The following is a 144,179-nucleotide window of genomic DNA, read 5'->3' on the forward strand; positions in this document are numbered from 1 at the left end:
GTGATGTCGCTGCTGTGCCGGCGATGACAGCTATGAAGACATAACTACACAGCCTGTTTCCTGTCTCTGTGACATTGGAGAGTTGTTCTCTTAGGATGCTAGTAGTTTGTGATATCATAGTGGGGCACTGAAGTGATATCAGTGTTGAGATATGTTCTCTCTTTCCCTCCTCACACACACACACATACACAAGCCCAACGTCCACTCCCTCGTATGTCAGTAGTTCAGCGTCACTTTTGATAAGCCAATGTGATTCGGGCGGTTAAGCTAAGTATAGGTGCAACTTGCTGCCTTCCTGTCACTGTGGTTAGCAATAGTAAGAGTCCAGGGACCCCACAACACACACTACACACACACACACACACACGTTGTAAACAGCACCTGTTCTCATCACACTTCCCTGCCTGTTTGTCAGTATGATGTAGCTTACACATGCAGTAGCTGACAAAGATAGAAATCACTATTCATCCCATAATCTGAAGGGCCAAGAATAACTACAGAGCAGTCTTAATGATGTATTTGTTCCAGCTAGTAGGAAATCCAATATACTGCAGGCTTTACTGTCAGAGAGCAACCCATGAGTCAGTGTGGATGAAAGGTGGTGCATTTCTGAAAAGCTGTTCATTTGATTCTAGGATTGCATCCGAACAGTTGTGCAAAGCCAAACCTTAACCATAACTCAGTTTTTATCTTTCCTGATTGCATTCAGACAAACTTGAAAAGAAGGTGGAACTGGAAGAGCTCGATTGGCTTTTGTTTTCCCCTTTAAAAGCTAGAATGTGTGTACGTCCTGGCTGCTGAATTGTCCCAGTGGGACCCGAGTGAATGGGCACATTTATTCTGGGGTCCAGCTGCACTTCCTTTTTATTGTCCTGCACATTGCCAGATTCCTGCTCAAACCCAGTGTTTTTAGTTGGTGGTGTTGAAGCTTTATAGAACATTTGCCTCAGCAGGCGGCTCTTTGAAAGACTCCATCTGAAAGACCTTTTCAAATGCCACATATATGCAGAGTTGTCTGGCAAACACTTTTTCTCACGTGTTTGTGAGAGAGCAACATAGAGTATTTTTATTTTTTTGACTTAGTCATATCAAGTAAAATTACGGTCAATATGGATACATTCCTCCATCACTGTGTATTGAGTTATATATTGCAATAATGCTATATTTGTGATTTATTAAAAGCGGAAACTATTTTATCAATCAATTAGTTTCAACAATTTTTAGTAACTTTCATAACTGATTCATTGTTTCAGTCAATTTCCAAGCAAAAGATGTACCTGGGTTGAGCTTCTCAATTCTTCTGCAATTTGAAGACATCAGTTTAAGGTCTTGAAGATTGGGATTTTGTTTTACATTTTCAAGCTCACCTTACAAAAACTCTTCTAAATTAGGTGTTCACATTAGTGTTGACACAATTAACTGATTAGACTATTACAATAAAATGAATTGATTGCTATTATGATTTCGGAGTCTTTTAAATCTCTCTAAATCAATCTAGCTTCTCAAATGGGAGGATTTGCTGCCTTTATCTGTTTTACGCTAAATCGCTGTAAATCTGGCCCTGGAAAATTGGGAGGGACATTTCCTTACATATTATAGATCAGTTCGAAGTCCAAATGTGTCCCAGTTAATTTCCCGTTGCAGTGTATGTGCATGATATAAGCTGACATGAAGTAAACAGGGACCCAAGCGGCTGCCAAGCGATGTAATTCCATTTAAACAGTCTAAGGACTAAATTATTTGAGTCATTTTATTGAAAATGGAATAATTGTATTTTTCAGTACTTACTGATTTATTGGCCAATGAATTTGAGCTGCTACTCAGCTTACAGCATGAAAAAGATGATGGCAGATTTATCCTGTGAATGAATATACATGTCTGCAAAGTGAATCAGGCGTTAAACCTGCAGGACAAATTCCAACAGGTTGTGTAGGCCACATACTGTATGCGAAGTCCTTTACTGTAAATGGCATTAGTGAGTGGTGGTAATGTGACAAGCCATACGGACAGGAAGCTATCTGGAGAATGCCTGGTTGGGGCGGACGGTCACAGGAGGGAGTCCGTCGTGACTCCTCTGCCAGCTTCCCAGAAGCCGTGACAGACGTGGCCATAACGGCTATAATGGTGACATCATTGCCTCATCAAGGGTTGTAATAGCTATTTTATGGTGAGACGTCAGTGCTGCTTGTGAGGCAAAAAGGGAGGAGAGGTTCATGTGCACCATAGTTGCTACAACTTTGTCAGAGAAAGGACCCAGCAAGCAGGACTGATCTGCAGAAGTGTGTTTGAAATCTCTTTTGGTAGAGATTGTTACTCATAGATGCTAACCTAACTCTCCTTTTCTTCTAGCCAAGTGACTGTCAAGAGGATCTGATCTTACGTCGCTGAAGCTGAGGATGATCTGAAACTCCAAAAGGACAGACGCTCTTTTCACCCTTTCTTTTGTAAGACTAGACTGTCCACCACCGCTGCTCTCACACGTCTTTTGGACAGAAAGGAGAGGGGAGGAGGGCGGTTTTGTCCAACATGAACGTCACCTCGCTCTTCTCCTTCACCAGCCCGGCGGTCAAACGGCTGCTGGGTTGGAAGCAGGGAGACGAGGAAGAGAAATGGGCGGAGAAGGCCGTGGATGCTCTGGTTAAGAAACTGAAAAAGAAGAAGGGGGCCATGGAGGAGCTGGAGAAGGCTCTCAGCTGCCCGGGTCAGCTCAGTAACTGTGTGACAATCCCCCGCTCCCTGGATGGACGGCTGCAGGTGTCCCATAGGAAAGGTCTGCCGCATGTCATTTATTGCCGGGTGTGGCGCTGGCCCGACCTGCAGTCCCACCACGAGCTGAAGGCCCTGGAGTGCTGCGAGTACCCCTTTGGCTCCAAACAGAAGGATGTGTGCATCAACCCCTACCACTACAAACGAGTGGACAGTCCAGGTGAGTGATACGGTCCTGAAATAATTAGGGATATACCGATCCTATCAGGGCCAACACTGACCTTATTAAGTGCATCAGCCACATCGTCAGTGATATTATTAAACCACAATCACTTATATACATTTAGTCATGGCATTCCTTTTGTTACCTTACATAAGAGTGAGTCATAATCCATAGAAAGAATTTCTGAATTTGTCTTAACATTTGACATCCTGGTGTCCTAGTGGTTCAGACACATACAATTTACTGTGATCGCAACATCCCCATTTTTGAGCCTGAAGTTCTTGAATTTTCTTGAATGTCTTACGCAGGTCATTTATTTAACTCTTCCCACCCCCCCCCCTGAATCTCTTACAGTATCTGTTTTATGAAAGTCTTCATCTTTTCAAAATGACATCACCTTTTGGAAGTCCTGACGGCTCGTTTAAAAGCACAGTTTCTGAATACAGGCTGTGTGCATTTTTGTGTGGATTGATTTGTTTGATAATTTCACCATTTTTATATAGCACCTAGACCTGCTTTATCAATCAAAAAGACTTGGAAATCTCACTTTCTGCAACACGGGACCTTTAAACCCAAGTTACTTCACACAAGTCAGCAAATTAAAATCATCAAATTACAAATATATAAAATGTTCATAATGAAATTGACAAAACCAACTCCAATAATATGATATAAAAGACTCATTTTTAAAAAAACTAACTAAAATCAGAATAGGCTTTCCAACAAAACTATGTTTATCTAACAATGCCAGAAGAGACATAAAAAAGATTCCAGCGCCTTCACTGCAAAGGTAGAGCAGAAAAAAGACAAATCAAACACTACTTGGCCCCTTACTAAATAGAAAATGAGGGTCAGCTGACAAGATACAAACAGCTGTGTGCAGAGTGCTAAGTGTGTAAAGGGCCAACAGTGTGTGTGTGTGTGTGTGTGTTCTTTCATGTGTGCGTGTGGGGCAGGAAATTCCATCTAGGGGAGAATGAGGGCTTTGTTTTGGGCATGGTCTGTGCTGCTGGCCTTTTTATTTTTTACGTTTATGCACACATGTAGACACACAGTCACACACACACACATGTTACAAAAACCAGGATATACACACACACACACACGACTGCACGCAGTTTCTCCGAGGATGGCTGGAACAGGAAGCCGGTCACCCACACACAATGGGAGGAAAGAGTTGTTGCCTGCCTTGCACACTTTTTGTTTTAGCAGCGGGTGGAAGACGGAGGGTTAAGGTGATTAAACCCCACAGCACCTGTCTGTCCACATTACCCCCTCCCCTTCTCCCCTAACACCACCCGCCGACACACACACATCCTGTCAATCTCCCTGTAATATTCAACCAAACACCTGCTCCACATATAAGCTTTGAACATTGATGCATTGGCCTGCTGCAGCACACATGGGCTACCTGGGCTACCTGCAGCAACACTGACAGCAGTGTGGGCCCCCAGTTAAAATTTCAGCACCAGCTTTATTTATCTGCGCAGGTATTTATAGACACAAGTGGGGCGTATCTCTGTAGTTTGTATGCACTGCACCTGAATAGCCCTCACATCAGCCAGGATATTTATTTACCCCAAGTGATAAATTCCTCAAGAATGGCCTGCCTCAAAATGTCCTTTCAGATCAGAAACCTGAGAGTCTGGACCAAATGCCGCTGGCTAAGATCAACAGGCAGGAAGCTGACATTTACAAAATTGCAGAGACATCTGCGTTAAGAACGTAGCAACATGGCGAGTGCAGGAAAGATTTGTTTTTTTTACTATGTTGGAATCAAATAACTTAGTTCTTTTTGAGTTTGTATAGATTTGTTTTGTCTTCTTTGTTAAAGCCAATGGTCAATTACCCCAGCAGCCAGGTCACATAAATCACAGAACAATAACGTGAAGACACTCAAAGATAAAGGTAGGAAACAAAATAGAATAAATGATATGAAAATTGTATATTGCCTTGAAACAGCTCTTTGATTTACAACATTGCCTACGATGGCAAAAAAAACAGTTCGGCCAAATCTGACAGTTGACAAACTATATTGTCTCACAGTTTATGGCATTGTATCACCCAGCCCTCATCAGAAGGGAGAGAAAAAAGCCGATAAGTTTATTAAATCATAGTAATAGTGCTCACTGTTAAAAAAATGTTTGGTTTGACTTATTAGTGGAATGTCGTTCTGATGGATTTAAAGAATCTCTACACACAGAAAAAACATTTTGGTCAAAGAACTTGTGGTGCATCAAAGCATTTCCTGTTTTAACAATTTCGATGTCTTTCTCCCTCTTCAGTGCTGCCCCCTGTGTTGGTACCGAGGAACAGTGAGTTCAACGCCAAGCACACAATGCTGCCTCGCTTCCGCAACCCTCTACAACAGAACGAGCCGCACATGCCGCAGAATGCCACCTTCCCAGAATCCTTCACTCAGGCCAACACAATGCCCCCCGCTTTCCCCACTTCACCGGTAAACAGCTACCCAAACTCGCCGGGAAGTGGCAGCAGCAGCGCCACCTTCCCTCAGTCACCATCCAGCTCTGACCCCAGCAGTCCATTCCAAATGCCAGGTGAGATTCAACACTGAACTTGTCTTCCACTTTTCCTCAGTGCCGGACAACAACTCACTTCACTGCTCTTTGTTTTTGCCTCCTTCCTGATGCAGAGACACCCCCTCCTGCCTACATGCCCCCAGAGGAGCAGATGACTCAGGATTGTCCCCAGCCAATGGACACCAACCTCCTGGTTCCAGCTTTGCCTCTAGAGAGTAACAACCGGCCAGGTAACCATGGCAGTCGCTATCTCACACACGCATACACCCGTCCTTGTGTTCACAGTGATATCATCCACATAAAGCTGTCAGCACCTGCTTCCCTTGATCTGCAAGTGCAAAGAGTTCTGGAAAGTTTTTTCTTTAAGTTTTATTTTTTCTGTCTTGTGGTCAACCTCCAAATGCAAAAAAGTAAGGAAAACCTCGGATGAGTTTGTATGCCATATCCTGTCAGATAAAACCTGAACAGTTGGTGGAAAGGATCTGCTAGCTGACAGCGAGGTTCTGTCTGTGGGTGCGAGCCCATGGGAAGCTCAAAGCCTCAACAAATTAAGACAGGCCTCAGAGCAGTTTTTACGAGGTCTTTAAAAGCTAGGCCTTATGTCATCTCTGCTGGTGGTAATGGCTTGAAACTCGTTACCAATAAGATTCACTAATTACCTGCAACTTTGGGAACCGAAATGTGGTGCAATAATTGCTGCTCTCTCGACTATGTGGTTTTGGCTTTATTGTGCTGGAGACACATGTGAACCGTGCATTCATGAGTACGTAATAGAGCACACTGCACAGAGTCCAGAGCCATCCCATTTAAAGGGTGACTCCTAAGGCTGACCCGAATTTGAAGCTTCGACGTCTAAATCAGTTTTTAAATGCATCGTTTTATTTTTGTTTAAATTAATGTATAGGCATTACCCCAAACATCTCAAATAGCCCGTAAAAGAAGGAATAGTTATCTTGCAATATTCATGATGCATCAACTTAATTACTATGAGTTATTCTCAGACAGATAGCTGTTTGTTGTGTGTAGAGGGTGCATGTGTGTGTGTGTGTGTGTGTGTGTGTGTGTGTGTGTGTGTGTGCACGCGTGTGTGTGTGCTGTCCCGGGTGCTGAAACGCAGCGGAGGAGACAGTCTCAACAAAGCCATGTATTTTATTTTAGGCCTATATGTTGTCATAGACTACAGTATATTTATTCATTCATAGACTATCGCCGTAATTATTTTGATGCGATTATTGCACATTTTGTAGCCGTTTTTGTTTTAATTACAAGGCATACACACAATACATGGATACAAGGATTTTTGTCCTCATCTCACATAAGATAATAAAAGCAAAGCCCGATAGCTGAGCAGGATGCTCTACGTGTAAAGACAAAACAGCTTTTTTTATTCCCACACAACCTGCCACGACAATTGTTTTTTTTGTTTAACTAGCAGCTGAATATCTGATTGAGAGCTGTTTCTCTTGCTGACCGAATGATGCCTGTAAAGAGAAGGAAGTTGTCTTAATAAACCAATCCTTCTCTTTAATGGTTACATTTTTAATTGCTGCACTAACACACTATGCAGGTGAAATACAATTTGACCCGCCACACATTGGAATAACTGCTGAACTATGAACTTTAGTTTCCCACACATGACCAACAACATATTTCTACTGGTTTTATGATCATGCACTGAAGGCCCAGCAATTCTGCCCACACATGGTGACAGCAGTAGTGGGAAGAGCTGTTCAAATGTTTGCTGAAAGTGGGAATTTGGTTTTCCACAAGCTGCATCCTGAACAGGGGAGCAGGGTTCTATTGTGGGCCAATTCTGGGAAGGGGACAGACAAAACACACCTGCTAGCCAGTGCCATGCTACAGGAAGTTTAGGAGAAGTACAGTATGTGCTTAGATAAACATGATTTATTCCTCTCTCTCAGAGTGGGTGAGGCCAGCTGGCACTGGCTCAGAGAGCATGGCCAGGCACCGTCTATTGACTGTTTTTCTGCTCAATAAAGGCTGGCACACAGACCTCAGACAGTGGGCATACTTTAGGATGCATCTGCATTGATTTTGGTCAGCATAAATGTATACAAATGTAGCCAGTGGGTCCTATATATTTATTCTAATCATCGTTAATGGGCTATTGGGGACAATTTGCCAGAAATAATTGTGCGGATGAGTAAGATTTACAGCTGGCATCAGCGGCTCCTGGCAGCTTGTCTGTACAGGAGTCTGCTCTGAGGAGTCTTAAATGTGCATTAAATGCGTCTGCGTCTGTCTCTGCGTGTTCAGTGTACTCAGCTCACCCCTTTGACCTGTTAATGTGTTTCCTGTGCAGATGTGCAGCCCGTGGCCTATGAGGAACCCAAGCACTGGTGCTCTATTGTTTACTACGAGCTCAACAATCGTGTCGGAGAGGCGTTCCAGGCGTCCTCCACCAGCGTGCTCGTCGATGGCTTCACAGATCCCTCCAACAACCGCAACCGATTTTGCCTCGGCCTGCTCTCCAACGTCAACCGCAACTCCACCATTGAGAACACCCGGCGGCACATCGGCAAAGGTGCAGTACGGAGAGCCGGTCAATGACTGCAATGCACGGACTGTCAGCAGACGGGACTAAATCAATTAATGTTGTCAATAGGAACAATTACAACAAATTGAGTAAACATTTTAGTGTATTGGTTTTAAGATACGTTTTTGCTGATGAAAGTGACACGACAGGTCTGCTTCTCCCGGTGACCAACATTAAATTCTCTCCTGCTTCCTCTCAGGTGTCCATCTGTATTATGTTGGTGGGGAGGTGTACGCAGAATGTCTGAGTGATAGCAGTATCTTCGTCCAGAGTCGTAACTGTAACTACCACCACGGCTTCCATCCCACGACTGTGTGTAAGATTCCCAGCGGCTGCAGCCTGAAGATTTTCAACAACCAGGAGTTTGCTGAGCTGCTGGCCCAGTCCGTCAACCACGGCTTCGAGGCTGTTTATGAGCTCACAAAGATGTGCACCATCCGCATGAGTTTCGTTAAGGTGAGCTGATCAGATTCAGCAATATGACATTTTTGGATTGTCTAATGCTAATATTCACCTTCCTACAGTATAGACTGACTTACCTTTTACAATTGAGTCACTGTTAATACTTAGTATCATCATGTTTATTTTTTATTTATTTTTTTAAAGAAATCTGGGAATTTATAAATGTTTAATTAGGTGAACATTGGATTTTAAAAAATCACAAAAATCTGAATTTGAAATTACATTTGCACTGCAAACACTGCAGTTAAAGTATTGTTTTTTGGTGCACAATGGAATAAATTGTTCATTTGTGTTTTCTCCTCACTTTCTATTACTTGATGCACCTTTTTAACTGTTAGTTAGATGAAAAGATAAAAACTGTTTTCATCTTTTCTTGTAGTTTTGTTGTAAGTGAAAATCAATACAAACAAAGATTACATCAGAAAAAACAGATCAGATATTCAAATTGCCTTTTTTTTTTAATTGGGTATAAATATCAACGTTTCCATGCGACATCCTGATGTAAAATATTAACATGTACTCAAGCAGAACACAACACTAGCACTCGACAGTCTAAAATTCGGAGCAAGTAGAACAAGAACTTGTACAGTGGTGTGGCATGAATTCTAAATGATGTGTTTTCATGTGTTCCAGGGTTGGGGAGCAGAGTACCACCGCCAGGATGTGACCAGCACACCCTGCTGGATTGAGATCCACCTGCATGGTCCCTTGCAGTGGTTGGATAAGGTGCTAACCCAGATGGGCTCCCCGCACAACCCTATATCCTCCGTCTCCTAGGCTTCACTGTCCTCAGCCCCGTGGCTGTCCATAGCCCAGCATTTTGGTCTAAGTAGCAAGAATAGGGTCACAGATCGGCTTGTGGTTCAGCCAGCCTGCCTTTTCCGATAACTGATTGACATTTTGACTGAAACACAAGCTGATCTGGGACAAGTAGGGCTGGGCGAGTTGTTAAAATTGGTTTGTTCTCTACTTGAAGGATGTCTGAATTGGGCACATTTACAGTCTGGGAGAGGAGTAAGCAAAGTGAGCGTGATGCAACTGGAAGATACTTGATCTTTGTGACCAACTGTAATAATCAGACCATCATACTCATCATGACGCAAGTATCCTCCCTGATCTTGCTCCAACAATGTCTCTTTTTCATTGTTCTATTATTCTGACTCATTACTAGTTTTCATATAAATATTCCCTCTGAAATCCAGATATACTTGTGTAGTTACAATAATTATGGGACATTCCACCAAAATTGCAGTCGGCTGCTGTCTGCTACCTGACTGCAATGAGGTTGGCATGAAATGTACTTACGACATGTAAAAAGCTAGCAGGGACTTGACCAGTATGACTGAAAAATTGTAATCATCTCCAGATACTTCAACAAGAATGTCGTTTCTTCAAAGTGTTCTTTTTTTTGGCTGAAATATTAAAGCAGTACAAAGTTGTTGTATGAATAAAATCCCATATCAGAGATCATGACAAATAATCAGAGGGCAAGTTTGAGAGTTAAGAGTGGGGTTTAGTGTGGGGCATGGCACTTAAAAGGGCATTTCAGACTATTCCGAAAAAAAACAACTAATGTTTAAATGTTGCTCATCTTGTGTTACACTCGTGTTTCAAATGAATTTTAAGAAAAAAGAATAGTGTTTAGATATATTCACTATTAGAATATGTGCTGTGCAGTCTGGTTTTTTGCAAAGCATAGTTTGGTTAGTGTAGTGTTACACATTTAAGACTGGTAGCTGAACACAGATCATGAAGCAGAGGCAAATACAAGTGCATTTTAGTTTGTCCATTGCTGTATACTCTGCAGCGAAATCAAATGTGTCAAATACGGAGTCACATTGAGGACATAAATATTTCAGTGACTCCCCATTCTCTTTTTACATCAACTGAGCAAAACATGTTAGATGACTGTTATGGGAAAATGTTGAGCGTTCAAATTTTAATTGTTGACTGAGAAAAGGGTATCAGTTACAGATGGCCTAATATGATTTTTCTTTTTTATTAAATGCAGATTTTTGCCATTCAGTTATTTTATGCTTTGAGCAATCCTCTTTGCTGTTGAACTGTATTACTCTTTACATTCTTTTTGTATTTTTCGAACATGTTTTCTGTTGTCTGTCTGCACTTTCACACATTGCCTCTTTGTTTTGTTTTAGTTTTTCTCCTTCTTTGTGTTTTTGCTCAGTAAAACTCCCAGAAAAGCAGTTTTATTCCATGAATATCAAGCCTCTACTGGAAGATTCAATAAATTTGTTTCAATACTTCCAATATGTCTGTCTCTTTTATGAACGCTGTGTCAGGGCATGTGTTTTTTTTGTGCCCTGTCTATTTAATTACAGGCCACCCATGCAAAGAAAATATGCATCATGGTATTGTCGGGGACTTTTGAAAACGTCAACCACTTTGTGTGTGTGTGTGTGTGTGCGTGTGTGTGCGTGTGTTGTGTGCATATGGACGTAGACCTTCAATTAGGGAGGCACAACAATTACAAGTGCATCTGAAAGCCAACTGCTCTAATGTTAAGCATGATTGCATTTTCCAGTAAATTGCAGGAAAATGCATGAAATGATGTGTTCCCCTTTTGTTTTATGGGGCACATTGTGACAATCCTAGAACACTTACAACAATTTTCCAGGAAGCTACCCTGGAAATCACTGACTTAAATGTGTGTGTGTGTGTGTGTGTTTGTGCGTGCAGGAGTTCCATCTGACTGTACATGACGTGGGTGGTATGGTTGCACAGTGGTTAGTGCTGTTGCCTCCCAAGATTTTGCATGTTTCTCCCAAATTCCACAGAGAGGCACGTCAGGTGGACTAGAGACTCTGAATGTCTGACTTAAAGTGTTGGTGAGTGTTCGTATACCCTGCATATTGCATATTTGTCTTGCACTATGGTCCTTTAAAATTGATTTTAATGGATCCATTTCCCATCGTAATTTGTGGTTTCATTTATTTTTTCTAAAATAAATTGTAATATAAAGACAAAGGAAACAATGTGCCACTATGAGATTGCTTAAACTAGCTACGTACTGATTATCCATGCAATATGCACTTATTTAGAAATGCCTGAAACCACCTGAGCTGGAGGTAAGTATGAGCTTCTGACTGAGAAATAAAGTGACCAAATATAAACTAATTTATCATGTAAAGAGAAAGTAATGTTTGCTATTGTGTGAATGAGCGACATTCAGTATTTTACACCTGTTTATACATAGAAAATCACAAATTTATTAAGAGTTTTTGTTTTGTTTTTTCTTCCTAACTTAATTATTTTAACAATTATTTATTTACTCTTTTCGCAGAGACTCAAAGTTCCAGCAGTACATCCAGAGCTTCCTTTACGACAAAACACTTATTGTATGGACAAGTGTGTTGTTCAGCTGCAGTGGAAATGCTGACTAAACAAGTCTACTAAGATCAGGTTGTGTTAGTAAATTGTATCCCAATATAAATGGACATGTAAATCCCATAGTCTTGTGTGTGCTGCACATGTTTAGTGAATATTAATAATTAAAATGTAGACGAAAAGTATCCTCAAGTTTAGGTGAACGTTAAACACAACACATAAAGTGAAGAACTTTGAGTATGATAACGTGTCTGTAAACTTGCTGAGTGTACTTCTTTACTTTGTTTTCTTTCTATTGAGTCCAGTCTGCATAAAGCTGCTAATATTGAGTGTAATGAATTACAAACGAGATAACCCTCTGGTCTAAAGTCTGATTTGCCTTTATGATTCTTATTGGGATGTAAATATTTAAAATGGAGCATTTTTTCCACTCCACATATCATGCATTATTATCATTAATGTTAAGAGAAATTGTCCAAAACACTCTGCAGCCCACAGTGATACACAGTCCTTTAACATTTTAGAGGTGCCTGGTTATAAATACATCTGGGGGTCACAAGATATTGCTACATGTTTAGGGAAAATTAACCTCTGCTACCACCTACTGGCTAAATGTATCCACTGTCATTGGAGTTTAATGTTTACTTAATACTTTACATAAACGACTCATAACGTTTACATATATTTTACAAACATCGTTCAAAATACTCTCTATAGATGTGTTCAATCATAGAGTTTAAAGATATTTTTCATTGCGTCAATGAATCGACGGAACCGTGTGTCGGAAGCGGTGCCCTACGTCACCGGAAACAGGAAGAGGATGAGTGGACCGTTGACATGTAACCTGTAACACACCTCCATGCAGCTGGGACGAGGTCAGCCTGAATTCTCATTTCAAACAATTTTGGTTTTTTCAACAAGTGTTTTAATTAGCTGTATTTGTAACAACTGTGTTTACGCTCGCAGGGCGGGGAAAACGTCGCGTTCACATAATGTTAGCTTGAAGTCCAACGGAAAATACCTTAAAACTGCAACTTGTGTTGCTGTCTGGAAGTTACGTCACCGCAAAGTGTATATGGGATAGAATAGGGTTCCGTCATTTTGTCATTTAAATAATAAAACATTATAGTTAATACGCTGAAAAATAGCTCTTGCAAAATAGCCCTTGCACTTACTGTATTCGTATTAGTTTGTGGCACTTATTGCATTCGTTTGTTTCTGCACTGGCTCTGGTTTATGCTCTTTAGATGCTTGTTTGAAAAAAGGAGACGCACTTATGACTTCTGGTGACCGATGTTGAATACACTTATTGTAAGTCGCTTTGGATGAAAGCGTCTGCTAAATGACTGTAATGTAATGTAATGTAAAAACCACCACTGACTCGTAGTTTTTCATCTTGTCTCTCCTCCTAGATGCCCCACATTTACCATAAAATGCGACGGTTTGGCTTCTCCCTCCTCCCCCACATCTCTTCTCTTCCCTCCTCATTCACTGTCCCCTCGGGCACCAGGACATGCTGCCTCCGCCAAAGGGTCTTCACTGGTTCCCACACTTGTTACCAGAGCACCATCCCTGGTCCCAGCTGCCAGCACAAGAGGGGTGTGAGCACAGCCCTCGGGTCGCACATACAGGACCTGAGCGGGCCTGAGCAGAGACTGTTGGACAAACTGTATGAAGGGCTGATCGGAGGACAGCGGGCGTCTCTGGCCGAGTCCATCACTCTGGTGGAGACCCAGCATCCCAGGAAAAAGGAGCTGGCCCAGGTGCTGCTGCAGAGGGTGCTGGCCTACAGGAAGGAGCAGGAGAGCCGTAATGGAGGGAAGCCAGTGGCTTTCCGAGTGGGTGTGTGATCTGTGTTTAAGTGGTTTGTTTTCAGCTGGGCTTTTTGTGAAGACACCACCAAGGGAACTGAACTACACTATACACACCCTGACCACTAGGTACACCAATACAACAGATCTGCCACATATTCTGCATTTAGTAAGACTATAATGTTTGTGTTTACACTGTCTGATATATGTTTATTATTGAGGTTGTACTTATTAGTAGTTTTTTTTTAACTTGTACTGGACTACATTATATTGAAACAAGTTTCTAATATTCTTCCCGCCTCATGTTTATACATAGGGGGGGTAAAACATTAGAAACACCTTTCAGTTTAATGCAATCCGGTTCAACGCAAACTACTCCCTCAGTAATAAACTCTAATGCTGTAGTTAACTTGATACCTCTCTGTCCCTGTCAATCAAAACTAAACATCTTTTTAAAGGTGGAGTTTATGGCTGAGCTGTTTATTGGATTGCATCAGATTTTACAAGTGTACCAAATGAAGTGGCCACTGAGTGTATGTATAGACCACGTCTCCTCCAAGGTCCTATCAAGTACAGTAACGCACGCTATACATAGCCCTAGGCCTACTTTGTGGTAATTTGATGAATACACTATATTTAGGAATGCACACCTGTGAGCACAATATAAGCTAAATGATTGATGTCTTTAGAAAAGGGTTTGACACAGGGCCACAGCAATATAGGCTGTTGGGAGGAGTTGCTGGTCGTGAATGAATTTGTCCCCAATTTAAATTCCCATTTAAAAGTTTTCCTATCAAAATATAGTGTTCCTCATGTTCCACAACACAAACCGGTTGTCTCTACAAAGTATTAAGTGAGAAAACCCCGTCCTTGGTGCCAGTTGTTGCTGATTGGATTGCTTTCATTTCTCAGGTCTGTCCGGTCCTCCAGGAGCAGGGAAGTCGACCTTCATCGAGGTGGTGGGGAAGATGTTAACAGGACGGGGACATAAGGTGTCAGTGCTGGCCGTTGACCCGTCCTCCTGCACTACAGGAGGTAAACACAGCATCATCGTCATCAGGATTCTGATGAAGCTTTTGGGTGCTTTACAATGCACATTACATTTATTTGTGAACTTGTAAGGTAATGTGTAAAGATTTAAATAGTTCATGTATGTTCATGCAGCACTTTTACTCTACTGAATGTTAAATTCATGACACAACCTGACTCATCCCTCTCGTTGCAGGGTCTCTGATGGGTGATAAGACTCGTATGACTGAACTCTCCAGGGACATGGACGCCTTTATCAGGCCATCTCCGGCCTCAGGAACACTCGGTGGAGTCACCAGAACAACTAATGAGGCCATTGTTCTCTGTGAGGGAGCGGGATACGACATTGTCCTTGTAGAGACCGTAGGTAAGTTGTTTTTTGCTGTTGTAATATACACCTTTTTTAATACAAAAATAGGAATTGTCATTTTCTGACAATCTATTCAGTGTGATGAACATGAAGTTTATGGAAGTTCATAAACTTTCTTTTCATTCTTTGTTTTTTTATACGGTGAATTGCTTTTATTTTTCTCCTGTTCATACATGAAAATGTAGGATGCAACGTTCAACTCAGGGCTCTTTATTATGGATTTAGTTTTCATTGATTTACTTATTGTTCTTGTCTGATTTGCTGTGAGAGTAAGCGTTGTATTTTGTCACATTGCTGATCTGTGGCGAGACTTAAATCTGTCTTTTTGTTTGTAGGTGTGGGCCAGTCGGAGTTCGCAGTGGCTGACATGGTTGACATGTTTGTGCTGCTGATTCCGCCAGCAGGGGGCGATGAACTCCAGGTCAGTGAAAAACATGAGCAGCAGCAAACCCATCAGTGTCCAATGTTGTTTCAACTGAGCCGGAAGAAAGAGAATAGAAGATGTTCCAGATTGAATCATGTTCATGTTATAAAGTTGGTCTGGTAGTGGCATGAAAACAATTTACTGAATATTATTCTTTACTTTTGTCATTCAATAAACTTCAGATAAGTTTGTTTAATATGTGCGCACACACCTTTTGAGTAAAAAGTGAAAATACTTTTTTATTTCAGCCTCATTACTTTTACAACACAGATTCCGGATGGAGGAAATAGATTATCTACTCTACATTGTGAATTACCTTCTTGCATAAATACATTTAGAAACTGACTTTTGCATCCTCATTTGTATGTAAAGATGAATATGTTGACAAAAACTGCATGCTAATCAAGTTATTAATTAGCTAAATGAATGACTTGAATAGTCTAACTCATTAGGATTAATATTATGGTGATTATTGTGGGACATTAAGCATTTTTTATGTATCTTAAATTAAAAGTCATCAAACTAACATCTATACAGTAAACGTATGGTATTCAGATTGTAAGTAGAGTATTCTCAAGAGCACAGTTTGACTTGTTTAAACTATAAATTGCCGAAAGTGCCACTAAACCATGTGACATATAGATTTTACGACGCATTACATGACTCCAGCAGAGCAAAATAACTTATGAAGCCCAGACGACATTGACAGCTGCAGACTTTCTCTACATCTGCTCTAGCCTTGAGTCACCAGCTGAATACAAAGACCTGAACTGAAAGGACATTTCAACCTGTGGTTTCAACAGGTGAAGGGCACTTCTTAGAGTAACGGCTTCAAATAAGCTCAACTGCGCTCCTCGCTTCAAATCACCCGGAAGCTGACAGCAGTGAGGGATCGATAGAGAGCAACAATATCGGAGCAATAAATTAGTAAACTGGCAGCCGACCACAGCTCCATCCATCACTCTGTACAGAGATCCCTCAGCAGATTAGGTGTCTAGACATCAGATTTATTTACAGTGTTTTGAGAAGCTAATGACCCCCTCCCCCCCCCCCCATTTTATGCCAAAATCTCTGTCCAGGGTATCAAGAGAGGCATCATTGAGAGGGCCGACTTGGTGGTGGTGACGAAAGCGGATGGAGACCTGCTGGTGCCAGCCAGGAGGATCCAGGCTGAATACACCAGCGCACTCAAGCTGCTAAGGAGGCAGTCCAAGTCCTGGAACCCTAAGGTGTGTGTAAGGGAATGTGTGTATGTGTGTGTGTGGAGGTAGTGCACTGAGGAAGGGAGCCAACAACAGAATGAAGAGGCATTTTTAGAAATAGAGAAGGATAATTGACAAGTGTTCAACGTTTGACTTACTGGGCGGCAGCAGCAGCAGTGCTGCTCTGTGTAGCCAACAAGCCATCCCACTGAGAGGTCAGTTGACCCAGGATGGGGCGGGAGGATGATGATGGTGATGGTGATGATGTCATGGCTTCATGGTTTCAGTACTGCAGTGTCCCACCCCTCCCTGCATGTCCCAGCTCACCCGCCTGCCTGCATGCCTGCCTGGCCTTGTCCTTTTGTTTTCCCAGCCCAATGCAGCATCTGCCCACTGGGCAAGCTGCCAGGAACCCCCACCCCTCTCCTCACCCCCAGCCCCTACTCCTCCTGCTCCTCCTGCTGGGCTGCTGTCTCATGCATTTCGCTGATTAGAAGCCTGCGCACTCAACATAAAAGCTGAGAGGCTTCTCCTCGTAGTCTGCTCTCTGTATTTAGCCTGACTTTTTGCTGTCTTGCCCTCTTTTGTGTCTGTCTTTTTTGGCCTACAGTAGCATAATCTATGATTTAGTCTCTCGCCGTCTCTCCTCTTCACCAGTCTGCCCTCTGTTGTCCACCGCGCTCAGCATGAAAACGTGACATATGAATGGCAACGACATCAACGCTGCTTTGATTTCTAAGTTCTTGGTAATAAAACTACTTTAACTAACAATTAGGGCTGCAACTAACTATTATTTTTGTTCCATAAAATATCAGAAAGATGTAGAAAAACTATTATTAATTATGAGTTGGACTGTGGGATGTCAAGAAACTGGTGCTTTGGGAGCTGAATGTGTCTCTTGCTAGTCTTTAGAAAAGCTCACAACTAAATAGCTGGAGTCGCCCTTCATGGGGTCTCAAGTATTTTCTCCCTTAAACTGATCAGTAGAAAGTAGTTCATGAGGTCAGGAGATTATGCAGAGGAAAAGGAACATTTGTTTCTTGAAAATAATCAAAATTTTCATAGCTGTTAGCACAACAATCTAAATCCAATTTAATCCATTTTACTGGGACAGATGCAACATCTTCAAACGTAGATAAGAATAAGACATCAGTGGGGCCGTATAAGGTCACATGTGGTTTTCTTTTCTTTTTGAACTAGTCCTTTAAAATGATAATTAGCAAATGAGCATTACATTTCATTTCACTAAGTTTGATTTCCTGTGTTTGCATCAGACTCGAATGAAGTGCTTGTAAAATGATTAACTTAATGATGTAATTAGAGGATTCTTAATTGGCTGTTGATCACGAGCCGCCAATATTTATCAGCTGTCACATTGAACTTTGTCGAACACCAGTTGATATCAATTACCTCCAAGTGACGCATGTAATGTCTTCACACTTCAGCAGCCTGGAGGTGGTGGAGTATCTGTGGATTTGTTTGACATCGACACTGAGGTCGACTCTCGTCTCTCCTCCTCCAAACTCCCTTTTTCTCATTTTTATTCACAGGTGAAGTTAAGTGACATTAAGTGATAAAAAAACAGAAGGTTCACTTTTATAGAAGCACTTTCATGGGTCCTTCACATCCGAATGAATGGCCCGACTTCTTTTGTATTCCTAAATCTGAGGCTCTTTGTCTTCTCGGTTGAATTTGAACATTACGCTGAGTTTCATCATGTGCCGTTGAATCGGCAGCGAGCTCTGAAAAGAGACACGCGGTCACAAGAACGAAGCACACGAGTGACATTTATCACCGGATTGCTTGTGTGAGCGAGGTTTTATACCGAGACGAATACTCACACTTTGTAAAGGGACATGACGGCTTCTTCCAGGTGGAAGGTGCATTGCTAAAATAATCTTCAACAGAACGGAAAAAGCAGCAACGCTCCAAACTCAAGTGCAATTATCTATATTTAAAATGTTCCTTTATCCTAAAAAACAAAGCTTATGCACCCTTAAACTATGTCTTTGTCAAAAGAAACCCGAAGTGTTTTGTGTCGCAGTGTAGAGCAGTATTTCTTTTAATGGTTGTTTTTATTGTCATCCAGGACTTCCCTTATTGTTTGACTGCTTATCCAAATGCACATTAATCGACACTGACATTTAAAAAATCTATATAATGTGTCGGGGTTGCTCTCGTAGCCCCAACATGAATAAGAACTGCCAAATATAATTAAAAAAAACACTATATAACGTGACTTTGCATGAAGAAATAAGGAAATTCAGTTTTAAACAAACCTACAGACAATTTTGAATTAAAAGTTTAATGTTTTTGGGACAGTTGTCAGTACAGAGACAGACGGGAAACAAGGGGAGAAAGAAGAGGGTACGACATGCGACGAGGATCCTCGGCTGTAGTTAAAGGCGGGATATTGTAGTTCTATATTTAACCATTTGGGTGCCAGGACAATTTTAACCTTTGTTTTAAGTTTGCTTATAAAACTGCTGTGCACAGTGGATTGTATAGGTAGAGTATTCCAGAGGATTGCTGCTCTCATAGAAGAGGCTGATTGTCCAATTTTGCAGCATCTGCACAATACAGTCGCCTCTGGCAGCTTTTCCTGGGGCTTCTGTCCATGAGACGTGTACTTCCATACAGAATCTCAAACACAAGGCACAAGTCCACATCACGTTTCCAACTCCCCATACCAAGTAGAGAATGGACGGCAGTTTGCTGTGCCTATGGTGATACCCTCAGGCTGAACAGTGGAATTGTCCAGACTACCACCTGGTCGTTGAAAAAGAGACCCTTCTAAATTCATGCATCCCAAACCCCTACCCTCCCTAACTTCCTCTCCAGGTGGTGCGCGCCTCCTCGCTCACCATTGAGGGCATCCCAGAGGTCTGGGCGAAGATGGAGTCGTACCGGGACGCCATGTTGGCCTGCGGTGAACTGCGGGGCCGGAGGAGGGCCCAGCAGAAGGTGTGGATGTGGAGTCTGATCCAGGAGAACGCCCTCTGCCATTTCCAGAATCACCCCAGTGTCAGAGAGGCTCTACCTCACCTCGAGGAGAGGGTCACCAAAGGAGCCATCTCCCCGGGCCTGGCTGCTGACCTGCTCCTCAAAGCCTTCTCATCATCACCACCACAGTGATCAGTGGGACTGCACTTCTGGAGACGGATGGGGGTGGCTCATGGTCAGTCAGGACCAAGGAAAGCCAGGACAGAGGGAGAATATGTGACCTTTACTCTGGTTTGCACAACAAACAAAAAAGAGCAGTCTTGCTTTTTTTTTTTTTTTTTAACACTTAATTTGAAATTCAAAACACCTGGATGGAAGTCACCCCTCCACAGAAACTTGAAGAGGAAGAGCGTGCTGTGAGGTGTCCCCTTTCAGCTACTGCCTCCATCCATTTGGACAGTGGACAGCAAAACAAAACATGACAGTTGTGTTTAATATTGCTGTGAGATACGAAATGTTGCAGATACTGGGTTTGTCCTCTGGGACCAAGACACTACAGACCCGTGTTTTAATACGATTCGGGCAACATGGTCTTTACAGAGAAGTGTAGAGACCATGTTGTTACATCTGGAGGCTGCACAGTACCCATCACCTTTATGAACGGGGTCATTAAATGCGACTTAATATATTGACATGACAAGGACTGTAGCGGTGTGATTTATGTGTAATGATTCAGTGATCAATAAGAAAAAGAAAGGATCCGGCTCAGAGAAATGGGATTTGTTCTGCTGAGCTTCCGTGGACATTGCTCCAATAACAAACACACTTTCTCCCTTTGAGAAGCAACTGACCTACAAAATGGTTTTATTCACTATTTGTGCTCCTGAGTTGAATATTATATTAAAAAGCATGATGTGAATCTTAAATGGATAAGAGAGTAACATTAAATCTGTCGGTACAGTTGGCCGAGCTTTTCTCTCTCCTTGTGTTTGCTCATGATATGAACAAAGAGGGAGTGATTAATATTACCTCTACGAATATTAGTCCTGAGATTTGTCAAAGACGTAATGAAATTTCTTCTGCACTCTGGAGCCAGGAATGTCAGTGCTAGGTATCGCCTAAATGAGTCAGCTGCTTCTAATTCAGGCCAAACACACTTTTAATCTTTTCAGAATTACTTTCATAATGCACTGCACTGCTGGACGCCGCCAGATAATTATAGACAAAGAGAAGTCACGCACTCATAACTCCAGTGCAGCTAGTTTCTTCATTTAAGCAGACATGCTGCCTCTTTCAGGGTAAAGAAGACGACCCCAGTGTCAGTGACATATGCCTTCATAATCTATATTAAAAGTATTTTCAAATCACAGACATCGGCCATTGTAAAAAATATATGTTTAAAATAGCAGCGCAAACTAGGGTTGCTACGAACTTCTTCATTTAGTCTATGCAATTCCAGTAAAATTGTGCTTAGGTTGCGGAAAATTGCTTTTTTAACCAAACATATATTATGATGGTCTAAAATTGAGAAAAGCAGCAAATTCTCACATATGAGAAGCTGACATTAGCTGCTGTTTTGGTCTTTTTTTTGCATAATAAATGATTTGTATGGTGAATTGCTCATCAAAATTGTTACATTTTCTACAGATGGACTAATTCTGTCTCTAGTGTTTTAGTTCAGAGTTTTTCCAGGAGTTATGAATGTGCAACTTAGCCAGCACCTTACCAATACACAGGGTTACAATACAATGCAAGCCAATACAACAGCCATAAAACACAAAATCAATTTTAAAAGAAACTCTTAAAGTGTTCAATCTTTTGGTTTTGATGTGTTGGACGGCTTAATACTACGTTTACCTGTTTAGCACTTTTCTTAATCTAGTTAAAGTAATTAAATAGTCAAATACATTACAATAAATTGAGAAAAAATAATTCAGGAAATATAAGATAGTCCAGTGAAGCAATCAAGCTTCCATCCTGAACTTTTTGTACATTCAATGCAATGCTACAAATGTAACTTGGAGCTAGAGAGACCAATAGAAACTTTATATTAAAAGAAGCCAATGGGGGCATGAAGAAATTGGGGGTAATTTGTTCTCGTTTCTTAATTATAGTTTAAAGCCTAACAGCTGTATTTTGAACCAACTAAAGACGACTTGGAGCTTTTTTAAATTAAATGCATATTATAAAGAGTTATGAAGATGGGATGAAATAGCGGTGTTAATAACCTTCTTCCGGTCAGCGGCAGACAGTAGGGATGGGATTTGATGATATAAAGTATGTATTTATGTACACGATACTGTATGTCTACGCCCTGTGGGTGTGAGTTTCCACTGTCCTCAGCCACTAGAGGTCTCCCAAATTCCACTCGGCTTCTGGATTCATTATTCTAATGACCAGGGCCCTTAGTGCCAACCACCTTCCACTTTCTCAATGCCCCCGCCTCCTGCCCTCCATCCATTCTTCATTGAGGTTGCCTAGGGTGCCAGGTCACTCAGAGGTGAGGACATCAGCTGCTGCCACTCTCCTGGAGCACAGGCTGTACTGTAGTCTTTCGCTTCCAGTGCCAAACCTTCCTCGGTCCTCGCTGAAAAGCAAAAGAAAAAGGAGCCGTGCTACAGTACAGGACAGGAGGCTTGAGTGTGTGACTGTACGGCTTTCAACCTCGGCCTTCTCTTTGAAAAAGTAGGCTATATTTCAAGGCGAAAAAAAATCGGTACTAATCCATGCTTGTCCTTGCTGGTTTGCTTTGGAAAAAATGAGCATGAGCCCCCCCAACCGCTGGACGCGCTCCCAGGTCGCTGCTCGTTTGCTCCCGCCTGCGTACGAGAGGAAGAATGCCCCTTGAATGCAGATGGATTCATTAGGTCTGAGTAACACCCTTCTCCTCCATCATGCTGACACAAACACATACACACTGTACTGCTCTGGCTTTGCAAAAAGGGAACAGTGAGTTCTGCAGCCCTGGCCACACTCCGCACACACACGCACATACGTACACACACAGTTGCCTCCAGTGTAAACAACGCCATGCGGTTTCACTAAGGAAGATTAACTCAAATGCTGCCGGATCGTGTTCGGCCATTTTAGCCTAAACACAGGACCCATCCACATGTGTTTAGCATTTAGCTGGGTCTCTTGAATGTAAGCAGAGGACAGAGACTGTCTCTTTGAGGTTTTTTTTTTAATGGAAGGGCTTACATTGACAGCCTTTCTTTGTGTCAGCAGTCTGAAGTCAGAATGCTTTCCTGGCTCAGGACAAAACAAATCGTTGCCCTCATACTGTTGTAATTGCAGTCGAAATCCTCAGTTCCCCCCCCCCCCCCCCCCCAAAAACCTCAACGTCTGGAATAAGCGCTGAACAATGGGGCTGCTGCGTTTTTCCCTGTTGTTGGTTGGGTCAGAGTTACAGTTTGGTTTGTTTTCTGGTCAGATCAGAGCGCGAGGGGGAGCCCGACACTGAGGGAAATGTCAGACTGGCCCTCCTACCAGGCTGATTTGGGAGCTGTGCTTGTACTAGTGTGACAACCGGTCATGGGCTGCTGATCCACAAAGCCTCACACCCCCGTCCACCGCTCTGTTTGCTCTGCACCTCCTCTCACACACACACAAGCGCATACCACCACACTCACCCAATCCTCCCCTCTCTTTGAACACCCATCCTGCTCACCTCCTACACATCTTGTACATACATACAAGCCATCCATCCCCTGTCACACACACACACACACACACACACGCATGCACTCACACGTGTGCGCTGCCTGCCTTGTTGCCCAACTGGCCGCTCCGCCTCGGCTGGCTGCGCTGCTGTCTCTCTGTAGTGACAGACGAGTGTGCGAGAAGCATTTCCTCCAGGCTCAGGGCTGACTTTCAAGACGGCTGCACAACGATACACGAAGCCACACGCTAATGGGGTTGGAGTGCTACAGCAAAGCCCTGAGTGAGTGAGTGAGTGAGTGAGTGAGTGTGTGTCTGTGTGTATGCGCTTGTAGATGTAACACCCCACTCATTATGCTCCTCTGATGGGGCACCGTACAGCCTCTTTATAAGAAGACCCTTATGGCAACATGTCTTATTATCTCAACTGCTGAGATGGATGTTAATACCGGGCTGCGCTGTGCATGCTGTGTGCTCTCTAGCCTGTAGAACGATGAGACGTGGTTGATATTCGAAGTCCGTCTCATTGCATGGGCTAATTCTATTTAACCTGGAGAAGTCTGCTAGATGGTACGGTCAGAACGCCCCAGGGAGACCAGTATGTACCTCTGCTTTATTACCCACCTGAGGAGGCTTGCTCTCCCACACATACACACTCCACTGTTTGCTATGTGTAATTTACTGGGCAGCCTGTGGGCCAGGCCTTCATCTGCAGGAAGGCGCGAACAGAGCCTCGGCGCCAGTAATTGGACTTCAGAACTGATTGGGGAACTTGATTGACCCCCGGTAATGGATTTGAGTGAATAATTATTTGTAGTTATGGTTGGAAGATGATATCAGGGAGAGAGAGACCAATCCCACCAGTGTGACTCACCCCTGCCACCAGAGCAGAACGCTGCCAGCACTTAATTAATGAAATCCAGCTGCTCAGACTCCCCACGTGTAGTGGCTGATCAAAAAAACACACAGGGGTCTGGTCAGAAAAAGGGTTATCTTCATCCAACCTTTCCCTTTCGCACAGCCGGCAGCCCGTGGCCCATCACAATAGTGATTATAAATTCTTCTCCACTCCAGGTACAAGACATTAAGGTTGATAATGTCTCCATTATTTTTTAACTGCCGGTGGCAGTGCTCAGCGCAGCCCACGGCAGCCATGTTAATGAGACCTCTCAAGATGGCAGGCAGCGCCTCCTCAGGACACAAAATGCAATCACTCTTAATCCAGCACTTTAATTGCTGGCCAAGCCTGCCTAAGTGAATTCAGCTGTTCCATATCTGCGGGCAGGAGTTGCTGCACATCGAAGAACGCTCATCATACTCGCAAAGATAAACTCAAAAGCTTCAAAAACAAATGGGATGTGACGCGCGGTGGTCCGTCGGGTTGAAGCTGAGGCTTATTTTTCTGCTTCGAGGGTGTCGGACGGAGACTGAGAAAGCACAAGTCAGATTTTCTTTTCTCTTCCCTCACTGCCTTAAACCCATCATTTGCAGAGTGAACAGCAAGCACCTTCCTTCCCCTCTCTTGTATCTTCCTCTCTTTGCTCCTTGATTGACCAGCATCATTATCCTCACAGCTCTCCTCACTACAGCATGTTTCTTTTTCCTCTCCTCTTCTCACTCTCCTTAATCCGTCGCCCAGTCCTCCTGTCATATGTCCTTGTCTCCCTCCTCCTCCTCCTCCTCTCTCCCCCTCCGTGTGACCCCTCATTGCCCTCTTGCCAGTCTCTATTATTTCTGGCTGCCCAGTGGCCTGGTCAGGCCGGTGCTCCGGGGGGTTCCAGGCAGCCCGTGTTATGACAGGTAACACTGGACCGCACACTCTCTCTGGTAACATGCGGAGGTCAGCCTGTCATACCTGTCCACAGCTCCACTATGCGCACACATGCACATGTGCGCACACCCACACCAATGCCATGATTCACTGTGTATGGATAACTGCCAGGCGGCCCTGGCCGTAACCTTAGATCCAGCAAAAGTGAGTGATGAGGCGCGGTGGAGTAGAAACACACCTTTCCCCATTCTGTTCCTTTGTGCTTGCAAAACAATGTCTTTTTTTTCTTTTTCTTTACATGATGTGTGATGCGTTTACACTCTTGGCAACCAGTAGGAATGCTGTAATTGTTCTTGTTTAGCACAGAGGAGGAGGATTTAACCGGGTAGTGGCTGTTAACTACTGCTACCTCTCTCTCTCTCCTGGCATGGACTGATCCCCGTGTTAATGACCACTCACAGTTGCTGCCCTGAGGGGCTCCAGGACAGAGTCAGCCAACATCAGACCCTCACAGCCACCTCCAAGACCATCTGGTCAAACAACAGAAAATATCTTCCGCGTGTTATTTGTCCTTTGCGCCCATTGTTTTTTGGCTTGTAAGAGGAGGCGCCAAGTTACAATTTGTTTCATTCATAACAATTTTAAATCGGATGGGATTGCTTCAGCGGAGGGTCCACGTGTGTTCCCTGAATGGATTTCCTGCTCATGATGTCTCATTTATGTCCAGCTGCCCTCTATCAACTACTGAATAGCCAAGTTTTGTAAGGTTCAGGGCCAGTAATGAGAACCGTCATCCTCTACCCGACCGAACACGCTCTATCCACCCTGGACAAGATGGTCGCTCCCCGGTAGTCGATCAGCGGTTGTTGTTACGGTGGCATGTTCCTGGCTCCCCCGTCTGATCCAGGGCAGCGCCCCACACTACCAGGCCTGTGAGGGCCAAGGGGCCGGCATGGGTTTGTCACGCCACGTTGACATTTCAGGGAACTTTGCCAGGACACCACAGCACATTTTGTCCTCCTGGACACTGGTGTGGGAGCAAACGTGTCAACCCGGGCAGATGGGCAGGCGTCAGTGCCAACCGCACTGGACCGTACCGGACCGCTGGCCTGGCAATTGTCAGCCAGCCAGCCAGACGTAGCGCTTCCTGGCACATAGTGGAGGAGCAAGTGTCTCCCTCTAGCAGCGAGCTCTGGGAACATGGCTGTCTGCGTACAGTTTATGAGCCTGCGTGTGTGAAAAAAAGATCAAACCATACAAGTTATTGCATCTCAAGAGAAGTATGCAGAACAGAATTTAACTGACTTTGATAGTAGAAGTTCAGGGCTGTCAGCACTAAAATGAAATAATTCAAGCAAACCAGGCAAAGGGACTCTCTGAGTTTTATATTTCTAATGCTAATAATCTTTATTTTTAAGCAACTCTAGACTGAAAAATATCACCTGAATTGTGTCAGGTGAGTCTGGGGGCAGCACAACTCATACCGTCTGTCATACATTAATAAAGCACCGCAGCAATATGCATATAAAAAGTGCAGACTGTCCTTTTCCTCTCCGCTTACTGCTGATGTATTTATTCTCAACGTTTTGGTCCTGCTGGCCTTCATCAGCTATATGTGGACAAGCGGCAGTTCCTTATACATACATACATACATGTATATCCTGGGTCAGTTATTACCCAGGATATACATGTATGAGGACCAAAAGTATTGTGCTATTTTACATTTATACAACACCACACTGTCAAAGGGTTAGAAGAGGACTAAAGGTAAATGTGAGCAAAAATATGAATCATGAATCAGATTTTAGAACTTACACAAATAGGAACTCACAACAGGCCCAGATTGTGCTGGATGTGGTTTTTGTTACTTGACTTCAGATTTTTTTTTTTTTTTTTACAAAAGGCGACATTAAGGAAAGTGTCACGACAGAAAGCCATTTCCGTTTTATATTTATTATTTAAATTTGAAAAGACAAGTTTGTAATTTCATTTTTCAAGTTTAGGCTGCACATTGTCTGCAGACAAGAAAGAAGATGTCCAGCTCACGTTTCATTTCATTATAGTTGTGACAGTGAGCGTTGCAGTAAAGATGCATTTGTTGTTTGAAAAAAACAAAAAACAGCTAAAGCTAATGTCTGATCAAGCGTGCTCAAGGAGGATTTGAGAGTATATGTGTACATGTATGTGTGTGTACGTCTGGTAGCATCATGGGTGTTAGCACACACACCTGTGTTTCTGTACGAGGAAGCCTGCGTTTGTGCTGCACGTCTGAGCCAGGCCTGCTTGGAGGGAGGGCCATTAATCTTCACTAAATCAAATAAATCAAGTGCACTTTAGAAAAGAGCTGTCAGTGTAATTGTTGTGATAGCCATTCCCCAGCTTCTCCAGGGTGAGCTCTATTGAAAAGTGTGCCAGGGAATGCACACTCACCCAAAAAAAAAAAAAATGTAAGGACTCTGAGAAAGGATATAGCCGAGGCTGCCCTCTGAATGGAGACATCTGAAGCTACTCAGTAACACGATGAGCACTGCCGAGAGTGATGCGATTGAAGTTTGCAGCCACGTTTTGTTCTGCCGCGGACTCCATCATAGTGGGATGCTCGGACAAGGCCGCCGCGGTGTAGTGTGCCCGTCTTTGTGTTTGATCTTCCCTTTTGTGAAATGTGGCCAAAAAAACCGCCTCCTAATGCTCCTCTCTGCAGTTGCTGCTGCTGTTAAACGGTTTTTGCTCAAGAGGAAGCCACCGCTGTGATAACACATCAAACCTAATCTCCGGCTCCGTCTGCAGAAAGAGCACAATTTACATTGAAAAGAATGCTGAACCCCTTTCAAGGAAACCATACTGGTGGTTGCGGAGATGAGCCGGAGCAGATAATGGGGATGGAAAGAGCAGCATGTGAATAGGCTGCCCGGCACTCAGCGCCCCCTCTCAACCAATGACGGTTAAATGGCTATCAGGGCACCTTGGCAACCATTTCTGCGCTGCTTCTTCTTCTTCTTCTTCTTCTTCTAATTTGGCTGTGAGCTGGCTGAGGAGGCTGCATTCATCAGTCAAACGTGCCTCTGCTCTTCCCTGAGAAGTGTTTGCTTATGTTTCATCTCACAGGAAACAAATTTGTCATTTTATTTTGTTTAAGGCTTTAGATTTTTATAGTGTACTTTAATTCCAAATATCCTCTCAAGATAAACGTTTCTCAAGGTTCCAGCAGATGGTGCCAAACTGTGTGTGTGTGTTTGTGTACAAGAGTGTGTGTGTGTGTGTGTGTGTGTGCGTGTTGGTCTCTTTAAGTGTGTGTCTTTGTAGGAGAGTGTTGTTGAGAGATGAAGAAACCCACCGTCACTCACCTTCACATCAGGTATCACAATAACCAGCAGAGAGGAGCAGGACTAAAGGCTTTTCAGATAAAAGACTATTTATTCAAGGTTTCAGTAGAACACATTATAATCACAAGCACTCGTTTGTGCAGATGGAGGGGTCAGGGTGTTGGAGACCCATATTGATTCTATTTATAATGAAGTTAAAAATATTTAACTGCAACTTCAACCCTTTTGATAGAAAATAATCTCTAATGACGCACAGTACAGCGATTCATCCGGAAAACAAATCCTCGCCACGCTCGAGAGTTACAAAATGTAAGTAACAGAAAAGGTTAAAAAAATGCAAAAAAAAAAAAGATGGATCGACATGGATGGATGCGGTCTCTGTTAATTTGTTTGACCCACTCTCTTCTCAAAATGAGAATGGATGGAGGGATTCCGGGTGTCCTGATTGTAAGATGGATGAGTGTGCAGCTATGGCTTTAATTGATTGAAGACAGGAATTCAGTTAGGGATAATTGAATCATGAAAATCATTAAAAGCTCAAGTGCATGAGGTAATTAGGAGAGCCGGCCAGGTTGTAATCAACCCTCGTTCCAAATCATCTTTAGGATGCAGACTAAAAGGAGCTCGTTATCCTGAAACGTTTACGGTTTCGTGACGTTTGACGTAAAACATCAAACCGTTCTTTTCACACAAAGGTACGTTCAACAGCTTTGAAGCTTCTTTTGTGGATGACTCTGATCATATTTATTAATAAATGACCGCTCTGTCTTAATATTTCCGTTTGCTTTTGGCTAATTGGTCTCCGGGCCAGTTTTCTTTGCTCCAGATTCCCAGGGTCAGCCGGGGGGGGGGGGGGGGTCAGCGTTCTACTTCATTACTCCATCCAGGGAAATGAGCAGCCTGATTAGTTTGGGCTTGACCTCGCTATTCTGTTAAGCTCTCGATAAAGTCTCCTCGTTTCAGATCTCAGCAGACTCCATTCATTGAAGTCGTTGCCTCTCGCAGGTGAAAAGGAAGTGCGTTTGTGGACGTTTCAAAATGAACATCTTGTCCCGTTTCAGTCAGAGAGATTGTAAACTGCCGAGAATCAGTGGGCGATATCTTGAGGTTCAGTGTCACAGACGATGTGAATGAAGTGCAGCGCCAACTGTTACCCATAGAAACCAAGTAACCTATGGCTGGTGACTGTCATAGACTGCCATGGTAACAGCAAAGCTTAACAACAGGGGAGTTGGCTGGCTTTTGTCCTATCTATTTCAAAGACACGATCACACTTAAGTAGAGCTGCTCTCCCTCTGCCCATTACCAGCCTCCTCCTCCTCCCCTTCCTCTCTTCTATAATGTGTTTGTCATCCAGTTGGAATGGCCAAGCAGTAGCTTTATATTTGAGGCAGCACCCAACAGGGGGTATGATCTGTCCTCCCCACTGATTCAGGCTGCCCTAAGTCTGGATATGCTAGGCCCAGGGACTTGTGGGTAATCCCCCTCCCCCAAACACCCCCCGCAGGGCTTCCTGACTCAGATTGCTGCTGACCCCCAGCCGAGTGATGTCTCACCCCAGAGAGTGGGGAAGGGCCGCAGCGGGGGGTTCGGGCAGGCAGTGATGCTATGCCCGTGGGCTGGGCACCAAACACGCATGTAAATACATGTCCCACCACGCGTGTCCCACCCCGACTCAGTGGCGAGTGAGTGACGCACCAACACGAGCCTCCAGATCATCTCTCTCCCTCAGGTGGAGCTCAGGTGCGAATTGTCTTTCATGCACAGCCATCTTTGTTTTTGGCTTGCACTTTGCATGTATTTCTAGCAGCGTGTGCAGACTTGCACAACTTCCACACACACTATTATGGACTGAATAAACATGGAATTTCATGTTCACCAATTCATTTTGATGCCTAATTTTTTCAAAGATTAATAGATTTACGAATCAACAAGCAGCCTCAGCGGAGCCTTGTTGTTGCTCTGGCTTCAACCCCGTGCCAAATCAATTCAATAGGTCATTTTCTCTTCTCTGTGAGCCAGTGGTCTGTGAGCCAGCCTGTACTGGAAGCTGTGTAGGGCAGGACTTTGTATGTTTATTTTCTCTGTTGGAGCAAAAAAAAAAAATCTGAGATCTGTCTCCACTTAGCAAAACCTCTGCTCGTGCACAGGGTAAAAACCACGATGGTGGTGAGGAACGGGGGGAGTCCTGGAAGTATTGATGCCGAGTGAAGCATGCATGGAGTCAACTGTAAAATAAGGAAAGAGCAGAAAAAGATGAGGTAAACAGGAGGGAAGAAAAAGAGTATAGAGTGAGGGTAAAAGGAGAGATTAAAAAGATGTATATGGAGCTATGAAGGCGGGGGAACGTGTGAGGTGTATGTAGTGAGCAAAATGGAGGGAAAAAGGGAGAGAGAGGCCTGGCAGCTGGGAGCTCCCACAGACACGCACTTCTGTCTAAGCAGCTTTCCTCTCAGGGCAGGGTCACGGCGGGTCACGGCGGGATTACACTTTTGGCAAACAAGAGGGAGCTCCTCTCTCACAAAGCCGTGCACGACTCCCCCATGACTCTCAGCAGCTGTAATAAAGCCAAGGCAGCCTGAACCTTCAAACAAAAAGCTAACACGCTATCGATCGACAGCGGCCAACTTTCGCGAGGTGGTGTCGAAAGGTCGACATTGTGCAGACAGCTCGGGCCGGGGTGAAGGGCTATTATTGGGACCAGGGAAAACTCCGGCGTTTAGTCTTATCACAGAAGTTCCTCACTTAGTTGACAATTTCACCGAACCTGTCAGCGCCGGAGTGGAGTTATTGTTCTTCGGCAAATGAAGAAAAACAGCCCCCCGTGTACAGTGTGGTGTTCCAATCACAAAATCCAAATGAGGTTTTCTATCCTTTCAATCAATAGCCATCCCCTGCAGTGCCTGCATGTCTCTTCACTTCCTAATCAACACTTCCACTCGTAGGGGAGGTCAGCTGAGCAGGCGCACGGTGCCCCGAGCGCTGCTTTGAACTTAATTAAGCAGCTTTAAACACAGCCGAAAAAGATTCATTATAACACAGGCGAGATGAGCAGCTAGATGAGAACATGGCTCTTCGACAGAAGAGATTCGGCTTCAGATGGCTGTTGAACCCATGTGGGTCAACATCGAGGGCGCGGCAATGGAGGTCCCGTAAGGACTGCCAAATCCTTTAGAAACTTAGAAACACTCGGTTAAAACTTCACCTCAGCTTGTTTAAACCCTGTGGAAGAGACACACATAGATGTAAACAGTGATATTGTCTTGTTAAAGCAATGCTAAAACGAGAAAAAAAAGAAAGAGATAAAGAGCGGTAAAGATGGCGGTGCTCATGTGCCTGGAAGGCTGCAGAGTGCCACCAGGGTGCTGTGAGGCAAGGCCTGTTAAAAGAGAGCTCCAGACCAAGGTGTTCTATAGCTCGGGGGCTAACGGTGATAAATGAGTCCCTTAATGTCGGCAAACACTTTATCTCTGCTTCATCTGTTTTCATTAGGCAGGGCCAACCTTTGGCTGGGCGAGAACGTGCAGTAACTTTCATTACTACAACACAGGAAGGAGAGGGAGAGAGACCTCCCATCGGTCTAATAAAAACACCAGCTAGACACCATGACAGATCCTATTTATTATTATTATGATGGCACGCCACCGATATACATTAGAGAATGCTTTGTCCCTCAAAGATGATCAGTGCTGTTCCTTAACTCACGTCCCCGTCTCCCCACTGAGTGATGTCCACTCTTATCTGCTGCCCTTGTTGCTCTGAAACATGCTGATGCATTTCCTTTCTTTTGCTGAGAGGAATATGGAATGTGCGCCAAAGCTTTTGCATTTATTTTAACTTGGATTGCAGAATTTTGATTTAAGTGTGTACATTTATTTGAATGTGAGCGACATGACGACACTAATAACAAGAGGGGCACTCGGAGCGTGCAGACCTCGACCAAGGCCAAATGGCCAATCTCGCAATTTTAATTAAAGTGAAAAATAATGCGTCTCCGCCCTGTTCGTTTCCGATCTACTCAAAAATGCAACGCAATCTCCTTTGGTCCCTGCTACACCTTGGGCCGAGCAATATTGAATATTATTGACCGTTGACTTTCAGTGGAATCGTATTGCGATATCATTTTATATAACATTGTTTTGTTTTGGTATGTGATATTGCTAACTAAATTGCTAATATAATCAATTATAGTATAGTATGCCACAAAATGCCATGAAAGATGGATGTCATTTAAAAGTATAGGACGATATAGAAATTGCGTAAGCAGGTCAATAGTATAGAATGTCAGTAAAGTGTCATAGAACAGCATGTCATTCAAAAGCAATAGTATAGTATGTATTTAATTGAAAGAAAGTCATATTATAGTATGTAATAAAAAAGTAATAGTCTAGAAAAAAAAAGTTATAATCAGTCATGAAAATGTCATAAAAATATTCACTAATTGTTTTGTCAGGAAACGCCTACTTCCTGTGTTTTAGCAGTTTTAAGACTTTTAAAAAATGTAAACTAATGCAAATTAAGGCTTTATTTTTAGAATTCAATGACTTAGACTTTTTAAAGCCTGTGTGTGTATATTTCTCTATGGAAGGTCTTTCTATATGAACTGTGTTTTTTAGACTTAAAATACTTAAATAAGGCTTTTCAAATATTCAGTGGAGTAGAACAACTGTTGATGTCAAATATCTAATAATATGCCGACTGTATATTTTCAGTTGACAAATTATAACCAGTGGCACCAGCAAGATGCTACAGCTGCTAGCTCACAGACGGTTGAAGTGTTTATGTAGTTAAGGGGTCCGTTATAAGCAGCACAAATATGAGAAACTATACTAAACATTTATGCATAAGAGACGATGAGCATTTGTGTCGCTATTCAGTGAGGAAACGAGTCAGCTAGGAAGATGAAAAGAGTTTTAGGAGGCGTTTAGCAAAGTGCACGAGCGATGAATGTGATCTACAGCGTCAGGAGAACGAGCAGAGGAAAGACAAACAGCTGACGTAATATCTGATGTAAGCTTTACTTTCAAATCCTGTTACATTTAGACCTGGCAAGTTGAACATAAAATAATGCCAAACAAAGAAAACAAATACAAAACCAAAAAAGTACAAATGATCTATTTACCAGTTATCGTCACAACCCTGTACAGCCTTAACAATGGAGTAATAAAAAAAAGCTTTGTACAGCACATACCAATCTTTACCGAGTGCCAAAAGATAAGATAGCTGAGCCTTTTCAAACCAGAACATACAGCCAAACTTAAACTGATTGTAGACAGTGCAGTGGGATGCCAACTAAATGCAACCAAGGGAGTTAGTTTTAAACACAATGAAGTGCCAAAGAACTAGAGCGAGGGCAATGTCATGCAGACTCTGAAGTGCTGAAAAGGTCGTAAAAAAATAAAAAGGTCACTGTGCTGCGTACAATTGGGCAAAAATAAACAATAAGTGCTTAAGAATATTGGTTTTCAAAAGGATAGAGCCCTGTTGCCTTTTTAAACATTACACTCAAAATAGGTGGGACATAATGAAGTGCAGCCGTTGATGATTAAGCTGTAATAAAAGGCAGACATTTAAAAAAAAAAAAAAAAAGGTGTCGAGATCGGACACATTCTTTTTCTTTTTTAATCTTTTGGACCCTGACAATTAGTTTGACTCATTCTCAGAAGTCTCAGGTGGTTTCCTTCCACCAAGTGGCACTAGAGTATAAAAGATAACGTAGATAGTACAAGGAGAGTGTGTGTATGAGTGTGTGTATGTGTGTGTGTGTGTGTGTGTGTGTGTGTGTCGGAGAGATGCTCCTTTCACTCCAGACATGCTGCCAGACATTGACGGAGCAAAAAGGAACAAACAAACAGTGTAAAGGGGGACAATCGAGGCTCCGCTCCAGAAGAGGACGTGACGGATTCAATCCTAGCATCACATCCTGCGGCGTGTTACATTTTGGTCTCGACAATTCATGTTCTCTGTCCAATCGACATTTTTCTGACATGATTAAAGTAGAAAAATAACAAACAAAAAAAAAAAGCAACAATGATTCCATTGTAGGAAAATGCATGAGTAAAATAGACAAAAGGAGAAAACAAAACAATCCCTTTACAATAAGAGATTTTGGCTTGAAGACCACTTAAACACACAAGCGCTATAGATAATGGCTAAAGCTTTTTTCAAAATAAAATGCTTGTACTTTGCTGCTCTGTCTCGCAAAACATACTTCTTTTTGAACATTTTACGGATAAATACATATTCTCTTAATCAGAAAGTGCAGCACTGTGCAAAACTGGCTATCACAATTTAGCCTGGGACCTTTAGTTCCCAGGGAGAGCTTGACCTATGCTGTCTAATTCATGCAATTTGTATTAATTTACGTTCTCCGATTTCACAGAGGCCGGCCCTTTTGCACTGCTAGAAATGCTTACGCGTGAAACTGAGGGTTGACGATCGAGTCGTTTCCAGCAGCTACTGTCCATTTCACATTATGGTAACTCGCTGGATCTACGTTTGCACTTTAAAAAAAAAAGGGAAAATAAAAGGTTTAAGTGCTTTTGGCTTGAAGTGTAACTATATTAAGTGCAATTAAAACTCAAAAGGTTAAAAAGAGACGGGGGGGGGGGGGGGGGGCAGTACCATGTCTGCCGGCATACAGAAGCCAGTGCCATTGAAAACAATGCTGTACAAGTGAATGGCTTTGCTTCATCATTGCACCTACAGGAGCTTTTTTTTCTTTTCTTTTTTTCTCCACAATGGGTTCCCTATGAATGTTAGTAGAAAATGTTTTTATTAGGATGTAAAAGGCTCAGTAAAAAAAGTGAAAAAAAATGAAAGACAAAAAGAAAAAGACACAGAAGGCCACCAAACACGCTAACTTTCCCGTCTCTTCCAGCACAGACGACGTCCCTGCTCACAACTTCTGTATCGCTTCTTTTTTTCCCATGTACATAAACAAAAATACATTCATTCAAGTCATTTTGGAACAGTTTTTTTCTCTTTTTTTTGTACACAAAAAATTACAAAAAGCTCCAAAAAGCACCATTGAATCGGCCTGCGGTGACCGGGTCTGTGGGTAGCTTGCTAACCCGGAGCCGGTCACCTCCACAAAACAGTTATCTCATATATCTCTTCTAGGTACAGGTGCGGGGCACATAGTTCTGCATATCAAGTTGCGCTGATTTCCACCTGGTCTCAGAAATAATCGATTGACTGTTTCTCATTATTTCACTAGGAGTGCAAATCCATTGTCAACATTTTACATTTATATTCAAATCTAATTATTGGTAATAAATGTAGAATGTTTCTTGTCATAAGTCAGAATTTCCTTATTTACATTATCACAGCTTATCTTCTGTTTAGGGAGCTTACAAAAAAAACTATTACAATTAGCTAGTAACTCATCGAAAGGATATTTATTCCGAGACAGAGGCGATATCAGGCAGCAGCTATGCATAATATGGTTTCACCATTATACAAAAAAAACAACGGAAATCAAAAGGATGGGAAGGGGGAGGGGCTACAAAACTATGTACAAGACTGATAAATAAGTAAGTGCGTGTTTGAGGCGTTGCTTTGGAAACGTGCCTTTTTTTACGAGGAAAAGCGCTCCCGTTTCATTGGTTCTGTCCACGTTGCACCGCTAACACTTCAGGATATCTCGAATTTAGCTTCCTAATGACGTCAAAGCTAGTTGAAACACAGGCATGCTATTTCGATGCATAATAGCAATAGACAAAAATGCACTAAAATATAGCACTTGCAAGTTTTTGTTTCATCTTTTTATCTCGTCAAACGACTAAAAGAAAAATATCTATGAAACTGAGATACGTTAGTTTCCTCAGATAATGCAACTGGGTCCAAGTCATTCAGACATTTCAAAACAGAAAAAAAAATAAAGGTAATAGAGAGTAGTAGTTGAAGTAGTAATAATTCAATTGATAGAACTGATAAGAAAAGCAGCTTCTTGATATAAATGCATTTTTAGCATGTACAGCCTTTTTCTCTTATAAATGTTTTTCTTGTCTTTTCTTCAATATGTTTGTCTGCTCCAGCTTATTCTGCTGGTCTGATTGGAAAAGACGTTGCCCCCACTGCAGTGGTCAAGTGTCAATTCACACCACCGTCCGAGGAGTGAGGGGAGGAGGAGGAGGAGGAGGAGGAGGAGGAGGAGGTGGTGGTGGTGGAGGAGGAGGGCGAGGTCAAACAGTCTTGGCCCTCTCCATCAGTCCCAGGTAGGCCAGGAAGGAGTGTTTGTGTGAGGGGGAAGAGCGGGAGGGCGACGCCGAGCTGGAGGAGAAGAGGAGAGGAGATGTGGCGGGCCGCCATCTGGAGTGGAGGTGCGAGTGGAATGTGAGGCGGCTGTTGTGGGTGAACAAGGTGGTGAGGGGGATCATGTGCGCCCGGTCGCAGTTCCTGTACTGCTCGAACATGTGGCGGACGGAGGGGAGGAAGAGGGAGGGGCTGCCGCTGCCGCTGCTCGGGCCGCCGGGGTTCCTGGTGGTGGTGGTGCTGCCGTTGGTGCCGACCAAGCGGTGCAGAGGGCCAGTCGCATCCAGCGGGCGGGACTTGCCCAGCGTGAGTGACAGGGCGACGGACTGGAGCGCCTGGGACGCCGTCAGACTCATGAGAGGGCTGTTACTCCCACTCCCTCCGCTGCTCCCCCCTCCTCTGCTAAACAGGAAGTTCTCCCGGCTCTTTCGCAACGAAGAGACCCCCGGTGACGTTCCCTGGAGTGGAAGCTCCTCCTCTCCCGCCTCCTCGTCCTCCTCCACTTCTTCTTCTTCTTCTTCTCCTCCCAAGCCTCCGTCCAGACCCCCCGCTCCTCCGCTCTGGTGTTTCTTGAGGTGGCGGCTGAAGACGAAGGGGTGTGTGGTGGTGAAAGGGCACTCTTGGCAGCCGAAAGTCTGGCGCGGCGCGTGCTTCAGCTTCTTGTGCAGGTTGAGGTTGTCCTTGCGCTTGCAGCTATAAGAGCAGCGGTCGCAGTGGAAGGGCCGCTCGCCCGTGTGCACGCGCACATGCTCGATCAGCTTGTTGGCCGTCTTGGACAAGTAGCCACACTGCTCACACTTGTAGTGGTTGCCCAGGCGGTGCCCGCGCATGTGGGCCTCCAATGAGGCCTGGTCCGGCCACAGTCCCTGGCAGATGCGGCAGCGGTACTCCATCTTACAGTGCGTCTTAAGGTGGCACTCCATGGCCGCTGGACGATTGGTGGAGTAGATGCAGAAAGGGCACCTGGGCAATGCAACAAACGGGGAAGTAGGGAGGGGAGGACACGACACACAAAAGCAAAAGGACAGTTGAAGGGGGGAGTGTACGTTCAGAAACCACAGAACACACCTTGAAATTGAATAACACAAAAATGATGAAGAGGAGAAAGACAGGTAAAGAAAAAAGTGTGCGTCATGTAGAGGTCTGTGTGCTCATGGTGGTATGTGTGGCAGTTTAATGGTGGGAGAATTGCGATGATCATGTGTGTGTGTGTGTGTGTGTGGAGGAGGAGGGAGGGGGGGGGGTGACAGGCTGGAGAAAGGGTTGGAGCAGTAGGACATGAAGGGAAATGAAGGAATGGAGTGGCACTTACATTTAAATAGCACCTTTCATCTGCTCTGGGCCCCAAAGCGCTTCACAAACCCTGCAGAACAGAATCACCTCAGAAAAACCTCCAAATGGTCAAGGCCCTCTCTCCCTTTCTACACACTCCTACATATATATATATATATATATTTAGAAACACTTCACATTGCTCAAGTGTATACACGTGTACACACTAGTCTAGAAAAAATAAACTGGATGTCTGAGGTCAGAAAATGTAGGCAATGGGAGTTTATCTGGAACCTTTTCGCCCTTCGTGTCCATTAAGTAATTCTACACCTGTTTGGTTGAATCCTGCCTGCTTTTGAAAGTAAACATTAATTTGGTTTACATAAATTAAGAGACGTGTAAACCTTAAAGAGCTGAAAATACAACCCACGTGTGCGGGTATAAATTTAAATCTAATAAATATCACTCCTTCAATGTCTTTTCTTTCTCCGTTCAATAAAAATATCCACAACCTTCTTCTTTCCCTTTTGAATAATTGCTCAAGAGAAATCACTCTGGCTTCGAGAAACATGAACACCAGACAGAAGAAACATTTAAAACCGTTATAACTCCTTTACATGTATTCACTCGCACACTACAGCTAGCAGCAAATCCTCACGTTAGGGACTTAAGATGCTTTGTGGAGATCTTTGAGTTATGAAGGGGCTTCTTGTGTGTTTGTCATCTGGTCAGATATAAGCCAATGTAACCGTGTTGGCAGCTTCCTAGTTTATATTTAGTGAAATGAAACCATTTCCAGACATTTAGCAATGTTTAAAACATCCCATCTCCACTGATGGCTGCACAGAAGAAAAAGATATAGAACACAGATCTTTGCTTATGACAAGATGAGGCGATAATCATAATGATTCTCTACATGCACAGACTGGAGTTATGAGAAAAACAATGGCTTGTGTTACTTGAAATGGATCTTTGACAAATGTTCCATTAACTGCATTGTTCCTAAATATGAAGGCAAAAAGTCATGTGTTTATCATCACAAATGCTGTTAGCCGCTACCCAAGAGCTGAACGTGTGTGTGTGAAAGCACATTATTGTGATTGGCCTGAACTCAAACACTACCATCAGTCAGTGTGCGGTGTGGATGGTGAGATCAACAGATGGGCTTTATGGGGGCTCGACAGGCCTGTTATGGGACATAAACGTGTTACAGTACAACAAAGGCTCCTGTGGGACTGGAGTATGGAGATGGGGAGGGAAGCATGGAAGAGGACTGGAGCTACATATAAAGTATATTTCTATATGTACGGGTTGGGATACAAACTACACCGAGATAGAGTTTGTATTTGAAAGCTTTGTTTGAGGGTCATTCTTTGACCCGTGTCTTGTGTCAATGTCTACACTAAGATGTGACAAATGTACGTGATCGGACTAGGGGTGTGCCCACATATTTTATACATTTCTTTCCATACATTATAAGTGTCTGTATGGTAGGTTTGTAAAATGCAGATTTCCTCAGATGTTTTCCTCTGGCACAGCCGTCATCTGTGGGCAGTGGAACAACAGACCCTGAGGGGGAAACCCATTTCCATCTCCTTCCCATTCTCCCTTCTGTTCAGAGCAGCCACTGCAGACCCAGAGACCACCGTCTAATAAGTTACACTTGCCAAGAGAGGCGGTCGAGCACAACTACAGCTTGTATCATTTAATTTGCTGGCTGCAAATACTGGACATTAAAGAGAGGTTAACTGATAGAGGACACATGGCGACACACATCTTCAAATAGGCTGTTACAATCAGCTCTAATTTATGATAATATCAGCCAGCCATCTTTTTGTATCCTTTGTTATTTTACATGCATCATTTTATTTATGTAAAATGAGCTACATATTGCATGTAAACCATTGTGAGATGTCTGAAACTTTAGTCTGTTGCCATAGCTTTGCACACCCCCCTAACGTTGGTCTATGTGTGTGTAGTGTGCAGTGGATTGACGAGGGGAGGGGGGGGGGGGGGATGGGCGGAGTTAGGAACCTCTGTCTGTACTTGCTTTCCTTACTTGAGCCCTCCGGAGGGGACGGTGTGGCACTTCTTGTGCTCCAGCAGCTGCTCGGGCGTCTTGAGGAACTTGTGGCAGACGTCGCACTCGAACATCCGCGTGATGAGGTGGATCTGAAGGTGCCGTTCGTACATGCTACGCGTCTTGCACACAAAATTGCAGAAGACGCATTCGAAGCCTGTAGAGAAGGAGAGAGGAGAAGAGGGTCAGTGGAGACTGAATCGGTTTTAATGATTTTAATGGTTCGATGATTATGTGCTCTTCAGACTCGGCGTCGCTGAAATCTCTGAGTGTATCTATAGAAAACGGGAACAAAGGGAGTTCAGATTCAGGGAAAAAGTCCGGTCCAACAATGACCTCGCACAGAAATAGAGTATGTAAGCAGCGATGCAGCGAAGGTTGAGATATCTTCACTTTGAGCTCCAAACAACAACAACAGATTCCACAGTTCTCAGAATACAACCTGTATCACCGTCCTGCCCGATAAATGCTGACACACAAATTTGCGACGGTGTGGAGTTTGAAAGATATCTAGATAACCCCGGTGACCTCATCCGGGTGTTTAGAAAGCTTTGCCATCGCAATAGAAGTCATAATGTAGTTTTGCTTTTATTCTTTTTAAAAACAAACTACAATGACTTTTAATGACTTACTGCACTATGACTATAAACAAGGACTTTTTGGTGTCTTTTATACAACATACTATTCTGTGAATTTTTAAATTACTTTTTGTTACAAACTTTTTTACATCATACTATACTCTGACTTTTTTATGATATACTATATTAATGACTTGCTATACTGTAACTGTTTTTTAACTTTCTAATATTATACTGACTTTTTTTGCCATTTTAATGACCTTTTCATGACATACTATTCTATAACTGTTTTTGCTCCAGTTGATCCAGAATGCTGCAGCACGTGTACGGACAAGAACTAAGAAAAGAGATCACATTATTCCCGTATTAGCGACTCCCTTTAAAATACAGAATGCAGAATCCAGAAGTTAACATCCTTATCCTTACTTACAAAGCCCTAAATGGTCATGCATTATTAAAGAGCTTATAGTACCTTATTACCCCACTAGAACACTGCGCTCCCAGAATAAAGGGAAAGGCTCCGGCTTGCCTTGGAACAGCCCTTAGTTATGCTGCTGTAGGCCGAGACTGCCAGGGGACTTCCTCTGACACAATGAGCTCCTCTCTCCTCCGCTCCATCTGTATATATTCATGTCCCATGAATGCATGTTACTAACTTGGCTTCTTCCCCGGAGTCTTTGTGCTCTCTTGTCTCACAGGTTTCCATGGACCGGGTTACACCTGGATGGTGGTTGTGTATCTGCTACCGTGGCCCTGCTTGACACCCACTGCTACTATAATTAATCATATTATATCCATTGCTGCTATTATTATAATAATTCAATTATATCTACCGTTACCCCTCTCTCTCTTTGCCTCTCGCTCCCTCTGCTTAAGGGGGTACTTTTGTTCTGCCACTGTCACCATAGTGCTTGCTCATGGGGGGTACGATCTGGACTTTATACGAAAAGTGTCTCGAGATGATTTCTGTTCTGACTTGACGCTATATAAAATTAATTAACAAAATATATGTCATAAAATTGTCTTTGCAATGTCAAAAGCAAAAGACCGGCATTTCATTTAGGTCAAAATGACTTGTCAGTTCTGGAACAATGAAAAGCTGCTCTGTCATGTGGACAGTGTCGATGTCTCCGTGTTGATTTGCATTCCACGCGCAAACTGAATAAAGGGATGTAAAGAAACAACTCAGTTGTGTCAGTGTTGAGACTATTGGTGAGTGAAATTATTATATGGTGTCATAAACAGTCATAGAAAGTATGTTGTAAAGACGTTTTTGAAAAAGTATTGGCATTAAAAAAGGTATCATAAGTCCTAAAAAAGAACATAGTATATTGTATGTCGAAACAATAAATAAGACGCAGTATATTATGCCAAAAAAAATGAATAGTATAGTATGTTGAAGAGTCAAGAAGAAGCAAAAGTATACTTTTTTTTCTTTAAAAAGTCATAAAAAAGAAAAGTCAGTTTAGCATGTTGAAAAAAGTGCTAAAAAAGCGATAGTATATTACATGGAAAAAACTAATAGGTCATAGTAGGGTATGATGAAAAAAGCTATAAAAAGTCTTAGTACAGTATGTTGAAAAAAGTCATAAAGGCAGAGTATATGAACAGAATGTCAATAAAAGGGAAATAGTACATTATGTTTCTAAATTTATTTAAATTAAACACCTATATACTATGCAGGTGCACACACACATTACAACACAAGTCTCACCACACACGCTCATGCAAGCTTCAGCCGATCCGTGAGGGAGCCGTCAGGTTAAGGGAGGCAGTGTGGCCCACATTAGTGATTAACGTAACGTTATCTAACAGACAATGCAAAGGCAGAGTACCTTAAAAGTGCTAAGTTCTAAATTCATGGGCTAAAGAATAGAATATAGCAGCAAACATGTATTTGCAATGTAAAGATATGGTGGAGTAATGAAGTGGCTTCTGTGTGTGTGTTGTAATCAGCGCTTCTCTTTGCTTTGTTTACATAGCCGGGCCAGACGCACGTGCATGCGAGTCTCTCTGTTGTGTCCCACTGGCTAGCTAATGGCCGCCGCTCTGCACTGCGCTCATACGGCAGTTACAGTTGATAAGGCAGTCCTCATCAGTCGCCGTGGAAGCGTAGCGGATGTATTTTTGAATGACTAAAGTACTGAAGGAGGTCTTCTTGCCAGGGTCAGGCCTCGTCAGTCATGAATATATAAATATATAGACTGTTGTTGAGAAGTGTATCTGGTGAAGATATTTCCCACAATTCCTTACCTTTGTCAGACTTGTCCTCAGTTCCTGATCCCGAGTGGCTTCCAGAGCTGGACTGGCTCCCTGCGGAGGAGGGCAGGGCCAGCAGGCCCCTGAGTTCTTCGTTACCGTGGGTGAGGTCTCCCCCCTCCGAGCTGTTGAGCGAGTCGCTGAGGGCCGAGAGGGAAGAGGAGGTGCTCTTGGTCTCGCTGAGGGGACTTCTTGAGCTCAGGCCTGGACACAAGACGACAGAGTAAAAAAAAGATTTATCATATTAATATAAAAATGTTACCAGCTCCAGCTAAAAAACTCATGCGATAGATATTAACTGAAACCCTGCAAAAATTGTGGGGTGTCCTTTATGCAGAAAAATCAGTTTAAAGTACCCCGTCATTCTGTATATGCACACACACACACACACACACACACACACACACACACACACACACACACACACACACACACACACACACACACACACACACACACACACACACACACACACACACACACACACACACACACACACACACACACACACACACACACACACACACACACACACACACACACACAGCCCTCTGCTCTGACTGAGGCCCTGCTGCCAGTCAAATCAAGATGCAGTGCGCTTTTATTGATCCCCTTCTCTAAGTCTGCAATTCACTGGGAAGAGCGAGGGAATTAGAGGGGGGGGGGGGGGGGGCAAGAGGGAGGTACGGGTGAGGAGCGTGGGTCATGGCCGAAGGAGCTAAGATGGCGGGAGCATCTCAGGGCACAGCTCAACAACGGGCATTCACTCAGACGGGAGTGAGAGGAGGGAGAACAGGCGGCACAGATGCTGAAATGGTTGACCTATCTTTCCGACGCAGGCAGACACACACGCGCGTCTAAAACATACAAGAATATCCGCATCGAGTTCACACACAAGGAATTGTTAGAGAAGATATGATTAGCTGCTTTCGATCAAATCGAAATAAAGCAGGGCCATTCAGAGCGCAGTCTTCGCAGCATTTTGAATACAGTATTGAACCAGCTTGAGGGGCTTTTATCTTCTCTGCTGCAGTATTTAACATGCACTTGCCTTCTTCTTACAATAGCCAAAAGTCTAATGCCACAGAATATAAGCAAAAATGAAATAAATGCACTTCTCTGAGCCAGTGGGCCTCAACCTTGAAACCCACCGTTACGGGAAAATATATTCCATTTTATCTTTTACTGAATAAAGAGGCAAAGTATGTCTATCTGTCAGTGTATCCAGGGTAGAGATCAAGCAACACCGTCACATGATTCACTACCTCGCCCCCTACAGTTAAGGGCACCCAACCAACCCTTTCCCCCATGCCGAGTCCAGTCTTCACAGGGGGTCACCTGCTGAGCTCAGCCATCTCCTGCCTGGGCGTGTCTACACAGTCGACCAGATAACTAGCCTTTTACAGTCTGTGAGGAGTCACTCTGTCCACCTTACACTCCGAAGTATAGACACGTTAACAAAACAAGGCTTAAGCACGACAAACCACTCACATCTCCACATGTAGAAGGTAGGAAGTGAGAGACACTCCTGCACATTTGTATGTTTGGTGGTGTTGTCCATCTTGTGAGAGACTGAGATAAATGCCAAGCCAGGCTGAGAGACTTAAAAGACGGCCACAGTGGCATCGTAAACCGAGCTCGTCTCCAAAGGAACCAAGGCCTATTGATTTTTTCCCCTCAGGCACGATAAGGGCCAACCTTCTCAGATAAACAAGGCCACTGTGGCCTCTGAAAGACCCCTCAGCTGTCTAGGCCGGACAATCCCACCCACCTACCCACACATACAGACAAGCGGCACACACACACACACACACACACACACATATTGGGGAACAGTGGAAGACCAAAACAGCAGCAATACACTGGACAAGGCTGTTTTAGACAAAAACACTCATATTGACCACCGGGGGTTCAAACCAGCAGCTTTAAAAGTCTAAAGAGGGTCGACAGGAGGCGGATAGTTTCTTCTTCTACAGCTCGTCTTTCCCCGTGTCCTCTGAACTGATACAGAACGAGGTGTTTATGAAGTGTAAATGACTGTCACATCAGGATGTTTGGATATGAAATACAAGTTGAGCTGAAACCAAAAGTCAATTAGTTGATCAATATATCGGCACAGATTTTGCTGATTCATTCATCGTTTGAGTCGTTTTTAAAGCAAAATACAAAGATGATTTACAAGCATCAGCTTCTCAAATGTGTGTTTTTACTGCGTTCTTTATATACATGTGTCAATTTTGACACACAATAGTGTATGAACTGTAACCGTATCATTGGAGGGGACTATGTATAAAAGGACTTAATTTCTCAAAACCCTTAAAGCCGTTGTTTAAATTTAAACCCCCATGTGTTGGAGTACAGAGCCAAAACAATAGAAAATGTGTCACTGTCCAAGTACTGCACTGTATGTCTATTCTGAGCTGTGAACAAGAGCCACAATGTGTAAGCTACCACCCACTCCAACATGCGAGAGAGATATTTTGAAAATAACTCCATAAAGCATTTTTCGAGGGTTTGAATCGTGCCCTTTAGTAATACATTGAGTTTAGTCACACGAACATTACCCTAAAGCTGAAACTACTCGTCTATTAGTCGATTACTCAATCAAGAGAAAAGTCAAAATCTAAAAAGAAACTATTTTGATGTTCGATTAACCGATTCGTTTGAATAATGTTTTGAAAAATTAAGAAATAATGATAACGTTCGTTCCAACCCTTCGTTACACCAACACATACAGCATGAGAGAGGCTATGTCATCGACGCTGTCTCTCAGAACCGGTGGGGGGATTCTGTACCTGCATGTCCGGTACTAATGTGGTTCTTCATGTCGTTCTCCTCCATGCAGACGTAGTCACAGACGCTGCAGCAGAGCGAGAACATCCACTGCTCCTTGTCCACATGGAGCGACATGTGGCTGACAAACTGGGCATTCAGCTCCGTCTGGAAATCACACACATGGCAGCTGGACAAGAGAACAGAGAGGAAGATGGCGAGAACAACCGTCAGCTTTAGTGTTATATTATGTCTGCATAAATTGGTACGTGGTACAGAGTGGATACATTTCTATTCATTTGTTAGACAATCGAAAATAAAATATTTCCTCACTGCAGACGTGGTGCTTTTTTCATTTCAGAGGAAATTGATAACAAATTTACAAAATAAAGTAATTGGGGAGAAATTAAATGAAAGAATATATATCAGGATATATTTGGGCATCAAGCAGCAGATGCAAATCAATCAAAAACAGCCCTGATTCTGACCTCTGCTGCTGGCTGGAGGCCTCCTTCATAGAGGTGTGTGTGTTGCTCTGTTATCGTTACCTGTAGTAGTACGGGCAGTTCTTGCGCTCGGCAGACTCGGCTGTAACAGCGCTGACGATCTGCTCAGCATCTGTATTGACCAGCTTGACAGAGTGGATGGTCAGGTGCTGATTGAGGTTAGCCCGGCACTTGGCTGCATAAGGACACAAGTGACACTTGTATTTCCTCTCGTCTGCAAAGACAAACACAAGAAGCACAGGTTACTGTAAACATTACCTCAGGTGATATTTCATTAAGTCGCGCACAGCCTCTAAGCCTTTAAAGCGAGCTTCAACCTAATTATTTAATGCCTAACCCGGCCTCACCTTAGCCTGATCTCAACTTTAACTCTCACCCTGGGAAGGAGGAAAACACATCTTGTGATGTCGGACAAAATCTACTTTTCAGGGAGCATCTGGATATTCCTGTAGATGCCACGAGATGGTGAACATATGAGGCGCATACCGACATCATTTTAACTCATTTGAAAGCACTCTCAGATCAAATAGGAGAAAAATCTAAATCACAATATTTCCTTTTATGCCAAAACAATGTCTTCTCCCACTATCTCCCCCTAAAACACACACACACACACACACACACACACGCACACACACTATTTGCCCCAAGGACATGAAGCCAGGCAACCTTTATGTCGCCGGGGAAACCAAAAAGACCATCACACTGACATATGCCCCTGCTTCTGCTCTCTGTGGTGTGGCCAAGCTGTTCGCAGCCAACACTCTCAGATGGCGTGTGTGTGTGTGCGCGCCGTGTAGTGTGTGTGTGTGTGTGTGCACTCAAAATGCGAGAGCATGTCCAATTGTGTGGGGGCATTTGGTACACGAGTCTCCATTTGTGCGCCCAGTGATTTAGTCCGCAATCCCAAGTAGGTTGCATACATTTCTAATCCAGCGTATAATTTGCTTTAAATAAAAATTGCATAAGCAGGATAGTCATTAATTTATTTTCCTAATAAGGGCAGCAGAGAGAGAGAGAGAGAGAGAGAGAGAGAGAGAGAGACTGTAGAAGACAAGTGATGGGAAAGAATGGATCAATTGGGAGCAAAGAAGGGCCAAGTTTGAAAACACAGAGTAATCAGGACACAAGGGAGCGTACAGCTTCATCCTGAGGAAGTCTCCCGTGTCAGAGTGTGAGAGACAAAGTGAATGAAGGAAACTAATCGTGACTGCATCAGAATGTGTGTGTGTGTGTGTGTGTTACTCTGTGAGGCATACCTCTAGCTGGGTAATTACACGGGCAGTTTTCCCAGAGAGACTAATCATGGTAGTAATCTCTTTAAAGGAAGGGTAATCTAGTCTAGTCAACCTTATTTACTTACTGGGGGCAGCAAAAAACACATGCCCAAACTCAGCAGCGAACATCTATACGTTGAACAAAGAGATGGGATCGTGCGGCGTTGGTGTGCATGTGCTCCAACAATGTTGTTGTGTATTATTTACCTGTGTGTAGAGACAGATGTCTAGAAAGTGTCTGCTGTCGACCGAACACTTTGCCGCAGACAGGACAGGGGAAGAGCTGCTCATTTAGTCTCCACGGGGCGATCCCGTTTCCCGGCTCCCCATCGTCCTTTTCTGAGTCTGGAAGAAACGCAGAAAAACCATCGTCATCATTCACCGCTGACACAATTCAGCCACAGAAGCAGCGGCTACAGGTAGACCAAAGGCTGTTAAGTCCTGCGGCTATGCATCAAACAAAGTAACTCAATATGTATTGATGTTTAAACCGTAACTATTAAACCACACCAGACTGCTGCAGTATGCGCTTACGTACTGTGGTGTTCTTTGAACCTTGATTTTATTCATCTTTTGACATATTTGTGTGGCATTTGGCTTTTAGTTCATTAGTAGACAGTTGAGAAGTAAAAAGGAAACAAGGGGAGAGGGGACATGTCAAAGTATTCTTCAAGGAAAGATTTGGGGATTTTGGATTTGGTAAATATTAGGCTACATGCTAGCTCAGCGTAGCACAAAGACCAGGAACAAGAGGGAACAGCTGGCTTGCCAAGAAATAGTCCGGCACATAACCCCCAAATCTATTCCTTTCTACCCGGCTATAACAATCTCATACAGTATTCTCTTCCTGTGAAGGTGCCCATTAACCCTCCAACCACCTCCATCAGCCCTATGGAGGCTGCGTGGCTCTCGGCGCCTCTGGCCTCCACCCTATTGCACAGGCAGGCAGGAGAGGCTGGAGGTGAGACAAACTACTCACGAGAATTAAAGACGACACAAAATAGAGATAATAATGAGAGAGAGAGAGAAAAAAAGTCTATGGTTAATAAGTGGTTCTTCCTTTTAGATTCAGTTGAACTGTAACATTACATTCACTCATTTAGCAACTTCATACTCACTGTTAGAGTACTGCCTAAAACAGTCTAATCCATCAGGAACAGTCTCATTCCCTTCAGTTTCGGGGAAACAACAGAACAACCGATACACTGTGGGCTAATTTGCTAACCCACAAGACTGAAACCTGCCTGCTACCATTTGACAGATGCTCCTTGTCTAGCCTGCGGGTGGGATGAAGTGCGAATGCATTCTTAATGTCAACAGCAAGCACCAGTCCTTTGCTCTAAAGCCTGCAGCAGACACATATCACTGTAGCTCTCTCCGTACTGCATGCCCCCTTCCCTCCATGACCACAAAGAAATAACAAGAAAGAGAGCGACTTTGATAGAGCTGAAGAATCGGAAGTTTCTGTTTTGAATTAAACCTCTCCATAGGACATAAGAGGACTTTACAAGGATCGTAACATATAGACTCAGACGGAGGCCTTTACTTAATGTACGCATGGTTCAAAGAACACACTACACAAACGGACTTTGGCTCAAACTAAAGTTTGAGTTTAAAATAAAGTTTCTGTAGTTATTCTGACTTTGGTTGTTCAGTGTTGATGAAAAGATCTGCTGCTCCGTTTCCCCCTCTCGCTAAAAGTTTTGATTCTTGGCAGATGGAAATCAGTGCGCATAAGCTTGATATTCTAAGAATCTTTAGGTCACGTGATGTAAAAATGTATATTCAACAGAAAGTGGAGACAGCTTCTTAAAGCCACATTCAACCATTTAACAAAGTGTATTTTTTAGTTGTCCTCTGAAATGCATTGATGAGGTGTTTGTGGCGATAACGATACCACAATGAGGCAAAAGCAAAGATTGTTTTCCGACATGTGGGGGTGTGTTTAATGTAAAAGAACTGATGCATTGGCTTTGGAAGGTGGTGTGAAATTACATTTTACTGTTGTTGCACTGACTCAAAAACCCTGGAGCCTTGTTTCTGTATCTGTGTCACATATTTAATCCGCTCTACATGCAACCTAGGGAATTCATGTTGTGCGCCTTTTATTTATTAACTCTTATTTATGTCACACCACTGTCAAAGTTTGATCCAGAAAATTGCCTTATGCATTTTATTATTATTTTTTTCAGCAGCTAGTATCTGATATACATGAAGGACACAAAATAAGGGCAGGGTGCACGTGCACTACCTCCAGGCATCTTTTCCTTGTCTCCATATGCTGTTGTATAGTTTCTATATTTATTCCATACCTCCTATTATTCATTTATTTTACTTTCTCTATGTGCCTGTACTATTGCTAAATAAATACAGGCTGATCTAACTTTGTCATTTTATCATTTGGTATCATTCTAAGAAATACTCAATATGTTCTGAGGGGAATAACGCAGCTGTCATCATTTGGGTTTACTGAAAGAATCAGTTTAAATCAATCAATCAAGTCGATTAATCAATTAAGTTGATTTTTAAGAAGAAGTGTGAGACATAATGTCTGCAGTGGACACCGCTTATCCGAGGGGAACATTTGCTGCTTCTCTCAGTTTGTGTAAACTGAACATCTTTATGTTCTTTCCGCTGCAGGTTTGTGACTCACCACACGTCATTAAGTTGAGGCAGGGCCCATGTGTGATGGCAACAACATACAAGTAGATCTGGGAAAAGCAGTATTTGTCTGAAAACGATGTAAATAATCAGTAAAAACTGTGTGTATGTTTGTGGTTCCTCCACTGCCTCTCACAATGACAGCAGCTTTAACAGGCTGATCACATCCTTTTCCAACCCTATGTTCTCTTTGTCTGTGCGGCTTATTCGGAGAATCCTGGGCCTTCTTATGGGGCTTGCAGCTAAAGCTCAGCACATAAAAGCATTAACTTGTCCCGATTCAAAAGTGAGACTAGGGGACGGCCTGCTCACACAGGTGATGAGGAGCCGCGCGGAAAGGGCTTGAGGCCACGACCAGGCAAACGCACTGATGATTAAGCCAGTTCGGGCGTGGTGCGAGCCTTGAAGTGGTTAATGGCTTAATTAGTGCCTTTAGAGCCGGAGAGAGAGAGAGAGAGAGAGAGAGAGAGAGAGAGAGAGAGAGAGAGAGAGAGAGAGAGAGAGAGAGAGAGAGAGAGAGAGAGACACACAAACAAGAAATGAGGGATTGTGCTAAACCCCAGACTGAAGCGAGAAGACAGAAACTCTTACTCACTTGTTCTTTATTGCTTACATATCCATTACAATGAGCAGTTTTCTGTCTCAGAAGTACTGTTGAATATTAGCGCCGCTCATGTCACCCATTGAAAAATTGTTGTGGACAAAACGTCACTGTTAATGACTATGATAATGAAATTAAAAGATGTAGGTTTTTCCCTTTTACATTGTCAATTACAATAACTAAAATATCTGCAGTAAAGTGGTCGGCTTTTCCTTTTAAATAGCAAGTTTCATGACAATCACAACACAGCCAATTGTCACTTACAAATACTTTTACAACCAGTACATTTGATGTACTAGTAAAACGAAAATAAACTGAGCTAAACCTGTGAATGTCTTAATGCTGGGTCCAGAAAGTGTGATGGCTTGTGAGGAAAAGATGGTAAAGTTCCCCAAACACTGAACAGAAAGTATGTTTGATTAAAGGTCTGCCTGCTTACAGCTGCAACTACAAATGCTGACCAATACTTGGAGCAGGGGTTGGTAAAACAGGGGGAAAATGAAGACACAAAAGAAAAAGAGCAGGCATAGAGAGACACACATGAGGGGGAGAAAGGAGTAAACCAGTACGACTGTAAAACAGTGAGCAGCAGAGGCTGGCTGTGAAGCTTAAACACACAAGGGAAAGGGGAGGTGGTCGGGGCGAATTAACTTTCAGGACACTCTTGACACCCAGAAGCCAATCAGATTTTCATTAACTGGCAGAGGGACAGGCAAAGCTGGCACAAGCTAATTAACCTCTGGATCTCTCACTGCCAAAGGAACATGGAGGGAAGTTCTGGGATGCCAGGGAAGAGGGGAGGAGAGGGAGACGGGGGATGCCCCCGGGCAGAGGCCTTCGGGTTGGGGAAATGCGAGAGAGTGCAGTAAGGCCGGCCGGAGCTCTAAATATGAAGCGGGGAGAGGGAGGAAGGTGAGATCATGGGAAGTTAGAGGTGGTTAATTGAGATGCGTCCTTCTGGCTGTACACTCAGATTTAAAAGGCGTCTTCATGTATCGGCAGGCTACAAAGCTTCTGTGCAAGAGTGTGTGTTGGGTGTCTGTAAATGCATGCACATGCGTGTATGTGTGTAATGAGCATCTCTGCAAAGAATGGAGGACTGGGAGTCCTGGAAGATGCTGTGAACGATGCAGCGGTTCTGACTCGTTTTAACCAGCTGCAGATCATTTTTCTGAATATAACTTCTAAGGAGGAGATAATCATTTTATAAAACAACAAACATAAAGACACCAGGGCTGTCACTAACAATTATTTTCATTATCGGTTAACAGATTATTGTTTTAATTAATCGTTTGTTAAAAATTGAGAAAAAATGCCATTCACAACTTGTTTTGTCGGACTAATGGTCCAAAACCAGAAAAGATGTTACATTTATGGTCACATATGACTACAAAAATACTAATATTTACATCTAAGCAGCTGGAACCAGTAAATGTTCTTCATGTTTGCTTGAAAAATGACCAAAAACGCTTATTTATCACAATTGTTGCGATTAATCGACTTATTGTAGCAGATCTACAAGACACAAAATTGAATAAAGCTAATGTCCCTCCATCTTCAGCCTGCTATAAACTGATATGTCTCTTCCATTACTACTACTACTACATGTTCCTGTGTGTGTGTGTGTGTGTGTGTGTGTGTTTACATGTGTCTTACCATGGAACAGTGCCCGGGTAGAAGAGCTGGGTTCTGCGGGGGAAGAGCTCTTGGAGCGCGAGTTAAAGGGTGATTGTCTGAAGCACTCGTCCAGGAACGAACTGAAACATGACACATAATACGAACAGTTAACATGGCGACTGAATGAAACATATACAAACTATATTGGAAAAATGCAGGATATGACAATACTATTATCTTGAGACAAACACAGAGGGTATTACCCACTCACCTGTTTATTCCCACCATGTTACTGTCCTTGTGGTTGTTGGCTTTGCTGACTTTTTCTGGAGTAAAAAAAAACAAGAAAACAAAATATATTAAACACAAGCAATACAATACCATCTATGTATTTATAATTTACCTTTTCTATTTATTCAATACACAGACAGAGGTTATACTGCAGATGAAGAACATTGATGGAGGCTCCCTGAAAAGAGAGTACAGTAAGTGGACCGCGAGTTAAGAAGCTTCTAGTATTACTTTAAAGTCCACTGTATGATGGACACTACAGATTGCTCTTTCTGTTAATAAATACCAGAAAGAATCTTCCACATAGTCCATCATACAACAGAGAAACCGACACTATATCCTCCGGATTCCTTGAGGCTTAACTCGGCTGGTAAAGCACAGGTTGGCCGTGCCAGCAGGGGTGTACTAGCCATCTGGAGTAGTGGGAGTCTCTCTGGTGGACCTGCCGACCTGTGAGCCAAAAGTTAGCCCAACAACGCAGATATACGAAAATATATATATATATTTTTTTTAAATGTGCATGGCTGTTCAGATAAGACAACCCAGATGGCACATGAGTGAGTACGGTTGTGTGGCCAAGGCTTTTTTTGATTGATTGCATTTACTGTACATTGTAAAGATCTACAGAACAGACTTTTGGACACACAGGAAAAGTCTGTTAAAAGCTATTTATCACTGCAAATATTTCATGCTGCTACTTTCAGAGGAATTAGTGCAAAATGTGTGTCCAACTGGTGATTATCAAACCAACCTGTGTCTGACCTGCAATGCAGCGTTTCTTTCCCTCCTCACACATTAACACCTGTGTGGTTCGTCTCGTGCACTTTTTTCTCAACTTCTAGAAACTCAAAAAGGTAGCATAGCAACGCGCTGCTCAGAATAATTACAGTGGCGTGTCAGAACAATGTGACAGATCAACCATGCTAAATTAAGACATCCACTGACTCTTTGCTGTATTTCTCAAACACTAATATAAAAAGCCAAAATCAATAATTGCTTGTGTTTTTCCAAAAAAAGCATCTTTGCCTTTGAGACAACTCGACAGCTTTGGCATTGTTCACGCCGAAGATCACACCTGTTTTAGGGTCGTGATTACACATTATGCCAATTATGTTGACGGGCAAGGCAAGTCTAGTTTAAACGGAGGGCATCCAAGTCCACTTCCGTATGCCAGAGATCCACAGTGCTGTTTCTGAGTACACTGAATACTGTACTTGTAACATATTAGCCATCTCCAGTTGCTCCCAGTGATTGAGTCTTAAATACAAAACGTTTTTAAGAGGTTTCTAAGTGGTAATAAAGTGAGAATGTGAAATCAGCTAATGCCATTACTTGACCGGCTGATGTGAGCACACACACACACACACACACACACACACACACACACACACACACACACACACACACACACACACACACACACACACACACACACACACACACACACACACACACACACACACACACACACACACACACACACACACACACACACACACACAACGGGCTTTCAGTATCAACAGTATCAAGCCGTTAAGACCACTATACACAACGCCTGAGGATGGAGCCATACGTGTGAGTTTCAAGGCGATGCATTGAAGTGAATTTCAAAGCTGCAACCATCTCAGTGTTCAGAGCGACCTTGCTACTGATGTGTCTCTGAGGTCCTACTGCTCTGGGTAATTCATATTGATTGCTCATTGTGTGACAGCAGCCCACTCTGCTCCAGTCCCCCCCTCACATTCAGGCCCAGTTCTAAAGGGGGGGGGGGGGGGGTTGTCGCCGTTGCCAGGCGAGCAGTGCCCTGGCCTCCCTGGGTGGGCATACTGTGGTAGCCCTGCTGCCCTCTCTACCCTCCTTATCCTCTGCTGCACCCCCCCCCCCCCACTATAACCCACCACCACCACCCTCTAAACACCCCACTCCGTCACACTGCTCGCCAAGGACAGAGGTCTCTTTCCACGTTGCCATGGAGATGCCGCACGGGAGAAATGTAAAGGGAGGGAGGAGGGGAGGTGCAGGGGGAGAGCGTGTGCAGCCAAGTGTGCTTGAGCCGGCATGTCTGAAAACGAGTCGAGGGAGAGAGAGCGAGAGAGGGAGAAAGAATGAGAGAGAGAGAGGGGGGGGGGGGGGGAGAGGGAGAAAGAATGAGAGAAAGGAGGAGAGGGAGGAGGGAGGCATTCGTGCAGACACCACTCCCCATGGGGCCTTGTGTGAGTGTGTAAAGGTGTGCATGCAACACTGTGTGGGAATGAAAGACTGCCAATGTGTGAATTTGTGAATAGTTGTGAGAGCAAGAAAGAGGAAAAAGATTTTACACAAGCTTGTTCCTCTATATGGCATTTAGAGAAAGGATAGAGCCGGGGGGTCACAGCCCAGGAATACAAGCCTGACCCCCCCACACACACACACACATCTGCACCTTTCCCCTCGGTCTTAATCTAGCAATACAAACAGCTGTCTGCTGCTTCAATGTCACTTTCATGGCCATACAGGTAAAAAGCAGGATGTCATTACGTGTCGTATATCCTGGACTTAACAACAGAGCCGCCAGAGGACGGCAATGGAAACATGGAGGTTTTTATGGTCGAGTATCAAAACCTGTCCAAGGTTTACACTGCGGTGCTGCGGGGGAAAAGAAGATGTGTTGCTGTACGTATGTACGTGTGTGTGTGTGTCTGACAGCGCACATGTCTGCAAGGAACTCACCTGACAATTTGAACAGTAGTTCGGAGGCCATTTTGACAGATATGTCCTGGGAGAACAGGTCTTTCTGGGGGCGGGCCAGCGTCTCTAGAAGGTTACTCATTGGCTCAGTCTTCTCACTCGCCCTTAAAGTGCTGAAGGCCCGCAGGTGAGAGGCAGGTGTGGCGAGTTCAGCGGGGGGTGGGTCCACCTCCATGGGCTCTGCCTTTACTTTCAACTTCTGGTAGTAATCTTTGCTGTTCTCTGCAGCAGATGATTGAACAAAAGAGGAATAACTGGTTAGACTTTGTAAACGGTTAGTTTGATATATTTTCTTCAAGAATTCAAGGGGAGAGTATTCAATATACAAATGGTCATTTTGGGGGGGGGGGGTAAAGTATTCCTTGTACTTGTAATGCATTACTTTAACACTGTGGTATTGGTACTTTAAAGAATCTTCTTTTACAATTGGAAATCGTTAGTTTGTGGGGCTTCATTTTATGTTTTTCTGTCAATTTACCTGTTGGATGTGTTTATCCTGAAGTAGTCAAGTCAATTTTATTCATAAAGCCCAAATTCACATATCACACACCTGCCTCAAACGGTTCTACAATCAGTAAAACATACGACACCCTCTATTGTTAAAGCCTTCTTACGGGGAAAAAAACAACAGCAATAACCCTCAGAAAGGTCAAATAATCCAAGCAAAAACTAATTAAACACTTTTGACTTTCACCCGAATACAAGTACACAACACATCCAGCATAAACGTTTTACGATGGAATTAAAACTCAAATAGGAAAATCCAAATAACAGCCAAAACATTGCAGCTAAAGCCGAGCTGAGCCGGTTAGCATCTAGCTGTGTAATTATTAGGGCGAGAGAGCACCGGGAGGTCACTCAGTCGCTCGGGGAAGGCTCCAGCCGCTCATGTAGGTTCACTGAAGCAAACAGGAAGGAAACCTGAACACTGTAAATGTAACAAAGAAGCAATGAATCCATGTTTATAAAAACTAGAGGTGTTGGGATAAAAGGTTTTCAGCAGATGAACAATGGACTGAAAGGTGAGAACAGCTGTTGACTCACTCCTCATACCAGGAGGTGAGGCGAAGTGACCGGCCTAAAAATAGGCAAGATGGCATCTGTTAGGAATGTCCCGATTGCAGAATCAAAACACTGGCTCTCCTCTCTCTACGGATATTAAACAAAAGACTGTAGGTCGCCATAAAAAAAAGTTATGGAAACTATTCAAAGGAAACTGTGATGCAAGCTTTGTTTTCTTCATTCAAAGCTCTTCTGTTGTCAGAAATGTGTTCTCGAACAGCCTCTGTGGCTAAATTTACTTAATGAAATGTAGGCCTATTTTAGGCTACAGTAAGTTTACACTGTGCAGCTGGATGGTTGGGAATAAATCAATCAATACATCCTCGACTGGTACATCCGTGAGCATCTGTACAGCCAAGGTATCTGATCTTTGACTGCAGGCATGACAGGAGGCAGTGTCTCAGTGTGGTGACAAGCAAGAGCAAGACAAAGCAGTGGGGTTGATACAGTGCTGCTGACATGGCGACTCAGCACGATTATGGGATATATGAATTTGGCAGGGCATCGGGAGCAGTGGAAGGGGCGGGGAGGGGGGGGGGGGGGCTAGAAGAGCTGGAGAAAGAGAGAGGAGGGAGGGAGATACGAGACAGTGACCCCGCCACCCCTCCCTTCGCATTCTCCACTCTGCAGAACGAGGCCAGTGTGAGACACCAAGCAGCAGTACATTGTGCGCATGTGACGCCGAGTATCGACTGAATAAGTACGTGTTGTATGCTACTGTGTTTATGTGGGTGAATTAAAGTGTAAACTCTGCCCCCCCCCTTGAGGTCCAGGTGTAGCCAGCATGTGGGGGACACTGACAACCATCAGCCTCAATAATCCCTTAATCAGGTGGCCAGAGTTGGCCAAGAGTAACCTAGGAGAGGCTGATGGAGGGGCAGAGGAGGAGAGGGAGGGGGCAGCTCTGTAAGGGTCAACAAAGGGACACGCGAGCTTCCATCATTGGATCACCACCCTGACGACGAGATGCTGAGTGGACTGCTGCGCTGCAAAAACACACAGTTACACACAAAAAAGCGGACACCATGTGTACTTGAGCTCCCGGCGCCGGGGGACAAACATGCTTACGACCTAAAGAGCCGTTACAGAGAGGTCACGTGACACACGGGGGGAAAAACATTTGATCGTAAACACACCGACACCACATTGAAAAGCATAACATCACAGCAGAGCCGGATCACAAGTCTACCTGTCACACAATGAAAATGTGGCCTTATTCCCACACTGATAATAGCTATGGCTTTTTGGTCAGGGTCATGACCTAATGTTCTGAAGCCATAAAAAGCTGCCATCAGTCTGCCTGAATCCAGCTCGTGTGTGTGTGTGTAAGTGAGAGCGTGAGAGTGTGTGTGTAAGTGAGAGCGTGTGTGTGTGTGTGTGTGTGTGTCATACCCTCTGGTGCAGAAGCCTCTTCTGTGATACACCAGCTACCATTAGGCCGCCGAAAACATGGTTTGTATTATAATATTTTAAAAACACACTAATGTTATACACGAGAGCTGTTTTGTGGAAATATTTGAGATTTTTTTTAAAAATCAGGGAAACTGACTTAAGTATTGTTTGATTACAAATAAAGGAATATTAAGTCCTCAGTAGAGTTTGAATGGCTGTCCTCTAGTCTGATCATTACACAGGGACAACATGGTCCAATGTAGCTAGCAGCAGTAATATAACCTAATTTACCTAAAGCATGAGGTATATTGTTCTATTCAAATGTCACTTTATTTTCAGCTCCATTTGGTTTGTAACGGCAGTCAAATTGCACAGTTTTACACTGTGTGTGCCTGTGATCTGTATGCCAAGATGCTTTAAATGCACTATACATACCTTGCTCCCTCTGAAGCAGCACGACTCACGTTTTGAGTCAGAATGAAAGTGAGCGGGGTTTGCGCGATGTTCTGTTTTTAGTGATCAACTTTGACCTCTGGTGTCTACTTGAATCTGCGTGGACGTGACAGCCTCTTTCGCTGAGAATATACAGCAGGATGGCACGGACCCCGGACAGATTTTGTGACTACACACACAAAAAAAAAAAGTCACACACCATTAGCGACTTAATGCTCGCAAAGTCAATTTATTGCACCACTTTGATGCATCGATGGCACAGGAAGAAAAACTTGGACAGACAGGCGGTGAGGGCAGACAGACGAGAGGAAGGGGTAAAGGAAGAGAAAGAATTGCCAAACAGTGCCAGAAAAAGAAGACCCGAGGGTAAGAGAGGAAACAAGAACATGGGATGAGAGAGAAGAGCTGGGGGAGGACAGAAGGATGAGGAATAGCTAGAGCCTAAATGACAACCTCTCCACCCCCCCACCCCGTCCCGTTATCCTAGTCTACCCTTCTCCCTGCTCTGTTATTCCACATCTCTCTAACCCTGCCCCCATCTCTCTCTCTCTCTCTCTCTCTCTATCTCTCTATTCTCCTGCTCTCTAGCCGACCTGCTCAGACAGGGGTGAAGAGTTCATGCGCTTCAAAGGCTGCAGTGTGGAGACTGCATGTCATGTGGGAGCCACAGCAGCCTTGCCTGCAGACTTCACAGACAGCTGCTGCTACAATTGATCCTCGACCAGCTAGCTCTCAGTGGTTCAGTTCAGCCTTCCAACGGTCGCAAACTGCGGCTACATACGACTCTAGTGCAGCGTGCTTGAATAAGCAGCCCGTAAGGAGCCAGATATGGCCGTTATTAAAATGGTCCTAAACAACAACAACAACAACAAAATGTGAAACACGCTGGAGCTGATCCAAGGCGAGTGAAGCTTCGTCATATAATGTATAAAGACAAAAAAAGACGACGAGTGATGTGCCTCAGTCATCCTGTCCATCACTACCTACCCAGGAAACAAACACCTACAGCAAGGGGCAAAGGGAATCAACTCTGCATTTCTGTAAATAGAACTACAGGCAGTGATGAGGAGCCGGTGAGACAGAAAGAAAGATGTGGGGGGGGGGGGGAGGAAGAGAGGTCAGCGAGCGGCCACACTGAGGGGGCATGATGGGGACACCGTAGAGCTAAACATAAAGTAATACTGTACAGTAATGCCAGTGTTGTGAACTGCTTACAGTCTGCTGTGATAAGCCATTTAAATAGTAAATCCTTTTATGTGACGCTAAAGTTGAAGTTGCTCGGTGGCGTTTTCTCCTGAAAGCCAAAGAAAGTGAGGCTTTTTGATAGCATCTTAACTATTTCTCACATAACAGCTGCAGACCAGTGCAACCAGGGCTATACAATACGTTCTCCTAACTTCCTTCAACTGTGCTTTACTACCATAGACTGTATGAAACATGGACGTAGTCTCAGCTATTATAAAACGGGTTGAAGAGGTGGATAGTTGGTGGAGCTGAGGCGGGTCCAGAGGAATCCACCGGTTGAATTATATAAATATTCCCGCCTGTACAGTATCCTAAACAGGGATATTAAATGTAGGGACCAAAATAGATTTTTGTCAGAGATAAATCCAGTTTTTGGCACTTGCGCGTTGGCTTAATCTTTCAGCACCGAAAGTTGCCGCTTGTTTACTACCAATGGTGCAAAGACGGTAGGAGTATTGATATGACGATAAAATATTACACTACCTCTCGACATACAATCGAAATTGAAATTAAATAGCTGTAAAAAGGACCATCTTTTATTTCAGCACCACGATATTTAGTCATTCTATCATCAACTGCAATGTTATGCTAGTGGTGCCAATAGGCAGAAAGCACATAATAATGCTGAATAATGTAAATAAACACATTCTACAACCAGTAGACGCATAACGAAAAAGCACACATTTAATGCAATTCAAGCACCAGAGTCAATACGCCTCTCTGCATCCGTCATCCTAAACTGCTTGTAGACTTTCACTTCGTTCGACGAAATCCTTTACAGCTACCCTGAAGCCAGCAGGAGATGTACAATGTGTGTTTCATCTGTAACAAGCGCCGCATCAAAGAGCAGAGACATTACGCACCGTGATCCAACGTGGTTACCTCGAGGAAATCATGCAGAACTAGCTAGGGTGGTTTATCCGTTAATGAAATGTTAGAGCAGAATTAAAACATGGAATGTTTTAATTCAAGACTAGACTCTTGATGACGAGATGTGTAACGGTCAGATTTATCCAGCTGACAGTGACGATATTTACACTGACAACGTGGGGTATGTCAGTTGTGGCTCCTACAGTAGGAAGCAATCATGTGAAATATTTTGGGGGGAGGCCAGGTACAGTTTGATTACAACCAGCCTTAATTATATCTCAATCAATCAGCCTTGGCCACTGCTGCAAGAACTGCCAATGCTCCTGGAAATCAACACCCACTTTCCAAGCTTCTTGCTGCATTCAGCTAATTGCTCTGATGCACAGACCAAAACAAAAACACACAATACCACTTTCTTATGAAAACCATAGGCATCAACTATCACTGGAGCTGATGGATCAAACCAGGGATCAACACCTGCTTATTAAACCTACATTTGAATGGTAACCAAAAAAAGAAGGTCCGTGGAGCTTTGTCCCGGCTGGATGCGTCAGTAGGTTGTGGTTTTCTATAATAAATCAACAAAAAAAACCTCATGAGCTACACATTTGTAGCGGACAGTTTGGTTCGAAGTCTTTCTGCTCCTTTGTGGTCAGAAACTGCTTAATGTAACTTTTATTAGGAAGGTAACGGGCACTGCAGAGGGGAGAGGGCCTTTAAAATGTCCTCAGAGACGGAAGGCCCGTTCCTAAGGAATGAGGAATGAGTTAAGCAAGTACAAAGTGTGATTTCACACCTATAGTGAGGGTGGCTGGATGGTGAGTGGGTGGCACGGCTGTTACCCACACGATGCCAGTCTGCCAGGCCACCACCTAGGGCCCTGTACCCCCCCTTCCCCCCTCCCTTCCTGTGACGCCATGTTCCCCTTGCCCTGCAACACCAGTGCCCATCTGCTAGGACACGTTAGCCTCTGGCGCCAGGGACTATTTAGCCTGGCGTAATTAGCCCCCAGACACCAGCAGCCTGGTTTTAAACAGATGTGGGGGAGGTAGCGCTCGCAAGGCGACTCAACACGACCAACCAATGTTTGATAAGGAAGAGAGGAGAGAGAGAGGGAGAGAGGGGGGGGAGAGAGAAGAGAAGAAGTGACCTAGTTAAAGGGATGATGCAACTCATGTTACCGCACAATGGGCCCTAACGATGACAACCCCACTTACTCGGACTGTCCGATGCCGTGGTCGAGGAGGGATGAGTAGCGAAAATCTAATTAAGCTGTGTCCATTTTGCTGTACGCCAAGCAACAACGAGGAAATATGCACTTTTTAATGGAGAAAATGCGATTTTTTTTTTTTTTTTTTAAACAAGAAAAATGCGGAGTCTAAACTCCCCAGTGTCATTTCCCTATTTAAGTATCCTCACTGGGTGACTGTGCTCTGGGGCTGACCTTTACCAGGGGACAGAAGGAGGCCACAGCGTAGCTGCCCTTGAACCTCACGACCGTAATCACACGTGACTGTAACACCATTGACCTTTCCCCGTCTCTCTCCCCCCCCCCCCCCCCCCCCCCAGGGTCATTTGAGGGTCCAGACTCTTGTCAAGGCTGTCACTCTCCAGACAGCCCTCTCCATCTACCGCCCCCGCTGTTGCCATGGCGATGGACGGCACTGCGCTCCGAGGACTGTGTGAGGGGGCAGAAAGGGAGCCGGCGGACAGATGAACGCTGCAGCATCCTTCCCTAACCTAGGTCAACCTTTGCAGAGCTAGTGTAAGCGATGGGTGGGGGGGGATAAACGCCGTGGCTGCATGTGCTGCTTGAGAAACCAAATGCAGCGGCAGGATAACAATCAGTGCCGGGACTGGAAATGGCAACAAAAAATAAATAAATGACGGGAGAGGAACGGTGATGAAACAAAGAGGTGGAGGCAGAACACTGGAGGAATTACATCCTGCCCACATCGTTCTCTCAGCTTTTCTCTCTTGATTTAACACAAAGGCCAGCATACTAAATCTGTTTTTATTGTTGTTGTTTTAAAGTAGTAATCATGTCATCTCTGTCATCCTCAAACGCACACACACGGAAACGTGACCTGGGGGCAGGCAGTGGAGCAGCACCACGTGTAGCACCACAGAGCTTCCAGCCCACATGACTCACTCCGAACACTAGTCAACCCAGAGAGAACAATGGCAACCGGTGTGTGAGGTGTCTGTCAAGCATGCATACACTGGCACAGGATGAAGAGCCGCAGATGGAGTAACGCCCCACTGCGCCACCATCAGACTGCCATTTGCTTTGTGCTTTTTAAACACTGTGCGTATTTGCACCAGCGTGTCACACATTGTAAATGTTATGGCTGCGCAGTTCTAGCGTATTATTTATTCCAATGTTGAAATGGGTCTGTTTAAATTTTTTAAACGGAAAAGTAGTTCAGAACAATGCATTGAGTATTGCAATTAATTGTTGAATCAGGGAAAAAAACACTAAACTTGTTCATACAGCTAGTTCATACAGCCAGCTCTGTTGGTACATACCGATGAATACTGCCTGACAAACACCTGTCCATAAAACACTTGAACTGGACCTAGCATTCAGTAGTGATTGTAGATGTAGGCTATAATAAGAAGCGGCTTTATTTAGCAGTGAAACAAAGTGTGTAGTAATTGAAAAATAACAGGTAAAACAGCAACACAAGTGCAGCAGCAGCACTGTTGCAAGTGCTACAAATAAAGAACTAGGCTCGAGTCCCTGCCTGGAGCTAAATCATGCAGCATTGGATGATGACAGAGTGGTCAACGCAGGTTGAAACTGTTTAACTACCTCTCATAGAACAAGGGTTTTAAGTTCAATATGGCAAGCGGATAGATCTTATGCCATATGACAAAGCAGAACTGATCCTCCACGCACTGATTCTTGTCCACAATAACTTGGAATAAACCATAGATGCATAGAGTGGTACTGTAAACAGAAACTGAACGGTTACCAAAATATCATCACAGAGGATACAAGGACATTCGCAGCCACCATCTAGAGCAGAGGCCTCAGAGAGACAAAGACTAACTCACCACATGTGCTTTTTCACCACATGTGCACTTTGCTCACCTTTGAGAAGGCCCCAATTTCAGCTCGGTTAGGTGCGTCACGGTAGAAAACAACAGAACCCTTTAATGGCGGTCAGTGACATAACCGTTGGCCTGAAACTAACCTCCTGAGCTGTTATTGGCTGATCTGAAACTAAAACAGCCGACCAGCACAACAAATATCAACAACACAGTGCATGGTCTGTTCTTTCCATGAAATGGTTGTGTATGGAAGTGGCCGTTGTTGTTCTATGCATATCTGCATGAACACAAACTTAACAAATACAGTATATGCACCCAATTTCAAGACCACAGATTTAATGTTTTGCTTAGATTTGCTTTAGTGTACAGATCCACAGATAAAGTTCCTACATGCATACCTGAAAGCTTGATCAGCAGCTCAGAGGCAACCTTAATGTTGATATCCTGGGTCAGCAAGGTGTTCTTAGCCATGGGACTTCCTTCCCTTGGTTTCAGTGACCCGGGGCGCTCCGTGGCTGCTGCTGCCGCCCTCACTGGCCCGTCCTGGCAGAAAGCTGCAGGGAAGCTTGGCTGTACCTGGCTCTGGGACTTGGAGGACGGTCGGGGGCTCAACACTTCCTCCACTTTGGGCTCTTCCTTCAGTTGGAATGGAGACTTGAGCGTCTCCCTCTGGTTGGCCGCTGCAGCCAGAAAGAAAAGAAGGAATGAGATGAATTTAAGAAAGAGAATTTGAGTGCAGCAGGAAAGAGAGAAAAAAAGAGTTCAAATACAGTTTGTGACAAGTGAGGTTTGTTGGGTATTTCTAAAAGGTGTATGTTAAGTTTGACCCAGAAATAACAAGAGGCCATATGAATGCTCTGCATTCTTTCCATCAAGACATCGTACATTACTTACTGATTGATGGCAAAAGGTCTCACATTCTACATTCTGTGTACCGCTCATCACCCATCAGCTTGTGGTGAGCATTTATCTTAAATGTATTGTGGTGCTAACTGGAAAAAAAGACCAAAAAACACCTGAAGTTTCACCCAATATGCCATCAGGACATCTCATTTACATTTGTTACGAGTGAAGAGAACAATATATACACAACATAAAGTAGAATACATTCACATGCAAATTGCCTGGAACAACAAAGTGGTCCACAGTGGATTGTCACAGCCCTATCTCCGCACCAGACACCACAGTTGGCGTGCTGTGGGCCGACACAAAGGGTGCAACCTCATGACTGTCCTCTCTTGGTCTTTAGGGCATCCACAACAAATGCCCAATTCACTTCCCTCCTCTTTTCTCCTTCACACCGCCCCTCCCCCGTCCCATTAATTTCTGTACACTTTATTCTCAGCTCTATTCTACTTCACGTCTGGTTTCTTCATCCCTTCTCGCCCTCGGACGTCGGCCTAATCCTCTTCAGACATAAAGGACAAAAAAAAAAAAGACCTACGTCTGTAGAGCGCGATAGCAATCGGCTGAAGTCTTATCTGCCATCGCTGCGGCGTGTCGCCTAGGTTAGGGAGTGAACTGTCACACGGATCCCTCCGCTCTAAAGCCATCTTCAAGAGAAACTGGGCCACATCTAATCCGCCTTAGATGAATAATTAATAATTAGACATGGAGCAACTTCCGATAGCCGCCAAGAAAAGAACAGCAGGGCAAGCGCCTCTCTTTGTGTCTCCCAGCACGTTCCACTACACTCTGCACTAAAACAAAGGTTTACACAGGCTAAAGCTTACAACATTGTTGACATTTAAGGTGGCTGTAAAACAGTGAGAGAGGCTGCAGAAATATCTTTTAAAACACATTATATTTGCCTGTGCTACCTGATAGCTTCATTTCACCGAGCGGAGGGTTAAAAGGATACTATTGTCCACTATTGTAACGTGATTTACAACGGGTGTACCGAGCCCTTCATCAGAAACAATTACAGCACCGAGTACTTCATTAAGTAGATTGGCTGAAGAGATCCGATTACATGAAACTTAAAACAGTTGCATGAATGTGTCTGCAAGTTACGCTGTAGCAAAACATATACCATTACATATATAAATATGCCATATTATTGTCTTTTTCCTTCTGGTTTTATGAGTTAATAACAACTTTTTTGTAATTTTTTGACTTGTTATAAACCTGCTTTAGAAGGAAGCAAAGTTTCTTTGAGCAACAAGTTTGTAGAAGTCTGTGTAGAACTTCCTGTTCTCTGCAATGTTTCCATGTTATTGTTTGCCAAAAGTTAAAACGAATTCGACTCGATGGTTGAAAAAGTATCCACAACTGTGGTCGTGTGATTTAGACTGTTTCACACATGAGTCACGAAGCAGAGCCTCGTTGCTATAGCAAACTTTAAAAGGCAGGCCGTGGCATATGCTAATGATAACCAAATGTGGCAAAGGTTGCTTCCTATATTTGCCTTTGTTAATTGTAAAAATATATTCACCTCAAGGAATATTTTTCCTTAAAGTGGAATACATTTGTGATGTTATGTAACTGTAATAGTAATGGTGATACATTCAGCAATAATCAGAATCATATGCTGATGCTACAACTGACAGAACAGTTGGGGAGCTGCTAAGACGTGACACGGATTGTAAAAGTTCAACTCCGTAATCACAGACACGTTTCAGTTCAAAGAAAAATTCAATTGAAATTTAAATAAAGTTAATTGTTGCTGAGTAAGGCACCAACAAACTTATCTAAATAGCTTTTCAACACCCGTCCCAACCTTTGACACATCAACAGTTTTCAAACAATCTGTACTACTATCTGTCTCACACACAGACAGACACACACTTACTCAGTCACTCATGCACACACACACACACACACACACAGACACAGGGCATGGATATAAGAGAGGCTATCACTCTTGGGCAGACTGCTGTCCAGTCTCCTCTGGCCCCAGCAGAGATCTGCTCCGCTCCTCACCCTCCGTCTCACCTAACATCTCTAACCGCCATAGGCCTGCCGCCCCCTGCCCGCATCATCAATCTGTGCCGGCTCCAGCCCCTCTGATTAATGATGATCTATGCCGGAGGGATGGAGGGCTCGGGGATAAGGGGCAGGAAGAGGGGACAGGTGTTGGTGTTTTGACCACCCGTGTGGTGCCACAATGCCACAGTGCCACACCATGGCGGGCCGTGGCTGCAGTTCAAGAAGGGCAGAAGGAAGAGGTTGAGTGTGGTGGTGGTGGTGGGGAGGGGGGGGGCAGGGACCTTCAAGTTCAGGGGCAGTGGGCGCAGGGTCGCACGCAGCACCAGCTGGAAATGTCACACCGTCAGATGTCAGCGGGCAGGCTAAGTATAACCTGGTCAGCACCTGGAAGGACGTCCTCTAATTAGAAGCGTGTTGGGCCATGTCGGATCAGACAGGGACAGCACACTTGGTCACCGCCTTACAAAGACACATAAAATTACACATCTAATTTACCCGCGCAGACACACACTTAACTATATCTTGGGAGAAATCCTTGCTTTGTGTTGTTAAATACAACAGTACGCGTGCTGCGTCGTGCTGCATTCAAACCATATGAAAAGGCTGGGCTGCACATGAACCACTGACAAATACAGACTCAACAACACAAGCTTAAGACTTCCAAATTCTTCTCCGCTGTGGCCTCACGAGAACAAAAACAACCCCAGGACGTGGACTCGCACACAAAGTCACACCACTTCAGTGACCTTTTGGATTGTCGCTATAAATAGAGTGAATTTCCACTCAGAATCTATGTTACAGAGCTCAATGAATTATTTAGTAGCCTAATCCAACTGGCAAGTTATTTTTTTTTTGTATTCCTCTAAGCTGATGGCTCAATAACAAAAAAGCTGGAGCACACTACCAACAGGAACAATTCAGCCCGCAACGCTGAGCTTACACTTTGGCCTTTCGTCTGTCAGAATTTCACAATAGCATCGTGGGCATCCAGTCTATGGCAGATCGTCTTGTGGAGAGAGAGAGAGAGAGAGAGAGCACAGATCTGAGGAGGAGATGGGCATCTCTGGGTGACTGGGCATCTCTTCTGTGAGCTTCCTGCCTGTGTGAGTATACGTACCCTAACCCAGGCCAATGTCAGCCGTACATGATGCTGTACGGCTGGTTCCAGTTCAGGGTTGACGATGCTATCAGTTTGTCTCCATGTTATCACACCCCGTCTGACACCTGCCACCAAAGCTACTTTCATCGCCGCTCTCTCCCCGCATTTCTCTCCCCTTCCGCCGCGCTTCTCTCTCGCGCCTCATCCGTCTCGCTGCCAGGCGCTTGTCCACTGTGCCTCACCTCTCGCTCCGTGGCCAGCGCTGCCGTCAAATAACTTCATTAGCTTTCCACCTCTGTCACGCCGGCCTGCTCCCCCTCTGACAATTGGCTGCCGTTTTCTCCCGGAGAAAAAAACAACAAAAAAAAAAAAAGCAGAGGGCTACGTGGGGCAGGTTGAGAACCCAACAATAGCTGACAGTGTGCTAGACACCGGACAGCGATACTGATGGCTGCAGTGGGGATGTATGGACCAGAGGTCACACACAAAAGGCCTGCCTGTGTCTGCTCATGCAGAGCTGGAAAGCAAAGGACAATCTTCATGTTCACAAAGTGACATAACTGAAGACGGGACATTTCAAAATTCAATAGAAATCTGTGTCGACTAAGATGGCGAAACATAGCTAAAATGTTTCTACACAGCACATCTACAACGCCCCTATGGTGTATCCAAATACAATAATACGCAAATGTGTATCCCTAGGATATTGACATATTACAAGGAGGGGAGAAAAAAAATCGAAACCCTTAAGAATACTCAAAATGTTTCATGTACGATGACACAATTCTGCCAGTGCATCGTTTCACTGGAGCAAAGCGTTGCATGCGAGATACTCTCCCAGGAAAAGGGATAAATAAGACAACTGCAGAAGCATCATGACAGATGCAACACCTCCCGCAACCTCCTGCATGCCAATTATTCACACCCAGCCAGGGTCAAGCTAGTTGTGCCTGTGTCACCGCAGCGGGGGGTGGGGGGGGGGGGGGGGGGGGGGGGGTGTTTGGAGGGTGTGCAGTGCCCACTGTCATTATTAACTCAGGGTCCACTGGGTAGGGGCTGTGCATTTCAAAGTACCTCTGTGGCTTTCATCTCTGAATCAAAATGTGGATCAGACTGGATAGCTAACGGTTGTGTCAGCATGCAAGGATAAAAATCAAAGGGTATCAGTAGAACACTCAATGGAAAGCAAGGCAACCCCCCAAAAATGATATGCTTATTATGTCAGAGGTCAGGAAGAGTTCACTGGCTTTTTATGCCTGGGGAACTCGATGCAACTCCCTCTTTGCCTGTTTCTCCCTCTCCCCCCCACTTGCTGTCACTTGGTCCATCTCTTTTTTATCTTTCCCTCTACACATTTTCACCCTCCATTCCCCCCCTCTCTCCCCCCCCTTCCACCCTCCCTCTCCCCCGCCAAGGCCTTGTGGGATTGAGGCACTGAGACAGCAGTGTAAAAGCAGGAGGGATGAGCTGCCCGTGTCCACATTCAATCTGAGCTGGCAGGGAGGTCAAAAGAAATAGAGTCTGGAGGTCCCAGGGGGAACTTCCTCACCTCTCCCCTCCCTGGCATGAGTAAGTCTCACAAAGATCTGAGCCCAGTTCTTCTCAGTTTCATAACCCTCTATCTTTAACTCCACCCCCCCCCCCCCCCCCATCAAAAGGGAGAACTTTGTGATCAAAGAAGCAGCATTCATTAAAACACATCCTCGTGCATTCAAGTTCAACATCCTCCCTTATTCTCCCTGAGTGATGCCCTGACTAAGATGTCCGCCACTTGACACTGGACTGACATTGCGAGGAGCCATCTTGGCTCCTCCGGGAGTTGCCCGGGCTTGATTGTGCAGTCTGGGAGTGAAATGCAACTGGCACCCAGGGGGCATCCATGTGGAGCCCGGGCGTGCGAGATCGAGGGGGAGTTAACTAAGCCGGCCCAGTCCCTGTGCATCCTGGCGGGGTCACAGGATGACGCTGAGGGCGCTAATCATTTCAAATTATGAATTCCTTTTTAATTATGAATTATGCATACATTTTTAATTAATCTAATGTTCCCAGGGTTTTTTCCTCCCATCCTCGCTCAAGATCTCAATCTAATTACACAGCATTAAGTGGAAGAGTGGCAGCCGTAGCCTCGACCCCGCCGCTGAACCTCAGTCGACCTTTTTCCATCAATCTTGCCGTCGTCTCCAAAGCTCATCCTTTGATATTTTTGCAACATGGTGAAATGCATCTAAACACGGTCTGAGCCAAGTATACCTTTGAGCAGCACGTTTGTCAAGTTTGTTAAAATCATGCTGTATCATTATGTTATAAAACTCAGGAAAACTCTGTGTCACATTGCAACTTTACCAAAAGGTAAATAATACTGAATTACACGTCTGCGTTTTAAGTCTTAAACTGTTTCATGAATGGGAAATATTACTGCTACCACTACTACATTACATTACAGTCATTTAGCAGACGCTTCTATCCAAAGCGACTTACAATAAGTGTATTCAACATGGGTATTCAAGAGAACTACTAGTCACCAGAAGTCATAAGTGTATCTCCTTGTTTACACAAGCATCTAAGAGCATAAACCAGAGCAAAAGTACAGTGCAGAAACAAACCAGTATGAATACAATAAGTACGAAGTGGAAGGCTCAGGTCTGTTTTCAGCCTGCGTCGATAGATGGGCAGCGACTACTACTAGTCATGGGTTTTGAGGTGCAGACAACCAGCTCTTAGTATCGACTGGAAGAAAGGCTTTCCACCAAAGTACAGTCGATCTATGTAAACAATCCTTAACGCAGGGCTCCAGAACGACTTTTCACCATTTTGTCAGTCATAATAATACCGACACAAAACGCCACAAAGATAATTGTTGAAAGGAGAACGATGCCTAAAGGTTACAGATTTTCAACTCCCCTGACAACTGATAAGATGAGGGGGAGGAAAATGAATCCCTCAACAACTTTTGTTGAGGTGCCCTTGAGCGAGTCATTTGGTAATCAGTGGCCAACGGCAGATAGAGGAGGATGGACAACTGGGCAGCCATCGAATGTCACTTTAACTATCTATCTAACTAACTATATTCTACTGTATTCAACCTTGGATGGACAACTAATCTCATGTATGGTAGAAGAATGGCACATCAGTATTGTACTGACATTTTAAGCAGATATGAAATGTACAAACAAGACCATTTATCTACAAGATTAGATATGAACATACTGCATATGCTCTGATTTAAGTCTCGACTTTAGTGCTGCTCAGTGGGGCAGTTGATTTCTATGTGCATGTCCTACTCTGTTACGAGCAATCACTGGAGAAAAAAAAAGCTCAATATCAGAACATTCTCAGGCATCTTACTCCTGCATGCTTACTTCCTGAAATATTGTAAATATGCCAAGAATGTCTCCTCTCTCATTGTACAAAGAAGTGGCACAACACAAGGAAGGTGCCAGCAAATCAGTTAGATGAACAGTAGCCACCATTTATACATGGGTGGATACAATTCTTGTCATTGAGATGCATCATCTTTTGAATATAGATTTGCTAAATCAGATCTCATAGGTGACATCTTTCATGTGTTTATCCCAGTGTAGCAGCAGTTGGGCGGGTCATTATTGTTATATTATTGGAATATTTCAAGCTTTTGTATCTGTGAATGACTACTACAGTTTTTTTTATATTAATATAAAGTACATATACACACTGTGTGTACTGTGTTGTGCTAAAACACCTTTAGTTGTACAGGTGCCACTAGTTGTTGTGGACAATTAGAGTGCTGAGTGCACATGTTCAAACCTTTATACATATAAAAAGGCAACACGTGTCTGTTTAAAGCTCCAATGTTTATTAAGAAACTCATCTATTTATATCAAATATGTTCTTCTAACAAATTTAAATAACCGAAATCTATTGAATCAAATATACAGTATGCTGTCTTCCACAAATCAGTGTCCTAAGAGCAAGTTTTGAATTCTTTGGTTGTTGCCCAACCCGGTTTAAAAAGGCATGTGGTACTTGTGAAAAGGCTAAACGTCCATGGCCTACTTTTCTATTGTTCTCATGGGAGACACACAGAAACCAAGGTTGTATGGATGAATAATCCCGTGTACAAGGCATCCCTGATATCCTCAAATATGCACAATGATAGCTAAGGTCTGGAAAAACAACAGCTCAAACACACGGGTCTGAATATAAGACCCAGGCGGGTTTTACATTTGATTCCTATGTTGTTTCCATTAAACGTCCAACATGATTGTATTTTCCGCTGTCAACGCTAAAACCGTCTATTCCCTCAAGGCTTGAATTATCTCTAAGACATTTTAGGATCCCATTGTTTAAAAATCCATTAAAAGCAGCTCACAGAGACGCACTGCGGCCTTGACCTGAAACGTTAAACATAAAACTGTGTTTACACTTCTTACGAATGTTATTTCTGGTGACAGTAAAGAATCAAAACAAAACTTAAGGCAAAGGGGAGACAACATCTAGTCGGAGATCAGAACAGTTGTCTTCACGTTCAAGTCTGGAGGAAGTGAAATACTTTTTATATAAGTGCAACTGAAAGGAGCGGAGTTAGGGAGTCAAGTTGAGAAAACAGCACAACAAACAAAACAATTATGGATTAAAGGCGTCAAGCTAGTGTTCCTGTGCACGCTGTTTTTCAATATGTGCTCCATTTAGACAGAAGTAACTTAACTGCAGTACATAATATCCTGGACAATGGTGGGTTCAGCCTTTTTATATAACTGCAATAAAGGAAAACTTGATGCCCATCTCCTCCTCAGATCAGACTGGGGGTTAAACTTTCAATTTCTATAGTTTCTTACCTGCTACTGCCATTATACACAGGCTCCCAAGTTTGTCAAAACATACAGATATGGATTGACTAAATTAGAGCTAGTACAAGTAGTCTATTAGGCAACTGTTACAGTGCAAGTATTTCAGCAAAAATGGCAAAATTAAACTGGCTCAAGCTTTCCAAAAGTGTAAAATATAAGTATTTCTTTGCCATTTGCTGATATTCTAGTAGATTCATTGATAATGAAAGCCATAGTTGCCGCACTATCGTGAATAAAGTTTTTCTTTAATCAAAAAGAATGATGCTAACCTGAAAGCTTCATAAGCAGGTCAGTTGCCGTCTTGGTAGTGATGTCAGGGCTGAAGAGGGAGGCTGTGGTTGGACCACTAGGACTGGATCTGACCCCGACTCCTACCCCAGGTAGGTCCAGGGAGTTGGCACTACTGCTGGGACGGTCCCTGCACATGCTAAAGGGCGAGAGCACGGACAGATCCCTCTCCTGTGGCTCCTCCTTGATGTAGACGTGATTGGAGGAAGCCTCGAGCGGAGAGGACGTCTGCTGCCGGGAGTCCGAGTGCAGCGGGGACACCTCCGTCCCTCTCAGGTCCGTGGGGCCGCTGTCGCCCATCAGGGAGCCCTCGCCCTCCGTGTCGGTGGTGAGCTCCTCTTTCACCTTGACGTCTGTGCGGGGGAAGTGCTGGTGGCAGCGCATGTGAAGCTTCAGGCTGAAGTGACGGGAGGAGGTGAAGGGGCAGAGTTCGCACTGAAATGTCTCGCCCCGGTCCTGGTGCTGATGTACCTGAAAAAGAGGACAGGTTTATGTGTCAAACCGCTCTTCCTCTTCTCCGATACTACAGGACATCAAGAGGAAAGACGTGACTCTTTATCGTAGATCAATTTAACTGAAACGAAGCAAACATGCAGTGTTTAATTATGCCATGTAAAGGATTATTACACATTAAACTAAAGCATGCCTATCCCTTAATGTTAACAATTATATTCCAAGAGACATAATTGCCACTAATTGAAGATGATGTGGGTGAGGGGGGGGTTGACAAGGGGTGCAGGGTCACAAGATGAAGAGAATCCATATTGTCTCACCTTCATGTGGGACTTAAGATTGTCTTTGCGAGCACAGCGGAAGGGACACAGGGGACACTGGTGGCTTTTCAAGCCCGTGTGGATGACCATGTGTCTCTTCCAGTAGCTCTTGCGTTTGATGACCAGTCCACACACCGGACACTGGAACGGTTTGCCGCCCTCCTCAGGAGAGCCTTGAGGGCACCAAATAATATTGTTACAAGGAGAGTCACGAGTGTTTTAGTGAGTGGAAATTTGTACCATGTTGCAGAAAAATGCACCTTTGTTACTGTAAAGAAATAAAAACAAAGCTTTTTTTCCCCCAAATACAGAATCCACAGATCTGCAAGAGACAACTACTCCTCACCTAATGGTGAAAACTATCAAGGGAAATGCCAGCTGGAAGCAATGGAACAATGGAAGTAAAAACTCAAGCATGTTTTAGTATCTCGATTATTGTTGTTGGCTTCATATCCGGCATCCATTACTGTTTAATTGGTCTTATTAGAAAGAGGCATGATTGCATTACAAATTCTACAAGGGCCTGTCAGGATGGCTTCATAAGTATTCCAGTGCCGTTCCTTGAAAAACATCTGGTAATCAGTGTTTGGTGAAATTACTGTGCTCAGCCATTCATTGACCTGGGGTGTAAAACCTCGAGACTGCCTATTTGCAACAATAAACCGCCATCTGCGGCCCAACCTCTCCGAGCACAGCAGAGATCACCACGCAAAAAATGACTTCTGCTTATTCTGAGCTGAGCTGAGCGAAGCGGAAATAAAAAAAATAGGAGAGAGGAAATGTGCGTGTTAAGTACCTTCGTCTTAGTATTTAACACGTCTCTTTCCTACGCAATCACAAGCGTGTTTTAGAGAAAGGGAGGAAGATTTCCGCTTATATTCAAAGTGCAGGACATGCCCGTGCGATAGAGTTTTATAGTTGAACTGGCAAAGGGACGACAATAAAACAAGACATGACAGTCAATAATCAAGGTCACATTTTTCAGTCTGGCGACCAAACAACTACCTGCATTTTTTTTACAGCACTGCTCGACCTTGACGGCTCGCGGGTTAGAGCAGACGCTCCTTCTTAGCATGCAGATCACAGAATATTACATCGACTGCCTCGTCTGTCTGAAGTCAATTTGATCCAGCCATTTTAGATTTGGCGGGGTTGCGACACAATCCCTCAAAAGTGCCCATCCATCTCCCTGAAAACATTCTGTTCTCCCTAAAGGCTACTTAGCGAGAAGCCTGCACTTTGAAGCTTTCCCTCTCTCCCCGTGCAAGAGTGAGATCTTTGTGTGCACCCTTGTTTGGTTATACGTCTACATCTGAGTAGACACTTACAGAATATACGGCATGGCTATTTGTGAGTAACAGAGAGAGAGAGAGAGAGAGAGAGAGAGAGAGAGCATCGGTGGGAGAGAGACAGAGAGAGTGTGCGCGCGTGTGTGTGTGTGCGCGCGCATCTGTATCCAGTCAGTGGAAAGTATGATGTGTTTGGCCTTAAGTCTGCTGTGCTGATCAGTGCAGAGGGCTCTGGCTTGTGGGGGTTGAAGCCAGGAGTAGGCTGCCGAGATGGATATGGACTCCACGGCTCCCCACTGTGCCGAGCACACACTGACGGCCCCCTTTTTGGCAGCACGCACATCCGAGCACAAACGAGCTGGTCTGGGAAGGCAGCGAGGTCTCAGTCGGAACCCCCCGTCGAGCCCGCAGACCATTTCCCAGACTAGAGGGCCAGCCAGGGCTGTTTTCTCTCGGCTCTGCTCTCTGCTCGGCTGACAGTTAGGCTGAGGCTACACTACTCGCTACTTCGACGACAGTGAGGCGAGAACAAAACCATTACGAACCCAGAGAAAACATGTCACGGAAAGTCCAGAATTGTGCTTTTTTTTTTTTTTTTTTTTTTTGGAACAAGCAAACCTGCTACTCCTCCATGCAATGACAGCAAAGAATTTGTATCTTTGAGGAGCTTCCATTGCGATACCAACTTATATTTATGAGTGCTAACTAACGGTTTGGATTTGCATGTCATGACATAAGTGGAATTTAGTATTATGATAGACGTATTATGAATGTACTGCAGGTACATTTGTACGATTACTTTTCGAAAGAAAACGGTATGGTGAAGGAAAACGAAAACTTTCCATAAATGAAGTGCAGCTGAAATGATCTTGAACCTCTAGACTCTCTTTTCCATACAAACACAAGGTCCTTTTATTTAACTGTGGCAAGCTTGTTTGAGTTTAGGTGTCCTGGTTCTGTGGCAAGACACAAGACATTAAATGAATGTCTCAGTGTTTTGTAACTAAAGAAAAAAAAAAACATCTTTTCACTGAAAAAATATCATAAAATGTACCTAACCTAAGCTGAGCTCCCCTCTTATTATCTGTATTGGTGCGACCATTATCTTGATTGATAGTATTAATATGCATATATTAATACTTTAGATTACCTGCTTGGCTGTTGGGTTTGCCTCTGCTCTTTGGAGTCGAGGGCAACAGCAAGTCTAGGCTCTGGGTGGGTGTTGAGGGCGTGGGAGCCCTCTGGTTCTTGTCTAGCAAAGGCTTCACGTCCTCTTGGAGGACCCCGGCAGTCGCCAAGGAGGAACCATCTTTCTTCTCTGCCAGCAGGTTTCCCGCTGCCCTGGCCGCCACCTCTTTGAGCAAGGCAGCAGAGGAGGTCATCGACACGAGCGAGAGGAAGGAATTGGAGGATTGGTGGTCGGTAGCAGCGCTGGTCGTCGACGAGGTTTGACTCCGCTCGCTGACTTTCTTGGAAAGCGCAGCGAGGGTGGAGCTGGCCGACTGTGGGCTGAACGGAGAGTTGAAGGCATCGAAGCGCACCACGTCGTCTCCTCGACCGCCCCCTCCGAGGGCGGGCACCGCAGACGAGCCGGAGGTGGACGAGGAGGAAGAGGTCGTCGAGGAGGAGGCCACGGCGTTCTTGTCTTGAAGCACGGCGTTCGCGGCCGCTTTTAGCTTCTGGATGGCCGAGTCCGGGGACAGGCTGGAGCCACAGGGCGTGGAGCAGCTGGCCGGTGGCCACTTATCTGCAACACCTGCCCATACAAAGCCACTGCCGTTGGTAGGGGTGACAGAGTTAAAGGGGTCAAGGGGCTCTTGCTTAATGTTGGTGACCGAGGGTGCCAAGGAGGCCGGTGAGGCTGAGCCGCTGTTGTTGTTGTTGTTGGCGGCCAGTTTTCGGGCAAGAGCACTTAACTGCTGGGCATGATGGGAAGACGGGGAGAGGGTCAGAGGCGGGGCGAGACCTATTGGTGGAGACTCCCCCCCAGCACATCCCCTGGATGACCGGCCCAGCAGCTCCCCGGTGTCCAGTTTCAGCGACCCGGCCTCTAGGAGGCGCCGTAGGTTGCTGCTGAGGGGTTTCCCCAGGGCACGAGACGCCGCCTCTCCGTACAGCGATGATACCACAGAAGAGAGTGTGTCCTGGGCCGAGAATGCACTTCCATCCAGTCCGAGAAGTTCCAAAGAGGCACGATGGACGGGTGTGGGGCAACCCAATGAGCTCTCACCCCCACAGGTATCGTGGTCCCCGGACCCAGTGCTGACTCCGGGCCGCTCATCCGGAGAGGAGCCCCGGGCGAGGAGGAGTTCATCCTGGGTGTCTCCGTAGGACGACGACTCTGAGCGCGTGTCAGAAGCATTCCCAAACCAGCCTTCTTCCTCCACAGGACCTTCGTCAGGCCCTCCTTCCTCGTTGCTGTCCACATCTGGAAGAGGAGAGAGAGCATACATACTGATATCACCATGTACAGTAGCTATAGCGAACAGAGTAGGCATCATCTTTCAGCTGAACACTTGAGTATCCTGAGTATGAATTGTGAACATCAAAGACTTACTACAAAGAGTTAAGTAGAGGGCATAGTCATAGCTTCTGGCTACACAGCTTTCTAAATTGGAAATTTCGATTCACTGTTATTATGTCCCATCCCGTCTAGTGTTGCAGAGCAATAAGTGATCTGTACTTTGTGGAATTGAGACCACAATTTTGAAAATTCATAAAAACAATTACCTGCCCAAAACCAAGTCAAACGGCCATTTAAAGAAGCAGAAAAACTCACTTCATTGCTCAGCGAGGACACACTCAACATCTTTCTAACACAATGGCAGCTCTACACAAGGTGCATCCAAGATATTTGAGTAATTTAGATTTTTTCTTTTTTTCTTTTTAAACCATATTTTTTTTCCCACCCTTTCGGTCTGGAAGAGTCTAGTAAAGGGGTTACCATGACAACGGGTCCTTCTGGGAGGCTAGACAGCAAAGATTAGGGTAATGGAGGTTACAGAACTAGATTAATATTCATGAGCCTGCAGATACCACCGGGGAGCCAATAAGGGATAGGGTTAAGGTCACCAAGGGTCATTAATATACACTTCATGTATCAATATTCATAAGCAAAACATTACAGCTTGCCAGACAAGGGCGAACAAAGAAAAGTGAATATTCCTGATCCATATTAACAAACCTCCATAAGAAAATGTCAAAAAATCACCGAGCCTGAGCAAAACTAAATGTCAAAACTGACTCCTTCCCCCCCCCCCCCCACCTCCTCTTTGGGTTTCTGCTGAGAAGGAACTGGCTGAGATTTCTCACTCATACAGTTGCAAAAACATGTGGCTTGAAAAAAAAATGCCTCACACACACCGAGATACAAACGGTACTTTCACACACACCAAAGCTGCCCTCGCCCTCTCAACCCTGACCGATGTCTGGTGGGCCTGCTCTCTGTTTACAGGCAAAGGCAAAACGGTTGCGAGGCAACCCGGCCCGGCGACCTGTTGGGATCATTACGAGTTGGGCCGACATCTGGCCAGTGTGGCTCGCCGTTGGTCCACAAAAGGTGACCACAATCACAACCCACTATGACCGCTACTCGCCTGCTGCAACAGATATCAAACAGAGCTCACACACAAACACATCTTACATTGTTTTCAGTAACCACATAACTAGAAACTAACAGGAAATGTCAGATGCCAAAAACCAAGGCAACAGATTATGTTATTAATAATGGCCTCATGGCTCTCCAAGCTGTCTATGAACTAATAGACTTCACCCTACACTAAACAATGTAAGAGTCTGATGAGGGTACACATCAAGCCTGACCTTTCTCCATTTCTTTAGGTGAATGAAAACGTCATAATGTGCTGCATGTGAACCCGATTTTCCCCATGCTGCTTGAAGCCATTTTGCCACCTCAGTAGGGTTAACAGGAATGAAAGGGAGGGAGCGGGAGAAAGAGCCTGTGAGTCATGCAGGGCAGGGCTTGACCCATTTCTATGCGACATGTGAAAAGCAGCGAGAGCCACTAATGGCTGTAATGTGGTTAGAAGGAAATCGCTAGATTGCTGACCCAAGGTCTCAAGCTTTGAGGCTGAACTCGCTGGCTTCCTAGGCTCACTCTTAAACCTCTGAGTTAGGTACAGCTGAATGCAGCCCTACACCACTAGGGCTCTGCCAGAGAGCCACGGTGCACTGATTCACTCCACTGCCAGGGCTTTGTGTGTCGCAGGCGAGCCACCAACCGTGGGCGGAATGACATTTCCCAAGGTTATGGTCTCCGGCCCGAGCTGTAAGGGGGGGCTTCGTCTGAACTCCGTTCTCACAACTGCCGCTGTGTGCCCACCACACGCATGGGCGCAAACATATGCATACGTATGTTTAGACTACAAAACACTAAATACACAGCCAAGAATGTAATTTAATGCTTCTCCCCCTCTGACACACATTCAACTGCTTTGCCTCCAGTACGGTGGCTGGCTCTGCGACAGTAACTGCAACCCCCCCCCCCCCCCCCCCCCGAAGTGATGGAGGCATGGGGATACGGACCGAGGCAGCAAGCGTCTGCCACTGAAAGAGAACCATTTAGCGGTGTAATGGCGGGGATGACTTGCATGTTGAGACAAACAGCTGGGGGGTGCTCAGCAGTCTGGATCTGTTATCACTTACACACGGGTGATTCAGTGGCGCAGCAGCGGGGGATTTTCTCTCTGGGCCACAGAGACGCATAGCGCCACAACGTTATAGACAAAGAGAGGGAGCCATAATAGGTCAGAGTGCAAGCTGAGGCTACATAAAGAGAAGGTCGGGAGGCTTCAAGACCGGCTGGAATAAACTGCCTTGAGCTTGAACGGAGATGTACACCGAGCAGCTGAAACCGTTATGATGTAGCACCTCTGTGACTTACAGTGTTTGGAAACCCGTGTGTTGTGTTAACCTGTCACACAAAAAAAACAAAAAAAAAAAACTCACAGCCTGCAACTACAGCTTAAAAACAGTTGGACATTACAGGTAGTGTACTTGTTCATTGTTTCACCGTGCAGTGCTGTCAACAATCTCCATTTGTGAACTTGGCAGGATTATTTTGGCCGCGGCTTTTTTAGGTCAGAGAGGGGTGCATGCATGTGTGTGCACGCGCGCACACATGCATACGAGTTTAGCATGGGGGGGTGAGCCAGATTTCCTTGTCAAACAGAATGGTTGCTGGTAAAGGGAAGAGTGTGAGTTAGAGAAGGGAGAGAAGAGCAAGGGACTGGAGTAAAGGTAGGTCAGGAGGTCACCCACCACATGACTTGTGCGAGGCTGCTGACTAGCATATTCCCTCTAACACACACACACACACACACAAAGCTATTCTGTGACTTAGCCAGGCATGAATATTGGCCTCACTGACCCCAGGCCTGAACTGGGTAGAGGAGAGGAGACGGGAAGGCGAAGGGAGGAAGGGACAGATAGCGGGATGGTTAAGGGAGGGGTTGATTTGTCTGGGCAGGAAAGAAGAGGAGGCCATTAGCCGATTAAGGCTGGACGGCGGTGCATCAATACTGTGCCGATGTCAAAACGAGAGTCATGCCCATGAGCTAATATAGCAATGAGAGTAAGAGAGAGGGAGCACGAGCTAGAGAGATAGTGCAGGTCAGGGACTCGCTAAAAATCGCAAAAGATTGCTCACCGCAAAGCCATAAAAAGTGAAATAACATAAAAGACGGCCACAACATACCAAGACTAAAGCCAACACATCCACATCGACAAAATGATTAGTCTTACATCTAGCCTGCTATGAATGGGTGTGGGGGTGGGGTGCATGTGTATGTCTTTGGGAGTGGGTTAAGGAGGTAGAGCAGGGGGTGAGTACAGAGGAAGGAGGGCAGCGAGTATGGATGTAGTGAGGAAGGAGCCACGGCGGTAATTAAGTGTCCGGCTGGGCCCTGGCGGGGGTTGCCACGGCCGCGGGCTATGCTAATGAGCACGCCCGGCGGTCAGGGCCGCCTTATTAGCGCCTGCTGGACAATATGGTGGGAGAGACTGGCGGGCTCACGTCTCTGCAAATGACTAACCGTCCTCCCGAGGAGGAAGGTAATTCCATTAATTGGGACACACTGGATCAGGATCGCTTCCCTTCCATTTTCCCATAATCTCTCACTCACTTGATCTCGTTCACACCCACATGTCTTTCTTTCTTCCTGTATATCCCTCCCTTCATCTCTTTCTCCATAACCAGGAACGCAAATATTAAGAAGAAATAAAGCACACATGCTCTGTGGGAGCTATCAGACGTATATCCCCCCCCCCCCCCCCCCCTTAATGAAATTATACACAATCAATCTGTTAAATGCTGTCTTTTGCAGGAGCAACATGATAATTGCTCCAAAGTTTATCCATCATGTTATTTCTATTAGGAAATTGGTGAAACACGACAACCACCAAGGGTACGGGCAAGACCTGTGATCACTAAAGCAAAATGTCATGCAATGGAGCAGGTAACTGATGATGTGATAGCATCTGATCATCACTGCTAATCAGTGGGTTTGATAATCACTCATGATTCAGGTGGAGAGTGGTACTGCAACTTGAGGGGGATGGCAGGAGGCTTCCAAAACAAAAACAAACTCAATGAGTATAAATTCAAATGAGGTTCTGTGAGACGTCGATGAGGGGAAAAGTAGCTAAATCCAGGAAGACACCGGAGTAACTTTCTTTGTTTGTTGACGTCAAAGTTGTGTTTGTGTCACTTTCGTCGCCGGACTGATTTGACCTTTTCCGTCCATTTCCCATTACTGACAAACACTGTGAAAAATTGTTTTCAACACATGCTCTTTGGTGGATTAAGTGTTTTTTCGAATTACAGGAGATGCTTGGACAGATTCAGAAAATAATCAAATTTTTAAACCGGTAGATTTGGTTGGAGCTGCGTTGTTATTTGTTGCTGGTACAGACACCAGCTCAGAGTGGGACTGTGCAGCCGGTGAGCAGTTCATGACCTGCTTTAATCTTCTTTTCAAACGTATTTGTTGACTCCATCCTTCTGGTCAGCGCTAGCTGTTGAATACACTTATTGTAAGTCGCTTTGGATAAAAGCGTCTGCTAAATGACTGTAATGTAATGTAATGTAATGTAGCTAAATCCCAAAAAACGCAGTTTATTTTTTGACCGTTCCCCCTGGGTCCTCTGGTAGAGCGCTGTGTAAACACACTGCCCCACTGTCACAGATTGATGCAACTACGACTCTTACTGAAACAATGGCATTCTTAAAGTACCGGTACGAACACAATGAGATATGTTACCGGTTTTTTTAACGGCAGGATATTGCGATCCCTTTCTGGTATCGGTATACCGTGCAACATTAGCTGCCAAAGCCTTTACTTTCAGCGCATTGAAAAACGAACAACGTTTCTTCCATGCAGGAGTAAGCTACACCATTAAACACCCCTCTAGCAATTCATTATGTTGACACTGCCTTGATCTAGCGGGGGAAAATATCCTCCCGTGTATTGATCGAGGTTCATGTTATGACATTAAAAACATTATTAAAACGCAGAATCAACTCTTTCACTTCAACTGCAACTATCGACATCATCCCGTACAACTTGTACCCGGTGACAAAGGCGTAAAGAGCTCATCTTTTAGCTGGAATCTGAGGTGAGGCGATACTCTTACTGAGGATCAGAGTTCAGGCAGCAGGGCTATATATAATGGCGGTTGAGTCGTATTGAAATGTAGTGCAAATTACCATCTGTGTATTTTCGGCCTTGGCCTCCGTGGTTTGTGGGTACTTTGGGCGGCATGCCAGAGGTGAAACAGGAAGGAGAAGTGTTCTTGGAAGAGAATGAGACGACTGAGAGCCACAGACCTCTGAAATTCCTCATTGCACATGAAGTGCACTTTACCCCCTGGTTTATTTTTCCCTTCCATTTTTAGCATCTCATGTTAAAAAAAAAAAAAAAAAAAAAAAGACTTGCTCATAAGCTCAGATGTGTCATCAAAGCTATGGACTTAAATTGCTGGAGGGAGAGAAGTGGTGTGTCTATTGCATCTTTGCAGCATAACTGACATATTACAAAGATTGTGATTAGAGGAAATAACAACCGAATCTGAAAAGTGACTTTATTTTTCTACCCTGAAATGATTTAACCTGGAAAGTAAATCTTTTAATTGTCAATAATTTCCGATGTGGCAAAAGTAATCACTGCGACATCTAAGGAAAACTAAGATATCTGGAAAAAAACTAGAGCCCGTAAGAATCAACGATGAACTGTCCAATGTACTGGACAGGCAGTGGTGTGTAAATATTGGCCTAAAAAGACACCTGGTAGGATTTGTCAGCTGGTCGTCTGTGGACAGATATTTTGATTTTATTGCATGTTTTATTTCGAATACCGTGTGCTTAGTTGTACAGTTGTACAGTTTGCCGTTGATTTAGGTTGTAAATGTAAGATGCAAATGCTGACTGCCAATCACAAGTAGTGACTTCGGCGACTTCTGCGTATGGCGATATCATAGACATCCCCTTAGTAATGATAAACTGTTATCAAGACTGTCAATGGCAGCTTTCGGTCAATTAACAAATTATTCAATGCATAAAACATCTGGACAGGAATGCCAGTTTTGGTTTATTAAAAAAACTGACAAATCAAAATCATTAATTGCAAAATCTTGCCCAAAAAAACCCCAATATTACCATAAACAGTCCTGCTCACTGGTTTACAATAGCAGCCACAACATCTACTGTGTGAATACAGTATTTTCTGCTCGTGCCAGTCATGGATAGTGTGTGCATTTGCGGTGAGTTAAACCTCCGTTTAAAATATGACAGATTAATCCCATTAATAATACTGACAAATGTATAAAAATGTGTGATAAATATCACCAAGCACATGGATGCGTGTATGGCATGAGTCACTCTAAATGGTTCTTGAAGTTATTGGAGCCCTGACTTACTGTGAGGTGGCATTGATTCTGACTGGGTACATAAAACACAACATAAAAAGAGAGTGGACCGGTGCCACAGCACAGAGGCTCAGATTAACTGGCTAATCACAAGGTGAGAAATACTCAAACCAGCATACCGTTATTCCCAGGACAATCAACTGGCCCTGGGTCAGCATCTTGCTGGATGTTTTTTACTGTCAAACGCTCTGCCAAAGGTTTGGCTTTATTATGAACGACTTATTCACAGCTTGCAGTGTTTTTGGTAATGACGAGTCATGCTTTTTTTTTTTTATTAATTCTGCTTTTCAAGTAGCCAGTAGAAAAGAAGATCTCTAATGTCCGACATGTTGTCCTCTTGTCTTTGAAAGCAACGTTCAGTTCTCTAGAAACAGATAATGTGACTAACAAAAAGAGCTACAATGACCATCTGTAGATCCCCATACTCCGGACTACAAAGCGGTTAGCACTGCCATTTTAATCATCATTTTAAAAGTGTAGGTAAAGTTGTATATGTCACATGGTTAGTCTCCCACTCTTTGGGCATCATTTATTGGTTTGTTGCTAAGTGAGTGGACATTTCCTGGTATCATTTTACAAAATAACAGCAAAAAGGAGAAGGGCATCAAAGAAAGAAATCCCAAAACAGACGAGTGTGTTTAACAGCATGGTGTCTGTGAGCGGTATTATTCCGCTGCATAAATCCAATCCAAGCATTTAAAACTGCTGACCAGGAATTTGTTAACATGGGTTTGTAAAGTGTTACATTTCTTCCAAATACTTACATGTTTGCATTTCTCTATTTTGTCTATTTCACTACTTTACTAACATATTAGTGGAGTGTTTTTAGGCCTTTATGTTTTAATTGCTCTAATGTTCCATTGCTTGTCGGCTAAAAACACAATACAAATGGTGCTTTAATTTCAATATAGTACAAACGTAGTCTATCCAAAATTGGATATCATGAATCACAATATAACACATTTATTGTGGCTACCAGCCAGATGCCAAGTCTGTCTATAACCAGCCAAAACACAATCCTTTCATTTTTCAAAAAGCAGTCGGCCATTCAGCAGGATGCTGTTGAGAAGATATGTTTGTTTTCTTTTTTTAGGCCGATTGATTTACGGCATAGATTTAGAAACTCATGCAATACTGCTGCACGTATGAGGATTGTTCTTCATTTATAAATATGCACATTAGTGGTGCAGCGGATCCTAAAACTCACGGTTCGGATCGCAGATCAGGTCAGCACAGAAAAGAAAAAGGGGGCAAATATAACTTCTAGAGATCCCTGATCTTGTCTTTTGCGTCCGATATTGCAGATCATTGATGATCCACATTGGCAGATACAGATCCCTTTGTTGTTTTGTTTGATTATAGCAGCTGCTCTACCAGCCCCCAGACTTTCCCAAAAATAATTTCAACCGCTTTTGAAGTGTAAACCATGTTATCCTTTTAGTTTGTTATATTAATAGTGGGTTTTTTCCTTCATAAAAACACACAATTTAAATGATATGGGAGTAAAAGATTATATTTTCAGGCATAAAAACACATTTGTTTCAAGTCATTAGTAGTTTTAATGATGTATTATTATAGCTCTAATATCTATGTTGCTGTGACAAACATCTCCTTCAAACAACTGTGTATTCAAGTTTCTCAGCAACGCTACATTTTACGAGATCACATGTGAACACATCATGATAATAACGTTATAATTTACCTTCGCTCAATGTTCATTTTCATTGAACAGAGCCTGAACGCATCATAATGTAGCTGAACGGAACCTGTGTTTGTTAGCCGTTAGTGTTGTTTACAATGTAACATTATCAGAGATCGGCGACTAGAAAAGCATAAATGACGATTTCCGGATAGCGATCGTCAGTAAAACGTTATTGCACACTGTGATGGTTAACGGTAAACTGTGTGATTAATCCGCGGTTCACACGCGTGTCGAACCGTGAGGGAGGATCTGTACGGATCGACAGTGTGTCCGTTACACCACTAATGCACATGAATTATAATAATTCTCAAAGTTCCCAGTATCCTATATAGAAGAAATTGTTTGAAAAATGCATTCATAAGTTGCTTGATAAATGCCAGTATAGTGTCTGAACACTAGACACTCCAAGCCAATCTTGATTCTGTGAGAAAGAGCTGTTAAAATTCATCAAGACTCAAGCCGTTCCCTCTCATAGGAACAGGCATATGTGGGTGGCGTCCTTCTTTGTGAAACTGAATACAGGCAACACATGTAGCACATTTTAAAACACCACATATCGTAGACAAAAACTTGAGTGTTTCTCCTTGTGTGAAATATAAAAAGACTCTGACACATGAGTGCTCACAACAACACAAAATGCCTAATGCTGGATTGCTTACCTAAAAAGGTATTTGGTACCATTACATTTTGATCGAGCTAACCGGCTTAATGTTGTGCTTCTGTGGCGTATAGTGTTTCCTACAGACTGGCACAGTAACAAATCCAGAAGAATCCAAAACAGTCATATTTCCTCCACAATGTCCTCAAACACTGAGTAATTAGCATATGCCTGCAACTGTTCGACTAGTGTAACTCCCTTGCGTATTTGCTTTCCATCAGGCAAAATTGTCTTGAACACAGCTCAGATTACCATTTCATGCGCTTTTGAAAACTACTAATTATGAGCCACTTGACATACTAGTCAGATCCCATCAATTTGTCTTCCGGTTGACAAAGTAACCTCATTCAACCACGACGTGGATGTCGCGCTGGCATTCTGCAGTAGGCAGGGTACATTCTTTGGAACAAGTGCAAAAAAGAACAGGCCATCACCCTGCTGCGTTGTTTTCTGGCATACTGAAGCTACTCACAGAGGTGATTGTGTGTCTGTGGAAGAGAAGTGAGAGAGAGAGTGGGAGGGTGGAAGGTGGGAGTGTGTACAGCGTCCATGTATTGTTTGTAAATCACCCTACTGGCAAAAGGGACACTCGGCTCTATAGCAGCCAGTCCACCCAGGGATACAAAGCGAGGTCCGGTGGGAGGTGGGGGTAGAGTGAGAGGTAATTCTATATGTGCATGCATGTATGTAAGGGGACAGTGTGTTCGAGCGATGGAGGCAGGGTCTATTAGAGACACTTGGAATGGGTGGCGAGGGAGAATGAGCAGAGGAGCGAGGAAGACGAAAGAGGGAGGGAATCTGGAGAATTGAAGGGGGGAGGGGGGAAAGATGCCTTTTTTTATGGTGGTATTGCTTTGACGGCTGCTTGGCAGAGGCGCCCGAGGCAGTGCCTGCTTGGATTTTAGCCTGTCACTTAGGACAGGGACACTAATCAGGATTGGTCCCGGTCCCTACCCCAGGAAAGGGGGAGCACTTTCAGGCCATTATTTATAAAAATAAAAAAAGGAAAGGAAAAAGAGGGAGCAAGAGAGAGGGAGAGGAATTGCTGTGGCACAGCAGGAAATGCTAACCGCTAACCTCATTTACATGCAGGTCCAGGGAGAATGGGGGGGGGGGGGGGGGGGGGCTTATTCCGTTTCCAATCTCCATGTTAAATGCTGGCCAGGGCAGCTGATGGGAACGAAAGGCATTGTTCGCCCCATGCTGCTCTCCGTTACACCAATACCTGCCTCGCTTTCTTCAAGGTATAAAAAGACATTTTCTCAGTAATTTTAACCCCCCCCCCCCCACCCACACCCACACACACACACACACAACTGATATCTATATGAACTTGACACGCGATGTATGCGGCTGTTTAGCTCGTTCAGCCCGCGTACTGCTGCAGCCAGCCCTCATTGGTCTGTTCCGTCATAACCAGGTTGTGACCCGAGGCTGTCGCATTCAAAGCCATCCTTCACCCACCGAGTCTGTTCTGTGGCATAATGATTGCTATGACAACCATCACTTAAAGCCACGGGTAGGTGGAGGAGAGATGTCAGCTCCTCGTCTACTCTTCTGATGATCTCATCTCTGGCTGGCAGGTACAACAAGGTCAAACCACTGAAAACTGGAAAAGTGGCTGCTTTGCTACATGCAAATGCCAGAACCCGAGTTTCCAAACAATTACACTGCCCTGTCCAAATCGACATGGGGCTAAGCTCTGAGAACCACAAGGTGTGGGGAGGGGGGGGGGGGGGGGGGGGGAAATAAATAAATAAATCAGGGGAGTCAGAGAGAATGAGATGTTGAGGGAGGGATGGCTGTCTTTGGCGAGCTATGAGCACAAAGTCTGGCTGTGCGTGCCAAATGAGGTTTTTAAACGTTTTTTTTTCTGGGAGGATTTGTTCTAATCTAGAAAACCTTCTGGAGGTAGTGCAAATACATCTGCCGCTGACCACTCCCCTGTAGAGTACGAGGGATTAATGACATGGCAATCTGAACCAACATGGCCCCCATTCAAAATACTCGTGGGTAGTGGGAACACACTGGCATCGGATTCAGCCGATTTTTAGAATAGCTCGCTACCTACAACCGTTCGTTCATGATCGCGGTCTGCTAATTTGTCCGGCTTCATTTCGCTCCTACGTATGGTTGTGGTGCTTACAGGCACCATAAACTACAAGGCTCCTCACTCAAGAGTGAAATATCCAGTGATTAGCTAATCTCATTAGCATCACAAGGACAAAACCAAGTGACCAAATGCCCTTGGTAAACAATGACAATAAAGGATGAGACCTGAGTCACATTGTTCCTGGGGAAATGGGGAAGCCTCCTCTACGACACTGAATTAGTCAAGACGCTCACCTGCATTTCCAGCATCATAAATAACCTCACACGGCACTGACAATGGCTTTCTCCGAGATGACATCACGTCAATGATTTTAACTTCTCCGGATTTTTGTCCCGGAGCCAAACACTTCCACTCTCCTATTAGAGGTGATATATTGTTTCCCTAGAGAGCTGTCACTGCCTTATGGTCCTACTATCCTGTGTCTGTAACAGACCCCCCTCCCCCCCACCCCGCTGTACTTTTAATCTCCCTATAAAACTGATCCTACTTCTCCAAAAAGCTGCAGACACACAGCCGTTAGCGCGGCTAGTTGAAGACATTAGCCTGTGCTTTGCTCTTGACGGCCTAAATGTGCAATGTGGAAACACTTCCACACCAAGAGGAGAGAGGTGTTAGCCCGGCTAGTGCACTACAGGCTAACTGGAGCCAGGCGGTGCTTGAGAGAGAGAGAGAGAGAGAGAGAGAGAGAGAGAGAGAGAGACTGTGTGCATGTGTGTGTGTAAAAGGCCTCCTGCCCTAGTCTACCCACACAGGAAGTGAGGTCATCTCATAGCACTGCGCTGTGCAGAGCATTCAGCGAAGGCGACAAAGATCAACAAGTTGGCCAAAAGCCATTTTAATTTTGCCCCCAAGCAAAATATACATACTACTGATGAACTACACTGGATTACTACATTTCTTTATGGACAGTTAACGTAAAATATTCTATACAAGCAGTAGGTTTGTAGGATCAGTCAAAAAGCAATAATCATAGCAGAATCCATAGCCAGAGAAATACTGAAATTAGATGCCACCGTATGCTACAAACGTGGAATTTCACACACTAGTTAAAGTGCTCACAAAAAAAAAAACTCCTCACAGCCCACAGGCGACGGTCTTTCCATCACAATTTAGGAAGTACTTTATCTCTGCACAATGTACATTTTTGTGTCTTTCTAGGAGTGAAACGTGAGACAGAGTCCAACAATAAATCACATCCCTGTTTAGAGCGGGCGTCTGGCACGACTGGCCGGCTTCAGCTCCCCAGACCACTACCTCCTCCTCCTCCTCCTCCTCCTCCTCCACCACCACCGCCTCCTCCTCTCCTCTCCTCTCTCATGCTCTCCATCCCTCATGCCTGTTAAAGGCTTGTCCTGCAGGGCCTGGATGCACTTGTGTGGTACAACAACAGAGAAACCGCCCAAAGCTCTTAACAGCTCTTCCTCTCCACTTCCTCCCTCCCTCCATCTCCACTGCTACCACCACCACCACCAGCTCCTCTCTCCCTCTCCACTCTGCTCTGTCTTTCCCAGCTGCACCGGCGAGCTGTTCCGTATGAACTGCTGCCAGCTGAAAGCCTGCTACTCCTGTGAGATTGCTATTACTCAGTGCAAGCAGGGCTCTGCGTAGCCAAAGGGCTGCTCTCCGAGCTGTAGATCTCCATGTTGTGACTTGTCAACACGGGGAAAAATCGTTACCAAGGCTGAGGCACTTCCATTCCACACAGAGGGGGGATCTGATTGAGAGCAGGCAGACAAGCAGGTACTGTACTGGAGGTATTAGGACCAACACGGTTACCTGGCTCGGTGCTGCAGAGGATTTTCTGCTCAGAAAATGCACTTTGAAACAACAAACGCATCTGAAGAAAGAAATACATTTCCACAGTGAATTTTAACTCAAGCCATCGTTATCAAAGTAAATAACTTGCAGCCATATGCTGACCAAGATAAATCACAATTTCATCTGAGATTCAAGATTTTGAAAGTTGACCATTTTAGTTTTTTATGTTACAATTTGAACTAAACTGGGGAGTAGAGTATCAGAATATACTTTTTAAAGATGCAAGCAGACAACTAATAAAACTAGAAAGAGCAAGTATTCTAATGTTTTCTCTACCATCACTGGTAAATGCAGTGTGGAAGTTTTTAGTACCTTTTTTATTATTATTTCAAATAACTTAGCTGCATCACTGTTTAGTGTTTACAGCTGTATGCCTACACAACAAAAACAGCACAACATGAATAGAAGAATGCCAGGAATCTGGCAAAAGTTAATAAAAGAAGTAAACGACACCCAGAATGTGACCAAGCGTTCAGTAGCAACTTTAGTTTGACAGCTTTTGATAACCGGTGCTACAAACCCATTTCAGTTGGTATTCAAAAACTATTCTGATTAAATATATAAACAAAACCTGTCTGTCAAACTCCCGCTGTACACATATAAACATCATTTTGGGCACATAATGATATTTAACAATCAAATAAATTGTAAAAAATGTAAAAGCTTGAAGCAGAAGATTATTTTTCTCTCAATAAAGATGCTTTGTCACTTATTTGTTGCGTTGCCATTAAATATGTGAGCAACCTAGAACTTGGGGTGAGTCGCTTTAGACTTCAGCCTCTGACATGCACATGTAAACACTTCACGGGCTCTTCTATTGAAAACACAATTGTTGATCCTTCTCGTGAACTCAAACATTTTCTTATCAAGAAAATTTGTAAGAGCAACAATTTCAGGGTATAAGTCAAGTCCATTTTATTTATAAAGCCCAATATCACAAATAACTTGGGTAAAACAAGGTAGACACAGACTGCACTGATTACGTTCACAGCACTTACTGAGGCTAAAGTCATGAATGGAACAATTATTTTATATATATATATATATATATATATATATATATATATATATATATATATATATAAACGACACAGTTGTGAATCTTTAAACTTATAGTCCTGACATAAAAATCCAAATTTACTGACATTATTATGCCATTACTTTTGAGCTGAGAGTTATTAGAGGCCAGGAAGTTGTTTTGGGCTTTGACATCTCTAGAGGGGGGGCTTTAAACACAATGTGGATACACGACAATTACGAGACACGAAGCTTGCTCGACATCAGCGCTATATTCTCTGTGCTATCGTAAAGACTAGGAAAGAGGCCTTGAATTCCTGAATGGGCGGTGAAAATCTGGCTAGAGTGAAATAAAAGCGGGTAGAGTCTCATTTAACAGCTACGTTCAATGTAATGATGAACAAAGTACCGGACACTTTCGACAACTTAACCAACACTTAACAAAAGTTGTTGTGATATTCACCACCATACAAGGATCTTCCCCGATATTCAATATCAGGCATAAGCCTAGTTCTCCAGTGACACTACAAGGTGCTATGTGAGAATAAATGGGCACTCAAATTCAAATGAATTATTCAACGGCAACGTGAAAGAGGCAATTCTGAGAAAACGTCTCTTACGCGTTATTCGTGGGTAACATACAGACCCACCCGGAGCTTTTGATTCTGAAGTGACATTTATTAATTAACTATGAATGTATCACTGATATCATGATGATAAACCAGCCAGCGCTAATCGGCCTGGCCAGTTGTCTAAAGTAGCGAATGAGGTTAACGTTTGTGTATAAGATCCACACCCTGAGGCTGAGCCAGGCCCGTTGAACCTCATCCAACTACCTGTTTATTCACATCAGGGTTTTCATTCACCATCAAGCAAAAACACAAAAGACATGAGTTTGGCCACTGAATGTTCAATGAGAGCGGGTTTCTCTGCTCTATGTTAGTGTGTATCCACCACCTTTCCCCTGCCCTTTAATTCATTTCTAAGTTAAAGCCTGTGTATCATTATTCGCTTGAGCTCCACTCGCCCGACACCGCCAGAGCACCCAAGCCCCATCAACTTAAAGGGGAGGGGAGGGGATGGGGGGGGGGGGGGGAGAGACAGGATTCTTGGCAGAAATTCCCCACAAATTTTATGCCAAGAGCGAAATGGAAACCTCCTCTAATTTTCCTCTCCCCTTAATCCAATGTTTTTCAAGCCCCAGCCCCACCAAGGTCATTATAATCATAGCAAGTGGAAGGGAGCCAGTGACCCGCCATTACAGTCAGGTACAGAGCCACCCAGTGAGGAGGAGCGCATATCTGTCTGGAAATGTTAGAAATCTCTAAAAATAAGAGTAAGCAGAATACAAATGTCCCCCCCCCCCCCAATACACTTAAGGTTGTGATCCTTATGATATGGACTCCCTCTCAGTCTATATGCTTAACATACTCACCAATGTACTTCTAAAAAGACGTCCGAGGACAAGAAGAATGATTGGTTGAGGTTAACGGGAACATCGGCTATAATATCAACATAATATACCAAAACAACACTGAATATTCAGGCCCATTCTGACTTATTTAATGTCTAATGTTGAATGCTTAAATCACAAAAGTCCCAAACACAAAACCGTAAACCTTACAAGCATTTCTACTAACCCTAACTTTAAAGAGAGTGAGTAATAAGGCAGTAAAAATTACACAAACAATAACACGCTGCAAGGTCATAAAGAATGGCAGTTTTCATTGTGGCACCAAAGGTCATGTTTACTTGTCAGAGTGAAGGCGCCATACTGTACCGTGACCTCCATAGCTGGTTTATGTAGCCGCACACACACACCATTCACTTTCGCATGTGCGTGCCATGCACACACACACACTTAAGGAATAGTCTCCTCTCACAAGCTGTGCCACAGACAATAGGCCAGTGCGCACACACACTGGGCAACACAACCCATATATCTGGGTCTGTGCTAAGATAAAGCACCTCCAGCATTAAAGCCAGTGTATTAGCTTGCCCTTTTTCACCACAGATGAAGAGATTTGGAGCTCGATATTGTGCTCGTTGGCTGGCACACCACCAGGGTGTTGTTGGCTGAATAATGAAAACACACAGACTGACAGCAAATGGCATGAGGTGACACTTCCATTCTAGAGTGGGAAGATCCGAAACAAAGCGCAAAAAAGCTTCTGACAAATTCATACTTTCCTGTGACAGTTTGTTGACTGAGGAGGAAAACGACTCCTAACTCAGAAAAAGGGCTTTCATTTCAACCCAGGAACACGGGCGCAGCAGTGCTCCAGCACAGTGCCTACACAGGAGGACATGGTTTCAGATACGTGGGTGAAGGCTATTTTCGCTCCAGACCAATTACAAAGCAGATTAATAGAAAGGTTGACACGGGCCATCTTTGGACTTCTTGCCTAAAAGACAGAAAACATTGGGCTTCGTGTTTGACTGATCCAGAAAGTATGATGAGGACGCTGTGTGAATACAGCTTTAATAAACAAAACCTGTCATAATTTTCCTAACGTGCTACAATGTCTTTAAAAAAAATTAACTCCAGGGTACATTGTTGAAATGGACAACCAGTTGCCATTAGCTTAGGAGGGCAACTACAGTAGGTGCTAAAACATGATATTATGTAATCTAGACAACAAAATGAAACCAGAAATCATCTCTGAAAGTTGAGATGATGGACAAGCTGGTCTGGGATCTGTGTAAAACATGACAAAAGCTGCACAACCGGAATTTTGTAAACCGGGAATTGAGAGTGGACAGTTACATGTTAACACTTCTGATAAAAACACAACTATTTTGTTACATTGTCATTATTAAGCAAATGTATAACTGCAACCATAATTGTTCAGTTTCCACCAAATGCTGATGCCTCTTTGAGAAGTTAGTGTTAAGCCCTGCAACACAATAACTCACTCCAACTAACTAAAAACTTTTTCTTATTTGGAAGAAGAATGTACAGCTTGTCAAAGAATCAGTGAGCCGTACTGTACTCTGTATTGTATTCTGCATCCAATCATAAATAAGTGTATGAATGTCAACAAGGAGAATGCAGGTACTGAAAACTGCATGTACTGCACTCTTAATACACTTCTGATGAGGAGAACATATTCAGTGGACAAGTTCTCTAAATGATGACTGTCTTCTGCTGTTTCTAGTAAAAAAGCTGCAACAGTGGATCATATATTTTTTTTTTTAGGAGGAAATAAACAAAAGCTGTTTATAGATAAAGGATATATATATATATATATATATATAGATAGATAACCCTGTTCTGTATAGTTCAACCACATAGCTTACATTCTCCTTATGCCGCATATCACTGTCCAAATCTCCCTGTCACTCAGTCACACACACACACACACACACACACACACACACACACACACACACACACACACACACACACACACACACACACACACACACCTCAAAGCCAACCCATGCTATTTCCCAAGTTTTATCCGAGGTCAAACACCTGAGCAGTACATCAGTGAATATTACTACAAAACAAACAGCATTTGTGTATATATTGTGGTGTGAAGCTACGGGGATAACAACTCCATAGTGTACATTTGATTTAATGTGCCAGACATATTAAAACTGTGACAGGTGACTCATTCATTACTCGAAACCCTTTGAAATGAAACAAAAGCGATGAAAGATAAACTGAGTAAGAGAGACAACTTAGTGCCTGTTTTTGTGTCATGGTGGCTGGCTGTGATGAACAGCTGGCATGGTCTGACATTTAAGAAATGAAGAAGATAGTGTCATAAGATAAATGCATCAAGATTTAAAGATGAATCACCCAATTATTCACTATATTTGCATACCAATATGACTAATTGAGCCGTTTGCTTACGCGTGTATTGAGCAGGGAAATGTCACTCTCGGACAATCCCTTTAATGATCGTTGTCATTGCCCACTACACCGTCTGAGCGATCCTCTAGTGGCCGCTGTGTGCCATGGCAGCGGTTCATTATCTGGACTGATAAAGCACAATACGAACATCCAAAGATACGGAGGGTCAAATGTACAAAAGTGAATCAACCTCCCAAACCAAAAATCGACTACACGGGATTCATAGGTTCCTGCTGCGGCACGGCGTTGCTTCAAAGCAACGTAGTAGAGAAGCATAAACTGTCGTTTCCCTTTTTCTAACTGCGTTATTGATCGTAGTCTGTCTGCAATGAATGGCTGCAAAAGGGAAGGGGGGAAAAACCCTGAACTTCAGGTGACCGACCACGACTCTGACATAGCCTGCATGCAGACTGGGAGGGGTAGAGGGGGGAAATATATATATATATATATATATCGAGCTTGAGGTTAGGGGGGAAGAAGAAGAAAATAAAATCTCTACACACTTTTTAAAAGTCGACGACAAACAAGCGCGAACAAATTCGGTTCCGCGATTTTTGGAAGCAGCAAAAACTATGAGGCGAAAGTTGCACGTTTATCGCCGATGAAATGAAGTTTACCGAGCGTTGCTAGATAGCGCTATTGCTAACTAGGAACACTAGGGTACGGGGAGCCAGACTCTGGCTTGTCTGATCCGACTGACCCTTCATTTTATTGCGGCCAGACTCCCAGATCCTCCCCTTTCTTACCCGAAAAGCGACATAGCAGAGTGGCGAACACATTACGGGGAAAAACGCTCGGCCATTATTGCTCCACACACAACCGACACACATGCCCACTGACCGCAACCTTTAGCGGAACCGGACCTCTATCGATTGTACTCTTTAATAAAGCCACGTATCGTTTATCCACTCACTGCCCAGCTACCGTTACCCATCGCCAACAACATGGCTGCCTCGCTCGGACCTAAAAAGGGAGAAATAACCTACGCCGTGTCTTTTGTCTGTTTCACCTCTTTAACCCTAAACTACTGCGCAAAACATACCCGGAGAGCCGTTACAAAAAAATTTGAACAAATCGAGCGAAGGACTTACGTGAAGGCAGGCGCTTGGGTTGCTCCTGCTTCCTCCTTGGCATTTTCCCCCGTTTTTAATCACATTCTCGTCCTTGTTTAGGGATAAGAAGAAAAAAGGTTTTTCCCATTGAGACTGGAGGCGCCAGTGATGGCAGGGACTTGGTCGTGCACCTGGCTTTGCTCGGTTTAAAGTGTATTGTTGGGGGGGAATGGGAACACAGGCGGAGGAGGTGCCGCTGTTGTTGTTGCCGTGTCTTGACTATGGCTGCTCTCGGTGCAAGTGTGTCTCCGAGCCCCTAACTAACACTAATGCAGGGATCAAAGGGCAGCAACAGCAGAGCAGCCACACGCACGCGCGCGCACACACACATACAGTCACTCACACACACACTCTCAAACACGCTCTTTGCGCGCGCACACGCACACATTCGAGGAGCTCGCCCCCGAGAGCAGCGGACGGACAAGGTGCCCCCGAGCTTTCAGGGTGTATTGCTGAAAAGAAAATGTATTTGAAAAAAAAAAAAAGCAGAGGGTATAAATCAGCAGAGAGAGAGACCACACTGATCGAGTCGAATTACATTAACGGAATCTATTTAATTAACTTAAAAAATAATGTAATGGTGAGTGACGATAATAATTTATGCAGTAATGCGAATGATACAAATGTGAACGTACACGTCAATTTAGACGCTGTGAATACATAACGCAGAGGCATGTTAAACGTGCATTTAGCTTGCTTTAGCGAAGCAGACAATAAACCACTGTAACCAAATCTGTATCTTAATTAAAGATAAGAATCCCAATTGCAGCAATGTAAAACATTTGATGTTGAAATTGAATTTTTGTAGGCTAATGTTGACTGGATGACATTTTTACAGCCTGGTTTTGCAAAGTTACATAAAAAATATGGTGCTATGTAATTTAATGCTAATATTGTGTAACTACATTAGTATTATTATAGTACATCCACAGTATTTATATACTTCAAGAGAAAGACATTTCAAGCCTTTGGCTTTTTACATCCACTCTTTCCCCAGAAAAGTTTCTATTAGGCTGCCATTTCACCATGATTGCTAAACTATAAAAAGTTGCATAAGGAAAAACAACAAAGCGCTTCAACTGTTGATTGACTAATGACAAAAACACAATCATGATCAAACATCCTATGTTTTAATTTGGTTTATATCTGTCATCACCTCCTCCTACCCTCGCTTCTCACACACAGGCTTCATACATGTCAAGCTGCTAATTTAAAAAATGCCCGCTGAGTTAGACCTACAATTTGTCTATTAAAAGAACAGTAATAAAAAAAAAAGTACATTGTGTGGGAACCAGCATCAAATCAGGTGGGGGACAATAACAGGTGTCAGTGTCAGAAAAATGTCCAGCAATTATCAAAAACCCAATGTAGTCATCTCCTCATCAAAGTTGAGAGACCAAAACTGGCCAGAGCTGAATCCTCCTCCCTCTCAGCTGGGTGTTGGGGCTTTTTCACAGCGCAGGCTGTCCCCCACTCCCTGCTGTTGGACTCCTCCAGGCTGCGTTCTGTTGGCCTGCCGCGTTCTTTCACACCTCGGCCGTGTGTGAGGAGAGCTGTGTCTTCATCCCTCCATCCTTCCATCCTCCAGTCCTCCTCCTCCTGCCATGCCTTCCACCCACCCCCAGCGGAGGCGCAGGAGGCTCGTTACCGTGGCAATTAGTGAAAAGCCTAAATTAGCCCTCTTGGCTGTCCACAGGTGACAAAGACACTTTGCATTTCTGCTAATTAGGAAACAGAACAACATGATTAAATGGGGCCTATCAGGAGGAGAGTGGACAAACATGTTCCACAAATAGAAAAGGAGTAATATTTTATTGCATCTCCTGCATGAAATGATTAAGACATCCCATTAGTTTTTTCATTTGTGGAGAGGATTAAGGGTTATGTTAGTAAGGGTTTACATTACAATCTAAATAGTGTGAATGTGTTTGTCTAGACAGCTGTGCTTCTCACCTTCATCTGCAGATGGATGGTCCGTGGACAGGTGCTCTGACCAAAGACTGGATGAGCTGCTACAAGGGAAAGGTTAAATCCTTTTTGGTTTTTGCCTTTCTTGCACATTGTCTTTTTTTCTGTCAGCACAAAATATGCATATGGCAGGACCTCGAGATGATTTCTCTAAGTACTCTAGGGGAAAAGTACTTAGATATCTACTATAGTTCTGCTGGTACAACATTCAACTTAGACAAAGAGTTTATAATTAAACAGTTTGTGTGTGTTTGTGAAGTTATGCTGGTGCACAGATAAGCTAGAAATAAGATTATCAAAAAGGTATGAGAGCATACAACATTTTCTGGTTCAGATCAGTGGCTATGTCTATAAAATATAGTGCATTGGGAACAATATTTGTAATATCCCACTAAATCATTGCAATGCAGCAGCTCTGGTTTGTACATCTTAATGAAATAACAGATTAATGTCGTTGTTCTGTGGGTCTCTAGATTTCTGAGAGTGAAATTTATGCAGACAGATTTCGTATTAACAATCCCAGGGAAGCAGAAATTGTTCTGCTGGACGGCTTAATCAGTGCTAAATCTTGCTCTGTGTATCAAGCCTTTGCTTATTACACCACATTAGTGGTAATTAATGGTTGCAAACTCCATGTAATATCAAACTTCATTTACCAGGCTGACTTATTTCAGATGCAAATCTTAATAAACTTCTGCACGGTGCCATCATTTCCACCAAAACATTTTCATAAACTATATAATCTATACTAGACTATGAGTGTTTGTCTCGATGGTGTTTGGTCACCACAGGGAGGTCACAGCCTGTTCTCTGACCCTGACAATGCCAGGCAGCTGAGGTAATGCTGGCAACGGGGCAGTCTGCTGATAGTAGGCAACACTGCCATGACCTCACCCGGGGGTTGAACCTAAAGGTCATTTCTCATTGCTCCGGGGAAGAGTGCTCCAGCTATATTACCAGCGACAGCGCTCAAGTTTCCCAGCTGGAACATGCGCTAATTCAAAATGGCTTTCACTGTAAACCCCCTAAATAACACCACATTAAGTTCTGTCCATATGTGTCTGTTTTTCTAACTAAGTGAAGATGTAGAATATACTCACGTTCAATTGCAATGGTTTTGTTTCACTCGCCAAAAACTGGCGCGGGTTCCCTGCTTTGAAAACGGCTCATATTGTCCATCGGCATTATTACTACTTATTAAAATGGTTCCCTATAGTGGCACAACAGTTAGTGGGGGCTAAATGAGTTTCAGGTGCTTCAGTGGAGGATGGAGCAGACTGGAGAGAAATGAGCTAACTTGCCTCCGTGCCTTGGGGGCAAACTGAACATCCTCCAGTTTCTTCTCCTTTTCACTGCCTCTTTTCCTTCCTTTCCTCCGTGCTCTCAGTCCCTCTCCTGTGCGGGCGAGGCTGGTCCGGCTAACGTTAGGCTCGGCCAGTCAGATGTTGCCCTGGGGTAAACAGAAACATCTGTCCCCTGCCCAGCCGTGACTGTCGCTGAGTGATAAATCCTGGGGTGGCTTGTGCCAGTGCTGTCCGGCGTGCCACCTGTCCCCCTTCTACACAATATCGCTAACCGTGCACATACACACTTCACCCTGTTTGCACTCGTTCGCCTTCATCCTGACAGTGTGACAGAAGCAGGTGGTTCACACCCTTTTTGCCCTCTGGCCTTCTATGCTCTCGTCCTCGGTTGGCACATTTAATGCAGGGAGCGGGAAGGGGTTGTCGCCTCTGGCAAATACCAGCGGAGAGATCCCTGTAGGTTATTCTGCAGTGGTCGTAGGAAACTCAAAATCCTGTAGCAGTCGTTTACTTTAATCAGACACAAAGTCTGCAGATCAGATCAACGGAGTTGCACTAAGGTCAACAAAATGCTCAGTGAATAGAAACAACAATCAGAAAGTGCTGGAGGTTTTAGAGGATGCGACTTCAATTGTAATGTTTTTTTCCTTATTTAAGGATTGTTATGCTATAACCCATTTGACCTTCTTGTAAATTCAACTGTCAGACAAAAGCCTGAACACATACTGTCAGACACTCTTACTTTCTCCGTCTGTCGTGTCTTCCTCTCTCTGCTACCACTTCCTCTCTCTGCTATCACTACTTTTACTAAAGTGACAGAGGCAGGTGGCCAACTTCCTGCCCTTTGACCTTCAACAGTTTCCCCGCAGTAAGACGCCAGTGCAACACACACACACACACACACACACACACACACACACACACACACACACACACACACACACACACACACATACGCGGAGGAGGAGTCTATAAGTTGGCCTGGGTGAACTGGGCCAGAGGTCTTGCAAAAGGCCCTGGAGGGAGGCGAAGGTCCTTCAACTCGGGGACAAAAGTTATTTTAGCAGTGCCAAACCTGATAGGCAGAATGATAATCCCCGGAGTGCCAACGCCAATATGCACATCAGAAAGAAAGAGATATGCACAGTATCAAATGCAGCCCTGTCTAACTAACGACTGACTAAAAACTGAAATGAATCAGTGTGATTATGGGCACACAACAATGTGCTCTTTTATCATTTCAAGCAGTTTGCAAACTGAATTGCAGTACATCTTTCACAAAAAGTCACAAAGCACTAGGACAGTAACTGTCTGCCAGCTTCCTCTAAATCACTTTTTTTTCCCTAGAGGCTCTGTGAGCAAAAATTATTATAATATATATTATGATAATTACAAAAAGTGTTATGAACAGCTTTCATATGTCCACCCTTCCGCCCTTGGCTGCTTGATAGACCTTTTTTCTTTACTATATGCCTGCATTTATCTAGCAAAGCCAGTGGTTAATTCTCTATCCCATTTGAAACAATGTCAGATGAAGCAGCACTTCAACACTCAAAACGTGTTCTTTTGAGCTGTACTTCAGGCTGTGTGTATGATTTGCATGTTTGTTTTATGCCTCTATGTGTGTGTAAGAGGACCCCCGCTGATTAATGTCACTTCGTACTGTAATGGAGCGTGCTGAACATGTTCTGATATCTGTAATGTGTTACCAGTCTCAGCTTGATTTTACTGCCATGGTCTAATAGGATATTGCCACTATCACAATTTGGATTAACTTCTATATCACTGCTGTTAAACCGAGGGAGATTTGTATGTGTGTGCACACAAATGACAGAGAAGTGGGGCTGTCTATCAGGGTGGGCCGCTCTGGTCGATTCATTTCACATTCAGCACCTCCTTCAAAAAGTGTCTTTTCTGTTTGCCACCACAATAGTTTTCATTATGAACTGTTACAGCTGCTGTTTTTTCCTCCCATTGATGTTTTTGACCCCGTGTAAAAAAAAAGGCACTGCTGTCTGTATTTACTACAGGGGACATTGCACTGGCAAGTGCTTTCGTTTTTTTGTTTGTTGACCAGCTTTATATGATTGGCTTGTGTCTGACACACACACACACACACACACACACACACACGCACGCACGCACACACACACACACACACACACACACACACACAGGTATAACGGACCCTAGTAAAGAGGTCTGGCATGCTTTTGTCTGAACATTTTTTTTTTGCCAGCAGGAAGCAGGGAACTCTATGCAGAGGAGGCTGCCCTTGCTCTGTGAGTCCTTTGTCTCCCTACATCCCCAAGCTCCACCTCTCTCTCTCAGCCAGCCCTCCAATGAGAGAGCCTTCAGGTGTTGACCTTATCGGGTGGAGGTCAAAGCCAGGTCAGGGATCTGTTGCTAGGCTACCATCAGATAAGTGGCTAGGGTAGGCAGCAGCGATAGCTCTGTCATTCAGGGCTTGTCATGTAATCTTGTTCATTTGCAGACAATTGTCTGGACGTCAGAGAGGCTATCTGGCCCGTACTGTTGTAATGAAACACATTAAAATATTAAAACCAGCCACGCTGAGCACTGGCAGCTCCACTTGGCACATGCCTTTTTTTTTTACTGTCATGCCAACTGTCACGCAGTAACATGAACCCCTTAAATACGCTAGTGTGGTTGGCTGCGTAGAAATTGTTAGAGAGGACAGGATGCAATTCATTTCCAGTTTTTTTTTATTTTGTTCTGCATCATTTAGAATGTTGCAACAACATGAATATTAAATAAAATAAAACCTTGCGATGAAGCTTAATTTCAGCAAAATTATTTATATTATTTAAATAATTAAAAACTTGAAATCTTGATTGGGAAAGAACAATTATATCCATCTGTGTACGTACAGTTTGTATGTATTTTTCTTTGCAAATACTGTACATAAGTAAATTAATTAATTCATGACTCGTGACTCATTTAGGGGTACAGGTGGGAAGGCATCTTGTTGTTTGCTAACCTACAACCTTTAAATAGAGTACAAAGAGTGCTACAGCAGTCCGACTGAAGAGGGAGGGGGAGGGAGGGAGGGAATAAGAGAGAAAGAAAAAGAGAGAGATAGTTGTTGCATCTTCACACAAACATGGTCTGTTCTCCCACTCTGCCATTCCACCACCTGGACCGAGCTATGTGGGAGACGGTGCCACACAGTGATGAACGACACCAAACAGGACAATTTCTATTCACACTGTGGGTCATATGGAGTAAGACGGGTTGACACAGCATCTGTGTCATATCACAAGTTCGTCTTTGGTGACACCTGCATTCTGTCAATGTCACCCACTCAGCCGTTCAGGTTAACCGCCAGGTCTGGGAGGAAGTGGCCTTCGAAGGGCCATTTTAGGAGCAAGACCTCAGACAGTTAGACATAAAGAGACCTAGATAAGGCACGTGGCAATTTATCCATGCCAGTCCTTGTACTGCAGCTCCAACATGGGATCTTGTCTGTTAGATTGGCGCATTGTGAAAAGAGGTTCTCAGTGTCTGGGCGTTTGCCAGCTGACATTCCACGGAGACAAATTGAGAGAGAGGCTCCGGCAGATTTATCGGGCCATTGGCTCGCCTCAGGAATTCTCTTGTAACATGGCACTCCTGTGAAAGGGATAAAGAAATTAGTGTAAAACAGCCCCCCCCCACCCACACGTCCCCTCTCCCACAGTGCGCGTTTAGATATCTAGTACTACTTGTAACCCCCCCCCCCCCCCTTACATATATACAAATGTGGATGAATACAAGGTGGACGGGTCTGAGCTTGAGTCCTCTTATTTCTATGAATATTCAAGGGGTGGGCAAGAGAACGCTGCTGTATTCTGGCTGATGAGTCACAGGTCCTCTGTGGCAGGAAGCACTGCTGGTCAAATGACAGAGAGAGAGAAGGAGAGGGAGACATGGAGGAGAGAGGGAGATCTGCCTGTGTGTGGGATTTGAAAGGAACTGCTCCTGGCTGTCTTGGATATTTATTCCTTTCTAAAGCAATGAGGTGTTTGGAGAAAGAAGCAAGTTATGTGTTCAGTGAGAACAGAGAGCATTCTTTTGCACTTGCCCTAACAGACTATGGTAAGAGTAACTAATGTAAGAGCATGTCTTTGCTTCTGACCTGTTGTTGATCAATAGAGAAATTTGACTGACTTTCTTCGAAATGTCTGGAGAACACGATCATCCAAATACACAATGTGACCTTTTTTAATATTCATACAAGCATACATTATATACTTCATGAAATAATAAGGATTAATTATTAATTTCTGGTATAAGCATCCCTGTTGGAATTTCACTTCCTGGTTTTGCATACAATAGAGCCCTAATGCCGTCCCCCATATCATCTGTCAGCATCTAGAGGTTATCTGCCAAGTTGATGAACAGAGAGATTGGCTATGAAACACAAGGTGTGACAGTATGGCAATATGTTATAGTATGCAGGCAGAGCTCATCAGGAAAGAGAGGACGAGCGGCTTTGTTCCAAATGTCACGATGCATATTTATGGGAGCACTGGAGTGGCTCCTTGTATAAGCACCATTCACCATCTATCAAGCAAAGCCACTACAGTGTCTCTTTGACGACTTGGTAGGATAGTGTTGTGTGACAAAGTGATCAAACTGGGCGATCTGCTCATGGCTCGAGCCAAGTTTTCTTGCGAAACTGAGTGTCATTTCGACAGTCAAGACAATAAAGCATGCTGAGGTTAACAAAGTGTAATTATTAGTTACTGTGCACACAATTATTTTCATGACAGGATGCTTCTAGGCAAACTTATCCACACAAGCTTGTCATATTGTTGAAAACTGTTTATTTTAAGGATTGCATAATGCTCTTTTTGTCTTCCTAATGCGACAAAAAGGAACACTGGATGCGGAGCTTTAAAATTCATCGCCTCCTTTGTCTCGGATTGAGATATTAAAGGGAAGGGAGAGAAATAAGGTGACATGAGAGGGTGTCAGACAGAAAGAAAGACAGACAGGCAGATACAAGCAGCATAAGCTCCACTGAGCTCTCTTTCCACTAAGGAGGACCTCAGGAGAGTTGTGCTGGCTGGCTGCGCCTGGGCCATATAGCAAAGGATGGGCAGTCTGACTGTCTGTCTGCGGTGCGACTCCTTGGGGAAAGAACAAGGCTCCAGGGCTGTAGCTGATTTGAGATGGTCCCAGTACTAACCCCTGGGGGACACCAACCAGGGAGAATTGGTTCTCTGAACCTCTCTTTTCAGGCTTTTGAAAGCAGTGAAGCTTGGTGGCTGTAGAGAGACAGAACAAGAAGAAGGCTTTCATTTTGACTGTGAGCAGCTCAGTGGATTTCCTCCAAATTACAGGGAGTGATTACATCCCACCTCGTCTGCCTCGCGCCACCCCCTTCTCTCAGCATGGGGCCCCTAGGCAGCCAACCACTGTCAACTGTCAGTGCTCACAGCTGAGTCATTAAGTGTAAGTTGAGCGATGTGTCATTGGCACAGAAATAATAAGGAGCAAAGCCCAAAGCACAGGGACACCGGTTGCACCCTGTGGGTAATTTACCACTGCTTATACATTTTCTTTACTGCACAGTTGCGGGGGCTATATGACGAAAGAATTCAGAACTCTTATAGAGGATTGAAAGTGGATGGATGTGGAGGTACAACCACCTGTTTTGGTGAGCGCTTTTGCTGCTCCACAGTTACATGAACAGACATGGAGGGAGTCACAGGAGCTTTGAACAAGCGAGCCATTTAAAACAACCCCGGGTGCCACAAAGGCAACTGATCCAAGCATCCAGCCATGCCGCTGAGGTTTCCTGGCCCCTTTTTGATGGAAGAAAGGTTTCCCATCACTTCCAAGCTATTACCTCCATACAGTTAGGGATTACATAGAAGCAAGAACAGGGACACTCTGTCTACCAATCTGTTATTTATTTGAAAACTCCCCCAAGCTTTTCCATTATCTTCTCCATATCAAGCTTGACCTGAAGAGAAAACCTGGCTTCAGAAGGGTCAATGCAGTCTAGACTCTCTCCTCATCCTGTACAGCCGACCCCCACCTCCACCTCCACCTCCACCCACATCCTGCATATTGCTTTAAGATACAAGAGGGATGTGGCCCCCACCCTCCCCCTTCCTTATTCCCACTCACCTCAAGCCTCTGCCTCCTTTGGTCCAGTTCCCTATTTCCCACCTACAATAGCATCTGCCGTCACCATAATCTTTCTATTTCACTAGCCCGCCCCTTGGGCTTAAGGGGTCTGGAGATGGAGATGGGATTTGTCTCTCAATTGACAGCAACGCCGGTGTGCTTTCTGACTCTCCACTCTTATACGAGATGGTCAGAGCATTCTTTTAAAGAAAACTCATTCGCTGTTGGTCCAGACAACATTGTGTTGGATGTTTAAGAAATGTGGCCTCATAGAGCTGATGAGTAGTAGAGCCACACTGAAGAAAGGAGTTAAAAATATAATAATAATTATATCATGAGATAGATTAAATATCATACGTAGGACAATTACTCATTATAATGATGCTGCTAATAAACCAGATGCTACACCATTACTGCTGCTGCTTATACTTCTGTCTAAAACTACTACTACTAAGAATATAAATACGTTGTTATATGGGGACCATTAAAATTATAATATCTCAAACATTTAAGCACTGAAACCAACAGGCATTTAACCTGCATTAATTGATTGTCTTGGCCACTTGGGGGCGGTTATAACAAGCTGTGAACACAACACTGACATATTATCACCTTTTACACAAGTAGATATTCAATTACATTTTTTTTCAATTTAATTTATATAGCCTAAAATCACGAATTTACCTCAGAGGGCTTTACAATCTGTACAACATACAACATCCTCTGTCCCAGGATCTTTGCATCGGAACAGGAAAAACTCCCCAAAAGAACAGTTAATGAGGGAACAAAAAGAAGAAACCTTAGGGAGAGCAACAGAGGAGGGATCCCTCTCCCAGGATAGCCAGAAGTGCAATAGATGTCATGTGAAAGAATGAACAAAACAAGTTAATGTGTAACTTGTTATCAAACAGTTGCTTATTTACACATACGTAGCAACATTATCATTCATTCGTCTCTCCCAACTCTGCAGGGAAATATCTGGCTCTTACGCTGCTAAATGCTGCACTTTCGTCCCCAGCTAGTCGCTAATTGCGTTGTTTGCCGTACAGTAGGTTTTTAGAGCATTTAGTTTTTTCTCAAAGCATCTGCATGCTGCTGCTGAAAACAATGCTTACAAGAGCAGTGAGAACCAAAATAGTTAAGTTGTGTGCCGTTTACCCGAAAACATGAGCTGAAAGATGCTCCACGGAGCTGAGAGGAACTGCAGAGTTGGATAACAGTTCTTGCATGTTAAACATGGACAATTTGAGCTGGTGTTAAATAAAGCACAGCAGGTTTACATCAAAATGACAAACAATCATAAAAAATAACTTTTTTCCCCCTGTTGATAACTAATACAAAATTATAACACATCAAGACAGACAACAGGTATGTTTGAATGTAACACACATTTTAATAATGAGGTTGTAAACTGGTTTACAACTAGTATATACATGTAAATTATGTATATACTGTGCATTTTTGTTGTTTTATCTTATATATTCTATATTCTGATATTTAATTTGTCCTACTCCGTTATTCTATTGTATATATTGTGCATTTTTTAATACTTAATATTTTTGGTTACTCTGTTACTTTGCTTCTTGGTGTGTCTTGCTGCTGTAACATACAAATTTCCCCCTGGGGATGAATAAAGTACATATCTATCTATCTATCTATCTAAATATGCCTGATTACCAGTGATACCAAAATTTGTCTATACAGTTTATTGTTAAATAACATATTACAAAGACTGACTGTCGGATATCAGATGGGTCAAAGCTAGAAGCAGAAACAAAACCCGCTAATGCTTATGTACTTAACTGCTATTACAGGGCATGTAAAAAAGACTTGGCATTTTAAAGGTGTACTCCTACGCACTTCAATTCTAAATAATGTATAGGCTGCAGAATGTGTGGCCATCATTGTTGACATGTGATCTGTGGTGAATGGGATGTGATGTTGATGATGAATTTAGAGCCCAGTGTCAATGTTTACAATTAACCCCCATTTCAGCTGAATCATTATCTATCCTTGGTGAATTTTCTGCAGGTTACAAGCAAAACACACTTATCTCAGGGCCCCTGTGTACTGCGATTTCTCTGGGATTGCTCTGGTTACCACGCTGCATAATAAAACATACGCATCTACCAGTGAGGATGTGGCCTAAGGTCGTAAGTTTAAGTTTTATTTTAACCACAAACTTTATGACCTGGAAAAAATAATGATCACATTATTATTATTATTATTGGATTTATTGTATTAAGCAATCAAATTATGGGTAGTTACGCTTGGTGCATTCAGGGACAGAGCTGCATAATGAGTGGGGGACATTTCAAATAGCAAAAAGCCACTTTCTATTACGACTAAGGCCATCTATTATTACAACAAAGGACGAGTAAATGTAAGAGCACAGAGGTCATTTCTGAAGGCTACAGAGATAAACTGGGATTTTTTTTTCTTTCCAAAAATTTCCTTCAAAGTACGAAACAGTGAAGGGAACAGGGGACAAGGGAGAAAAAAAATCTTCATTGAATATTCATTAACCGGTGCCTAGGTGTATACATGGCTCCTAACCACTCTTGTTTATGACTTAAGGACTTGTAGTACTGACCTTAGTTTAACACAGCAGCAGATACCAAATTAACCTCTAGCCTCCACAGGGCTAGCCATGCCCTGCTAACAAGCAACCTGTCTAGACACACAAGAGGTACTTTATGATTCCACCTCTCACAATCCCCCTCTCTCTCTCTCTCTGCCTCTCTCCCTCTCTCTCGCTCTCTTTCTCACAACCTCTCTGTCTCTGTTAACACGTACTGGCACATCCTCCCTCCCTCTGTCCTCTTCTATCTTTCACCTCACCATTTCATCCCTATTTTGCCCCTGCACCATTTTTCATGTACCTCCCAAGCTGTGCAGTGTTTGGGTCATGCACCCAGCAACCAGAGTTTTATCAGATGGTAGACTTTGTCTTATCCTTCACAACACAGCCTGGCCATAGCAGAATAGAATAATGAAAAGATCTGACACCTCTAGGGTGCTTAATTTCAATAACACTCACAAACAATAAGAATAATACTGATGCTATGATGCATTTTTTTTATTGAACTAAACTATAGACATTTCAAAGCCAATGCTATTACAAGACTTGGAATAGGAATTCCATAAGATAATTTAAAACTATGTATAATCTAAGGTGCAATAACGTTAATGAGCTCATGATTGGGTATCATATACACAGTATAACTACATTGTTACAGCAATTGTATAATTTTCTCTCCGGCAGCTCAGACCTCAACCCAGTACTGCACATCTGGTGACCAGCTACAGATCCACTGTCCAGAAGCAGCCAAAGACTGTGAACGTTTGCACGTGTCCATGAAGGCTGTGCTGTAAAAACAAAGCACAGTGCAGGAACACATTTCTCCATCAGATTCTGTACGTTTCAGGAATAACTTTGATGAAGGTACTACGACTGGGCAAAGTGCAACACTAACTTCTATCTTCTGTCCATATTAAAGTGTTACAACCAAACTGTCGTATTGAAATGTTATGGTTCATAATTCTATCTAAAAGAAAGATTAGTCAAATTTAAGATCATACTTCTATAGGATTTATGGGAAATAAAATGTGTCATGAGGATGAATTTGAATTTTTACTTTGATTTATGTCCTTTCATCAAGATAATTCTGTGTTCATTTTGTCAATATCGCGTACATTTTTATAGACAATTTTTAGTAGATTTTGGTTGTTGTTTTAGCTGAAATTGCAATACTTTTTTAAGGTAATGTTACTAAAAATGATTTAAACAAACTTGCAACTAAAAATGATCTTACTGTACCCATGATCTCACAAGATGGCTAATTATATCAATAGAAATGATGAAACAAACACTGCCAAATTACCAAATACCAAGAGGGAAAGTCAGTCATGTTGTATTTTCTTAAAGATATGTATAGTTGGAGCTGGGATAATTGTGCTGCTACATGCACGTACATGTTTCAGGATCAAACTATATAAACTAATAATATTTTTGAATATTTAAGATTGAAATGACTGTACCTACTCATATTCATTCATATTTAGCCAATTTTAGGAGGAGAAATAGGCCCCAGCTTGTACAAAGAGCTGTAGCGTAATCTGCATAAATACAATGCTACTATGTTGCAAATTGGTGATCTGTTGACTGAACATGGGTCTTAAACACAGAGAAATATGTCAAACTCTCACTTGTCTCTACATTGTTCTGTCTCTCCCAGTTTTCAACTCTCACTCAGTACCACTGCGCTCTTTGTATTTTTGTCCTCACCCAGTCTCCGTACAGTGCACGTCTCTGATTGGTCAATACGCGGTCCATGCCAAATACAATCGTTTGTAGAACGTCTATCGGGTAAGTGAAATGCTACTAGACATGTAGCTACTGATAACAACTATTTAAAAAAAGCATACGTCGCCATTTGCAGTTCACGTGGATTACAATAAACGTATGAAATGTAGCTACTCACACGTATAACGACCCACTCACACCATTCAGTGCATATTCATTGAAGAGTTTGCAGTTAGCGGGTTAGCTATACCGACTAGCTAGCAGCTAACGCTACTTTCCCACACAGTATTAAGCCAAATAACATTTAGCTATATGCTACTACATTACTTTTGGACAAATCCGAAACATAGCTACGTGCTGCTACACTCCAAACATATTGTAAATAAGACTTTGTTGTTGGATTGAATGAATGAACGGCATCGTGCGCGAGTTAGCTGGCATTGATGCTAACGTAGCTAGCTGAAAGAAACTGCGATCATAACATGTAACTTACTGCTGATCCTCAACCCTTTCAGATCACAGTCAAGATGAGTCTGAGGAAGCAAACCCCGAGCGACTTTCTGAAGCAGATAATCGGGAGACCTGTGGTGGTCAAACTGAACTCTGGTGTCGATTACAGAGGTAATAACCCTGGCATGTATATAACCCAGTCACTTCTTTTTCTATAGTGCCATTTTAACAGTGATGAAGTTCTCGTTTGGCAAACCACTGAGCATGTTTGATCTGTGTAACGTTACAGGTGTCCTGGCCTGCCTCGATGGTTACATGAACATTGCCATCGAGCAGACTGAGGAGTATGTGAATGGGCAGCTCAAGAACAAGTACGGAGATGCTTTTCTGAGAGGAAACAATGGTAAGATTCTCTAATATATCATTTTATCTAATTATATCTCCCAATTTATAGACACTTTGGCACTTAAAGCCTTGACAAAGGTCAGTGCATGGTCCACTTTTTTATTACAGCAGACATACAAAGCACAGGTGCCACTAATATTAAATATGTTTCTGTTCTATTCAAGTGTCCTAGTATGAAATTGAAATATAGTTCTCCGTTTAGACATTTTTAAATCACTGACGGTTCCCTTTTTAAACATGAGTATTTTACTGGCAGTGATGCATTACATGATGCCCGTTAACAGCTTTAGTGACAACACAAAGCTCTCCTGTTGAATAAACAAGAAGTCCTATGGCAGAGAAAGACTTTATGGGTAAATAAACCATCAGAAAAAACGCATTGTATTCTGAAGATTCTTAGTTTTAAAATGTTTCTTTCGCTGTCTCCATTAAATAAGACTGTCCCTTTTTAAATCTATTATTCAGGCTTTGCCATGTACTATAGATAACGTGGAAAGCTTAAAGCAACCGGCATTGTCTCTCCTGCTTTTTATTTCTAACTTGTGTCTACTGCCAGTCCTTGATGAATAAAGGATTGTAGTAAGTGTGTTTCATATGATCCGTATCCACCATAACAGTCGGAAGAACACGTCTTCTTCCCTCTGATGTCTCGATTTTTCCGTACACCAGCCATGTACGGTATTTACAGTCTGATTCCCTCTTGAATATGAGTCATGCTGTCCAGCGCAGTTCTCACTGTGATAAAAGGGCCAGCAGCTGAAGATGGGGCTATTTTAGTTGAAACAGAGCAGGTTGATAAAATTAGATTTTAGTAAAAGATGATGATTTACCCGACTGCTTTTCAGTACAGTCCCAGCATTACACCTCCAATCCACCAGGACTGCAAAACAATTCCACATATCTCAGATGAGAAATGTGACTCTGTTTTCACAATAAGATCCGCGTCAGTGGGTCAGTATTAACCCCAGACAATTTATTTGTTGTGTATCATGGGAAGTGAAGGGTGGGGTGAATGCAAACCGCATTGAGCATCAAGAGTCAGCTGTAAGAATATTGTAACTCCACTGTATTTGGTTGGGCCAACCAAATAACTGGCCTCAATTATGACCCTTTATCTCTGGATGTGTGATCACATCAAATGACCACAAAACAAGAAATAAAATGAATACACTTCAGATTGGTCTCAGAGATGTAATTGTGTTTTTCTCAGCAAAAACGACAGCCTTTAATGTTCTTAATATTTTCTCCCCTCTCTCTCTTCCAGTCCTTTACATCAGCACCCAGAAGAGGAAAGCGTAGTGAAGACCGCTCTGTTTTTCATTTTTATTTTACAGTGGTTGATGTGTCAGTGGATTACTGTCCTGTTTTTGGTTCTGTAAAGCCTGAAGTCCTGAAGAATGTTGAGTTTTGTGAAAGTGGAATTAGTTAATAAACTCTGAGTTTTGATTTATGTCTGATATGGTTAATATTATTCACACATTATGGTGTTAACATCACAGGTAAAATGATAACCGGTATTTTCTTCTGTTCTCAATTGTTCTTTGTAAAAATGGAGATGAAAGTTTGAACTAACAGTATCATTTCAACAGGCCTCATTTTGAAAAGAAACGGTCATTCCTTTGCAGAGTTGTTCGTATTGTAATATCATGTGATTAAATTCTTGACTATATCGGGCATTTTGTGGCCAAATCATTCAGTCAAAGTTTACCCCTGGAGCAAGCAAATCTACAACTGTTTTACCACAAGGCTTCAGAAGGATTAGAACATCATTTTGTAATTTGTCAGCACTAATGTGCTAATTGTGTACTTGATCTTGATACGACTTGCCTGCAGAAACCCATTACTGAATGGCCTGTGTACAAATGTACTCATCATCCTCCATTTACTTTCTATAAGTCATTTGATGAACAGCTGTTTGTATAATTAAAAATAAAACTGTTCAAGTAATGTTTCACATATAAAAGGAAACAGAATTTCAATTGGAAGGTCATTTTTGAAATGGCTTTTTAGCTTTGCTTGTTTTCAAATTGAGCATGAGTCATGAAAGTATTCCTGCAGCTCTAGATGATGACTCAGTCCGGTAATGTACCTGCATCTGAACCTTGATTGAGTGCCCATACATACAAAAGTAAGTTGTTGGCTGCTTTTATTCCATATTATGGAACAACTCAATATGCACATGTGAAAGAAAATCCTTCACTTACGGGCCATTTAAATATCCACCACTGAATATGAAAATGTGACTGCAGGACTAATCCATAAATGGTGCCACCTGCAGGCTATGTCAGGCTGCATTAACATGTAAACAGATCTATCAACTCCCACCGCCCTCTGCAGCAGACTTCCATGTTTTAGTGCCTTTAAATGTCGCAGAACACACAGCTTACCTTTTGTCATCTGTGACTGCACTGTGAGATGCTCTTTGTTCGTAAGGTTGGCTGTACCGTCTTCACTGACGTTGCCCCTGTAAAAAAAAAATACATGCAGCAGCATATATACAAAGAATTGGAAGTTTATTTCCTTTTAGTGTGGCCTGTGGTAATTTAGCAAATTAGTTCAAAAGTGGCATCACCTCATTACGCTAAGATAAGAAGGCTATAAATATATGATTCATTAGATTCTTAATGAGAATGCTGTAGTGAGGAGGCAGTGAGGGGAATTCTTTCCCTTCCAAGGGTGGATTTTTGAGAGCCTTGTTTTCCAACCTGTACATGCGCACTCTGGCCCCTGGAAGGAGACAAAAGGCTGCCAAGGTCAGGCCCGACTTGAGGATGAAGGACACGTTATTGATCAAACTCTGCCGAGCTGCAGCTGTAGAGAGGGAATGTTGGGGGGGGGGGGGGGGGGGGGGGGATTGAGCTGCAACACACACACACTGGCAGACATAGGCACCGAGTGATTTGTACACACGAACGCATTGTACACAGTGCAACACACAAAGAATCATTATGGCACCTAGTGAGGGTTATCACAGGCAAATATTTACCCACTGGAATCATATCTGAGCCGCTGGCTATGTGGCCTCGCAGGGAACCCAATTAATACTATTCACGCAAATGACCTAGTGGCAGACGTCACGCTATTGAACCATGAGCTCTTTTCCAAAAACACTGAACTGATGCAGTCACTTTTTCCTTTTGCATGTCCACGTCAACATCAGAGTATTGCTTTTTTATCCCTCACAACCGCTTTTTAAGCCCACATTTTTCCCTTTTTTTTGATTATTGATATAATGTGCACGACGAATGTAAAACAAAAATAATCATTTTTTTTCATATAGGTTGTTTCAAGATGCCGTAGTTTGTTTTGGGCACTGGTTCGTCCCCACGCACCTCATAAAAGCAGACGGCTGGCGGAGGATGCTGCAGTGGCTCAGTGTTGACGTATGGAGGTGAGTGATGGAGGGGAGAGGACAAAGGAGGATAGAATAGGTGACAGCCTTGTTATGGGAGAAAAAGCAAGGGGGAGACTCAAGTCTTACAGCACCACCAGCTGCCAGAGCCACAAAACTACAGTGGAGTCACAGGAGGGAGGAAGGATGGAGGAGGGAGGGAAAGTGGCGTATGACTTTGACCCTGACTGATCACTGCAGCATGACTGTCTAGCCTTTTCACAAGGGATCAAAGGATGACAAGGACAACCCGAAAATCAGTGATTTTCCCCATGTTTGGCTGTACCATATTCTCAATTAGACAAGGACAAATTTCGGTCTTCTTCTTGCAAATCTATTCAGAGTGGATCTTTTCATATGAATGGTTTTGCCAGGGTTGAGAGTTTGCTGCACATCGGGAGCATTCAAGTCATTTTTCTCTCCCTCCTCCCATTTTTTTCCCTCTTGTTGCATATATTCAGCAGTATCAAGGTGAATCGCCACACGTTTAATTAATGTGTCGTGTGTGTGCGTACAAATAATGTTGTAGACAAAATATTAAAACCACCGTAAAAAAACCCCAATATTCTAGCCTCATAACTTACCATTTGGACTCTCACTGTTAAAACAGCACAATAAGTTAAACAAGAAACATGCTTCTTGCATTACATTGTACTAGCATTGTACTCACTGCCTGTATGTGTGGATGTAAGTAACAGCCAGTTTTTGCACGTGTAAAGAGACCTCCCTCCTCACAGTGTATTTATTGGGATCTCTGCAGTCCTGTGTGAACTTGACCAGCTCTAACCTCTGCCTGACAGCTTGTCATGTGTTTAGGATGTAAATGATGGCGGTGACCTCCCACACTGTGTCTCTGCTCTCACATTCCACGGGCTGGGTCAGAGGTCCTGTTAGGTTAGTGCAGTATAAACAAACACCTTAGGAACAGCCTAACAATGGCTGACTAATGTTGAAAACAGCTGCTACTGATTAATAAACTGAACGCTCCTTGTTGGTCTGTTAGTCTATTAATCAGATGTGTTTATTCCCCTCAAAATACATATCAGGGTGAATTGCGTGGTTCTGTGAATTACTGCTCCACTTCCTTGTCTTTCAGTAACCTAAATCCAAGTTCAAGTTTGACGGTTGTTTTGATCCTAATTGAGTGTGAGGGCCTGTGCTAGTCTCTGCCGCTCTGCAACCTCTAGGTTCTTTATTTAGCCCCGAGGACAGTCAACCTTGGCCAGAAATGTGACCCTTGACCTTCTTATCTGGAAGAAGCTATTCCCAGCATGGACAGGGGCTTCTGTGATTTATCTTGGCTACAAATGGCAGCGTGATGCAGATGGTAGGGTTACGGGAGCGTAACTAGGTACCCTTCAGGAGGCCAGAGAGCAGCGCCGTTGCACTCAGAGAGCGTTGTATGTGTTGCACAGGCTCTATCGCGATGAGCAACAACAGCCAGGAGAAAGACTCGCATGGTAACAGTAACATGGTCCACGTGAGTCCTTGAACCCTGAACCCAAAAGCCTCTCCAGCTGTCCCACAACAGAAGGGGTCTATTTTGGAAACAGACTTGCTTGAAATCTCTTACTAGATTATGAGCATATTGTATTATTGACTGTGACCTGACCCACTTACACCACAATAAGCTTGGTGGATGTGGATACAGAGCATATCGTCGCTCTTCTTCTCAACAGGCTAACAGTTGTTTTTCTGATTGCCTGTTCTATGTTATTGTCTTAATTAACTTGTTCATACCTGTTCTTAGAAACAGAGGTGGGGCTTCAGGTTTGGGGTAAAGTGTGGAATACTTGATCAACTTCTGTATCCCAAAATATAAAAACTGAGAATTATTTCCTTTATATATTTAATTTTAAGAAAGAGGCCTTCTTACGCAGCTGTAGACTTGAGACTGTGACTCAGACTTATGTCACAAGAATGAGGACTCAGATCTGTTTGCCCTGGTATTTGACTTACTTAATACTTGAGTGGCAAATCATTGAAACTGATTGCGTGATATGGTTGAAAGCTCAAGAACAGCTACTAAATGGACATTGACGTGAGGTTGTTTTCATTAAATGCTTGTTCCAAGGTCAGAAATAAACAGTGAACATGAACCAGAGGTCCAGGAAAAAGAGAACTGCAGCTCCTATAGAGCTTCTAAACTGACCTTGAGGGGAGATTTGTCGAATTAAAGTTTTAAGTTTTGACCTGGCAAAATCTCTGAACAATAACAAAAAAAATAACAAAGCCAGGCAGGCCTTGAATAGCCAAAAAGCTTGAATATTTAATTATTGGCCCATTCATTCAGAGGACCTCAACCGTTGTGAATGCAAAATGCTCCAAATGTCGAGTCATTCAGAAATCTGAAAGACTTGTATTTTACTTGTCATGTGCTTTGACAAGATTTAAAAATTGCCCCAAACTGCCTAATCTGAAAGACAAGTCCACACACAGGACATAATTATCATATTATAAAAGCCTCTGTTAACATGTATTCTGCCTTTATCTTCCTCTTTGATACGTGAATGTATTTTTGGTTTTATTGGTTGTTCCAGAACAAATCATCTTCCATTTGAGTGAAAAAAAAAATGAATCTACAGTCACAAAATACTTGGTAGCATAAAATATAAGGTTGTGGAAGCTTATCGAATGGCCGTCTTGGGACCCTATCTCATGAAATAGTATATTTAAGAATGAGGTCATCAGTGCTTTTGAGCAATAATTAGTGAATATGAAGTAATCAGCTCATGTCACAGAGACATTTTCAATCGCCTTTTTGTTTCAGAAAGGCGATTGCTTGTTCTGTTTGTCAGCCAAGTCTCACCACTATGCACATGAGATTTGCATGAAATACAAACTAACCCTGCACTCAGGCAATTAGCCTCCATTACGCTGGCGTTCCAATTGCCAATTTGTCTGCCATGCAAGGTAATCCGGAGTGTTGCTGGCAAGCACCCAAAATGGTAATAATGGTATTGCAAGAGTCTTTTGTTGTTGTTTCCTCTCAGACTAACGGCCACAGGCGGCTGGCGTGTCACTGGATGAAATGTTGAGGAAGTGGAAATGTTTGCTCGGCAGTCAGGAGACGTGACCCTTTGCCCTCGAATGCTACAGTCTAAAGGCTTTTAGCCTGCCGTTGTTTAGAGTTTAGTTTTATTTTGTCTTAATGTGTTATTCAAGGTTGGTCTTATGTCTTGTTCTGTTTTGGTGTTTTCTTTGTCTGACTCTGTCTTTAGGAGGACCAAACAAAGAAGCTGCTTTATACAATGTTTTTATATTAACAACGGACCAAATGACAATGTGTATGTGAAAGATACTGTTTGTAGTGACTGAACCCTCAGCTAATTATTCATCACCCAATTGTGCCGCTCCCCTAAGCTCTATGTAGAGTTTCACCATGTTTCAGGGCATCGTTGTGGTTTTAAAGCTATCGCTGGTAACTTCACTAAAAAATAACTTCTTGTCACATGGGCTCAGACTGTCGCTATATCCTGACAGATGAATTCAGGACAGATAATATGTGAAAAAATCAGGTTCTTCTGCCTTGTGACCGGGCCGCCATGTTGAAAACAAAACTGAGCAACACCCACCGGCTGAAATAAACATTCCCATTTTACAGCTAAACAGTACACTAAAATACATATCTGAAAACATTTGAGGCGAAAAACAGCTAATGCAGAATCTTGATTCATTCTTGATCAGCGCTGCCTAGTTTGAGAGTTTGACCAGAATTCACGAGCAGTGATTGACAGCTGAGTGAGACTCCTCTGCTCTGATTGGTTGTTTTTCTTTGGCCACGATGGAATTTTGCAAATGGCATTAGGAGAACTAAAGGGAGCCTGTTTCAGAATATGGGGACAATTTGAGCAAATATAACAAAAAAAAGTTATGTTTCGTAGAGTTACCAACTGTAGCTTTAAGGCCTGTAACGTCACTGCATTGGTTAAGTCTCACTGGTCTCATCTGTGTCGTTTCCAGCCACAGCTCTAAAAACCCACGGCATGCGACCTGCCCAGCACCAAACAGCAGGCCGACACAGTTAGCAAGTTTGCTCGTGAATGTAGTGGAGACAAAACATAACGAAGAGGAGAGGGAATATTGCACTAACCAAAACTTATATGGAAGAAAAAACAAAGGTCAAAGGTCAAATTATGACCTAAATTGTCTGTTGTAAACATCCATCATGGTTTACACACTAACTTGATAAAACTTTGACCGATGTGCTCACCGGGAATTATGACTGATGTTTTTGTGGTGCCCAATTTCAGGTTGAAGTGTTAAAAGTTATTTTATTACAACCTGTCTGAACACTTTTAATTCTTGTCCTGTTAGTCTTTGTTGTAGTGATATTGTTGTTGTTGTTGTAGTAAGACCCAAGTTGTTATAAATAGGAATTATCCTTTAATGGTACAGCTTATAATGGTAAGCCTGTCATTGTTGGGGTGGTTGACTGTGCGTGCCTTTGTGTTTGTTTCACTTTGTGTGTCCACAGTTATGGAGAGAGGCTCAGTGGTTTGACTCGCTGCACTCTGAGTGCCTGTGATATTGCTCAAGGGTAAAACCAGACAGGAGAGTTATGACTTCAGCCCATCTCTGACCATCAGGGAGGTCATAAGGAGGCTACAGTCACACACACACACACACACACACACACACACACACACACACACTCTAAGCAACCTAATCTATCGCAAACACACATGCACAAACGCACACACTTGGACACTGGACTAGGGTCAGTATCAGAGTCAGGGTACTGTCGTAAACACAATTAAAACCTTTCAGTCTTGGGCCTGGGCTAGGTCTCTCTCTGCTGTCCGTTTGTGTGTGAGCATTTACGTCACAACATATTATGAGGCAGACGAGGGAGAGCACCTTTCACATCAAGATATGATTTCCCGTACAGCGCGGCGCAGGAACAAGAGGCCATTAAATTCAATGTGACACTCCCCAGGTTAGCCACTGATGCTTTTTTTACGTGGCCGTGTCATTTTAAGAGTTTTTAACGACTGTCATGGAGAGTGGATGTTCTCCAGCTCTCTCTCACAGACACACGCACACACACACACACACACACACACACACACACACACACACACACACACACACACACACACCACCACACACATACACTTCTGGCAGAAGGTGCCGACAGGATTGAAGGAGCAGCTTTTATAGGTAAGACGCATATAAAAGCAAAAGCTGAGAGAGACTTTTATGAAGTGCCAAAATGGAAGGGGCACTGCTTTTAATTGTGCATACAAAGTGCAACTTGAAACATATTGTTTCTTGTGACCCTATATGTAATATGATCCTTAAGAGAAGCTTGTACAACCTTCAGTTATATGTGTAAGGTGATGTTTCTCATGTTGTCTGGGCCGTCACCGGTCCCTTGGCTGGTGCTCTGCATTGCTCTGAGATGTGTTTTCTTCATTTCGAGACATATCTAAGCCCCTTGTGCCCTCTTGTGGCAGACCTCGGTGGTGATCTAACTCGCAGCCAGCCACTCAGCCCTCTTGTTCCTTATTTTAATTGACCTGGATTTGTTCCTTTGCTTTGCTGTAATGAAAAAGCGAGAGGTGCCTCGAGACTGAAAATCCTGTCAGCTTCGCCCTGCAGCAATTCCCACACCCCAAAACTGGGTCCCCTTTACAAGATCTACTGTTTGAAGCTGAGCAGAAATAAAAAATTTAAAAGACCTGGGTGCTTCAATGCCTTGCGATGAATAATTAAGAAATATGCATTTCCAGATAATGGAGAAGGGAATTTTAATGCAATTGGATGTAAATTCATTGAAGAAACACTTTGGCATATATTTGTGTGGGGCTTGTACATGAGTTTGTCTTGTATCCTTATTTCTCTGTGTAAAGAGATGGTAAAATATTCATCCAGCATTTCACACTGAGTTTCCCTTAATGTTGAACATAGAGAATGAGCAGGATGACTTTTTAAAAAACAGAAACCTGTACAAATGGGACATATGCTCATTCGGGTCCTGCACTAAGAGAATATGAACAGGGATACCCACCCGTCTGATACATATACATATTAATGCCGTCTGTGTCGACTGCTCAACGTGCTGCTGAGAGACTCGTATTATCAATACGAGGCAATCAATAATCTACGTCATGAACAAGGTCATTCAATCAAAACATGTTGGATTCAACATTTAAAATGATTAAATTAGCTTCTGAGAGAGACAGAGAATCAAACTTTATAATAAATAGATTATACAATGATTTTATAGACACAGAGACCTTCAATTAATAAATGAAATACTATTTAAATACACAAAATACTGCAGGTATGTGTGATTAAACAAAATCCCTGCAAAAAAGAAAAGGTTTTTAACGACAGTCTGATGAAAAAAATTATTGATCCAAAATGAATAAATCATAACAATTGATTCGGTCATACCTGTCACCACCTCTGCTGTTGTCATTAAAGAGACAAGCTTACAACTCCCTGTGCAGTGATTACCACATAGACCATGGGCCTGTTTGATTTTACACATGATGACTCATCAGAGGTTTAACTCTTTACTTTAAAGCCTGGTGACAAATTGATGGCCTCCATACTGGACGAAGAGTGAATACGTTGTGTCGTGCTGCAACAGAAAGCTATCTGTCTTCATCACTCATCTCATCTCTGTGATGGCAGAGCTGGATTTGAATCATCTCTGCTCGGGGCTGGTAGCAGGCTGGGGCTGAGGTGTGCGTATGTGCGTGCGCGGTATTTGTTGTGTGTTTCTGTGTGCGTGTTTCGTCCTAATTAAGCATCAGCAGCTTCTTGGACCAGGGGGAGGCAAGACTTCACAGCCATTAAATCAGGACAATGCTTTTTGTGTCACTGGTGCTGGCGTAAGATGCCCTGCTTCCCCTTCTTCTCCTTGCATCTCTTCTCTCCCCCTAGCCTCCCACCCCCTCACCCTCCGTCAGTCTCACAGCTGCCATGCAGCCTAGGGCTCCAAAAATAAACGATGGCTTCCCAAGTGCATGGTCAAGGCCAGGCAAGTTGGCAGGAGCAGTGACTTCTCTCTGGCATGCCCTCTACTGGTGGATTGTGTTAACTACAACTACACTTCAGGAGGCACACAAATGCACAGGGGCTATAACTAAATAATATAACGCAGTCCAATGCAACAGCAAAAACTACTGCTTCATTCAAAAAAGAAAGAAAAGAAAAGATCCGGTGTGCTCTGAAATTCAAACAAGTGTAAGGAAGGTGCTCTTTGGAAAGGAATATATAAATTCACAAAAGAAGAAAGGTCCAAGACAATCTTCTGGCAAAAAGTTAACAGCCAGAAGGCTGTTTGTGCCGATGCGAGTGGGTTGTACCCTCAGCTCTATCTTCACACATACAAGCGTTGTCTATGTTTTTAGAATTGCACACAATTACTGCTTCATTGTTGAAGCTTTTCTTACACAGTGTCAGCAAAAATGATCACTCACGTCATGAACTGGCCCCAGACGGCATATTGAAAGCAATCACGAGTAATTGTATTTAATGTGAGCAACTTTGTTTGCATGTGTATGTACGTGTAGGCTATATGCAGGTTGTATCGGTTATATAGATGAATTCATCTAAATCTTTATGATTTACTCACATTTTCACATAAGACTTGGTTCTTTTTTATAATTTTTCTTTCCTTGTCAAGTACGTTGTAACATCTGTTTTATCTCTATAACTAAACCTAACAACGTCAACAGCTTTACGATGCTGTTGTTCATGTTATGTCCATTCAGCTTTGCATATGATACTCAACCCTCCTTTAACATGTCTTTTGGAGGTAGACGATTGATCAGTGTACAATATAAGGACTTTGGTCTCTTGTTTACATGCTGTATGTCTGATCCCAGCAGTTTTTATCTGACCCTGGTGTTTGGCACCTGTATGTCATCAATTTGTAACTTGATGAAAACAAACTGGACGAGTGAAGAACTCTCCTCTCTTCATCCAAACTCTCTCTGGGTGATGGGGAAGTGGAAGTGAGGGCACTGCCAATTCAAAGTGGGTCAGCGTAGCGTGTTCCTAATACATGACCTCAGGCTTAGTCGCTCTCAGGAAAACAGTGAGGTCAGCAAAGGACCAGTCTGTGTGTGAGCGATAGAGAAAGAGAAAGAGTACTTAACTTGTCCAACCGGACACATCCATAACATACGGAACTTAAGACGAGAGTTGTTATAATTATTTAATTGATTTGTCCATTGACTGTTATATTTAGAATTGCTACTTATTTAAATCATTCTACAAGCAGAAAACCAAACATTTACAGATTCCAGCTTCTTTGTGTGTGGATCTGCTGCTTCTTTCTGTTTTAAATTATTGTAAATTAAAAAAGACTTTGGTTTGGGAATGTTGATTGGACAATACGAGGCATTTGAAGGCGTCACCTTGAGTTGTAGGAAATTGTGATAGGCATTTTTGTAATATTTCTTTAATTAACCAAACAATTAATTGTTAAATTGAGAAACTAATCAACAGATTAATCAACAATGAAAATGATCGGTAGTTGCAGCCCCACTTCATACAGTCGCTGTTGCATTTCCACACTAAACTGAAATAAGTAAAACTAGCAAAATTATTGGGGACATAAAAAAGGGTCAACAAACTTACAGGAAAACTTTACAATACAATAAAACTCAATGGAGCAACCTCACAAGCTCAAAAATACCATCAAGTACTATTGAAAAATATTTGACATATTTCTCAGCAAAATAGTTCAACTATTAAGTCAGTGTCTGGCATTGCATGTGTTCATATTATTCTGTCCACACACTGCAAGGCTACCTATGTTAGGCAGTGTACACATCGGATGCACAGACAATATAACACTCCACACACACACACACACACACACACACACACACACACACACACACACACACACACACAAACACACACACACACACACACACAAACGCAGCCTCATCTGCCCTCCATCAAAACTCAGCACAGAGTTTTAGAGTAGATGAAGTGGCTGAGAGGCAAGTCCTTCTGGTATTAATTTTGCATACTCTGAGGAGGCCATATATATCTTTTATCTATTTAATTAGTTCAGCTGTCTCTAAGTTGGTCAGATCTATTTTACCCGTATAGGCTGGTCCAGTCAGCCGTGGGATTCATCAAATATATGCATTGAATCTCTGAGGACTTTCTGGGCTTTAATACATATTCAATGTCTGAGTTATTGTTGTCAAAGACAGACTCACACTGAACTACAGTTGAAGAGAGATTTGAGAGAAATTTAACTCATTTCTGTACAGCCCGATATTGACTTTGGCATGAAGCATAATGAATAAAAGCTTAGTCTACTTAAATACAAATAAATGTTCATAGACACAGGCCAGTGCTAAGGGCCTACGGCGTTATAGCTTGAATACTTACGGCAAAACAATTCAGGACATGTGTTGCCTGTGAAATGCAATCAAAACATCGCAATAGATGATTTATTAATTTTAACAAAATTTATTCAAGTTTTACAGATGTTTTCCTTTTGCTGTTTTTGTGTGATGCCTCTGTAAATGGGATCGTGGTGCAGCAGTGGGTGACTGGGTGTCCACTAGGGGTCAGGCTGACACAAAACATTCAGTACCTGCTGTGTGTGCTGAAATAACTCCACGACATGACAATGATGTTTGAACAATGTGAAAAAATGTAAGATCCTAACAGAAAAACATCCCAATTGATGATCAGAAAAAGTGTCAATTCTGATCAACAGACACTTTATTTATGTTCAAATATGTTTATGAAACGTTTGGCATATTTTGTAGCAATAAATGTCCCATAAAGAGAAACTCCATAATGACCTGGAGACAAAATAAATGTTTCATTTCCAAATAAATATATTCAAGTAAAAATCCTTGTATGATTGGTGGCCAGAAAACTCATACTTTGTTGATTGTCATCTATCAGCAGATCAGATCTTAAATACAGTCTGTGTAATCACCTCAAGTACTGAGCCAATAGCAACACTATCAGAAATGACCTTACGCTAAATTTATATATAGCATGTTTTATACTGTATGCTCTCTTTATAACAACCATATATATAATCTATCTATAATCACATTATGCAAACCAATGTAGTAAAACAAACACATTCCAAAATATCAGTGCCACTGGTAGAAGGAGAACCATTATTTGTTTGAAAGGGGAAACTTAAAGGTGACAGTAGAACATTACATTTATATTATTTCAAACCATTCTTGTTTCCGAACATTTAACTCACAATGTAAACTACATTTGTTCCTACGTACGTAACATTTTTCACAATATCTGTTGTGTAAAAAAACACCTTTTCTGTAAATCCAAAATTTGATCAGGCGAATCAACGCTGCCCTTTTACTGACGCTTTCCTGACTCAAACTGTCTCGTTAACTTTGCAGTTTTCTAATTGTGCCAGTTGTTATGTGAAGATCTGTGACGGGAATCGAACAACTCACTATCCCAACACGTCTGAGTCAAAAGTGATGTTTGCAGCTTGTTTGACAAGAGACGGCATTTAAAACAACAGAAAATAATAAACGTTAAATGTAAAGAAGAGAGTTCATTTTGAACAATACAGTAACGCCGTTCAGATTTCTCAGGGAGGTTTGCAGCATTCAGTATTCATTTGATATATTTATGTTTTTTTTATATGTTTGGCATGTTAGGATGAAAGTGATGGACCTTCAGAATGACTTGGTATTTAGAATGTATACTTATGTATTTCTTTTATCTGTACTTATTTATATTATCTTTTAATGAAGGCAAACGCTGCCAGAATTTGGTCCATCATTCTTTCATCGACGCATCCTTCACAACACTTACAGATTACTTTGTTTGATTCAACAAATATAATCAAACATAATCAAAAGGCAGAACAGGAACTAAATATAAGCACGTTATTTTTTACGAGGACGAGAAAGTTCCAGTCAAAAAACTGCATGAATTTCTACCTTGTCTCACTTTACACTCTCACATGTTTGCAAGCAAGAATATGTGTTTCCCGTATATGTGTTGAAATATGTGTTGTGTATCGCAGGGCGCTAATACACAACACAGTGGGAGCAGCTCCAGCATGGTGGAGTCTTTAACAAGCTGTCAGGGGCCATAACATTGTTCTCCTGCAACAGTTAGCAACAGCACACCGGCTCCAGGTAGTGACACCCTCAGTGCACTGCAGAGCACCTTTGTGGTCCACACACACACACACACACACACACACACACACACACACACACACACACACACACACACACACATTAAAGTGTGTCTGTGCAGACTCCTGCTCGTGTTCTCACTTCTGGCCCCATACAACACCAAAGCAGCTAATAGGCGGCAGTGTTCTTGCTTAATGGAAGTGCAGAGAGAGTTCTGCTGTTGAGGTAGATAGGGCCCTCTGGGCAAAAACACATTAACCTATTTGGAGGGCGTGAATTCTAGATGGTGTTATTAGCAGAGAGTCTGAGCACCTTGAGCCGAGCTGCTCTTATACTCAGCGCGAGTTTGTGTTTGTATGTCAGAGAGAGAGAGAGGAGGTGAGAGGAGGAGAGAAAATTCTTGTTTTTCGTCGACTGTCTCAGACCGCAGTGAAGGTCTTTGCACAATCCATCTCAGCGGTGGGAATCAGCCGGTCAGAGGAAAAGCTGGACTTCCTTCACTGAGGGTTTTATTAGCCATTTGGCCGCTGCACAACAAGTCAATGCAGTGCACTGAGAACCAAAAACTGTCATTTGAGTTTGACACAAATAAAAGTCAAATGGACGACAGGTTATGTTGTCTTGCCCTGAAAAATTGAAATAAAATCCCTTCACTGCCATTGCAATTTTGCCCTAAATGCTTTGAAAAAAGGGGGCAATTACGCCTATGCCATCCAACAATTCTATCCAATTAGGCAATTAAGGCTAATTACAGTTTTAGCTTTGGCACAAGGGTTTTCATAATTAACCATTTATCATATCTCCATCCTCGTTTTCTCCAGAAGACGCTCAGGCAGCGGAGCAGGCTGCCTCCTCCTCTGCCATGCTCCCAAGTCCACCTTTCCCCACGGGAGTGAGGTTGTAACTGCGCTGCAGCTTGCATCATATTCCCCTGATTACCTTATAGGAGTTGTAAATATGTTTATTTGACCTCTTTTAACAGGATATGTTAATTAATCATCTAATTAATTATTCTATACACACTAGCAGCCTGGCTGTAGAATATACGCTATGAATCTGACCGAACATAACATTGCCACCTGCACAGTTTGATCTCCTTGGGGTGATGACAAGGGCAGCAGGGTCTCTAACCTGAACTGTTCCTCTCTGCTACACACACACACACACACACACACACACACACACACACACACACACACACACCACTCTATTGTCCTACTGCATTATCTACTTTTACTTAGATTCTCCAGTTTCACAGTGTAAGTGAATTTCTTCGAGTTGTGCATTATTAAAGGGCAGAAATTATTTATCTAATATTCATTATTTATATTTATACAAGGAGCTTGTCCGCAGGGAGCAGGTCTCATTTTCAGCCTCATATTTTGTAAACAGGCAGTCACAGAAGCGACAGTTCCTCTGATTTAAAGAGACAGGCCTGCTTATGGAGAATGATGCCTACCTTGAATTCAAATGGAAAGGTGATCAATTTTTTATATATTTCTTTCATGCAGCATTTGCATTGACTCATTCTCAGATTCTGCCGCTGCTCCCCCTTTCAAATGGACGACGAGGGCAGACAGGTGAGTTTGAAGTGGGAAAAAAAGGAAAGAGAAAAAGCCGTCTGTGCTGCAGCCGCCTGAAAACTGGACAACCCCGGCAGAAAAAGGGAATTATTCAGCCTTCAGAAAATAAATGGAGACATTAGCAGGAAGAGAGAACCTTTTGCTCCACGCTCACCTTTTTGCAATGTGAAAGAATTATTGACAAGTGATTAAATTAATTAAACATGATCACAAACATAATTAATTATTCAGATTCATGGTTTCTTTACGTTACAGGCCGCTTTCAGGAGCTCCCAAAGTGTCCACAAATATCCAAAAACCAACAGTCTCGGCCACAAACTTAAAATCTGGTAAAGTAAAGTTCTCTGCTGAGAACTTGAGGCCTGCGCATTAAAGAAAGCAGCGTTGGGTTAGTGGGGATTGTAACATTCAGTATGCATCTTTCCATGTTAACAGCACAGAGTAGACAGACAGAAGGGATGGCAAGGCTAGACTACCATGTGCGTGTTTGTTAGCCCGAGCGTATGTGTGCCCCGCACCTCCACACCCGACGCGTCTGAGTAGCTTTAAGTACGAACAAAATCGCTTTTCAAAGGGAATAATGGAGAACAACATCATGTCAACTTTAGGATATATTTATATATTTCTTTGGGCCGGCATTCATTTTAAAGTAGCATTTTAAAGTTGAGGAAAAGGGAATGCTGCGCTCAAACCGAGACGAAACAAGAGACACAGGGAGCAGTTATGCAAATGAATGAAATAAATGTCAAAATGGCAGTGAAGAATTGATGAGGACAGAGAGCGCTTGTCTTGGATGCGAGGGAAGTGGATGACTGAGAGGACAAGTGACGTTCATTTTCAAAGGAAAGTTTCACGCCGCTATCATGGCAGCCATTGTGACTCGCAGATACATTTTAATGCCCCACTCTGAAGATTCTGTGTCACTCTCCCTCTTCCTTTCTTTTTTTTTTGGGTGAGTACCCATTGCTTTCTCCTCTCCCTATCTTGCTGCGATGACATCCGAACAGACACATGTGCACGTGGTGCGCCTGGACCCAGAAAGCCTGTGCACATGGAAAAGAAAGATGGGGGGAAAAAGTCGACATAAAAGATTCATCACAAATGTCTCTAATCCACTACTGCATTGTCAAGGAGATGTTATAAAGCACACATTGTAAATGGATTCTTCCCTCACTGACTAAAGTCATTTCTGCAGAGAGATGGGGGAGTGGAGCCGGGTCGACAGGGGGCATCCTTGTGTGGCACCAGACAAGTACATAGTGTGAGCAGATGAGCAGCACTCTCTGGGACTGCATTACTACCTGTCCCCAGTGCTGCGCTGCCTGTAAGCCCGACTCTAATGTACAAGTCGGCCACATTCCCCTTGTCAAGGCCTTGACGTGCACGTCAAAAATTACCCAACCTAAAGTGACAGCCCCCTTTCTTCCCATCTCTCCCCTCTCTGCAGCCTGGCCCGCTCTCCAACCTGCTGGAAGAGTGCTTTGAAAGCCAAGTCTGCCAATGCCACTGTACAGCGGCAGGCACCTTATTTATTCGTCACTGCAGGCAACGGGAGGTAAAACAATATGGATGGCACTGTGGAAGCTCATAATATTAGCTTTGGCTGTGGGCAATTGGCCATAAATATCACACTTCCTCGCGGAGAATATGATTGGAGCCACTTGAAGTATCAAGATTTTGAGCAAAGGTCTGTAAAAAAAAAGGGGGGGGGGGGGGGGGGGGTGGGTGTCACTACCTTTCTTTCATCTCTTATCAAATCACCCTTCAGCTCCTCCATCCTCCCAGCGCAAAGCGACATAAGTCTCTCATGCTTTTAGTGGCACTTTGAAAAAGAAGACCTCAGTGAAGCAAAAATAATCACTCTTTTCAACACTTCACTTCATCTGGCGATGCTCTTCACTCCTCCATTTCAGAGCCCCCTCAATCACATATGATGATATTAGGTATTACTTATTTATTTTCCGTTGGAGAGGAGGTTGGGGGAAAAAAAAGAGAGGAAGCGACAGGGAGGCGAAAAGGGAGACCCGTCGCGCCACACACGCACACAAACCTCCACAAACACACGCAATCTGACACATTTTGTACAGCTTTGATCTCTTCCACGGTTTGACTTTTACATTAGTAAAAACGTGACATTTTATGATCTGAAGTTCTTTTAAACCTCATCGTGGTAATTATTCTGTGCCTGTGTGCACATGAATGTGTGTGTGTCAGGAAGAGAGAGAGAGAGAGAGAGAGAGAGAGAGAGAAGAGGAAAGAAATGTTTGGGTCTCTTATCTTTAAAAAAAACACAGAGAAACAAACAAAGAAATACACACACATACACACACACACACACACACACACGCACACGCACACGCACACGCACACACACACACACACACACACACATACTCAGAGCACATCCTGCTGAATTTCCCCTCTCCCTGAAGACACGTTCATTAAGATAAGAGAACAGACTGGATCAAGGAAGGACAGGGATATGGACACCTCAGCCTGATCTGTTTCACTGATCAATAATCTTTTGTAGCTTTGATCTCGTCTCTGTTCTGCTCTACAGACTGTCTATTCTTTGTATGCTATATCTCTATGAAGTATAAAGAAATAGAGGAAAACAATACAGAATAAAAAGTTACATAGTACACACATGACACAAGGGAAAATAAACAGCTACTTAAAAAATGACAATAATTACAATGACTATCACTTACTACTACATTATAACAATTGAGAAAAGGATGCCATACAGTATTTTCAAAAAATTCTTCCAGGGAACCACACATTTAACTTCTGTTATTTTAGGTGACCTCCCTCAACTGCAGAGTGTTTCGAGGAGATAGTAGTGTGCTTCTCCACTTAAGAGAGTTGCAACAGTTGTACTTGTATATTTAGCTGCTGTTGTGGGGTCATTATTTCTTGAGAAGCCAAATATTGCTTCCATCAGCTGTTCAAAAACATCCGGTTAAGGTTCTGAAAAAAATGAATAGATAATTTATTACAGTGCCTAAAGATTTTAAATGGGTAATGTTTCATTGTATGGGTCCCTCGACTAATTAGTTTCTCGAAATCTTTCAAAATGTCCAACGCCTGGTTCGATTCTGCTTCCAGTTGCTTGTGTTGACTCCAGGGAAGGTTGTAAAGTGAATTGTAGTCAATGAGCCGTGGTCCGCTCGCTGCGGACGACATGCTGGCCCCTGTCTGCAGAGCCCTGAAGCCCCGTCTGTTCGCTTGTTTATTCAAAGTTTACTAATATTGGACGTGCCGCGTGTCTAAACTGGACCATCCCCAGCAATACACCTGCCAAGTGTGAAGTAGTACGGATGAACGGTTCTCAGGATATGCAAGGAACAGAGAGAAAACAGACAGACAGACAGACAGACAGACAGACAGACAGACAGATAGAAATGAATTTGTTTATAGTTTACTTTATATTTTTTTTATATCTTGAATCCCATGTTGAATTTAATTTTTGCTTTTTGTTTTGTTTTGTTATTCTTTTCTTTTTTGTTTTGTGAACATTTGGACAAGTGTGTATGAGTATGAGTTTTAAAAAGTCATCTTTTAAGATTTCTGGAGTTCTAATAATTAGTAAAAATTTTGGTCTCAGAACCAAAAAGTACCAGGCTGCTAAATAAATCCAGAGAAAATTAGAGTACTCTTACTTCTCTATGTCTATTTATTGTATGTATAAACTTAGTGAAGGAACAACTACAAGGCGTCAAAAGTTCATCATTTGTATGTAAAACAATAACAAACTGTTAAAATTTCAATACAATCCATCTTTCACACAAGTTTATTTTGTGGGAACTTAGTTTGAATTTAAAGTAGAAGCAAACCAAAGAACGAGTATCAGCCCTTCCTCTCTTCCTGTTCAGCGCACAGAGAACAGCAACATCTGAGCCGGGTCACTTAGGACCTCTGCCTCATCACTTTAACTAAGTTACACAATCCTCGGCTCCGCTGTCTTTTCATCCCCACTTTCCCTCCTCTCGTCTCACCCTCCTGCACTCACATCTGTGTGCATCTGCGTCCCCAACTGCCACACAATTAAAGAGAGATGAGCAATGCTGTTAGTTTATAAAAAAAAGGAGTGAAAAAACATAATGTAGTTTGTGTGTCACCACCAATTTACTGCATGCTGAAATTTTAAAAGAGCAGATGAATAATTCGAGAGGAGTGGAAAGGGTAAGAAGGGTGGCGGTGGTAAAAGAAATAGATGGAACGTCGGAAAGAAGACAACAGGAGAAGGGGGGAGAACGTGGAGAAAATGACATTGTTATTCATCCGACTCTTTGTCACAAGATGAGAGTGAAAGATGCAGAACTTCAAGCACACAGTCTCCCCTGGGTGAGATACTGCAGTTCAAACAAAGTAAACAACTGTTTTACTCTGATGCACACTTTAGTCTTGCTGGAGGCTAAGCTGCCTTCCTGCTGCAGCTGGTACTGTGGCACACTTTGCCGGCAGGGGAGAGCGCGGAAAATTGTTGCAAAGATCTCAGAGTATTCTCACCAAGTGTGTGGCACGCAGGAGACTCTTCCTTGTTGTTATTAACATAAAGAGAGCAGGTTGGCTTTCATGTACGGGGAGCTGCTCTGGTAGAAAAGGATCACGAACGGAGTGTGACAAAGTGGAGACATTCTGTGCTCTTAGAGGGAACTTTTACTGTCAGAGATGAGGATGTACATCTGGAAAGAACAGAGGCGTTAACGGAAAGTTTCCACATTTTCCCTCAAACTTTAACGCAGTTACATAAATGACAACTGGAGCTTGATATAATTTTTATTTATTTTTTTAACTAGAGGGGATTTTCAATATCCAAAGTTTCCCAAACCTTTATTTATTCATCAAAGGAAGCAAATGTTAATGTTAAATTGCCTAAACACATGTGACTATGGAGCTGGACAATTGCTGGAAAATTGTCCAGCAATAATTTTTATGAATTCACATCCAGGTCCAAATCCTTGGTCTACATTGTATTAAACCTAAATTTGCTGGCACAATAGTCATTATAGTCAGGGAAATCAATGGTTGCCGTTCGAGAATTGCGCTCTTTTATATTGCACTTTGAAGATATAGATGATTATTTGTTGCCCTGGAACCAAAAAAATGCTGATTCTGATGCTCAGCCCTAGCAGACGCAAAAAAAACAAAATCCATCTTTCAAAGGTGATTAGATTTAATGATAATTACAACAAAGGTCTCAACAGGAGTACGGTATGTGTCTTCTACAGTATAAAAAAAAATACATCAAAAACAGACAAATGTGAAAAATAATACAAATGGATGCAGAGCCCTGAGCTACAGCTGTTTAGTGAAACTATGAGGCTTTAATGTTTTACTTGGTCCAGGAGAGAATCCCCCACACGAACATAAATCAAAGCTCCTGTTACAACTAGAAGATTACACAGAAAACACGTGAGAGCGTCTGAGTCGGCACTGAAAGCGATGCGGAGCGTGGTGGTCAGACATTTTAAGGACGGAAAGTCAACTTGGGACCGAAGTTGGAGATTATCAAACTATTTGTCGACCTGAAGTTTCCCTAATTAAGTAAATGTGTTTTTTACTAGACAACCAATGTTATCAGTAATGTGCACTGACCTATATCAACCGACAGATGAATTCAATGTGTTCAACTAGCTACCACATGTAGCTTTGTCAGCAACGATATACATAGCACTCTACACACAGTTAATGCTAGCCCCGCTATAACGGCATAACGGTGATGTTTACGGCTACATGCAGCATTTACTGCTTCGGCCCTTTGCTGCAAGCGCGATAGTGGACACTTGAATTGCATTTGTTTAACACAGGCCAGTCTTTAGTGGTGTCGAACACTGTTTACCCGTCTAAACACACTGACGTGAAGGTGTTAAAGGTGACTTTAATAGAAAGCCCTGTTAATATGAACCTGTCAGTGAAAAGAAGCAACAGCAGGAATATTGTTTTTGACTTGATTTTTGCACTAAAGAGAAATGCACCATAGTATGCCAGGGAATTATTCTAACAAGATAAGTGCTTTAAAGCAGCGTTCCACTTTATTTGGGCAAACTTCGGGATCCCCAGTCACCACCCACTCTTAATATCTGTATCCAGCATTGGACTTTTCAACTTCCAATAATCCTGGGCCCAGAGTGAAATAGCACTTGGGTTTCTGTTATTGGAATTAAAAAAGTAAATGTGTGGTTGATGATTCATGAGGTCGAACTAAGATTAGTGGCAATTTCTTGAACTTTAAAAGTGGAAACTCTGCTTGTAACCAAGCACTCCTCGAGTTTTGGAAAATGTGTGCTCATTTGTGAGCCACTGCCAAGCGAGCACAGGCCAGACGAGGATCCTGCCGCCACGGAGCTGATATGAAAATGTTGTTTCCATGTCAGTGGTTGAGAAGTCACTTCTTTCTTGTATCCAAAAGGCAACAGAGGAATGATAAAGCCAGACAAACAGATTGATGCAGTGCAGTAGTTGAGTATTAAAGAAATGTATAATACAAGGACTTGTTAAACAAAAAGTATTAAAGACAAGAAACTGGAGGAAGAGATGCTAAAAAGTGAAGGAGAAACTGTAAAAGGAATTTTTCGTGACCTTTATTTGTTCAGCCGTGGACCTCCAGGCAGCCTCTCCTCTTCCGTCACAAACAACATCAATGCAAGCCCTTAGTATACATGCTACAGGTGTGTTATTTGTTACGGCACTTGTGTCTTTTTGTGTTGCATTTGACTTATCAGATGGTTTATTTTGTACCTAACTTGTCGGTGTGACTGTCTTTATTTATGTTGTGCCAAATTATAATTTGTTTTGTTTTAGATCAATGATTTAATGCAATAGTTGAGTTACTGATTTAAACCAATGAATGTTTTTGCACTTTAAAGAAATGCATGTTGCTGACTAAAGAAATGTTTTGTTGAAATAATGTGTATGTTTTGTGATTTGCTTGTTGACATTTTGTTGTCGTATAAGTTTGGCTTCATTTTAGTTTCTTTTCAAAGTAAAACAGCAGCTGCAGTGATGATGAGAGTTTCAAACAGACTTTTTATGCCACAGTTTTTTCAGTATTAAAATTCTAAAGACGCTATTTCTTGGTTTGACCTGATTTAAAAGTTGCCAATAAGGATATTGCCACATAAAAGTTAGATACTGTGGTATTTTACTTTTTTATGTTGTGATGCTTTAGTGACAGTTGATGACACATGATGAATCAGAGCCTATCTTTGGAAGATTTCTCTTCTTTTCTTTCCTTATTGATCACATTTCAGGTAAATACTGTTGTCTGTTATTGGCATTCCTTATTGAAATCTATTTAAGGGCCTACTGTATAAAAACAAAATTAAACTCAAAATGTGTTTTGAGTACCATACTGAAGTACCATACTGAAGTATCATACTGAAGTATCATACTGGCAAAATACAAAATGCATGTTTTAGTATATTTTCTTTTGAGTAGGGTGGGAAAACTAAAACACCAAACAATAAAATCAGTCGCTATCAGAAAATACTGGACACATTCAATGGTAAACAGAACTCAAATAAGTCTCAAATTTAAAATTTGACAACAAATTATTATTCTCATTTGTATGAATCGCCTGTGAAAAAATATATTTACTCAATTAAGGTGTTTACTTTTATTTCTGTCTTACTTTATGTTGTGAGATTTCTTGAAAAAGGAAAGTATAAAGTGACATGGTGTTGACCTCCGCAGTTTAACATGAGAAGCTTCACCGCCACAGCTTGAGATGAGACTATCAAAATGTGTTGCATCTCCCAGCTCTTTTTGTGTTTTCGTAGCACTTGCTGTTTCCACATTATTACTGCACTGTCTGCTCGCGGACTACGAGTATGAAATGCTGAAGATGCATCTTTAACTTGAACTGTGTTTAGTTGCTTTTGAATGATTATGTGATGCAACATATAGTTAAATGAATGTATTACTGATCTGTTCATACTGTACACAGAAATCCAAAGTGAAACAAAGATTATTTGTTTTGGGAATGCAAATCATTTTCACAGCCTTTCCATTGAAATGATATGTGTCATTTGATAGAGATTATTTATATATGAAGAATGGACTTGTCTATCGGATACCTCAGACAACTTATCTCAGACAGACTGCCAGACGCTGCTCTGGGTCAATACAATCAGTGGCCTGTTCAAATCTGTCCGGAGCTTTTATTGACCTTTTAAGTGTTGCAACTGTTGCAAAATTTGCATCGCTGCCAGTATGAACAGTTTTGATGCGAAATATTCAAAGGCGAGTATTTCCTATTTTTGTGTTGTATATTCGTCATGCTCCCCGTGTGTAAAGGCCTTCGTTCATGTGATAACAAGATGCAGTTTAAGGGTTCAAATGCTAGAAAAGCGAACCTTTAACCTTGTAATACGTTATACTGAATTATTTTAATGTACTTTTGTTTTTAGCAAATCTGTTTACATACAAATGTGTCACATTTGCAAATATATCATTTTCCTTAGTTTAATGATGATTTCATTAATTTTCATTCAAGAGAGATGATCGATACAATATGCTTAAAATATCTGTGTTCAAACTACCTACACAACACACACATGTATACACACACATGCTGAGCACATTCATCGGCTGAATTTCCTCAGACATTCAATAACAACATGTGCACAAAACCTAATTAAAATAAAACTCCTCACAAACAGACAAATGCTACCACACACAACACATCGGTGCATTGCTTTTCTGTTCAAATGTACATACTAAATAAGATATGGGGGAAAATGAACCCATTTCCCCTCTTGTTACTTTTAAATGCAAATTGGGTCCTTCATTAAAATGTGTGGCTAAACTTCATTAGTAGCAGATATTGATTTTTAGACTGCGACGATCTGATAGGCCCTATAGGCAAGTGAAGGTACAAAGGTTTGTCTAAATGCTAACTGGTAGTATGTGGCTCAGGGGCTAGTTGGAGTTCTGGCTCTGAGAGCTATAGAACATCTGGAGAGGTAACATTTACATAAGCTTCTCTTTGTACATGGGAACCTTCATTAACATCACGCTGCTTTGAACTCAGGATGAGATGGTAATGCAGACCAAAGAGGAGTAAAGGAGGGAGGCGCTGTGTTGGATTGTTGCAGCGATGTGCTGGTTTTTCTTCTGGTGGTGTTTCCTGTTTTTGCACAGTATTTCAGGAAAAGTGCAGGAGCTCCTGGGTAATCCCACAAGAACACAACATTTCTAGAAATTAGTTCCAAGATTTTACACATTACATTTATGTGGCCTGCCCAAAAGTTACATTTTTTTTAACTTTGTTGACTTCAATGCTTTGGGGAGAACATAGAAACCTGTTATCACTGATTAGCGGCTACAAGTGGCTCATTCAGTCACTTTGCTTATATTGTTGTTGTTGTGACTCATGTCCGGCTCCACTGTACACTGTAAAACGTCATAATCAGTATGATACAAATTGTAAAACTTAATAAACTGATCAGTTTAATACATTTAAAATATACATTATTCATTGACTTATTAATTTATTTACACATTTATTTATTGATCTTTAATTTAATTAATTCATTTATACTGTTATTTATCCTTAGTGTAACTTGCTGAAACAAAACTAATAAATATGTCAACTTCACCCATCAAAGGTCAGGGGGCGGGTTAAAGCCTCTGATTGGTTATACCCTTTCAGGCATTCAAGGCATCTGCTTAACACTAACGTTGGCCTAGCTATGATGCTAACTGGAGTTACAAACTAGACAACCCGGGGAGGAGAGCGACTCCACCACGGAAGCTCACGTTGTTGTTCCAGTAGTCCAAAGGTAAAGCGACAACAACGGTACGTTTTTGCATTCTTTACGCTTATTCCGGATGTCCCTCTCACCAGAAATGTTTATGAGGTCTCCCTGGTGGACCCTGAGGCGTTTCTCAGGCCAGACCAGATATATAATCCCTCTAGCGTGTTCTGGGTCCTCCCCGGGGGCCTCCTACCAGGAAAACCTCTAAAAAGGTCTCCATGAACCAGTTAGTTGCTAACTGTGTCTGTCTGCCGTTTGGTGCAATGCAGATAGAGTACAGTGGCTTTTTTTTTAGAGCTTTTCACAATAAAAAAGCTGCTGCTGGAAACAAGATTAATGAGAGAAGTGAAAGTGAACCAAAACACTAAAGTTGCAGTCTGTAAAACCAAAACAATCAACTGGAAGTAGCTAAAACTCTCCGCTGAGAAGAATGGCATAGTTGGGTGGTAAATCTCTGTGGGTTTATGAGTGACCTCTTTCCCATTAAACATTGTTATTTATTCCATTGATAAGATGAACATATTGATTAAAGCAGCTTTATGTTCTCAGAGCCCCCTTAACTTAACTAAAATTCACCAGCCTCCACACATACAAATCATATTTACCTGAGGTCATCTCAGAATTAAATTACAACTCTAAAGCTACCTGCTAATATTTTTTTTTTACTGCTGTAAAATAAAATGCAACAACTTGGCATGCTAGGACTTTCACAGATCCCAAATTCACCTTTCCTGCTCTCACACAGCTGGATAGCTGACTTGCTATCCTCCATTTCTTACCCTCTCTTCAATTTTTCCACCCCCCCTCCACTCTCTGATACCCGGGTCTCCACCATAGACTCTCTGTTAATTCAATCTCATTATTTTCCCAAACATGGTCATACTGTGTGGCTCCCCCTCAATCACTGGCCGGCCTAACCCCCTGATCTCTGGCAAATGGGGGCCCAGTCGTGTGCCACTCCTCTTACACAAAAGGCCATGACCCAAATTGCGAGGGATTTAGACCCTAATCTGTCTTTACTCTGCAGAAAAATGGATGGCTTGGATAGAGACCAGAGGAAAAGAAGGAGGAGGAGGATGAGGAGGCGAGGAAAGGAGGAGGGTTTTTATAAGATGGTATAGAAGCATTAGGAGCATACCCCCAGTTGGGAAAACATCTGCTCTTTATCATCTGGGTGCTCATCTGGTCCAAAGCTGTGTGTGTATTTGTGTGTGTGTGTGTGTGTGTGTGTGTGTGTGTGTGTGTGTGTGCTTGGGGGTTGTGGTCGGTGGGCAGAGACTAACATGGCCTGCTTTACATTTTTAAAAAGCAACACACGAGGCGTCTCCTACAATCACGTAGAGTGTAAATTATTGAAATTATCCCCAGTGTCAGTGGTCTGAGACAAGCACAACATGATACACAGAGACATGATGTGACTCTACCTGCCAGGCCTGCTAACACACTTGTAAACAACTGTACTTCTCTGCAAAGCAAGTACAAGTACAAGTATGTCTGTGTGTAATTTATTTATCATTTATTTATCCGCCTCCCAACAGGCGGTTGGAGGTGAGAGATGCTGTATGTTTACCCCTCTGCGAACATACACTCCCTTATACACAGTCTTTCTTTAACCACAGAAGAAGAGGGAAATGTGAAAAGAGGTGACGGGTGATTGCTGAGAGCTGGGAACACACTGATATCTCTCCTTTAACGGGGAAACCTGCAGACATGCAATAGGTTTTGTGTGAACAGAATAAACCAAAATAGCAAATTTAGAATATGGAAAATGAGGCTGCCAAAAAGACCATGGAGAGCTGGAAAGAGAAAAACACAAGAGGCAAACAAACTCGTTTTTTAGTGATGTTGCCACACTCTTAGATTATAGCAATAATTTGGGATTATGTTATTATTACCAATAGGAGTGATAGCGAAGACTTTGACTTCATGGTCCAAGTTGTAAACAAACTAAATTATCTTTGAATTGGAGACGTTTTCTTCTTTTTTTTGTCGTTAACAACTACTGACATTTTCTCCAGTCTACTTGACCTCCATCTGCTCCAGTCAACAGGCTTAGTGTAGCTCTCAGACGTGAACAGTGAGCAAATACAAAGCCAGGTGTCTTAAAGAAAAAAGACGTGAAAGAGAAGAATTATTGTAAAGGTGAAAACAAGATACCGCTCACATGAGTTCAATATGTTTTCTCTGTAAAGACTGCTACACCGTCCTGAGCAGGGGAGTCATGCTTAACCAGCCCTCGGGGAGCAGGATTATGAAGAACAACCATCTGATTTCTTCTTCCTTCTCCACCTCCTCCTCCGACCCCCTGCCTTTCCCCAAAACCTCCCATCTCATCACCGCCCCTCACTCACCCCAGCCTCCTCTCGCTCGTATGATTAAGGGTCAAGCGTGCCACCTCGTCTCCAGGCCATCATTAAAGGGGCGACAGAAAAGAGAAAGAGAGAGAGGGAGAAAGACACCCTGGCACACGGGGCTAATGAAAGCCATGAATCACAGTGTGGTCTTTAAAGAACATATTAGTGGCATCATTAACTCTGCACAAAGGCCAGGGCCGGGGTGAACAGACAAGTCGCTCTACCAGCAAAGCCTGCTGCCCCACCCCCCTGCCACCCGCCCCTTACCGCTCTACCTTTCATATCCCCTAGAGCCGCCTCTCATTAGGGAGGCACCCACACTGCCACATACGGTACGGCGCTCAGTCCTCCACTATTTCCACAGACAGGTTTGAGAGATCTAAGATTCAGCATGAAACAAATGATAGACCTGCGCCACAGCAACTGGCTCATTGTGTTTCATTATTAGGGGAGAACCCGAAACAAAAGGAGGCATTGACACATGAGTGAGCAGCAAAACGTGCTTTCAGAGTATCCTGGAACAAACTCCAAAAACAAAAGCCTCTACTTCTGTACGAGCGAACACTAGATATATTTTTGATGGACACGCTCCTCTTAACCTGCCACTTCCTGTTTGAACAAAAACAACTCTCCCTCCAGACGCCCTGCAGCGGGGGCCTGTGGGTACTCCTCACGGGCAGTGACCTTTTCACACAGCCTCGGGACAAAGTGGGTCTCGCAGCTCACCCTGGAGCAACACCCACCACCACCACTCTCCCTCCACATGCCCCCCCTCCCATCGCTGCCTTCAGATACCCAAGAACTGATGGTGTTGGGCTGGAGCCCCTTCAGTACCTTCTATCAGAGGTGTGTCTGGAGCCCAAATGCTTAGGGAGTCGGCCCAGGCCTCATTAGGAGCTCCATGATGAAATGAGCTGAAAGGCCCTAGCTACAGCCAGCACCATCCAGCAATCACAGCAGCCTGAACTGGAAAGGCTCATCTCACGGCCCCATAGGCGTTAAATCATGGATAACCTTCTCGTTTCTCTCGCTATCTAACTATCCCCCCCCCCCCCCCCCCCCCCCCTTCTTCCCCTCTGTCTAATACTGCTACTCGCGGACCACACTGTACTCTACTCCTTCACTCGCTAGAGGCATCAAAGTTTAACACCTACAACTTACAGCTGTCAATCACATCTCATCTCTCACTTTCTAGATTTCCATGTTTCTCTCCCAAATTATTTCGCCAAGCTTTTGATCATGCTTTGTAATCGTAACCTCTGGCTTTGAATCACTCCGACTATTTTCTTCCACTCTTTTGCCTCAACTCTTTTGGTCTACTTCGTCAATTTGATCTATCCATCAACAACGGGAGAAATGATCTGTTACAAGTAAAACAGCTCTATCTGTCTGTCTGTCTGTCCGTCTGGCCCTCAACATCCTGTTCCTGCTTTGAAATTATAATCATAATTCCCTCAGCTGAACTGTACTGGTGACATGCAGGCGTAAGTGCCTGGAGGTATGCAGGTACGAAGCACAGTCGGCTCTGCATGCACCGCTGAAGGAATCAAAGCAGTGGCTCTCTGGGAACCATGTTTGAGGACCTATCAGAGTAAAGGGGAATGATTTTTTTAGAGGACTAAAGAGGACAGTGAAGACACCAGTGACAGAGATACTAATGCCTCGTTCTCCGTCCGCAGAGAAAATCTAAACATGTCAGTGAGCTTTGACTCAGTTGTGAGCAGTGAGGTGTCGCATGCAATCCAAAACGGAGTATCTCCGGAGGAGTGGAATGCCAGGAGCAGGTGATAGCGAGCATTATACGGCCTTTCTTGAATATATGTTTGAATAATTGAAAGCCACTTAGTCCGATTTGAATGGTTGAGTGTTGTGGATCAACTACACCTATGGAGGGACGAGGTCAGTATGGCTGGCAGGGACAGGCATTTATGCTAAGGCGTCTGATATATTCATGAAATGTGAGCGTATGAATTTTTCTGAAGTCCCCACGTAAGTCACAACACACACAGAGCCATAGATAATTAAGGATTGTCGCAATGCTTTATTTCTGCAGGCAAAACATCTCTCCCCCGCCCTCAACTCCCCACCTTGTATGAAAAGCACACTTCTATGATAAAGCTAGTTTAGGGAAACCTAATGTTATATTAAAGCAGAGTTAATCAATGCAAGGGGCACCTTCTTACCATACATTATTATGCGCCACAGAATGCTTTAATGTGCAAAAAAGACATTTTTTGTTGGCCAAGAGTAGACATTAAATTACTACAGGTTAATAAAACTTTGGGTTTCTTAATTTTTCATGGTGGTTAGTGCATATGTAAATATTTAATAAGGTCTTTATGCTCCAGATATTCCAACAAAAAGGTTAATAAGCTCTAAGATGGAGGGTAGGGTATGTAATCGCTGGCCTGTCCTACGGAGAGAGGAGGAATGGCGAAGAAGTAATCCAGAACTCCAAAGCAGAAAGCGAGCGGTAAGAGGAACGACACCCGAACAGCATTATGAAGTCATTTTGTTTCATTTATAATATAAATCATTTAGACTATAAGAGGTTAAAAACATACTGAAAAATAACCCATTACACTTTCCTATGTTCCAATTTCATTTTTGTCCAAACAGCCCTTCAACTGAAAAAAATATTTAATTTACGACATCAAATCTGCAACTCCTCACATTCAAGAAACAGAAACGAGCAAATGTTTGACATCTATGTTTTATAAACAACTCAGTCATTTAATAAAGTTGACTTTTAATTCAACAATTCAATATGTCAGTCGATAAATCGACTAAGCCCTACAATTATAAGACGAACAACTGGTATATAACTGCAAGCTTCTTATTATAGCACTCCATTAACAGACAAGTCTGTCGTTAACCAAACACAGAAATTGTATCAGTAATTGATAGCACGATAATACCTTGAATGTGATAAAGACACTAGCAGTCATTGACGGCTCTCTTTGTAAGTTTGGCATTTGATTTGAAATTTTCTAACATACAAACACCTTATAGAATAAAATCTACATATTGGCATCAGCCTAGAGCTGGGAAACCCAAATGTCACTTCGATTTAACTCATCTTCCACCATTAGGGTGTGTTGAAAGCCCTGTCCCATCCAAAGCATATAGCTCTCTCCTTAATTAACACACACACACACACACACACACACTGCGGTGTGTTGTAATATCAAATGAATATTTCAGTGCCTGCTTCGTTTTATGGCCGCTACCATTTGAATGGAGCTTAATAGAGTGACAAGACATTCCCACCGACCACTGTCCCATGAAAAATGCACAAGCCACTTAAAACCAATGGCCAGTCACAAGAAGACACTTGGCCCCTGAAGACAAACCATGACTTCTTTTCTGATGAGGGTAAAGCAGGCATATTTTCAGCGCCTGCTGTGGAAACTAATGCCTTCCCCTGCACACACATCTGTTCTGAAGATTGGATGAAATGGTTTGATAGTGAAACATTAGCTTCTTTTAAATCTCACGCCTGGTGAGCATTCTTCAAATGTAACGCAGAGTTAATAATTAAAGTGCCCCATTCGCCATAATATAAATCGTCAGAGCCATCTGATAGTCTTCTTACCAAAAGTAAAAAAGCCTTTGACTCAGAGGTTGCTTTAACATATTTGAAGTGAACATTTGGCTGCAGATCAACTATTCCTTCTGCATCACTCAATGGAGATACAGAAGGAATAGCCTTAAAGTACTCAATAGATCTGAAAGAAAGCAGGGTGAAACGGTCAAAAGAGTTAATCTGAGGAAGCTAAAGGTCAGTTTATTCACTTATGATGAGAGCTACTGAATGCTGTTGACCTAATTGAGTTGAATCTGTCTCAAAGTGCCTCATAATATTTAAAGGTCCCAAGACACTTACGCAATCAGCATTAAAGAAACACGTTTCTGACTTGTGCACCTTTACCTCTCTTTGACCTTTTCAGTGCAGTATACTGCAGCACACTGATATTACAGCATAAGGCAGTATGAGCATCTGATCACTGTGTTACTGCCCCTCTTCATCTCTCTTTGTCTCTTTGATTAGCCAGCATTACCGCTCTGTGTGATTATGAGATGTCAGCGAATACAGAAATGTTTACAGGGACGTAACGTTATTAAGGCATGCTGCGAATCCGGCTCTTCTAACTGTGCAAACTGCTGAAATATTAAAACAAATTAGAGTCAAATGACATCTGAGAAGGTCCGCAAAGACAAAGACAGAAAGAGAGAGAGAGAGAGAGAGAGAGAGACATACAGATACAGAATGTACCTTTATACGCTGTTCTAAATATGGAGCAAAATAATGTTACTGGTTTCTTTTTAACTCCTAATAAGTTCCATATGAAATAAGAAGACATAAAAACACAGGCAACAGCATTATTTGCTTTGGAGATGACACATTAAAAGGGGTTGCCAGCTGTATTTAAAGTAATGATACTTAAGTTACTTTTACTGTTAAATGAAAATTAAATATGTGCAAAAACAGAGAGCAACCAACATGAATGAAAGGGTTCTTGAAGGAAGATGGGGGTTGAGCCAGAGAGGATCTGTTGCTCAAAGATTTTTTTTGAATCAGAATTCACTCAATGAAAGATCTGCACTGCTGTCTCTCTCTGAGAGAAGCAAGTGTCAAGACATTTCCTGCGCCATTAAGTTAAACTTTCTGATAGAGTACATCAAGGCAAAAGTTTAGGAAAAGCAAACGAGAAACCATCTTCGTTGCAGCCAATCCTCATCAGCAGTCAGGAGTTGGCTACAGTACGTACCATGTGTCACATATTCTATTAAGACCAGAGATCAGATTGGTTGAATTTGTGCTTTGTTTAACACAAAATGAACTTTAATTTTGAAAAAAAGCTATGAATGTTAAGATAAAATAATAAAAAATTAAAGACAAACTGGTTCATTTTTTTAGCATTGAATCAGAATCCAACTGGTATATTTATAGTATATAAATATGATAAAAATTTAAAAAATGTTATAGTGGTATAGTGAATCTAAATAAATCTTATATATGTATATAGGTAAATGATTAATCCATACGATTAAAAGTTGATACACTATTCAAATCAAATAACGTTTTTCTTATTTTTAGCCAGAGGTGCATTATTCACATGTAACATGTTGCAAATTACATAAAAAACAAAGAAATATGAAAAGCAAAATTTGTCCAGATCAATGCATCAGCATCATTAATATTTTACAGCAAATTATGCCAATATGCTGAATTTTGTATCACAATTCATCCATATAATTGTGCAGCATCGCTGATATGAAGGAGATTTTAAGTATGAAATGTTTCTCTGAGAATAAATGATGATGATGATAGAGGGATTGCTGCAGCAACAGAGGAAGAGATGAAAGGAATTTGGAATGACAGGATGAGACGGGAGAAGGACAGGACCCCACGCGACGGGGGGCTTGAGAGGCCGTCTGCAGTGCTGCCTGACTGACACACAATCGCAGCGCTACTGCCAGGGCCCCTCCCAGAGTTTGGAGAAACAGAGCACAATCCGCTCCGACTGTGAGCAGACAAATACACCTGCTCAGAGGCACAAAATGACAGGTAGAAATACACAGAAAGACATAAACACACACAGGCATACGG

The 144,179-nt window shown here is 43.0% G+C and overlaps 4 protein-coding genes and 1 long non-coding RNA gene across 10 annotated transcripts; 4 read left to right on the forward strand and 1 right to left on the reverse strand.

Annotated features, from left to right (window-relative positions):
* Positions 1–2,526: 2,526 nt before the first annotated feature.
* smad1 (SMAD family member 1) lies at positions 2,527–9,647 on the forward strand. 2 transcript variants are annotated; one of them, XM_076091922.1, is made up of 6 exons: positions 2,527–2,926; positions 5,215–5,487; positions 5,583–5,699; positions 7,793–8,014; positions 8,226–8,482; positions 9,122–9,647. In XM_076091922.1, the coding sequence occupies exons 1-6, from the start codon at positions 2,527–2,529 to the stop codon at positions 9,263–9,265; spliced, it is 1,413 nt and encodes a 470-aa protein (XP_075948037.1). In that variant the 3' UTR covers positions 9,266–9,647. The 2 variants fall into 2 exon arrangements, with proteins under 2 accessions (XP_075948037.1, XP_075948038.1); XM_076091923.1 differs by lacking the exon at positions 5,583–5,699.
* A 2,989-nt stretch (positions 9,648–12,636) lies between these two features.
* mmaa (metabolism of cobalamin associated A) lies at positions 12,637–61,986 on the forward strand. Of its 2 annotated transcripts, none has more exons than XM_076091403.1 (7): positions 12,637–12,708; positions 13,246–13,675; positions 14,557–14,679; positions 14,870–15,040; positions 15,379–15,464; positions 16,547–16,696; positions 61,855–61,986. In XM_076091403.1, the coding sequence occupies exons 2-7, from the start codon at positions 13,246–13,248 to the stop codon at positions 61,969–61,971; spliced, it is 1,077 nt and encodes a 358-aa protein (XP_075947518.1). In that variant the 5' UTR covers positions 12,637–12,708; the 3' UTR covers positions 61,972–61,986. The 2 variants fall into 2 exon arrangements, with proteins under 2 accessions (XP_075947518.1, XP_075947517.1); XM_076091402.1 differs by lacking the exon at positions 61,855–61,986 and adding an exon at positions 19,511–21,228.
* Positions 33,366–96,489, reverse strand: znf827 (zinc finger protein 827). Of its 4 annotated transcripts, none has more exons than XM_076091400.1 (15): positions 95,750–96,489; positions 75,696–76,973; positions 73,257–73,429; positions 72,465–72,945; positions 63,741–64,022; positions 55,246–55,485; positions 52,517–52,571; positions 52,285–52,385; positions 47,574–47,711; positions 46,132–46,303; positions 45,607–45,773; positions 42,806–43,015; positions 39,954–40,131; positions 37,935–37,985; positions 37,446–37,585 (listed from the first exon to the last, which is right to left on the reverse strand). In XM_076091400.1, exons 1-14 carry the CDS (start codon positions 95,790–95,792, stop codon positions 37,937–37,939), a joined length of 3,567 nt encoding a protein of 1,188 aa, XP_075947515.1. In that variant the 5' UTR covers positions 95,793–96,489; the 3' UTR covers positions 37,446–37,585; positions 37,935–37,936. The 4 variants fall into 4 exon arrangements, 3 of the variants coding, with proteins under 3 accessions (XP_075947516.1, XP_075947515.1, XP_075947514.1); XM_076091399.1 differs by having other exon boundaries at positions 72,465–72,954; positions 95,750–96,488; XM_076091401.1 differs by lacking the exon at positions 37,935–37,985 and having other exon boundaries at positions 33,366–37,585; positions 72,465–72,954; positions 95,750–96,486.
* Positions 36,541–45,920, forward strand: LOC142949644 (uncharacterized). Its single transcript, XR_012954055.1, has 3 exons — positions 36,541–42,718; positions 42,815–43,034; positions 45,657–45,920. It is a non-coding gene; the product is annotated as an uncharacterized LOC142949644 (long non-coding RNA).
* A 12,984-nt stretch (positions 96,490–109,473) lies between the features above and the next one.
* lsm6 (LSM6 homolog, U6 small nuclear RNA and mRNA degradation associated) lies at positions 109,474–111,794 on the forward strand. Its single transcript, XM_076091404.1, has 4 exons — positions 109,474–109,552; positions 110,005–110,110; positions 110,229–110,342; positions 111,609–111,794. The coding sequence occupies exons 2-4, from the start codon at positions 110,017–110,019 to the stop codon at positions 111,641–111,643; spliced, it is 243 nt and encodes an 80-aa protein (XP_075947519.1). The 5' UTR covers positions 109,474–109,552; positions 110,005–110,016; the 3' UTR covers positions 111,644–111,794.
* The last annotated feature ends 32,385 nt before the right edge of the window (positions 111,795–144,179 follow it).

The sequence above is a fragment of the Anarhichas minor genome, unplaced genomic scaffold (genome assembly GCF_050575085.1).
Source record: "Anarhichas minor isolate MPS153535 unplaced genomic scaffold, ASM5057508v1 ptg000014l, whole genome shotgun sequence".
Lineage (NCBI taxonomy): Eukaryota > Metazoa > Chordata > Actinopteri > Perciformes > Anarhichadidae > Anarhichas > Anarhichas minor.

Coding starts and splice junctions, on each gene's coding strand:
- znf827 (XM_076091401.1), bottom strand. CDS start 95,792: ATGCCAAGGAGGAAGCAGGAGCAACCCAAGCGCCTGCCTTCAC. Junction 52,572..55,245: donor ACTACTGTTCAAATTGTCAG/GTGAGTTCCTTG, acceptor TTTTTACTCCAG/AAAAAGTCAGCAAAGCCAAC. Junction 47,712..52,284: donor TACCCGGGCACTGTTCCATG/GTAAGACACATG, acceptor CGTTTCTTCCAG/ACTCAGAAAAGGACGATGGG.
- lsm6 (XM_076091404.1), top strand. CDS start 110,017: ATGAGTCTGAGGAAGCAAACCCCGAGCGACTTTCTGAAGCAGATAATC. Junction 110,111..110,228: donor CTCTGGTGTCGATTACAGAG/GTAATAACCCTG, acceptor GTAACGTTACAG/GTGTCCTGGCCTGCCTCGAT. Junction 110,343..111,608: donor TTTTCTGAGAGGAAACAATG/GTAAGATTCTCT, acceptor TCTCTCTTCCAG/TCCTTTACATCAGCACCCAG.
- mmaa (XM_076091402.1), top strand. CDS start 13,246: ATGCCCCACATTTACCATAAAATGCGACGGTTTGGCTTCTCCCTCCTC. Junction 13,676..14,556: donor GCCAGTGGCTTTCCGAGTGG/GTGTGTGATCTG, acceptor TTCATTTCTCAG/GTCTGTCCGGTCCTCCAGGA. Junction 16,697..19,510: donor CCAAGTCCTGGAACCCTAAG/GTGTGTGTAAGG, acceptor CTTCCTCTCCAG/GTGGTGCGCGCCTCCTCGCT.
- smad1 (XM_076091922.1), top strand. CDS start 2,527: ATGAACGTCACCTCGCTCTTCTCCTTCACCAGCCCGGCGGTCAAACGG. Junction 5,700..7,792: donor AGAGAGTAACAACCGGCCAG/GTAACCATGGCA, acceptor TTTCCTGTGCAG/ATGTGCAGCCCGTGGCCTAT. Junction 8,015..8,225: donor CCGGCGGCACATCGGCAAAG/GTGCAGTACGGA, acceptor GCTTCCTCTCAG/GTGTCCATCTGTATTATGTT.